Source organism: Centruroides vittatus, unplaced genomic scaffold (assembly GCF_030686945.1).
Source record: "Centruroides vittatus isolate TY-2023 unplaced genomic scaffold, ASM3068694v2 contig_10, whole genome shotgun sequence".
Taxonomy (NCBI): Eukaryota; Metazoa; Arthropoda; class Arachnida; order Scorpiones; family Buthidae; genus Centruroides; species Centruroides vittatus.
In genome coordinates, this window is record NW_027120658.1 from 4,057,095 (window position 1) to 4,171,395 (window position 114,301).

Consider the following 114,301-nt stretch of genomic DNA (forward strand, 5'->3'; position numbering starts at 1 on the left):
AATTTGAAAAAGAAATTAATTTGTTATTATATAAATCCCATTATTTTCTAATTAGAAACTTTAACAGACTATTGTCTGAAAAATCAGGGATTAGAAAATTCTGTCCCCGCTGTCTAATAGGCTTCCAGAGAAGCCATACCTTAAACGAGCACATAAAATTATGCTCTAATTATAAATATCAAAAAGTTTCTACTCCGACTGGAGAAAAGGCGATTGCTAAATTTAGTAATTATGAAAAGCAATTATATCATCCTGTAGTGATTTTTGCAGATTTTGAATCAATTCTAGAGGAAGTTCACGTAGATGCTGTAAATCTAAATTCTAGTTTTACTAAAACTATTCAGATTCATAAACCTATATGTTATTCTATTGTTATTATTGAAAATGATGATACTTTATTATATTGTAATTTTTATTGTGGTAAAGATCCTATTAAGCATTTTTTATTTGATATTCAGAATCAATTAAATATTTTATTAGATAAAATAAATACTTATGTAGAAATGAATATAGATACTATTCCCGATAATTATGAACATCAGTGTCATATATGTGAGGAGGGGTTTAATAATGATGATATCAGAGTAAGAGACCACGATCACCTGACAGGGAAATTTCGGGGAATGTCCCATAATCACTGCAATTTGAATTATAGATTCAAAAAATTTATTCCCATTATACTACATAATTTTACAGGTTATGACTCTCATCTGATTTTCAAAAATATCCCCCCAAAACTATTTTCGAGAATTCAGATTATTCCTGTAAATTCAGAAAAATTTACAACGTTTACTCTAGATCATTTTAAATTCATTGATAGTTATCAATTTTTAAATTCCTCGCTAGATAGATTAACAGAAAATTTAAAAAATGCAAATTATAATTTTCCTATTTTTAATCAATTTTTCTATAACAACAAAAATAAAAATTTGTTAAAAAGAAAAGGAATTTTTCCCTATTCTTATTTTAAAAACGAGGATATTTTATACGAGAGATGTTTACCCCCAAAAAAATATTTTTATAATGAATTATCTGGAGAAAATATTAGTGATGATGATTACCAGCATGCAAAATTAGTTTGGGAAAAATTTCATTGTAAAAATTTTAAGGATTATTTAAAATTATATCAATATGTTGACACTTTATTATTAGCTGATATATTCCAAAATTTTAGAAAATTAAGTTTAAAGTATTATAATTTAGATCCAGTATATTTCATAACAGCTCCAGACCTAACTTGGAATTGCGGGTTAAAAATGACAAAAATCGAGCTAGAATTATTTCGAGATATTAATATGTATCTTTTTATTGAGGGGGGGATGAGAGGGGGGCTATGTCTCTGCGGAAAACGATTTGCTAAAGCTAATAACCCTCTAATTCCAAAAACCTATGATAAAAATCAACCACATAACTATATCATTTCGATAGATGCTAATAATCTCTATGGATTTGTAATGAGTTCTTATTTACCTGTAAATAATTTCAGATGGTTATCTGAGGATGAGATAAATGCTTTAGACATTCGTAATATCCCCGATAGAAATGATATAGGCTATATTTTAGAAGTTGATTTAAAATATCCCCCAAATATTCACCAGCGTCATAATGACTTACCACTAGCTCCAGAACACCTCATCATTCCTTATGATTTATTATCAAATTATCAAAAATCAATATTAACTAAATTAAATTTAAAATATAATAATAATAATAAGAAATTAATTCCAACTCTTTTTGATAAACAAAATTATGTAATTCATTATAGAAATTTAAAATTTTATTTAGAAGAGGGGTTAATATTAACTAAAATTCATCGAGTGCTCGGATTTAACCAAGAGCCCTGGCTTAAAAAATATGTACTTTTTAATAACAAAAAACGCCAGGAATCAACAAATGATTTCGATAAATCTTTTTTTAAATTAATGAATAACAGCTTTTTTGGGAAGACCTGTCAAAATGTAAGGAAACGCTTAAATTTAAAAACAGCTACAACTGAAAATCAATGTCGGAAATATTTATCCCAGATATCTCTCGAAAATTTCCAAATTATTAATGATAATCTCACAATTTTTAAAATGAAAAAAATTAACTTATGTTTGGATAAACCAATTTATGTAGGGTTTTGTGTATTAGAATTAAGTAAATTGCATATGTATCAAACATTTTATAAAATATTTAAAAATAAATATGGTGAAAATGTAAATTTATTATATACCGATACCGATTCACTAACGCTTCAAATCCATACAGATGACATATATGAGGACTTTAAATCATTTCCAGATATTTTCGATTTTAGCAACTATCCAACTACACACAAACTATTTGATGTAAGGAACAAAAATAAACTAGGATATTTTAAAGATGAGACATCATCTAAACCTATAATAGAATTTTGTTCATTAAAACCAAAAATGTATTCATATATTTTTGATAATCAAAATAAAAAAACAGCTAAAGGAATTAAAAAATCCGTTGTTAAAACCTTTCACCATGAAAAATATAAAGAAGTTTTATTTAATAGTCGACTATTGAGAAATCAGCAGTTTGGAATTAAAAGTAAAAATCATGTTGTGACAACATATCTTCAGAATAAAATATCACTCTCACCATTTTATGATAAAAAATTTATTTCTGATAATGGTATAGATGTGACATCGTTTGGGCATTATAATTTTTATATTTAAATTCTTCCAGATTTTCTGATATCATCATACCCTCAATACGGTTATATATTATTATACAAGAGGAAACGAAATTCAAAAACTTGTTTAATACATGGTGTTTCGAGTAAAACATATCTTTGTTTAAAACAAGCTGTGAATAAGGCCGGATTATTTAAATTACCGGAGAATAAGAAATACTATTGTAAATTTTTTATACTAACTAACCAGATAACAATACTGTTATGTAATAAGAATTTTATAAAATGCGGTTGTGTTAATTGTAGTAATCAACTGTAATAATCATTACTGTACTTTTTTAAAAATGTTGTAACCAATAATATGTTTATGTAAAAAAAAAAATAAAAACTTTATCCTAATATCGAATTTTTTTTATAGACTACACATACATTACTTCACTGGAATGGAAAAAATTCTCGAGTTTACCCATGGATGAAAATAACATCAGACGTTTTAAAAACTTTGTTAACTGGGAAATTATAAGCCAAAAAACTGATTTAAGTCGAGACTTCATTTCTGAATTTGCAGATAGTTTAAACTGGGAATTAATATGGAAAAATTATATATTCACTACTACATTCATCAAAAAACATATTAAACATGCAAACTGGAATTTAATTTCTGAACATCAAGTATTAGATGAAGAATTCATAGATAATTTTTCAGAATATCTTAATTGGGATAAAATAGCAAAATTTCAGCTTCTCTCTGATAATTTTGTTAAGAAATATATTGATAAATTAAATATGAGAATAGTTTTAAAATATCAACGATTAAAAACAGATACACTGAGGGAATTAAAAGATTATCTCCACTGGGATTTAGTTTCTCGCTATCAAATACTGAACGAAGATTTCATTCATGATTTCAAATATCATCTTTTCTGGTGTTACATTATAAAATATCAGAAACTAGATCATAAATATATTACCGAAAATTCTCATAGTTTGTTAGTCTATATACTTCAAGATATTAGTAACATCGTTGATGACATAATGGATCGGTTAAATAAATTCGACGAAGAAGAAGAAGAAGAAGAAAATTAAAAATCTGTAATATTATATTAGATTTTTTAAAAATAAAAATTATTAAATCTTAAAAAGAGTCAATTGTATTATCTAGAAATATATTCTGATATTTCTAACATCATTAGTAAAAACTTACATCTTAAAAAAGAGCACAGGATTTTACTTCTGTTCTTCTTACAAAAACAAAGGCATATGAAGGCATTGGTAAAGAAGTGCTTCAGGTAGAGAGGCTACTTCAAGGATGTTAGAAAGGTGAATTTGTAATTACTCTAAGGACATTGCAAAGAATTTTCATCATCTATTTTAAAGCCGGGGTAGATATAAATCTCTCATTTAAAAAAAAAACAGAGGCTACTACAAAAACGTCTAAGGTCATTAGGGATGTGGGAAAGAATTTTCAAAATCAGGGTATAAGACAATTTTTATAAATAGAACCTACTTCACAGATGGTGGGGAGGGATTTTTGTAATTATCTTGAAGTAGGAATTCTAACAAATTAAACTTTATTGATGAAGGGAGATGGGTGAGGTAGGAATTCTAACAAATTAAACTTTATTGATGGAGGGAGATGGGTGAGGTAGGAATTCTAACAAATTAAACTTTATTGATGGAAGGAGATGATTATTAGATGGGTGAGGTAGGAGGGGAATTATTTTTTGATGCTGATAAGGAACAATTTTTGACTTCACTTCAGAGTAGAGCGTAATCCTCTTTATTTTTATAACCCAGTTTGTATCATTCATTTACATTAAAATCTATATTAATTTGAGATCCTATACCCATTGGTTTGCAGTCTTAAGAATCAAAATCTTAATCAATAATCTATTAATACGTGTGTAGATTAACTCTTAGCAAATTCGGCTGATGGTCTTCGCCAATCCTTGGCAGTCATCGCAGTTGTAATCCTTTGTTTTTTTTTTATTGATTCCTGCGCAAAGTTCATGTACCCCCATATCTCGCATTGTGTGAATTTGATCATACTTTCTTTTGTCTTCTTGGCAGAATTTACAGTACCAACTGTTATTTTCATCTTCTTGTTTTTTTTTTATTCTTCTTTTGTGATATTTTAGTAGTTTTAGTTTTCTTTGCACCAAGATTCTTTGATACGTTTTTCTTATTGTATTCTTCTATTTTATTCTCGAGGTCTTTTTATAAGGACTTTCTGTAAGAACAAGAGCGCTTGTAGTTCTTCTTTTTATTTGTTTTGAATTGCCAGAAATTGCACATATTGGAGATATTATTTCAAGTGTCGCTCGAACTGTTTCTGTATTAGAAATTTGTTACCTAAAGAACATTCCTTGGCTTTCTCTTCTAGACATTGATCTTGCTGTTTTTCCGAAGGGTGAGTTATTGGTACCTCAGGAAATTGTGGGTACTCAACTTCTTCAGTCTGTTCTTGCTCAGTACTCTGATTGGATTGTGCCATACATGTTAAAGTATCTGTTTGTTCTTGCTGCCTTGTTTTTAGATGTTATCTTTTATTAAAATGGTGTTCGCATATAAATTCACTAACTTATTGTTTTGTTGATTAAGATTGATAATTGATGTAGATTGATCATTCTATACACTGAAACCTCGCTTAACGAGCACATCGCACAACGAGTATTTTGAATAACAAGCAAAACAAATTGTAAAAGTTATGCCTTGCTTAACGAGCGATATTTCGCATAACAAGTGATGAGGAGAGGGAAAGTCCCGCAGTGTGCGCATGCGGCATGCTCCATCAGTCTGTTTAGCACTCCTTCCGCTAGCATCTTAGTGTCGCTTGTGATCACATATTTTTTCAAACTTGTGTTTCACACATATTACTTATAAACATCAACAACCGTAACCCGTTTATATAATAAACATGCCAAACGATATGCAATTCTTGGGTCATTAAATTTAATGACCGATTCCAAATTAAATTTTAGAAATGTCTAAGTTAAAAATTAATTATTCATAATTATTAAATTTAATACGAGATGGAAACATAACTGCCTACCTCTAGTCAAATTAATTAATTTCTAATATTTAATTATAGTCTTTACATAACCCAAGAATTTGGCATATCGTTTGGAGTGTTTATCAAACATATTAGCTGTGATGTTTTTTTTTTGTTTATGCAAATCGAATTCTCATTCCAGGATGGTTCATTCCGCACTAGAAGAAAAGATGATGATGATTCATGCTCCTTTAACAGTGTATATTGTACAATTTTTTTGAATAAACGTTATACATAAAACATTTGAGCCTTTTTTCGGCGTGGAACGCATTATCGCATTTTACATTAATTTCTATGGGAAAAATTGTTTCGCTTGACGAGTGTTTTGCATTACGAGTAAGACTCTGAAACGAATTATGCTCGTTAAGCGAGGTTCCACTGTACTTTTAAAAATTTATTTGAGCAGAGGAATAACGTTTATTAAAAAGTGAATACTAAATAAAAAAAAAATGGTGTCTTTAGGTCGCAACCCTGGACACTATTTGGGAATCGTTGTTCTACATTACAGTGTCAGTTTTAAAAAATGTAAAATGATCGAAACTACAAAAGAGGTGCGATAAAATAAATTAACTTGCTACAGTTGATAACGTAACTCCTTGCGCTAGAGAACCCCATCAAAATCGTCGAAACCACTCTATTTGGAAGTCTTGCTTGTTAGAAAATAAAGTTAAAAACTTTGCAATGTACATACGAAAATTTAAATACCTTAATAAATTGATAAATAAATTAATTGTTCTAGATATAAAGAGCAAATCTTTAGTAGTCTGTCTGGCTTCAAGTTTTTTTGCCTTGTAAGTTTTCTATTTTCATCGAAATTTATATAAGACTCTAACGTCAGAGATACTTTAAAGCTATTTTGTAATGTTTAAGAATACACAAGAAGTTAAAAGAAAATGTTTAATCCGAAAATTTTTGTTGTGCTTTTGAAAATTACAAGAGCAAGAAATAAAAACCACAAGAAAAAAAGTTAGTCGCAAGAAGACTTCAAATTTTATTCACATTCGTCTTCAATTGTAAACATTTTTAATGAAAGATATAATTAATTAAATATGAATTTAGGGCAAAGCCTAGGCGACAAAGTTTCGACCCGTTGCTTTGGTGGGTTCGAGTTCGAGTCTTGGTTTGGTATCTAAAGAATGTTTCGTTAGAAAACTGCCATGGATGTATCAGTCTCTCTTTCTTGTTACCCATAGTTTCAGTTGTGACCCTGATGAGCCTAGAAAACCCTGTTAGTGACCATAAGTCAGAAAGAATTTTAAAATATTGAATTATAAATATATTTTGTTACAGGAAAACAAATCTTATAAACATAATTATTTTCAAATTTTTAAAACTTAAATACATTTAGTAAATTTAGATTATTAATTGATTTTATTAATAATTTTTTTAATATTTTTATAGATTAAATTTTTATTATTAAAATTTAAACTTGAAATTGGGTTAAAGTGGTTTGGATGCACAGTCGTTACGAGAAAAACAGTTTTAAAGGTAGAAAGAATACTTCAGTTTAAAAATATTTATACGTACAGTACATATTTTTGAAGTAATATAAATTCAATTATGTGTTATAGATTTTAAGTGCAGTCCTTTCAATAATATTTACACTTATACAAATCAAGCAATTGAACTACTCCGGATGTTAACGTATGTATTTCTTTTCTCTACATACAGTAATTTTTAATTGTATATTAATTAATTGCTTCTTGGTTCTAATTCATTGCACTATTAAATTTGATGGCACTTCAAAAAATATGAAAATTCGTGTCTTCTGATCGAGGAATGCCTTCAGATTTTGGGTATTTCATATTCATATATCATACTAACGTAATGAATAGCTTAGAGCAGCGTTTCTCAATCCGGGGGTCGCGGTAATATTAAAGGCATTGCATAACTAATATTCCTAAATTCAATTGATTCTAATTCTTCTGTTATATATACACTGTCCAGTCACATTAATGTGACCATCTGTCAAAATCCAGAATAACCACCTTTCGCAGCAAGGACCGCTGCCAGACGTGCAAGATGAGAGTCAATGAGGTTCTGGAAGGTACTCGCAAGGATGTGGCGCCATGCTGACCATAATGTCCATACCCTAATGCTTCCTCCTCCAGCTTGGACCCTTGTGGCAATTGTTGCAGAGTGTTTGCTTTCAGATGCCTCACGCCGTATATGCCAACGTCCATCTTTCCGATGGAGCATAAAACGTGATTCATTGGAAAAAGCCACCAGTCGCCACTCAGTGGACGTCCAGTTGCCGTACTGGCGTGCGAATTTCAGCCTTCGTCGCCGATGGACAGGAGTCAGCATAGGTACTTTAACCAGGCGTCTGCTGAGGAGGCCCATACGCAGCAACGTTCGCTGAACTGTCATTGAGGAGACACTTTTTGTAACTCCTTGGTTTATCTGGGCGGTCATTTGGTCAGCTGTGAACATTACGGAGGTGTGCATGTGGGAAATTTCGCTCCTTTTTTCGATCGTGATTTCTCCGAGAATTCTCAACCGATTCTGGATTCACAAACACCGATAGATAGAACTCATCGTCGGCTAACAGTAGGTGTATATTTTATTCGTTTCCGCCGTTTAGTTTTTCATTTATTAACGTTTTTCTTTCTCGAACTTTACCGGCCCGCGATCGGTCCGTTTGTTCGACGGTTTTTGGCAGCCCGCCCGACCGTTTACCTTCTGTATAAATTTCATGTTTGTACGTCAATTATTAATTGCGTTATTCGCGTTTTTGTTCGGTCCCGTTGGACAAAGGATTGTCTAACGGTTACTTTTTTTTTTTTTTTGTTTTCTTTCGGCGGGGTTTAGCCGAATCGGCGCGTCCGTGTCTTCGGCTTCGTGTTTCGTTTTCTGTGGTCTTATCTTAACGTTTTTCGTTTTATATTTTCATCGTGGGCGTCCTCGCGACTCGATATCTTTGGTATGTTTTTATCTTTTTATTTAGCCGGTTTTCGCTGTCCGGCTGGTTTGCGCCGTTCGGCTTTCACCGCTAGGGGCTCTCGTTTTGCTCTCGTGATTATTTCCTTGCGGTTTTCGGTTGCGCCTTAAGGGTTTTTCTTTGGGCGCATTGTTGCGTAATTTTCTTTTTATTTTTTTTTATTATTATTTTTTCCACGTCATACGCCGTTCGGCGTATTCTGCGCCGTTTGGCGACGAGCGCTCTGGGTCGTGTGCCCTCTTTTTTCATCACCCCTTTGCTTTTTCCGTTAATTTCTTATATTTACCGGTCTTCAAAGGGGTTTTTGTTGCCACGGGCTGTTGTACTTAGTTATTAATTATCTATCTTTTTAGCTCCTAGCTATTATTAGTTTTATTTTTCTTTACATTGTTATTATCTCTTTGGTTGTTCTCGCAACTATCTCGTTTCGCTGGTTCGGCCTGTGCCTTTTGGGTCTGGGCTTATTTCGTTGTGGTTTTTGCTGCACGATTCTTCACTATGACGTCCACGGATGGTTGTGACTCGGGGGATATTGTTATCTCCCCCGATTTTTCGTTTGATGATCATTCTTCGGAATATGGCAAGAAAGCCTACAAAGTCCTGAATGATCTTAAGGGGTACCTGCTGGAGTATGCAAATTCCCGCATGGGGGCAAGGGAACACTTTAATTATATCATGGGTCAAGGGCTTAAGTTAGTTGGCATACTTGAAAGTGGCCTTGCAAGCAATCAGCTCTCTGCTGTGGAGGAGCAGCTTTCTAGTCTGGCCACTAAAGAAGGCATTTGTGGGGTAGCGGATGCTATAAAACACACGAGTTCTGAATTAAGTAAAGTCAAAGCAATGGTTCAGGAAGCCATTACCAGTAAAAGTAATTACGATGAACTGATGGGCAATCGTATAGTGACTTTGGAGTCAAACATCTCTAAATTAGCTACTCAAGAGGATCTTCAAAGGGCTGTTGAGACCTTTGGGAAACTGGAGGACAGAATTTTCAGCATTAGGGATATGAATAAGGCTTTGGGGGAGGGGATACAAAACAGCAATCACAATCAACTGTACAGCGAAATTTTAAAAACGTCTAATTACAAGGCCAAACCTAATAATTCTAACTCCTTGAGTACTCTGCTTGTCTATCCCACGGTAAATATTGCTGGCTCAGAGGAGACTAAACGTATTATTAGAGAAAAAATTAACCCCATACGTTTGAAAGTGGGGATTAGAGGTTTTCGAAAGATCGATAAAAAGGGTATCGCAATAGACGTGAAAAGTAAAACCGAAATAGGGATAATAGAAAAAGAACTTAAAGAACAGGCACCAAATCTTAAAACGTTGGTACCAAACAAAAGAAAACCAAATGTAATAATCAGGCACGTACCAGCATACCTGGAAAAGGAGGACGTTATAAATTGCATATTTGAACAAAATGAAGCCATACCAGAGAACAATTTGGGGAAAACTTCGAACTTCGGTTTGCATTTGGAGCTAACGGCAACAAACGCACTGTCAACTGGGTAGCTGACGTCTCCGCTGGCCTATTGAGCACTTTCATAAAAATAAAGAAAATTAATATTGAGTGGGTAAGATGTACAACAGAAGAATACTTTTCCATACTGCAGTGTTACAGGTGCTGCAGATACGGGCATACCAGCAAAACCTGTACCGAGGAAGAGGAGATCTGCAGTCAATGTGCAGGCCCACATAGGTTCAAAGACTGTCCCCAAAGAAATAAAAGTCCGTGCTGTCACAACTGCCAAGTTCAAAAAGAAAAAAATTATTCGCACAACGCACTAGACAAAAGTTGCCCTGTATACAAGAGAATTAAAAACTTGATAAGGAACCGAACAGATTATGGGGAATAATTACAACAATATTAAGTTCCTGCAGTTAAACTTGCAAAGGTCTATTAGTGCGACATCCTCTCTTTGCACGGACATTTCTAACTTTGACTTTGTCTTGCTGCAGGAGCCCTATTGCATGGGGAATAGGGTGGCCTGCATCACACACAGGCACCTGGTTGTGCATAGTACTCACAACACTCCTTGGGCTGCAATCATCATTCCTAACAACAAGGCCTCGGTATTCTTTCACAAGCAGTTCTCTACGGACAATATTACTTGCATCGAGACTCTCTTAGGCCTTATTGTGGCTTCTGTCTACGCTCCGGGCAAGTGTAACATTAATAACGAGCTTCACATGCTTAACAAAATAAAGAAGACCTTCAAGGATAGCTCGTTTGTAATAGTCGGGGACTTCAATGCCCACTCCCCTACGTGGGGAGGGGATGCACAGGATCCCAGAGGGGAAGCTGTGGAAGAATTCATCATTTGCAACGACTTGGTCGTGGCTAACGACCCTCCTCACCCCCTACTTTTATGGGGCCTAATGGTAGCTCGTGGATAGACCTGACTTGCATTTCTTCCGATCTTGTTAATAAAATTCACCACTGGAGGGTCGACACCAACGACAGCCTCTCAGACCACAACCAGATTTCATTTGATCTTAGTGTCTCTACAGCCAACCTTTCCACAATCCATCACAAGGTCTATCGGACCAATAATGCAAACTGGGACCTCTTTTTGGACTCCTTGGACGATCGCATTTGTCTGTACCCTTCGAATTACGGCTCACATCTAGCCCAGGAATATATAGATACCCAAATTGATATGCTTTCCCACGTGTGTGACGAAATCTTTCAACTCAGCACACCTAACAAACATGGCGTCCCATGGTGGAATGAGAAACTATCTGAGTTAAGGCACATAAACAATCAAAACAGGAAGAGGTACCAAAGGTGTGTGACCGATGAGAGAGAGGCATTAAAACTCCAATACTTACAACACCAGGCCGCTTATAAACAGCCATCAAGGAGGCGAAAATCCAGTCATGGAAGGAGTACTGTTCAGCAGCATCTACCGACCCTTGGGGCTTCGTCTATAAGTGCGGGGCAGGCAAACTAAAGGCCTGCCTTGCTGGCTTCTCCCTGAAGGATGGCACAACCACCAACAGAGAGGACACCATAAATCTTATTTTGGACTCCCTTTGCCCAGCTGACAACCACATGGAGGACGATTCCACACAACGTCTGGTCAGGATTCAGACAAACAACTTTCTGCAAGGCCCCAGCCCACCTCCCTTCACAGCTCTGGAAATTAATGAGGCCATTAAGAGGCTCGCCCCACGCAAGGCACCGGGACCGGACGGAATCACCACAGACATTGTTCAGAAGATTTGGGAGCACCGTCCAAACATCCTCTTGGTCCTATTTAACTACTGCCTTCAAAAAAACATCTTTTCTACTGCCTGGAAGAAGGCGAGGATCGTCCTCATGCCGAAGTGTAAGGGTAAACCAGCTGATTCTCCCGGTGACTACAGAAACATCTCTTTGTTGCCCATTTTGGGCAAGGTTCTGGAAAGGTTATTGCTGAACAGGCTGAGCTGGCACATCGAGGGTGCAGGCTACCTGCATCAACAACAGTTTGGCTTTCGAAATGGAATGTGCACTACAGATGCCATTGTCTCTCTTATTGACAAGATTAGGGAACTCCAAAACACTCATTCCTACATTTTAGGCCTCAGCCTGGACATTGCTGGCGCTTTCAACTCGGCATGGTGGCCAATGGTGCTGCTAAAGTTGAGGCAAAGCCAGTGCCCAGCTTATCTGTTTAACATGATCAGGAGTTATCTTAAAGACCGCACCGCCACCCTTTTTATTGGCCAACAAGCCTTCACCCGCCATATTTCCCGTGGCTGCCCACAGGGCTCCGTCTTGGGACCTTTCCTGTAGAATCTGCTTTTTAATGACTTCTTAAAAGAAGACTTTGGCAGCGACTGGAAGGCCGCTTACGCTGACGATGCCATGGTCTTGGTGGCAGCCTCCTCAAGGGCAAAGCTGGAGAACAAAGCAAACAAAACTTTGGAAAACATTCGGCAATGGGGCAAAGCCAATAAATTGGACTTTAACCCCAAGAAAACCAAAGGGATCATCTTCACCAGGCCAAGGACCCCCCACCTATATAGAAGAGTTCTGACTGTTAAAATGGACAACACTAGTGTTAAAATAGAGCAAACCCTAAAATATCTCGGAATAACCCTGCATCACAGACTGAGCTGGATCCCCCACGTCAAAAATGTCAGCGATAAGACCAACCAACTCTACAACGAAATGACTAAGATCGCCAAGTCTAATTGGGGCCTTTGCCCGCAAATTATGAGTACAATTTATGACTCAGTATTTATCCCAATGTTATCCTACGCAGTTCCTGCCTGGGCAGAGTCCATTGACCAGACCCACATCTACAGGAAACTGCAAAGTGCACAGCGGAAGGCTCTCCTGCGCATCTGCAGGGCCTACTCAACAACACCAACTGCAGCACTACAAGTGATCGCTGGCAAGCTTCCAATAAATCAAGAATTAGGAATCATCGTGAACAAGTGGAAACTAAGGAAAGGGCACGACATAAACGTAAACGGCGATATAATTGACAACATTGAAGCATACCATTCACACAATGCACGTCCTGCACCTTATAATTGGCCACAGATTGTTAACATTCCTTGGCCGGACCAGAGTCGGTAGATTAACTGGTCTTTCGACTATCCTATCTTCGCTAGTAGCTAAAATCAACTAGAGACAAATGTTACCACCAGGGGCATTGCAATCACTACAAGAGCGCTAGATCGAATCGCAGTGAGGTCGAATATTTTTTTTTTAATTGAAAGTTATATAACCTTCGAGTTCGATTTCATAATTTTCTATGAATTTTATTATAAGAATGAAAAGGCTTTTATTTAAACCCAAAACCAGGTTTATGGATAAATAAATGACACTTAATAAAACATTAAACACCTTCCATCGCTGAGAAATGTTTATTTAATAAAGATTGATATTCAGTTAAATAAATGACAAGGAACAAAACTGAAATAATAGTACAATTATTAAATTGTGCTATTATGCCAATTTATTATACGTTAAAAATTTATTATACATACAAACAAATTATATTACACATAATTATAATTATAATAATAATTATTATTATTTGCGCTATTAAAATTTACTTTAAGTGAGAAATTTTTCTATGTTTTTTACTTTCAATTGATGAAATAAATGATTGATTAATCGTTCGCGTGAAAAAATGCAATCGACAGGTAACAAAAAAGTGCAAAAATCTGGAGGTCAAGTAGGACTTGTGACCAGCATTGTGGCATCCTATCATCAATGTAACAGAACACTGATTTAATATAATATCCATTATTGAAAAATAAACATTCATGTTTGGGTTTGTTAATTGTTCACATACTTTGCTTTCTGCCCAGTACATCAATTGGCAAAGCTTATAGCTTGGATATAACAAACCTCCTCGAGATTTGATGAATGTAAATGTCTTCTCTGGTGCAGCATCTTCAGGTTTTGCTGTTAATATATTTTTGCATTCATCACAACCAAGTGATGGCAGCAGATGACGAACAATGTAACCTCCTAAATAATGTAAAATAAACTTAAATGTTTCTGGTGCACAATAATCGTGATCTAATAATTCATTATCAGTAGGATCTCCACAGGGCAGGCTTGGATTACAAAGCAAATTTTGTAAATGTTCTTCCAATTGTTCTTGAACTTCCTTAAATGGTTTTTTATGACTCTGAAGAAGATTTTTTAAAGTAACAAGGGAAGATCCAGGATCAGTTTGAACTGATGCTCGTTTGGGAGGACGAACCAAACTGTACACAGTCATCAGTCTATACAGGTATAAGAACTGTACTGTTGTGGGATGAGAATTGCTTCCACTTCCTTGTCTTATCATTCCAAAGAAACGCTAATTGAAAAGAAAACATAAGTTAAGAGTTTAATACAAGATTATATAATCATTACACTAAGTCAGTTTTACCTCTAATGGGTCCTGATTAAAGTGAGCTGTCAAGATATAATATGAGTTTGGAAGCAATTGTTTAATGAGTGCTGAGATACTAGTTAGCGTCAAGCGTAGATTTTCTGCTGTCTGGTGGCTCAAAAATCCCTTTTGATCACTGCTTTCAATCTGTAATCTGAATGTTTCCCATCTATTTAACCATTCTAGAGATTCTTCAATAACCTATTTTAAAAAAGTTGTTTATTAAAACATTTATAGTTTTTCCTAGTGAATCATTACTATTACCTTGAGATCATTTGAATCATGTCTGATTCCATCCTGTGGCAATCTGCGATTTAAAGCATCAAAAAGAGCATTGATGCGACGTATGAAACTTATTGTAACATCTGCATTCTTTAGGCTAGCAACCTCACGCTGTTTATAAAACAGCATAGCATCAGCAAAAGTATTACTAAATATCTATAAAGAAATGAGATAAATAAAAGTATTCTTATCAAATCAGATTATATAAGTAAAAAAAAAAAAGTGTTACTTGAGCTGCCAGCAATACACTCATTCTCTGGAAGTTATTGGGATTAACATGTATTTCAGTTACTTTGGGACATGCCTTTAATCCCTTTGGTAATTTGGAATCTTCATCAACAACTGCTTTAAAATGCTGTAATTCAACCCTTCCTTCAGGAAACTAAAAGTAAAAATGAAGAATAATGCAATGGCTTATATTATAAATTAGGTGAAAACACTTTATTTTCTTAGTTTTACCTGAAAGTATCTACTTTTCAAAAGATTGTTTCGCATACATTTTAAAATATGTGGTACATCAATAATTGCCAGTACTTGTCTATCTGCAGCAGGATTTGTAAATGAGCATTGTACATTATTTGTGTCTGCACAAATTCCTAAAGCTTTTAAAGCTGCTTTGTTTGTGCTGGCACCATCACAAACTATTGCATTGACTATTATACCACACTGCTCTAAATGAATAATTGCTTGCAAAATAAGTTTTGCAACAGTAGAACCTGGGACAGAGCTTTTTGAACAGAATGTGCCAATACATTGTACCCAACTAGCAAAGTGAGGTCTGAACATAAACACTAGGCCATGATCACCTGCTGTAAATTCACTCTGTGGCAACACAGAATTATCACCACAATCAACAAGTCCAATCATTTCACCAGTAGCTTTTGAAAGTTCTATATGTTTTTGAAGTGTAATTTCATCAAAAATTAAAACTCCCTGGCATTCTGTTTGTGGAATAGTCTCCAATTTTGACTTTAAAATAACAAAAAGATCTTCATCAAATCCAAATTTGGCATTAATGCCTCTGATATATTGATGCAGTGTAGACTGACAAGGTAAAGGCAAGTAATCATTATTTCTCAAAAATTCATAGACAGATGGTGACCTAATTTTTAAAAGCAAACAGTCAAGTAACCAATTAATGTCATATCTCATACCCTTTTTGCTTTTTATATGGCATGCTTTCAGCATGTGCTCTATTACAAGTTTCTGTCTCGGTGGTAAGGAATCAAGTTTATCAGCTGACAACTGTTTTATTTTAAGTTCAGCATTTTCTTGATGAAGCTTGAGATTTTCTGTTTGAAGAGTTTTCAGTTTCTTCTTATAGATCATCTTTTGCTTTCTGCACCGATACAAATCCTCTTTGACTTTTAACAATTCAGACTGCAAAGCAGAGATTTTATTGACATATAACAGCTCAGGATGCTGTGTAGTTGCTGCTTCAGATGTGGAGGGTTCTTCTATTTCATTTTCTACAGTTGTTACTTGAGAGTGTGTATCATGCAAATCTAATGATTGATAAAAAAATATTAAAAAAATCAGACAATTAATCTTAAAGTATTTATAAGAAAAGTTAGGCCACAGAGAGATAGCCCTCAGTGAATCACAGTGGGTCTCACAAACCCAGCTCAATCTTTAGTTAGCATTTTTTAAATATAAAATGTTCCTTAAAAATACTGAAAAAATTTATATTTTTCTAACTTTTCGGCCCGATCAACATGAGATTAGAACGTTTTTTTTATTTGATTTTACTTAGACTAGATGTCTTAAGCTTCCAATCGAAAAATTTATATTAAAACACAGGGTCCGAGAGACCCACTGCAACTCAGGCAAGGGCAAAAAGTTACATGGCTCACTAAGGATTAAGATTACATAAAAAACATATAAATATTTACCTTTGGTATTGACTTTTCGGTATCTCTTCGTAGATGGTTCTTCATTTCTTGTGAGACATCGCGTTGATCGTTTTTGAGGTACAGACTTACTAATGTACTTAGGACAATTAGGGAAGTTTGATGGATATGCATCTGACGTTAATGCCCAGCGATCTCGTGGAATTTCTACTTTCTCTCCATTTATAACATGGGAGTAGGTTTTTAAAATAAATCTACTCGCAAAATGTACGTCACAAACATAACATTTACTTGTTAGCTTCTTGTCGTCTCGTGGAATGCATCGCATCCACTTCTCAATCTTATCGCTAGGAACACGGAAGAAATGTCTCTTCTCGTTCGATGACTTATATCCTGCCTTGCATCCTGGCACAAAGCACGTTGGCATTTTTATGTAGCTAAAAAAAACAATTATTATAGGTCGAAATCACTGAGTTCTGTATATCCAAAGCAAGAACAAGCCTCTTCTGCCAACAGTGGCGCCAACTAGCGGCAAAAATTGGCTCTAGCTAAGTTTGAACTATAAGTCGAAAGACCAGTTAATCTACCGACTCTGGCCGGACCAAGCCCTCTCAGTTTATACTGACTGTTCTAAAAACAAAGAGGAAGTAGGGTCCGCTTTTGTCGCCTACCATAACAACAAAGAGGTGCACAACTTCACCAACAAGCTGGGGAAACATTGTACTGCCTATCAGGCAGAACTCTGGGCCATTTTGTCTGCTATAAGTTGGTGCAATGAGAACTACAAAAGTACTTATGTGAACATCTTTACCAACTCTTTCTCCTCTGTCCAGGCAATTGGTAATTACGATTGGTGGCACCCCATCTGCAACCAAATCCTGCACGAAATTAACACCAACACTAATTTCTATGCGCTGGTCTGGGTCAGAGGGCATTCAGGCATTGAGGGGAATGAGTGGGCGGACTCTCTTGCTCGCTCGGCCTCCACAACCAACAACGTAGTAGGTTACACTTCAACTCCCCACAGTTACATCATCCGCAAACTGAGAGACAACGCCCTCTCCAACTGGCAGCACAAGTGGAACGTGATGGGCAACACCTTCACGAAAAAATTTTTTCCAACTGTTTCCACAGCCATTAAGCATAATATTGGGCATCATCTTTCCCAATTTTACACCAATCACGGGAACTTTAGTAACTACCTAAACAGGTTTGGTAAATCTACAAATAAAAACTGTGTTATTTGTGGTATTCCTGACGGGGCCGAACACTACCTTCTTCAATGCCCCATGCTTCAAGATACATGTCAAAAAATTATTTCACTTCTACCACCTGGCATGAACTGGCCTTGTCAACTGGCCACGCTTCTCCAGGAAAAAAACCTAAAGGAAACGTTTGAAGAACTGGTTAAAAAGTACTTTCAAAGGACAACTGTTAGGTAATGCACCTTGGTACCAGTCTTTGCTGTATCCAGCTGTTCTGCTAGTCTTCATAGTTGCTGTCAGCGCTCCCCAACATCTTACATCTAGCTGTATGTTCATGAACCTGCTCAGCATGTGATCAACATGATAACAAAATGTATTTCATTATAATATAATTATAGCAATTTAAATATTGTAAGTTAATTGTAGCTTAATTGTATTTATTTTAAAACATTGTGCTTTATTTGTAATTATTTGTTTATATGTACCACCTGTATTATAAGTGGGTAGAAGTACACCCACCTTCTGTATATACCTTCGTCTTTTTATCTAGGGGTGAACTCTGTAATGTATTGTATATTCCCCCTACTGTTCTGTTGGGTAACCTGTAGTTTAAGTTTCACTCTTTGTATTGGCGCTGAACCTGCAAATTCAGCAGAGCACTTCATCGACATAACTTCTACTATGTAATTAATGTACATTTTTATCCTTTTTTGTATTCTACCTCGATGATGCCTAGCGGTATCGAGGCTATTAATTATTTTAATTAATAAAGTTTTATGAAATGAATGGTCATTTGGTCAACGGCTGCACGTCTATTTGCCCGAACACATCTCCGCAGCCGTCGTTCATCTCTGTCGTCTATGGCCCGTGGTGCACCACATTTTCCACGTCGCTGATTTTGGATAGTGCCATTTTGCCATGCACGGTATACCTTTACCATGGCGGCACGCAAACAGTTTACAAAATTAGCCGTTTCGGAAATGCTTCCACCCTTGGCCCGGAAGCCAATGATCATGCCCTTTTGGACGTCGGATAAATCGCGTTGTACAGTACATCCATTACGACGGCCGGATGGCCGAGCGGTCAAGGTGGCAGCCTACCGCTCTGGGGGACCTGGGATCGAATCCGAACGGGTCGAATAATCCCCAGGAATTTTTCGGGGGTGGTCCGTTCGGATATGTCGGGCCCCGTCCCTCACCACCCGGTCGCCCCATTGTGGGCCTGGCCGAACCCATAATGGGCCTACTAAAAGAGGCCCTCTTAGTGCCCACAGGGTGGAAAGAGCTAAAAAAAAAAAAAAGTACATCCATTATGCCAACGATTGCAATGTAAACACATTGCAATCGTTTCGCTTACCTCAGATACCCTTTATATACCTTCCACTGCAATGTGTTGCTACCTGCCACCTGTGATTAGTTATTTCACGTTGATGTCGACAGTAAGTGGTGATCACATTAATGTGACTGGACTGCGTATTAGAAAGTATATTTTGACGTCTGTATCAGATCTGAATATTGTTTATTGGGCTACAATTTTAAAAAAAATTGTAGACCCATAAATTTCCACTGTTGTATGTTTGTCCTTCCTTAATCCAGCGAAATTGCTACATTAAAACAAAAGAAAAAGTTGTAAGCAATTAGGATATTTTCTTTTATATGCAGACATTAAAAATTAGAATTTTATTTATATTTAAAAACAATATTCTTTAGGTGTTTTTCTTTTCCAGCTGTTATATATAACGGAGGGAAGTATGGTTATCGGTAAAAAAATCCCATAATTTTAAAATTGATAGGTTTTCTGTATGTATGGATGTTAATGTGTTCATGTGGAGAGCACGATTTTGTTCACTACTTTAAATTTTCGACAAAAAGCACATGAATTAATATTCATGTGCTTTTTGTCGAAAATTTCTGAAATTTTTTAGGGATATTTAAGTACTAGCAGGTAGGCCTGGCATAGCTCGGGCAAAAGTAACGATAGCGACGATTGAGATTATTACGTTATAGTCACAAAAGAAAAAGAGTAATTTCATCAATGAACTAAGTATTTCTAAAGAAAGGTCGAATTTGAAAATCGAATGTTCTAATATTGTTCGATTTTCATCGAATGTTCTAAAAAAGAAAGGTCGAAAAAACCGAACTCTGTTTAAATTTGAAAATCGAATGTGTTCTAACATATTACTCTTTTTCTTTTTTTTTTTTTTTCAGAGCCCGTAAATCTTGCACGTCGCTTTTTCTTGTTACTTAACACTTCCATTATTGACACTTACATTGTTATTTAACACTTTGGTACTTAAATCTGGTACCCTAACTGTGCACCAAATTTCAACTTTCAACTCATAACCGTTTTAGCGAATATTAAGATTATTACGTTATAGTCAACCTTACTCGTTTTCACAGAATGCAAGAATTAGGTCCTCCCTGTTTCCAGACTAATTAGAGAATTTTTAGATGGGTCTAAAAATATGTTCGATTTCCCGCAAAAACGAAAAAACTGCATCTGCGTCTTGCACGTCGTTTTCTCTTAACACTTCTATTGTTGACACTTCCATTGTTGTTGGAAGTGTTAAGCCTTATTCCTGTCTCTCTCCCCCGTGGGGAAGAATTTCGAAAAATCTTTTCTTAGTGTACGTTCTTCGTGACGTACTTTATGTACCAAATTTCAACTTTCAACTCCTAACCGTTTGGGCTCTGCGCTGATTATTATTATTATTATTACTAGCAAGAATTGGGTCCTCTTGTTTCCAGACTAATTACAGAATTTTTAGATAGGTTCTAAAAATATGTTCGATTTCCCGCAAAAACGAAAAGAACTGCATCTGCGTCTTGCACGTAGCTTTCTCTTAACAATTCCATTGTTACGTAACACTTCCATTGTTGACATTTCCATTGTTACGTAACACTTCCATTGTTGACATTTCCATTGTTACTTGACACTTCCATTGTTGATAGAAGTGTTAAGCCTTAATCCTGTCCCTCTTTCCCGTGGGGAGGAATTTCGAAAAATCCCTTCTTAGCGCGCGTTCTCGTGACGTACTCTAACTGTGTACCAAATTTCAACTTTCAACTTCTAATCGTTTGGGCTCTGCATTGATTATTATTATTATTATTATTATGTTGGGTTAAGTGAGATATACTTGGTTAACACCGGTGGCTGTGTACTATGCCGGACCAAAGTCAAGGCATAGTAACCAAAACAGAAATTAAAGAAGTGTATCAGTGTGTGTGTCTGTATTCAGGAATTTTCTCACAATATGACATGTATTCAATATAGTGGCCTTCTGTAGTGTGATGTATGTGTTTCTATTCAATTGTAATGTGCCCAGGCTTTTGTGTAGTGTGTGTGGTATGACACCTGTAGAGGAGAGAACAACAGGTACAATAAGCACCCTATCCATCCTCCACAGATGCCTTATTTCCTGGGCAAGTTCTGTGTACTTGCTAATTTTTTCAGTGCATGCATTTTGTATATTGTGAGTGTTTGGAATGGATATATCTATAATGTATGTGATTTTATTGTGTTTGTCAATGAGTGTGATGTCTGGTCTGTTGTGGTAAATTGTTTTATCTGTGATTATGGCTCTGTCAGTAGTACATTTTGTGCGTGTTGTTTTCCAATACTGTCTGTGGAATGTATTTGTAGTATGGTTCGTGGATGTCTACTAATTTGTGTTTCTTTGCAAGCTCTTGGTGTATTATATTTGCTACTTGATTATGTCTGTGTAAATAACCTGTCTGTGCCAAGAGCTTGCAACCAGAGGTGATGTGTTGTATAGTTTCTGGCATGATGTGACATTTTCTGCATGTGTCATTTGTGAGTGTTGTATCTTTGAGTATGTGTTTTCTGTAGTTTTTAGTATTTATGACCTGATCCTGTATGGCAATCATGAATCCTTCCGTCTCCCCAAAGAGGCATCCCCGAGCTAACCAGCTGTTTGACGCAGTTTTGTCAACAAAATCCTGGGCCAGATCATAAGGATGCCTGCCATGGAGTGCCTTTCGAGCCCACGATTGCTTAATGGTGTCTACGCTTTTTATATGTTGCGTTGTGTCCATATGATGTGAATGTAAGTTTAATGGTGTGTTATTCGAGTCTGCTAGAGTTACTGCTTTGTGTAATTGTGATGTTTCTTGTTTTTTGTAGAAAAACTCTCGCAGTGACTGTATTTGTTTGTAGTGAAGGTTAACTATGTCAATCAGGCCACGTCCGCCATCTTTACGTGGAAGCGTTAATCTTTCTGTGGCGGATTTAGGATGATGTTGTTTATGCTTAGTAAGTGTTGTTCTTGTTTTCCTTTGGAGTTGCTCAAGATCTGTGTGAGTCCAATGTATAACTCCAAAAGAATATGTGAGTACTGGGATGACATATGTGTTTATTGCTTTAACTGTATGTTTTGAATTTAACTGTGTTCTGAGAATAGCATTTAACCTACTTTGGTATTCTTTAATTAATTTTTGCTTTATTTGTGCATGTTCTGTTAGTTTGGCCTGTTGGAATCCTAAATACTTGTAGATCTCGCCCTCTTCCATGGATTCAATAATGTCTCCATTTCCAAGTGCAAAATCTTCTTTCTTCAGGATTCTTTTTTCTATGTGAAGTGTTTTGCATTTATCTAGGCCAAATTCCATTTGTATGTCCTTGGTGTATGAATGTGTGATTTGTAGGAGTTGATGAAGTTGTTTTTGTGTGGATGCATAAAGTTTTATGTCATCCATGTACATGAGATGTGACAGTGTAAACTGTGTTGTTTTTTCGTGTCTGATATTGTAACCATATTGCGTGTTGTTTAACATGTTGGATAATGGATTCAGGGCTAAGCAGAACCAGAGAGGACTCAAGGAATCTCCTTGAAAAATTCCTCGCCTAATAAAAATTTGGTTTGTTTGTATGGAAGTGTTATGAACCCTGAGATGTAGTGTTGTTCTCCAGTGCTGCATAGTGTTTTGAAAGAATGCAATGAGTGATGGATGTATTTTGTACATGTGTAGAATATGTAGCAGCCAACTGTGTGGAACACTGTCGAATGCTTTTCTGTAGTCTATATATGCCATGTGTATGTTTCTGTGTTTTTTGTGTGCTTGCCGTAGAATGACTGAATCTATGAGTAACTGTTCTTTGCATCCCCTGTGGTTTCTACGACAACCTTTTTGTTGTTCTGTTAGAATGTCGTGTTCTTCAACATGTTTGTATATTTTGTTTGCAATACAGGATGTCAATAATTTGTAGAGTGTTGGAAGACATGTAATTGGTCTGTATTGTGTGGGGTCTGTGGTATTGTTGTTTTTAGGTTTCATGTAGGTGATGCCCTGAGTAAGAAAATTTGGCATGTCTTGTGGATTGATGATGATGTGTGTTAGGTGTTTAGCTAGTTCCTGGTGCAGTGATGTAAACTTTTTGTACCAGAAATTGTGAATGTTGTCTACACCAGGTGTCTTCCAGTTGTGTGTTCTGTTAACAGTGTATTGGAAATCATGTATGTTTATTTCAGCACAGGGCATAGTTGGTATGTTGTGCAAGTTTCTGTTTTCCTCCTCGATCCAGCCTGCATCAGCATTGTGCGTGACAGCACTGGACCAAAGAGAAGACCAATATGTTGTGAGTTCTTCTTCTGTTGGTGTGCCACTGTGCTGTGTATCAGTGTTTGCATTGTTATTAATTTGTCTGTAAAAGAGTTTTTCATTGTTTGTAAATAATTTATTTTGTTGTTTTTCGTAGTGTACATGTTTTGTATCGTTTGAGTCTACGTGCTTTGGCAGCAAGTTTTTGTTTTAGTGTATCAATGTATTCTGTAATGCGTGTGTTGTGATGTTCATGTTTTGTGTGTGTTTTTATTTTCTTGAAAATGTTTTTGAGCTGTTTCCTTAATTTGGGTGTTATGTTGTTTTTAGTGTATTGTGTCAGCCTGCCTAATTGCTGTCTAATGTCATTTATTTGTGTTTCTATTCTTCTCTGCCAGGCAGGCTTGTGATAGAATTGTGTTTTCTGTGTATTTGTCTGTGATTGTACTTTCAGTCCATGGTGTGTCACTACTGTGACTGCCCCAGCATAAACTAATGTATGAATGTCTGCGAGTGTAGAAATTGAATGAATGTAGTGTGGTAGTAAGTGAGTGTTTACATAATTTAGTGTTTTTCCTACTTCCTTTGACATGTTGATTTTTGGTATTCGTGGTCGTTGTGTGGGATCTGTACCTGTATATTTAGTGAGTGTTTCCTGAAATATAAGTGAGAGCGTATTAACTAAATCCATGTCTATGTTATCAGTGATGGATGAGGAAGTGTCTGTAGTATCATTAGTGGTTATTGTTGTATGTGTGTTATTATCAATGCTTGTTGCTGGATTATCCTGACAGGTTACATGATCTTCATTAATGTTAAATGTTTTTGTCTCTTGATGTATTTGATCAGCAACCTGTTGTTTGATAAGTTCAAGTGTTGTTTGTGGAATAAGGTTGTTGTGTATAATTGTTCTTTTTTGATCAACAACCCTTTGTTCGGTGACAGTGAGGTGAGGATACTGTTGTGTGAATCTATGGTATAGTTGTTGTCTGTATGCTGTCATGTTTGTTTCGAGTTTTGTGATCGTGTAGTAAGTACGGATGATAAACTCGTTCATTTCTACTGTCCATTTCATCCGTTGGCGTGGTTTTCCAGCCTTTGTGGTCTGCGGATGCATTGCCACAGAAACACCAAGGCTGGGTTGGTTCCTCACATCTGTTGAGGGCATTGCAGTAGCCATGCTTGGGCCGGTGCTGCTTTTGCCACCGGTAACCAAGGGAGACTGTGCCTATTTTTCGAACGTGAGCCTCTGCCTAACTCACGAACGCGGACCTTGTTAACCCGGGCGACGTCCGAGCCGGTATCACACTTTAGATCTTGTTATCTACCATGATGAATATCTCCACAGAATGTGGGTGTGTGGTCACTCTTAGCTTCATTTCTCTCCATAGACCTTACTGGCATGGGTGTCCCTACCAGGAGCTTGTGCTCCAGCCTGCATTGCCCTATGGATCAGTAAAATTACTGGGCTCTCCACCACGACCAGGTGGTGACCATGGGAGAGTTATTATTATTATTATTATTATTATTATCATCATCATCATCAACACGTTTCGATTATATATATAGATTAGGGGATTCACGCTATTAAACTTGTCGAGGTAATTTGTCGGTAAAAGGTCGAGGGACAGGGAGACGAAGGTTGTGTTTCATATCTGGACTAGGGTCAGACTTAATTATTTACTCGTTATTAACATTTTCATATTTTTTAAAATTCATTTCTATCTTCAAAATTAAGCTGTTTGCCATTTTATAATAATAACATACAAAGATTTTAAAATAAAATATCATAAAAGATGGCGCCACACACAATTTTGAATTTTTTTGCCCAGAAAGTTACGCAACTCATTGCTGGATTTTTTTTTTAGTATTTTCAGTTTTATCGTATGATTGAGTTTGCATATCTTTTTGAATGAATTTTTATTAACAGGATGTTCAGTTAAAGGTCTGATTCCTAATTGGACAGCCAGTAAAAGTGGCTATCACAGACCTTAAAACAAAGAAGTACAAGCTATAAAATGTGCATCGTACGTGTATGTATATATATATATATATATATATATATATATACATACATACAGATTTCTCTCGATTAACGCAGTTAATTAACCTCTTCAAGCTACCGCGTATATCAAAATCGCGTTAATCGAATACAGTGGTACCGCAGTACTTGACCGAACAGTCATGGCTCGCTAGAATAAATTTTCGGTTAATAACAAATATTTTTATTTTTATTTTGTTTTCAGTAAAAAGTTTTTTGTGATAAAAATGAGTAACTAATTTTAAAATAAAATTAAACCTTACAGTTTCATTAGGGATTAAGAAAAGGGGCAATCCGATTACAAAGGGGAGGGGCATGTGCCCCAAGTGTTTCAATTGCCTCAATGAACGGGCGCTTCTGGCCAGTAGATTTGAAAAAAGGCATTTTTTTTTTAATTCCGAGGAGGGAAAAAGTTTTTGGAAATGTAATGACAATTGGAAATGGAAATGAAAAACAAAACAGATTTTTAAAAATTTTTATTAAAAAAACTTAAATTTGTCAAAATAAGCATCATCAAACCCGATATATTTTAAAGCAATCGTCCAACTAAAGCCGAATATTAATCGGGCTAGAAATGGTTATAGTATTAATCATTTATAAGACAATTTTCACTAGAGTTAGGCATTAAGCGCCATCTCTTAATAAATTTAATAATTATAGAAATAAGAAAACTGGCAACGTATCTGCAAAATAAGCAGGAATTGTGGGTTCGAGTCCCGCTCCGGGCCGAATCTTTTCTTCCAGTACTTCTAAATTATTTAAATTAAATTATTAAAATTATAATTATTAAATTTATTAAGAGGTGGCGCCTAACGCATAACTCTAGTGCCAAATTGTCTTATAAATTATTAATATTGTAGCCACTTCTAGCTCGATTAATATTCTGCTGTAGTTAAACGATTGCCTTAAATTTGTCGATTTAATAACGAGTTTTGAATAAAATTGTTGTATAAATATACTTTAAATTATTTTTTTTATAAATTACACATACATGCACAAACACCCACACACGCACAAAGACACATTACCATTTTAATGTTTGGTCCTCAGTTCCATAGCTTTATCTAATCAGTTACGTTTTGGAATTCATACAGATCTTCATAGACCATACAGCCTAGAATATAGAAGAATTTCACATTTTTAACTCTATGGTAGCATAATAGCACCATTCCTACTTTGCTCTGCTTTCGTCTCCAATACGAGAATGCTGCTCTTTAAAGTCTTTATTTAATTAAAAACAACTTTTGAAACCAGGCATCGCATTCACAGTACATTTTAAACAAAGTTTAATTACAAGTTAATTAACATTTTTATAGTTTATTTTGAATTTACTTGTTTCATTTTATTAAAAATATTCTACGTTTATTAAATATAACGAAAATTTATTAAAAAATATTACAAATTTACGAATAGAAGGTAAAAGAAGTGAAGATGGTTGTCTATCACGGGGTCCAGTTGCGTTGGAATAATTGGACAATTTCTATAACTGACCAATTATTCTAAGGCAATTGGACAGTTATAAAAACTGTCATTACAATGCCAATAATTATCCAATTATTAATTGTAATATATCCAATAATTATAAAGAATGATGGAAGTGGCTAAGACATCAGCCTTCTTTTGCTTCTGCCTTCATTGGCTGCCTTACTGCGAGTCCAGCCGAATTCACAATTCTACTCACGTAGAGGGCTTAGTACCTAAATGATGGAAAGATTTAAAAATATATGCAATTTTACATTATTTTAAACCATTTTAAAAAAATTGTCTTTTGGCTTTACTCAAATCCAGCGTCATCTTTTTATAGTCTGAAGCTGAAAATGGGTCTAGAGCCGAAATGCATTTTGAAAAATGACTATGAAGAATCTGATTTGTCCATCTAAATAAAATATTTTTCTGTATGATATGACCTAAAATTAACAATATAGTATATGATTTAAAACAGGACAATTAAAGGACAAGAAGCTTCTAGTAAATTAAAAATTTATAATTTATACAATTTTCAGTCTAACTCTATGTGAAGAAGCTATTATATTTAATATGAAATTTGTGACGATCAATATTTCTTTAATAAAATTATTATTAAATTCAGTGGCCACTCATGGCGTCTAATATAGGAGTACTGTCATAAAAGGGAGCGCTGCACGAAAACCTAATAGAATCGTTTTTGTCTTGTATAACGTTTTGATCGGCGCAGATTTTGCTAGAAACGTTAATTTTAACTTAAAATTTAATTAAAGCCCGATCAAAACATGCAATATCACGTTGAGTACCATGTGTCTTCCTGCGACAACAATCTCTTATTAGATCCATGGGCCGCCATTGATTAAATTTAATTCCTATACACTGTACAGTAGACCCCCCTATAACGCGGGTTCATATAACACGGATTCGTATAACACGGCGAAAAAATTGTTCGTATAACACGGTAAAACGTCATCGCCGACTCGTGTCGCGACAGGACTGGTCGAATCTGGACCAATAGCGGATATTGTACAAACCGTTGAGTTTAAACGAGCATTGGACCTACTAAAAAACATTTATTATTCAACGGCCATAAAAAGTATATTTTTATTAATGATGTCTCCAAAGTTAAGTTATTTTTCTGCGAAAAATTCGCTGATTAGGAAACACTCGCCCGCCGTGATGAGCCGCTCAGCGACGAAAATAAGCTTAAGCAATGGCGTCGTCGAACGGTGCGCACTCGGTTAGTAATCTAACAATTTTTTGTTTATAGCATAGTTTATATGGATTATTCCGAAAAAATTATGCGTGATTTGGAAATGTTGAGTCAAATTAGTCTAGAATCGATTAATTTTACGGAAGAAAACCTTTCAAACGGCCGTAGTCTCTAAATTGCACACGTGCCGGGCTTTTTTTTTTTTTTTTTTTTTTTTTTTTTTTTTTTTTTTTTTTTTTTTTTTTTAACTCTTTCCGCCCTGTGGGCACTAAGAGGGCCTCTTTTAGTAGGCCCATTATGGGTTCGGCCAGGCCCACAATGGGGCGACCGGGTGGTGAGGGACGGGGCCCGACATATCCGAACGGACCACCCCCCGAAAAATTCCTGGGAATTATTCGACCCGTTCGGATTCGATCCCGGGTCCCCCAGAGCGGTAGGCTGCCACCTTTACCGCTCGGCCATCCGGCCGTCACACGTGCCGGGCTGTGATTGACTCAAGTATTTAAGTGACTCGTACAACACGGATTCATATAACACGAAGCGTGTCTACCGTGTTATAGGGGTCTACTGTATTTTAAAATTTTTGTTTTTTTACAGGATTGAATGGGATTGGAATAAGACAAGGAAACCTAAGATATCTTCCAAGGAGGGTGTCTCCTGAGGGACTTTATGTGGAACGGTTTACACATCACGGGAACTTTGGTTCTTATCTCTTCCGATTTCGGAAAATTGACAATATGTACTGCGAAACAGACGAGGATAAAGAAGACAACGTGTATCACTACTTATACGAATGCAAAAAATACGAGAAAGAACGAGAACAATTCCAAATGAAGTGCCTATATGCAGGATTCAACTGGCCTCCAAAGGAAACAGAAACTGTGAAAAATAAAACCTTGTTTAGAGCACTCGAACAATACATTCGAGCCACAGAAACTCTCATACGGCCATATCATCGACAGAAGATTCGGACACAGCATGATACTCGTGAAACCGAACAAAATACAAGCGAAGACGAGGAAACAGAAGAACATAGCACAAACTCAACAACTGAGGACAGCGACTGAAAGGAACCCGCCCCACGTAGTCTGCCCAATAAAACAACGAAAAGAAGAATAAATGATACTAGAAATTCTGCTATAAACAAGTGTGTCAAGTACAGTTATCACTCACATCAATTGCTTGATCGACTGTCCCCAAACTGTTCCATTGTAAGTCCAATTGTTGGAACCCACGACTGAGTGATCTCTCAGAAACCCAAGCTGGGTTTCATATTGTAAATATTGTAAATATGTTTTGTTTGCGAAAGGGGAATAAGTCCTTCCTTAATTACTCTACAATTGTATTTTTTGTTACTTTGTAAGACACTAATATTACTGTACCCTTGGTATTTCGGATTCGGAGACGCAGGCGCCCATAAGTTCCATGGGAGCCTCAAGGTTGCTTTTTTTTCTAACTTTCCTATCTTTTTTTATTTCCTCTTCCATCTAATTCCCTAACTCCTCCCTCTTCTTTCCGCTTCTAACTCAGGGCTAAGTCCTTTGCTAGGATGAAGGACAGCCCTCTATTATCTTTGCAACCAGGTTCTTTGAATTCAGAGCCCGAGTCAACTAATCCTATGGAACTTAGACAGAGGGAATTTATTGGTATTATTGTATCTAGAATTATAAATACGTAAATAAAAATTGAAAATTAAAACAGAATTTTAAAAATGTTTTATATTTTTTTATAAAATTGATCATCTTTATATATAATGTATCCTTTTATTATAATTTAAATATTTAGTTTTAGTCAAAATTCAACGTATACATGTAGATTATTCACATTTTCTTTTAAGAATATAAAAGATAAATGAAAATTAAGGTCAAAACAGTATATTTTTTCCTGAATAAGATCTGAACCCATATCCTACAGTTCGGGGGCCCTATTCTGGTCATCGTCTCTCGTCGCTCGTCTTTCACAAGCCGGTCGCTGATTGGCTAATCATTTGTTTACGTCTCGAGAGATCATCGCGTCTCTCTAAACGCGATTCTGGACAACTTTTTCTCTCTTCGCTTCTCTCGTTTATCAGAGACTAGCGGATAGTTGTCTTTCGACCGGTCTTTCGTCTTTTGCCTCGATTTCGTTATATACAATGTGGACGACTCGATGCTATTTGCGCTGTACAATAGTATTAGAGAACGTTCTCTATCTCGGCAAAAATATTTCGAGAGAGAAAATGCTTCTGATTTTTTTTCAGTACCTACATTGATTCCATTTTTTTTCGCGACATTTGATTCGTTGTCAAATGACCATTTGATATTCGGCTGTGAATGGAATAAAGGGCTAGAGGTAGAGAAAAAATGATAAGCCTATCTGAAAAATTTAAGATACCACATTTTCAATTGGTGTCTACTTGATCAATGAAATTGGGCCGTTTCGTACCGTTCGCGTATCGTGATAAACCTGACAACGACAAGCTAAAAAACCAAACTCTTTATATAGTTTTCGTTTTAATATTCATTATATTATACTGTTTGATTTATATAACTACGAAGATTATCTCACGTAAGGGTTTATCACACCGAGTGACCAATCCAATACATTTTTAAAATTATTTATTCCTGTGATGTACACAATTTAAAGAATTTTTAAAATGCGTGACATTATGCATTTGATATTTTAATTAAGAAAGATAACATTTGTAGTTATATAAATCAAATACCATAATATAATATAATAGAAGGGTCAGAGGTACGAAAGAATCTAATATTCTTAATGTTTGTTGTTATTTTTGCCCGAGCAATGCCGAGCTCATCTGCTAGTTAATAAATATACGCTGACAAATTTCCTTTTATAAATCTTTTAAAAAGCAAGAACTTCTGCATTGAAATTTTCAAAAAGCATCACACACAAAAATAAACAACATACTTTGCTACTTTATGATCAATAAAGCTCTCTTCTTCACAAAGATAAATCAGAAAATATTGTCATAACATCTGACAGAAGAATGCTTCTAGGATATTTCTAATTTGCCAGTTTCTGAAATAAAATGTCAATTTAAGATATAGAATGAAATATTTGTGTTTGTCCAATTTTAATAAGAGTTTCGTATTAACACGTATATTGATTATATTTAATTTTTGGACATTAGTGTGGGCATATTTTAAGCATATTCTACACATTTCTTATGATGTAGTGTTATAAGAATCAATTTAAAAATAACATATTATTAATTAAATAATGAATTTATTTTTTTAACTAATGATTTTACAATATATATATATATTTTTTTTAATATAAGCATCTGACATGTTTAATTCGTGACATTATTCTTTGAACATGAATGATTATTCTTGTTTAACTGTTCGCACTGAAGAAGAAACAGAAAAATCGATATGACGAAACTAAAGACCTGGAAATATAAATTGTAAAATAAATTTAATTAGTTTTTTACATTTAAATATAATTTAAATTAATTAATTACCTTTAAAATACTGCTTTTAGTTATCACAAACATCTTGAACCAAGTCATCCCTACTGCTGATAAACCGAATCGTTTCAACAAATAAACTAACTAAAAAATAAATATTTATATATTTTAATATTAAATAAATAAATTTATTTATTTATTTATACAAACCTTATCTTGATCAATAGAATTAAGTTGAATACAAACAGCTCGACATAGAACATTAAACGGGCGATGATACTGTGATAAATGGTAAATTATTATTATGGAAATTAATTAAAAATTATTTTTAAATTATTAAAATAAATAGCTGACATTTAATAATTATCAAAACGTTAAGTATATAATAAAGAATTACTTACGTATGTTGATAACGTTGACATTAATAGAAGGCTCAAAGTAAGCATGCAAAGGGCAGCGAATATAATAAGCAAGAGTGTAATTGCTGAACCTGAAGGCTTGAATATTATCTGATACAGTACTATAGTAACACATATCAGAAACAATACTATAGCCAAGCTATATATGGGACTAAATATCTGATCAGTTAGATGTATAATTTCGTGTAGGATTTCACATTTGTTTTTTAAAATAATCAGATGTTTCTGTGGAAAATTATTACTTTTGACAACTTCATTTAGCATATCAGAGATATTTTTCGATTGCTGGCTTAATATTGTGCATATTACCATAAAAGAAAGAGAAAGGAATAAGAAGAAGCCGAGAGAATAAAATACTTCTAGAGAAAACAAGAAAGAAGGTATAATTTGGATGATTTCTGATTGCAAGAAAGAAATTTTTGGAGGTAATGTCGTCACCATCTCATATTTAGCATTTAGATAGAGGACATTGCCTGTGATTGAACTCATGGTAATAACTATGAATGCAATATAACATAGAAAATTTTGATAAAATAGAATTTTTTCAGCATCCTTCTTCGAAATTTTAAGTTTATCAATACTTTTAGATAAATTCGAGAATTTTTTAGTGAAGTTAGTTAAAATCAACATTGCCATCGAAGCGGTGATGAAGAAATACCAGATAGCATAAATACCCATCACGAAATTTGCATTATCACCCCAATATGAAGAAACGTCATCCAATCTACGATAATCATCTTGTACATCCATGAAGAGATAAATAAAATGGCGAATGCAACAAAACAGTAGAAGTATACCCGATATAGAGAAACAGTAAATTTTCCAGAAATTTTGGCGGGTTTCGTTATCATCCAATTCGTAAATTGAATTGTATATACCAAAAAGTCTAAGGCATTGAAGTGTGGGTTTATAAATGCATATCATACACAAGCAACGAGGTTGAGTTGACGAAAAATAAAACCGTTTAAACTTGCTTTCCAGACCCGAATACATTTTTCCTCGGTATAATTTTAGGCAAGGACCATTAATCAAGAAAATTTTACGAAAATAAATTATAATCGTTTTACTTAATGCGAGTACACTAATTGCCCTCGAGGTAGATTAAGTGCTTGTAAAGTACCTGTACTTCACTATATTAATTTTCAGAAAGGCAGGAGGAATTTAATTGATATTTATATTATTCAAGATACATTAGCCTAATGTAGAAGTGTAATGCCATAATTGAATGATAAACATGTAAAACAAGCAACTCGTGTGCATATTTTACATAGTAAGCTTGTTACCAATAATCAATATCCTCTTAGTAAAGTATTTTAAAAGCAGTAATGGAACATTACAAAATTTTCTTACTGTAAAGTATTATAAAAATAGATTTATAAATTCTTCATTTTTAATAATTTTAATAAAATAAATATTTTATTAATTTTTCGTCCGATGGTTGTTTAATTTTAATTAATATTTGGAGACAAAGTTTGCCCATGTAGGGACCACCATTTATTAATTCTGTGTTCCAGACAGACAATACAATCTCGGCGACCGACCTTTCTTTTTAGGCTACTAGCCTAAAAAGCTTTTTTAATTGGAAATTTTTGTGCTTTTTAAAAGGACTTTTTAGCGTTTTGGCGGCTAGTAGCCTAAAAAAGAAGGTCGGTCGCCGAGATTGTATTGTCTGTCTGGAACACAGAATTAATAAATGGTGGTCCCTACATGGGCAAACTTTGTCTCCAAATATTAATTAAATATTTTATATTTTAATGGATAAATTAGCTTAATAATAATAATAATAGCTATATATAATAATTATTATTATATATAACTATTATTTTTTATAATACTTTGGATCACTTATGGTGAATAAACTACGAGTAGTTTTAAGTTGAAATACGGGCATTATATTTTATAAATTTTTTAAAACGGCACATGGTATTATACGGATATTAATGTAAGAAAATATTAAAATATATATACGTATGAAGTATGTATGATTATGGCCGGATGGCCGAGCGGTCAAGGTTAGCAGCCTGCCGCCCTGGGGGACCAGGAATCGAATCCGGACGGGTCGAAAAATCCCCAGGAATTTTTCGGGGGGTGGTCCGTCCGAATATGTCGGTCCCCGTCCCTCACCACCCAGCCGCCCCATTGTGGGCCTGGCCGAACCCATAATGGGCTTGCTATAAGAGGCCCTCTTAGTGCCCACAGGGCGGAAAGAGTTTAAAAAAGAAAAAAAAAGTATGTATGATTATAGTGTATATATATATATATATATATATATATATATATAAATACTTCAAGAAATTAAGGAAATATTTGAGCTCCCAGATATAGATTCATTATTAAAATATTAGGACTGTGTTAGCTATTATAAATATTTCAGTAGTCTGTTGACAATCCCCCCGGATAATATATTAGGGTCCACTTCGTACCCTCTAGGAGATGCTTTTTTTATAAATAGGGCTATTAATAGGAGAGACGTTTTTAATTCGATGGCTGATACGGAGGACATTTTGTGTATCGACATTAAAAGTTTACAAAAAGTATGTAACAATATTTTTTTCTTATCGATTTACAGTGGTTTTATTTTATATTTTTTATTTTAATTCTTGATTTTACGATTGGGATTCTTATCTTGTGTTCATTTGGGAAGGAGTGATCGTAGAATAAATGTATAATATATTTAGGGTTGCCATATTTTCATCTTTTAAAATGAGGACACTTCTCGTAACATTAAATTCCATTTAAAATCTGTTTCATGTGTATTTTTATGATAACCTGATCTTTTCCAGAATGTCTTTCTTTTGCATCAAATGTCCATAAAATTGCTTGCATGTGAAATGTTTGAAATTAAATTTTACAAGTGAAATTGACTTGACTGAATCTATTTACACTAAGACGATTTCTTGCGTTAGTCCATTAAGCATAGATTAAAGAAAGTAGTCTTTTGACTGAAGCATTGTGTGCTGGAATAGCAAAGAACTGCGCGCTTATTACGATTTCATAGTACATTTCACTACTCCTACAGTTTTCAATACAGTTACATCACTTTTTTGCGATGGAACTTGATTTTTATAGGTGAATGAAAACTTCTCCAGATTGCAGTACTGATCACAACATTTTGAATCATATATGTGCTTTGTCAGTCAAAAATCTGATGAAAGCTTCCATATTTTCCCACGACAATGTCATTAAAATCAAGCCAATTGAAACATAAAAATTAACTGTGATTGAACCCAATCTTGAGATATTCCAAGCATCCTTCATAAAGTGCTTGCATATTATTATAAAACTTTTTGATCATGTCTTTCACATTCAAAGGAATGATGTTTTTGTTTTTTCTTCCTTCTAAAGTGGCTTGCACTGATGACAGACTCTTTATTACATCAATCAATGAATTGCTTTCCCTTTTTATTTTACCGATGTGAAGAATGAAACGCACTGATCACCGATTGAACATAGTGCAAATACACTTCACTTAAAAGATCTTCAAAAGTAATTGTTGGTACTCCACCTCAACGAATTCACAAAATTCATAGATATTTTACGTTAACAGTATAAATTGAAAAGTAATTATAAACTTTATAAATCGAGGACTGCAATTCTATATCCAACAAATCTGTCCCATGTTGAATACAATTGTTTGGGATTGTGCCGGACATTCGATCCCAATTAATTCTGGCTTCTTAATCATTTTCTTCAGATTTAAAATTAAAAAAAAAAAATCATTCTTTTCTTCCGTTCTAATAACTCCACCAAACATGGTATTATAATTACCGTGTATTTCCGCAGATAAGACAATACAGTAGAGCGTCGTTAATCGGAACGTCGGTAATAGGAATGGCCGGTAATCGGAACGATTTTCAGTCGGACTGTGTCGTGCTGAATCGAACATTTTTGATACTAGATTTACTTCTAAAGTATAATTTTCATGTTTTTTATATTCTTCAATATATTTATTTTGTTTGTACAAAATGAAGAAATAATTTTTAACGATACGATAGCCTCGATTATTATTATAAAAATTTTCGTTAGGCTTAAAATCGACGAAAATTCAACACGAAGCGACACGCAACGGAGAAAAGTTTGAACATCGGACAGGTTAATATATTTTTTAGTACAAAGTCGGTAATCGGAACAAATGACTAATCGGAACAACCCCAGTCCCCAATTGATTCCGATTTTCGACGCTCTACTGTAGTTGAATCATAAAAAATGCTCCCAAAATCCGGAGTCGTCTTATAGGACAGATACAAACAAATTAGAGTGAAATTTATGTAAATTAAAACCATTATAAAAAATCGGACAAACCGTAATTATTTATTAGTAAAAAGTAGGGTATGTGCACAAAATAGAATAGCCCACACGACGTTTTTGTGAATAGCCAAGGTCATTTGAAGAATCAGTGCAAACGTTTGCAACAATAGCAAGGCAGAAAATAAAATTTGTTTATTCGAAAAATTACGAATAGGACGTAATTCCGTATACGCTATACAGTATTATTATCCAGATGATGATCGTTGATCTAGACTAAATTCATAGGCCATTGATAGTTTGGGGGTCGTCTTATAGGACAGATATATGCTAAAACTATAAAACTTTGCCGAAAATTTATACCTCGTCTTATCTGAAGGTCGTCTTATCTGCGGAAATATCTCCAATGCTATACACTTGTCTTCAAGTTCAAACTTTTCACTATAATTTGGAATTTGTATCAGCTGTTTCATTTGAAGATCCAGAACTTTCATTTCCAGTCCACTACTCTCAAGACTAAAATAATGAATAACAATTGGAAATAATTTAGTAGATCCATGATTGCTTGCATCTATGGAAATGGCAATGAAGGGAATATTTTGTAATGATTGCATTGCAATATCCAGGGAATGGGAACCAGTACAGAATTAACGGTTACGGCTTCAGTTTTTGTCTTTGCAGTTGACAGTTTAGCAGCTATTTTCGAATCTGGAAAAATTTCTTTCAACAACATAGGAGTACAGTTCATTGCCTTGTAGCTTTTATGGTGCGATACAACATGGAACGTGAGGGTACCCTATGTAGCACTGACTTTATCATCCATTTCTGTGTTAGGCTTGATAAAATATGTTGTTACTTTCTCTGATGATTTTGCTACTCTTATATTTCTAGAATGTTTTTCTGAATTGATGTGGATCTCTAAATCTTTAGCGCCATGGTTAGCCACTGAAACATAAGTGCCTGATGTACAGTACGTACTACATGTCATACACTGTTTCCCATTCCTCTCGACCTTGACGAAAAGACGGAAATCTTTTCTGCATCTCATCCGAAAATCGACACTTTCTTTTCGGAATTTTAAAATTAATCTGGATAAGAACGCATTTGGCCTAATAACATAAAACTATTTAGTTTATTCGAACCATTTCAACACCAGTATTTTGTAATAATATTAATACATGCTTTTACCTACCATTTGAATCTATGGGCTTAATTTTAAAGATACTACAGATTAAGGCAGATAACATTATGCTTTTCACTCGACAAAACACGATTCAATATTTAAAAAAAGACGGAAGCAGAAGCCAAACACAGTTTGCTTCTGGCACAGGCGGAAGTTGGTGTAAATAGACAGATTAATCAACATATATAAAAGAGAAAAGCGCACGAATGTGCATTAAATGTTATGTTTGCCCTTATGAATTTTAGTAGATTTCCAAAGATTGTAGATTCTGTTTCGAGTGTCAAGTTAGAATACTAAATTTTACGCAGTTACCACGTGGTTACCACATGATGTCGCTGCCAGTGTTAATTTTGTCTTGGCTTGTAAAATTGCGGACAAATCTACGAATTTCCAAAATTGTTTGCGACCGCTCAGATTTACTCGTGACATGAGAACGTGTCCGCAAAAATGGCAATTGTAAATATATTATGTAATCTTATATTATTTTATACAGCTTATATAACATATTTATATTATATTTAATAAAATAGAATTTTATTTAATACCTGTTTCGTTAATTTTAGTTATTTTATGATCATTTATATTATTAGCATTGTTAATTATGTGTATTTTAACATCTAGACCAGAGATAGTCAACCTTTTTATACCTACCGCCCACTTTTGTATCTTTGTTGGTAGTAAAATTTTCTAACCGCCGCAGTAAATTAATTTAGCGCAACTGCTAAGTACTCGTAATTCTTGAGTGTCGGTTTAGTTATAAATATGTAGTTAAATTTATCTTTTTATTTATATTTTGCATATGTTTATAATACACAGAAATGATTTTTTGCCAGTGCGCCAAGTGTTTTTTTTACGTCAAACTAAAAAAGTAGCTAAATCTGGCAACGCCGACTACACTACGAAACGAGCTCAATTCGAGTGATGGCCACTGTTACAGTACATCCTGCTCCGTCAGTGAGTCAGAGATGCGCGGTGATAACGGAAAGTAGCTTCGGCATCGGACAAAACCCCTAACGACCACCACAAAAGCACAAATCGGAATCAGGAATACCACTGATCTAGACCGAAGCACGTTTTCTTTCAGAAACTCCATTATCAGTTTTGCTACGCTTCGTTGACATAATTTCGATAAGAAAATCAAAATATGAAACGGAAAAACTATCCAGAACCGAAACTGAAACGATAAACTCATGCACAATAATGCATCTAATAATGATGATATGTATCAAAGCGAACGTAGATATCGTGGAGCAAGAGGAAATTTCCCTCCTCCAGGGAAATCTCGTGATTGCGGGGAATTTTTAAGCGGTGTTCCACAATTTTGTTAACCACGTAACTACGGGGACTCGGATAATGAATAACCGTTAACGTGACAAGGTTTTCATTTCAACTGAAGCTGTATGGCATCAAGATCCTAAAATATAAGGTTGCCTCATACTTAACCACTTCTTGCCAGATTCCGGATATACGTCATCCGTACTTGAGCGGTGATTGAGCGACCGCTTCACAACAGTTACTAACAGAAGAAAATTCAGGAATTTCACTATTTTTGTTACTTTGTTGAGAGTTTTTACTCTTAATCTTCTAAGGTAAATATATCTATCGTTATTACTATTAATAAACATAATCATGATAATTATATCGATAAAACTTGTACGGAAGTAATAACACTGTACCTAGAGCCGTTTGATATTCTGTCGTAATCTTTACATTTCTTTCTGTAGAAATTACAGAATATGATTACAGATAAAATATATTTATTACTAAAATACTTTAAAATACTAAGAATAGTTTTCTACGTGTATCTGCACTATGAAATACGATTACAAATAATAAGCTAGCCGATAACACTTTTAGATGTAAAAAAGAGATATTGTTTATTATTAATTAATATAACTCTCTTAAAATATGCAAATTTGCGTAAAATGCATAGAAATGCAAAATATAAAAATGTTTTATACATAATATAAATTTATTGTAGTGTTATTTATTTTTATAATAATTTTTATGTAAGAAATGTTAACACTATTTTTTCTACTTGAGAATATTATATCTTGATTAGATATATTTGGGCAAATAAAAAATAGCTAAATTTTATTATTATTATTTTTAGATGCCAGGAACAATGTGTTGTTGCAACTTGTAATAACAGCTATTGTAACACAAAGTTATTAAACAGGAAAGTTGGTTATTTTAGATTTCCTAAAGATCCAATAATACTAGTAAGAAGAAGAAAATGGATTCATAATTGTAAAAGAAAAGACAAATTGTGAGGTCCCAAAAATGGGTTGACATTAAACATTTATATTAAAAAATTGTTAAAACGAAACGCAACTAGAAAAAAAAACAAGAGCCTCCATTGTTAAAAATCGACCAAAGATCGGATTAGTTATGCTAGTCATATGAAACCGCGACGAGAAAAAATGCTATTGATGTAAAACAGAACGTAGTAATTACAAATGATTAATAATTGTAAACGAGCGTCCTCCAATAGAGATGGACCTTTGACAAGGTGCTCGTATACAAATAATTAGAACATAGAAATTTTGAAAAGGGGAAATGTTGATGACAAAAAGGAACACCGCGTCGGGTCGTTAAAATTTATAAAACGTCACAGACTAGGCAACAATGGGGAAAATATGAGCGCGAGTTTCAAAGTTCCATCAACACTTTCCATCCAGAATTAACAGATGGTGTCAAGTAGATTCTTCGAAGCGGATCTTTCTCGTCACTCGAACAGGGGTCGTTTTTCGCTTAGGAACAGAAGAGGGACCAATCGGGGAGCGAGAAGGAGGGACGTAGAACCAATCAGATAGAAAAAGGGGAGAAAACGGAGATTGAGAAAGCCGATTTTGAAGGACATGACGAAGGACCTTTCGAGAGGCTTCAAGAGAGTCAAGACGTGTACGCCAAGGTGTCCATCGTGAAGTCCGCCGACGCCAACCGACGAGTCGCTTCACCTGCCGCAGGGGCCTACTTTCGAGCAACGATAGGAAACACCATCGACACTAAAAACGTTCGAACATTTGAGTGTGTAAAGAACTGTTCATAGTGTGAGTTGTTTTTTGTTTAAATAAACGGGTTTTTTGTGAGACACTTGTCATCCTTGTCTCCTCCGCCACACCCACACGCGAACGACCCTAAACCATCCTGTCACGGGATTAACGATCCCCCTAGAAGTCAGAGAACTTACACTGGTGAGAAGTGGGAATTAAGTTCCCAATCTCCATCAGATCAGCGAACTTACAAAATTCAATCCCGATTCTTGTCATGTTCGCTCCGATTACTTCACAGAAAATGATTTTGAGAGAAATTTAAAAGCCGAATTATTAGATTTATTGGCAAAACCTAAACTAAAGGAAACTTCACTACCGGCAGGACAGTAAATTTAGGAAATATAGAAAATGGAAATATTAATCGGTCGAATCAAAGAAGAAATCGTTTATTTAAAAGAAATAGAAAAATACTGATAGGAAAACTTTCAGATGTAAATTAACCGGATAAACCATAAGAATCTCTTAAATGTAATGATTGTAAAACTTTAGATCTTAATTTTAAATTAAAACGAAAATTCTATTTTAAAAACTGTAATAACAATAGAAAATTTTAAAAAGTTTGTACCTGATTTCTTTTAATTCTGTTTCTATGTAACACTTAATTTATGTATATTGATATCAAAAATATGTTTATAACATAAAAAATTGTTTGTTTGACAAAGTTATTTTTGTATATGTATGAGTAAATAATATCGTTTTCGGTACACGAGTATTAAAAATTAAAAAATAGACCAATATAATTTTTGGTTTTAAAAAAGAAGTCGTTTGACGATAGAAATTAAATTAATTTACTTATATATACATCACCTACGTAGAATTTACCAAAATTAAACTTTTAAGAAACTGTTGTTGTTATAATATCATATAAATAGATAAAATCGATTTCATTTACAAAGTAGAAAAACGCATTTTAATTTCAACTTTACACGTAGAAATTACGAAGATTTGCTCAATATTCCGGATTTTTCTTATTTATAATCCATTTTTATTTATATTTAATTAAGTAAGAATCGTAATTAATAAAATGTTAGCGTGTAATTAAAGATACGAGCCTCTGATTGGTAATGCTTTTACCATAAGGACGTAGTAAGTTGATAACATAATATTAACATAATATTAACAATTTTTTGATTAATCAAATTTTATTCACATTTTATCAATAATTATAATATATACATATAACAATTTATTTATAAACAGTTTATGGGTAGTTTCACTTTAATGCAATGTACATTTTACAAAGTTAAAAGCAATGAGTACGATTATATTTATCGTTTTTTGGGAGGGAAATAATTTCAAAGTTTTTTGGCTAGCCTAAATTCTGACCAAAGTTTTAATTTGAAATAATTACATAAAGAAGTTTCTAATGCGATTGTAATAATCTTGTGTCTATTTTTTGGGCGTCAAAAGTACTTTTTAAGCTCTTGTTTGCATAATCCTGCAAAGAACCGAACACCCCATAACTAAAAGCCCACCAGTGGACGAATGAATGGAACCTCTCAATACTCATCGTGGATTCATATCTGACAAAGTGGAGTTTTCTGAGTTTTCTTCACATGACTCACAGCTAACTAGATGTCAGTTTCCCATTGAAAATTCTTCCGGGAGGCCCAAGTGTTGGTTTCCATCTTTCATCAAACCAATCGAATCCTTCTCGTTCATGAGTTACTCGATTGACATTGATTTCGATTTTGTAATTGTTTAATTTGTAGGAATGTAATGTACATGGAGATCATCAAGGCAATCATCTGAAAAATAAGATTCAACATTATTGGGCTGAAATTTAAAAAAATTGTAGACTAAATTCCCATCTCGTCTGCCTGTTGTCCTTCCTTAATCTCCAGAATAGTTACAGTAGATGTATAAAGGTCGAGACCAGATATAGAAATTTTAGCGGCAGGAGGTCCCGGTTAACCATATATAAATTGCATGCTACATGATAATTTATTTCAAATGAACTAAATTCGGAGGATCACTCATATATTCATTATCAAATAGTCTTTATATCAAGTTTATTAATGGTAAAAAAAATTAATTTTAAAGTATGAGTATGCTCACTGAGTATGAGTTATATTCTTACTGTCGTACTATACTTATAAATAGAAAAAAGTTAAATAATTTAATTTCAAAATTTTTACTTGTTTACACTAGATTTAAAACTTATGATGATAATTTATAAATACCTTTAAAGACACTTTCCTTGTAATTACTGTATTTCCAAATAATTTAACACCACATTCAGTATTATGCTTTATTATTTCATAATTTATCTAAAATTACAAAGTATACACCATATAAAAATTAAATAATTTAATTATTTTCAATGTTTTATTTTTTTAAATTGATTCTACAAGAAATTATACTTTTTATATTTAAATAAATTTATAATGTATTTTTTACGAATTTATTTATAATTAAAATTGCAATAAATATAAATACATTTATTAGAAATTAATTGTAAATTTACTTACAATATTGTGACAAATTTCATTCATATCAATGGTAGAAACGGAAATAAGACATAAATACAGTTTGTTGGTCTGAAAATGGTAAACAAAAATGATTTATTTCTTGATATAAATCTTTATGTCAAGCTTAATTTTTACTTTACTGGCTCTATTGTATATAAGAGATCGTTTAAAAAATGACCTCAAATTTTTACATTTTCGGACTCTGGATCTTGAAATGTAAAGAAATGCAAAAATTCGGGGGATTTTTCTGTATGTAAGGATACGTGTGGGGCGTGAAACTTGTTCACCCTCTTTGAAACTTAATAACTCCTGTGCTTTTTGTCGGAAATTTCTGAAATTTTGCAAGAAGGTTTGTGTATTAGAGGGATTGATGCTATTACATTTTAGAGGTTAAAGGACTTATTAGGAAGATAAAAGGGGGTGGTATGTCATATCTCGAACGTAATAACGATTTTACTCGTTATTAACATTTACAATTTATTATAAAACCTATCCTTATCCTTAAAATTAAGCTTTTTTCCATTTTATAATAATTAAAAATATAAAAAGTTTTTCAAATAAAATATCATAACAGATGGCGTTATCACAATTTTAAATGTTACCGGAAAAATTAAGCAACTCGTTGCTGGATTTTTGAAATATTAATTTACAAACTTAATTAAAATATAAATTAATTTTTATTGTGCATTATAATGATTTCAGATGAGTATTCTCAGTGAATATGTTTTAAATTCACTTTGCAAACTCATTATAAATGTGCTTAGAGAACATTTTGAATTATGCATGAGTTTAAAACGTGCAATTCGTGATACTTATACATTAATTCTTCTAAATTAATCATATTTAAGTATAAACATTCGTACATGAATAATTATGTCGCATTCTATATCCACTTAATATACAGTACAATCAACATTTTACTGCTTTTCAGAATTAGGAATTTAAGAGAAATGCAAAACGATTTCTTTTGTATATGCAAACTAGTAGCCCGGGACGCCCCTCCCGGGCTACTAGTTTGCATATACAAAAGAAATCGTTTTGCAGCAGCGGTAGCAGCAGCGGTGTCATTCCGTAGCATAAACAATAAATTCATATTACAAATAAAAATAATTATATACTGAATTTCTCGTGGCGTACCCTACTGAAACGCAGTCAAAAACGCAAAAAACCGCATTTATTTATTTTAATATTGTTATGCAAAAAAACTGAATTTATTGTTAATTTAAATAATAGCTAGGAATGCCCCTAGTGGCCGTTTTTGGCATACCATGACAGAGACTGCCCAGTTTTTCAGTTTTATATAGTAGATTACTTTACACTAATTTTTAATCTTCTTAAAATTGAAGACCATTATATTAGTAATTTAACAACAAAAATATATTTTTGGCTGTTTTAAAGTATAGATAATAAAACAGAATTGCAAAAGAAACTTAAAATTATAAAAATAAACATCACATAACACTTTTACTTTGTTATCAAGTAGTAATTTGAATACTGAATCAAAACTTTCTAAAATTTCACACGGAAGAGAGTTTAGTATGGAAGAAATTGCAAAAATGTGAAAATTAAAAGCAGAAGGCTGCGGTGTCAAGGAAATTGCTGCTTTAATGAACAGATCTATTTCTGTAATTTATAAAATTTTGGAAAAATCATTAATACCTTCTAAACATCGATCGAGGAGGCCCAAAATCATATCTCAAAGGGATGATAATCGAATTGTGCGTCTTGTATCACAACAGGATAAACTAGTTCCTCAAATTTTGCGTGAAAATGGATTAAAAATAGCAAAAAGTACTGTTCGTCGTAGAATTTCATCAGTTCTATATATGAAATTTGATGCCTTGAAGAAAAAATCATCACTAACAAAATGTCACAAATTGGCAAGGATGCAGTGGGCTAAAGATCACATGCTGCGGAATGACCAATGGCTCTGTTTTTTCAGTGAAGAAAATAAATTTAATTTGTATGGCTTAATTTCTAGCATGATATTGGGAAAGAAGAGTACAGTTTATCAGCAGGCAATTGGGTGTTATAAGCTGTTATTTGTGTGGGCTGCTTTTGGTTTAATGGTTTATCAAATTTGGTGATTTTAACTGATAGACAGACATCTAAAAGCTATCAAGAGGTCCTAAAAAATAATTTATTACCTATTGAAGGACTTAATTGAATTTTCCAACAGGACAATGTCAGTATTCATTGTTCACGTTCAACAACTAAGTGTTTCGAAGATCATAATGTTCAAGTCATGAAGTGGAAGGCAAAAGCCCCGGACATTAATCCTATTGAGAACTTGTGGGGCATTCTTGCTCGAAAATCTTATTATAATATAAGACATATTGTAAAAACAATTATATAACATTGTAAGTGCTATAAATAAACAATAATAACCACTCGCATTGTGAAGAAATACTTAATATTAAAAATAAATAAAAACATATAAGATTATCTACATTTTTGGGACACGCTGTAGTGACAATTTTGCAGGTGACAACCGGCTCGCCTGTGTGGTTGATACCTTTATCCTACCGAATTACCTGCCATTCTGAGAGATCCAGGCTCGAGGTCGGATCAGATCTTCAGAAATATGAATTGGTGGTTTGATCAAAATAGACAGTACCTTTCCTCACCACCAGCTGCTTTTTTGGGGTATCTTCATGATCAACGAACGCGTGAAGAAAAGATTAATAATTCCCAAGAAGAGTAAAAACAAAAAAAGTATTCCTAGTATTCAACTCATTGAAAATATGACGATAAAATTATGTTAAAATAAACAAATAATTATTGTAAATTACTCAAATAATAATTTTTAAATTACTTAAATAATTTAAAAACAATGTAGATAATTAATTGCTTTTACCGTAATATTTCAATTATTTTATTGAAATATAATTTAAACCGATTATTATAAAATTTAAAAAAAACGAAATTATGAATGATTCTTCTATATATTTTTAATTAATTTGTTATAAATACTAACTGTAACAATTTAACATAAAAATGTAATAAAACATTATAATTACCAATTTTTTCACCGTTTCACACACAGAAGTGATACCATAGAAGACAATTATCGAAACTGCGAATGCGGCAATTAAAGAGAATTTAACAAAATTGGATTCGATATTCTGAAATGTTAAAACATATATAATCATTGCATTTAATGTTCCTATGACACTACTTGTAAATGATATCGGTTTGCTAAAACCTGTATTCATTGTGGCACATATACTGTCGATCGCATTTAAAAAAACTTGCACCTTATGAATTTCGACAACAGTTAAACATTTGTAAGTTCTTAAATTTCGAAAATAACTGTAAACACGATTCAGTCGTATTGAAACATAATAATAGAGTAAAAAAACAAAGCAAAATCCACTTATTAGAAAGACCGAGCCATAAATATGAACAATTGTGGGTAATGTGCAATGTAAAATGATGATCCATTCTGGAGATCTCTCTGGAGCAGAAAGCCTTTGCTCGTGTTTAAGTTTCAGCTCGATAATTTGTGAATCAGGGATACACACTACTATAATTATTAATACTGGAATAGCGCACACAATGAGCATTTGAACTGTGTATATCATTTCATCGTACAAGACGTCGTTCACCGTCAATTTATCCATTTGCTGAACAATGTGTTCCAATATTTGTAATTCTCTACTGACGTTAAAGAGAAATAGAGGGATTGCCGCTAATATTAGATACCATATGGTAAGTAGCATATGTATCAAATATACGTCATCCGGCCATTGTGCAGATAGATCAAAGTATCTTCTGTAATGGTGGTCAGGAGGAAGAAATAAATAAGACAAGTAAGTAAAGAAAAAAAACCACATAAATAAGTTAATAATTATGCAATAAGCGTATTGTAAATAAGTACGAATTCTACTCCTGGTATCTTCGTGCAAATCATTAAATATAGGAATGCCTGACAATTGAAGAATGTTAATCATAGGCATGAAGATGCATTTAACACAGTGACAATTGTTTTTAGGGAAAGAAAATCCTAATAAGTTAGCGATTTTAGCAAGTAGAAAAATTATTAACACAAGCATATCTGAAAAATTTGCATTAACAGCTAAGTTCGCTCGTGGTACTCCTTGTACTGATATCACGTGAAAAAATCGATAATTGCGTGATTACTTATCCTGTGATTTATATTTCAACTTAAGTGAAAGTGTGTGTGCCTACTTACGCACGCGCTTTCAATTAAATCGATAAAACGATGCGTCCTTTTAAATGCTTCTAAACATTCTAAACAATATAATTTACATGATAGATATAAAACCCTCAAATTTTCTGACATTTTAAACAAATACAATTGAAATTTCATAATGTATTCCGTAATTTATGCAAAATATATTGTCATAAATAAGCACTAATCTTAATTGTAAAAGCAATTTTTTTTTTTATTTTTGGATCTCCTTCCTGTAGGCAATTAAGAAGACCTTTTTCTAGGCTCAACGTGGGTTCGACCAATGCCACCTAGATTATCTAGGTGGCGTTGGTTCGACCAGGTCTACAAAAAAGAGACTAGGTGATGGACTGAACACACATTTTAGACCTTATAGTAGCACGATATATTGTATCGCTTAAGAAAAATTGTTGGGGTTCTCCACCCGGAGTTTTTTTGGTGACGACGAATGATACAACTTTTGTGAATAAAAATTAAAATCATAATATTCACTAAAAGAATTATAATACGGGAAATCCTCCTTAATTCGAACTCGGATAGTTCGAAATCCCGTTAGTTCGTAACTGTACTTTTGTCTCGGCCGGGGATATAAAGATTTACACGTTAATTAATCTCATAAAATATGGCTGGATTTCGGGATTGTAAGATTGAGCTACGACTCTACGAGTAACTTATTAAGATATTTGTAGGGCTCTAGGCTACTGTATTTAGGCAGTTTAATACTATTTGGTCTATTTTTGAAATAATTTGGGTTACATTTCAGGAATTTTGCTTTGGTTTTTATAAAATCTATCTGGCAACCTGGACCGGATACGTGCTGTTTATTAGCGGTTCATCCGCTTTATTTATATTATTATTACAGTAATTATTAATAATCAACGAAAATAGCTTTCTTTATAGGTAGCCGTATTACGTTTGCTTAATAAATTACATCAGTTATAATTTCATGACATTTGGCATATTGGATACATAAATACGTCATTCTCGAATAATTTGAAACTCGATAATTCGAAGTTGCGATTATTTTATTTCTTCAATTTCGAACTAACGAGGATTTCCTATATTTGTTAGTTTTTTAGTCGTATTCGAATAACGAAGTTTATTCTTGTTCTTTACTTCATCAGCTGCATTGTTTTTCGATTCTCAAAATTCTTCGAATTCAACAACCCATTAGTGGCCGACTTAACACTGGTAGTTGCTCATGGGTTCGCGCAGCGTTTAACGGATTGGCCACTTGCAGTTTTTTCGGATTTTATTCACGTTTGTAAACCTAAATAGGGCCAGTTTCCCATAAGGTGAAAGTCCTCCCAGTAGGCATTTCCCTTGACCGATTAGCCTTGACTCGTTGCCATATATGAATAAAGCCAATCGTATCTTCATGAAAAATTTGTTAATTTCTTTTCAAGAATTAAAGTCCCTTTTCTCACGCGTATTTTAGCTTACTCTAAAAATGATTGAAACAATTTTTTAAAATTTATTTGTGCACATTCATCAATATAAAAATCATATATGTCTACGTTAAGAATTTAAAACAGAAAATGCATATTTAGTAATACATTTAAATTTGATATTGATAAATTGAAGATTTCATTTTCAATAATTTTAATGTAAAATTTATATTTTTTTCATCTCATAAATTTATTTATTGACTTTGTTTTTTCCTTACCAAGAAGTCATTTTAAATTAATGGCCAGATGGCGAAGCAGTTAAATCTTTAGCCTACCCCTCTGAGGAATCCGGGAGCAAGTTCCGAATTGTATTTTATCGTTAATTTTGGGTCAGCCAAATGGAAAAATGTCACCGCATCGCCACGGAAGATCGATGCTCACTCAATTCTGGGAACGGCCTCATAATATATGATAAATAATATGAATTGACTCTTTGTTTTCTAAATTTCAGTTATATTACTTGACCCCATTGCGGGTCAGATCATCCCAAAATTCTGACTGAACATATCGCCTTAATGTGCCTCCAATGGCTTCGAATAGCAAATCGATAAATCCATTTTTATTTCGAATATTCATCTGAGTGATTGGATATTGAAAGATAAAAACGAGATTGAGGCCGAAGTTTTAAACGCGAAAACGTGTACGCTGGACGTTCGGCGCCGCTTTCCTGTAAACTTAGAAGTTTGACAATGGCGTTTGGAATGTTGAGCATGGTCATAGTTTTGAGGCGTAGTTACACTGACTTTCCAAACGCCATTGCCAAATTTCTAGGTTTACAGGAAAACGGCGCCGAACGTCCAACGTACACGTTTTCGCGTTTAAAACTTTGGCCTCAACCTCGCTAAACTGTAACATTATTCAAATACATCCAAATGTTAAAAGAAAAAAATTAAAATTTACTTGATAATAATTAAAATTTGATTTAAGAATAATTATTAAATTGTACTTATATTTTTTAAAATGTAAAAACTTAAAACGTTTTAACAGAAATTTCTTTTAGTAAATGAATGTTATGTATGTAAACCTCCAGGGCATAACCCACACCGAATTGTCCCTTGTCCTAGTTACGTCCCTTGTCCTGCATCTCTGACCTCTGTCGAGTTCATTTGTCTTCGGTCAGTCGTGAGTTAGCTGTAGTAACACTTAGACCTGGAGGCACAACGTTACGTTATATTATCAAACAGTTACATCTCTATTATAATAAAGTTAATTATATACGTTAACAATTAATAGTTTATTTTACGGACACAACAATTGGCGACGAGGATGAGATGTGTCTGGTGCTTTCTTTGTATAGAATATTTCTGGCCACTTTGATTTGGCATCACCAACAATAAAGAAATAATGATTCATAAATGGTCCTGCATGATAGATGTGTATACGTTGCCAGTTTTTTGTAGGCGTTTCCCATTTGTGTATTGGGGCTTTTGTTGGGTTTTCTTAATGTCACAGCCAGTGGCGTAGCGTGAGTGTCAGCCGCCTGGAACGGAGGAAAATTTCACCCCCTTAAATAAAATACGGGGAATCCCTACAAGTCAGTACAGACGGTGTTGTCAGTCGCTACAATGAGCAAGATGTCATTATTATACATTCATTTAAAGAAAGGGGATTCCCAAGTTTCGTCACAGAATAAGTAATGAAAAATTCCGTGTTCATTTCAATCGGTCCGAATCGTAGGTGCGACAAAAATATGAAATGAAATGGTTCAAATTTTTACAAGATATTATTATTATTTAATGTGAAAACAATGCCGCCTCTGCCGCCCCCACTACGCTACGTCACTGGTCACAGCACTGTTTGCAACTTTTAACCATATTCTCGATATCAGAGTCAATATTACGCCAGTAACAGTAATTTCGGGCTAAGGCCTTCATTCGAACGATTTCTATGCGTGTAGAGTGTAGCTCATGCAGGACTGCTGGCTGTAGACTTCTTGGGACGATTACGTGATGTCCTCTAAATAGAATTCCGGTGTGTGTGGATAATGGTCGTACATACGGCCATTGACAATGTCGTTTTTGATCTGTGATAGTTCCTTATCAACTGACGATTCTCTTCGAATTTCCTTGGCGGTGATAGTTCCAGTTGAGATATGTTTAACAACCGTGTCGTGATAAGTATCATCGTGGTCTTCTGTCAGGGCTTCTTTTCTTGTTAAGGGTATAGGGTTCCGTGACAGGTAATCGGCATTTGTATGTTCAATCGACTTCCTATGTTTGTTGGTATAATCGAAGTTGGAAAGGAAGTGCGCGTATCGTAGCATTCTTGTAGCTGTCAAAACAGGTAGCTTCTTGCAATGCCGTAACTAGGGCGGTGCCAGCGGTGCCCAGGAGTAGACCATGGGGGGCGCAGAAATGACCTGGACCAAGTTTTGGGTCATAGTTTTGAGGCGTAGTTACAGATGCTCGCACCGGGCGCATAAAAGGCTAGTTACGGCGCTGGTTTCTTGTCAGGATGTAGTATCGTCATAATGAATTTATTGTCGACTATAAGAGTAAATTTCCTTCCATAGATATAATCAAAAAATTTCTTACATGCCCAGAATACAGCAGTAGCCTCTTTATCCAGCTGGCTATAGTTTCGTTCAGCAAGTGTGAGAGATCTGGAGGCAAATGCTATAGGCCGTTCTGTTCCATTTGGCATCTGGTGTGACAATATTCCAGAGAGTCCAAATGGGCTGGCATATGTTGCTAATGTTATTGGTAGTTTAGAGTTCAACGAAATTAGTACCCTATCACTGATAATCTCAGATTTTGCATGAATGAAAGCTGTTTCCTCTTCTGCTGTCCAACGGAATTGAACGTTGTTCTTTAAGCGTTGATTCACTGGATATAAAACATCTGATGCATTGTTTATGAATCTAGAATAGTAATTAACAAGTCCTAGAAATTGGCGTAATTCTTCTACATTTCTCGGGCGAAGTGCATCCTGGATGGCTTTTATTTTGTCTGGAGACTTTTGGAGTCCTTCTGCACTAATTATATGTCCTAAATATTGTACTTTTCTTTCAAAGAATTTGTACTTACTGATGTTTACGTGTAAATCATTAGCTCTCAACCTGTCTAAGACATTCAGTAAATGGTTCATGGTTTTATTAAACGTGGGAGAATTGTTATGTATGTAAACCTCCAAGGCATAACCCACACCGAATTGCCCCTTGACCTAGTTCGGCGAACCAGCACCTCTGACCTTTGTCGTGTTCCTTTGTCTTCGGTCAGTAGTGCGTTAGCTGTAGTAACACTTAGACCTGGAGGCACAACGTTACGTTATATTATCACACAGTTACGTTTCTATTATAATAAAGTTAATTATATAAGTTAACAAGTAATCGTTTATTTTACGGACACAACAATGAATTCGTGCAATAAAATTTTTTATATATAATTTATATCCAAGGTTAACATTAAATTAAAATTATTCCAGAGGGCGCTTCCTTGTTTATATTTGTAAGATGAGCAGTCTGTGTAAGTGTAATCATTATTGTAAATTTATAAGTAAATTTGAATAGTATAAGAGTTTTTTTCTGATAAGAATTATTTACTTGAATGTTAATTCATATATTACACATTTTTCATAGTATTATAGTTATTGATAAGCATTGAATATGCAATGAAAACTTCAATGAGTAGCAGTTACTTTTAGTTACTTATTACATATTCATATAAGTACATCATTTAACTAAAAGTAACTTCTACTATTCAATGTAGTAATCAACATCAGAAATTTATATTTTATTGAAGAAATTGGTTATATGAAAATAGAATATACAATTAAATCCGATAATGTATTAAACATATTTAAGTTTGTTGATTTGATTTTTTGTTGTTTTATTTCAATATTCAGGAATAAAGAACAAATTGAAGGGAGTTTTTGTGCATTTGCAGTAAAGTTCATATTCATGAGAATGTTTTCACTACTAATTTCATATATTTCTAGAGTGATTCTGCAAAGTTAGTTCAATTTTAAAGTTATATCACTCATTGCTGAATCCAGTTAAATATTTTACTTGGTTTTTTTTTTATAGCTTTTTTGAGTAAATCAATAAGGTTCAAAATTTACTTTATTTTTGTGAATAACTCAGAAATCCATGGTGTAATATAGATGATCAGCTGCAGGTTTTATGGGGCCTTGGAAAAATGTCATTAGTGGGCCCAAAATATTTGTAAAAAAAAAAACTTTTTTCAAATCTTAGAAATTTGAATGTGTGGTACCCCTTTGAGTGCAGAGTCTGAATCTTAGGTCTGAAAAACCAACATTTGAACTAGCCCTGTAGATGGTAAAAAAAAATCACCATGTTAATGAGAAACTGGTAATTCTCTATTTAGTAGAAGTTATAGCAGCTGCCGTACAAAATATACTTGATATGTATAAACCATAGAGTAACAGAATAAAAGAAGGAACCACCTTTTATTCTGTTACTTTGGTGTTTTTTCAGAGGGGATGAAGTCTCTTTTTGCTCAGAGAACACTAAGAGGTTGGAATATGTTGTTAGTATGTTTTACTACTCCCTACAGGGACCTAATTACCTATAGGGCTCATAATTTAAAGACTAGTCCCTTGTGAGGGCTCATTATTTTGTGTGTCTTTTGCTGTGTAGATTTTATTTATCGTGATTGTTGTGGTAGGGATATGCTGAAAGCACTTTGCCAGGGGTTGATTAGTAATGGAAAATTAGTATAGAAAGTTAGTTGGAGTGAGGATAATTCAACCTAACCCTTGTTCTGGTTTAGTCAGTGCCAGTGGATTTTGGGGATTTGACAGTGACAAGTTTCTCTTGTATTGTGACGAATAGGTTTTTATTTTAATATTTGTTATTTTTATGAAGATTGAATATCAGTATTTTATTTTATAATTATCTGAAACTGTATAATAAAACAACGACATAATTTTTTGCTATTGTGAAGTTCATTATTATTTTTTCTTTAGTAACTCATGCTCATAATATAGGATTTCTTTGAATGTATTTAATAACCATCCAAATATTTTTTATAACCAATTTATCAAAATAATTTGAAATTGTATACTTTTTTATTGTTTGTATCCATTGAAAATGAATCAAATTGGACAAGATTCTTTTTCATATGTTAATTAATTCTTAGAAAATGTAATGTAAAAGAACTGTTTAATATTAATGTAAATAACATGTAATTTAAACCTCATTTATTATTCTAGATTCAAAATAACCTGATGATGGATTAATAAATTTGAAATGTTATTGACTATATAAAATTTATTGAATTAATAAAACTACTTTCACTATAGAAATTTATTCTTTTGATTAATTCTGAAGATCCAAATATAAATGCTGATTAAATGTATCAATTAAATAGCTCTGTGTATTTTTACGTCTGTTTTGCCAGTTCATTTTGTTTTATCTTACATCAACAATTAGATTAATGATTCTCTTTATTATCCCTATTTTTCTTTTTTTATAGTTCTTTTTAAGAGTTAAGAATATATTTTTTATAAATTATATAGAATGCAAGAAAAGGAAAGAATAAAATGTAATTTCTAGATTTCGGATTTATAGAAATATTTGACTTTTATGTAAATATATTATAATAATAATAATTGTAACTATTATAATGATTTATTTTAATAGGTTCCTTTAAAGATTTCTATACGATGAAAATATTTATATAAACAAAAGTTATCTTTCAAGTAAATAATATAAATCTGAAAATATATGTGCGATTTCAACAAAAATAGGTAAGTATTTTATCAATGTGGATTATTTTTTCTAAATTTGGAATTATAAATTTTATTCAAAGCATTTTAAGATTTGTTGTACAAATAAATAGTTAATATAAAATGAAAGTTAATATTTTGTTAAAATTTTGTTTTTTTTATAATACAATATATGCATTTACTGTATGTGCTATTTTTGTAAATATTCTCCATTATCATTTGTACAGTAGAATCTTGTTTTAATGGATCACTTGGGCCACTGAAAATCATCCATTACATTGCAAACAACAATGATTTCCCACACAGGAAAATATTTGTTGTTTGAAAAATTTCCAGTTTTTAATCCCCATATAAGAAATACCAGAATTGAAATTATTCAGTCTTTTGATATCACTGCTCTTTTACTGCATAATGTTTCTATAGAGTAAAGAACAGCGATCTCATTGTTACAAGATCGTACATTATGCCATATATGTGTACAACAAAGCTGATGGAAGTTTTATATACTGTAAGCATAAAAAGAGGTAAATTATATATGCCCATTAGCACTTCACTTGACTTCATGATTTGTTAAGAAACTCATCCATCTTGGTTTCTTTTGATGCCACTTTTCTGCTTGTTGAATACAACACCTCTCGCCTGTCAGCAATGTCACATAGAACCTGTTTGTTTTCACTGAAACTTGTTAGGAAAACCTTCACAACTTGGAAAGGCTTTATGGCCTTGCTAAATTTCACCACCACACTTTGACCAGTGTCAGAATGTTTACTAAGTGGCTCCTCCTCAATTGTATCAGCTTGCTGACTCTCTTCATACAATTCTTCAATTATACAGATTACCAAGTGCATCATTGAACTCTAGTTAATATTTGGGTGTTTCCTAGAATTTGTGAATGTTGAAAAAATGTGAAGTTTACAATAGATGGGCTATAAAATTATTCTGAATTATGGATCTGCTAAAAGGAGGTTAAATTACATTTATTTAGTGGGACCATGGGAAAAGTCAGTTTTTTCTGTGATCATTAAAACAAGATTCCACTGTATAAAATCAAACATTATTTGCATAATGACGTTTTTCTCATAAATTTTAAAAGATTCTACTGTATATTTTATTTATTTTTTTAAATTTAACTTTCTTTTATTATATTACTGCAACAAAATATGCAATATGTACTGTATTTTATGATATATAATATGTAACTTTTGTCTAAAAAAATTGCCTTGTATCTTGTATGTGAAGTTGCAATTTTCCTTAGGCTAATGAAATGGCCTTCAGCACACTACCAGTAACCTCTATCTAAACACAACTATTTTAACTAAGCAATAACATTTTTCAACATGTTATTATTTTTCTATGGCTAAACAGCTTTTGCATGTATTAATGTAGTATATTTTAATTGTAAATGACTTGTTTTAAACTCCTTTTTTCCTTATAAAAAAACTGTGCATTCTAATTTTTTTTAAACCAGAATACAGTAAAAAAAAAAATTGGTTAAATACCAAAGGTATGGGATTGCTTAAATGTACTAAATACTTTTTTCTAAATATTTTGATATTCTGTGCTGATGAGAAAGATGTAAAATGTAATAATTCTGCCATTCAAAGTATTAAAATTTTAAATTAAGAATACAAAAAATGTATTATTGTAAAGACCAACAACTGCCGAATTATCGGGCTAGCAAATGGCTATAGTAATATTAATAATTTAAGTTAATTTGGTACTAGAGTTAGGCGTTAGGTGCCATCTCTTGCTAAATTTAATAATTAGAATTTTAATTAAATAATTTAAATAAATTTAGGCTTAACTGGAAGAAAAGAATCAGCCCGAAGCGGGATTCGAACCCGCAACTTCTGCTATCCGTGCAGACACGTTACCAGTTACGCTACCCGGATCTTCGGTCCGATCCTCCCCTTCCAGTTGATATAAGATTACCGTACGACCATCGACGGCTATTACAATGCCGGCTGGGGACACATTAATTGCCCATGTCCTCCCAAAGGCACTCAACCGGCCATCGCAAACCCCGGCAAGGCGTATACATATAAATAAACAACAACTAACCCGTTATATATAAAGACCAACAACTGCCGAATTATCGGGCTAGCAAATGGCTATAGTAATATTAATAATTTAAGTTAATTTGGTACTAGAGTTAGGCGTTAGGCGCCATATCATATATCAACTGGAAGGGGAGGATCGGACCAAAGGTCCGGGTAGCGTAACTGGTAACGTGTCTGCACGGATAGCAGAAGTTGCGGGTTCGAATCCCGCTTCAGGCCGATTCTTTTCTTCCAGTTAAGCCTAAATTTATTTAAATTATTTAATTAAAATTCTAATTATTAAATTTAGCAAGAGATGGCGCCTAACGCCTAACTCTAGTACCAAATTAACTTAAATTATTAATATTACTATAGCCATTTGCTAGCCCGATAATTCGGCAGTTGTTGGTCTTTATATATAACGGGTTAGTTGTTGTTTATTTGTATTATTGTAAAATAGATATTTATTTTCTATGATATAGTATTACGTCTATGTACTATGTCCTTGTATTTTTTTACTCTTCCTACCCTGTGGTTACTAAGAGCGCCTTTTTTCAGGCCCATCACGGATTTGTCCTGGCCCACAATATGGCAACTAAATGGCGAATTATGGGACCTGAAATATCTAGACAGAACTGCTGTCCTGGTGTCTTTTGGCTATTCTAACTTAGCTACTGTTCTGGGGACCCAGGACTATCTCTAGTACAAGGAAAAAAAAAACTATTTAACTATAAAGATTTAGTTTTCTATGAATGAAGTTTATAAAGTTTAGTTTTCTAGTGAAAACGAACACTAAGAAGGGATTTTTCGAAATTTCCTCCGCGGGAGAGAGGGAGAGGATTAAGTCCTAACCTGAAGAACTGCTTCTACTGTACTGTTTTAGATGTGATTTTTTGTTTTTAATTACGTTTAGTCTTCATTGAGTACTTAGGGGTATTAAATTGATAACATTTCAGACATTGTTATAAATATTTTCTATATATTTCGATTTTTTTACCAAATGTTCGAACTGCTTTAAATTCAAATTTGTTATTGCATATTGGTTCGATTATAGAATGATTGTAAATGTTCCAGAAAATTTATCAAATTAAAAACAGTTTGTTTGATTCTCAGCAATTCTCAGCGGTAGGTGTTATATGACAATTACTATGGTTGTTGAAATATTGAATGTAAATAGGGTTTGCTTGCAAAATTTGCGCGAGCGAAGCCGCGGGTAACAGCTAGTATTATATAAAAAGAAACACAAATTCTTAGATTATAAGAGTCAATTTTTTATATTTGGGTAAATGATTTTTGGGGCAGTCAAAAAATCTTCTCTATTTCAGATTTTTTCAGGACGCGTAATGGAAACTTGTGTTAATGAAACTTAAGGAAACATGTGGTTATTCTCGTTCAAACTTAAGATTTGAACTTTGTGGGTCAGATGATGGGACACAGAAGTCCTGAAAAATGTTTAACTGAATAAAAAAAAAAACATGATTCCTATAATCTTCTTAGTTTATTTATAAGAAGAAATACAAATACTATCTGACACAAAAGATATATGATTGATAAATGGACACAATAATTTTAGTAACAGAATTCTGTTTAACTGAAATGTCAAATAATAAAGGAAGTTTTTAAAATTTAAAGTTACAATTTTAACCGCAATTTAAACTTGTAAAAAATGTAAAAAAAATCCAACTGAATGTTTCTTTTCTCATAGTTCTGTTAATGTTACATTAATATCAGTATGAATTGTATATATCACTGAAGATATTTTTAAATAAAAAATATAAATAATTATTTTCAACATAATTTTAAAGTATAGTATTTTAATGTTATGCAGTGACTAATTTCTCAGATATGGAGCATGAATGAAAGAGAAATTATATATTTCAGTGGAATGTCATTTTGGTAAAATTTGACTTTTTTTTCATGAGAATAATGCAAAAACTTGGGTTTATTACATATACATTATATACATGCATTTATATTACATTTTTTAATAAAGTAGCTATAAATATATAGTCATTACTGACTAGAGAAATGCTGGTCAGGACAATTGGATCTTTAAATCAGTTGGTAATGAGCATTCTTTTGAAAATAAGAAATGGGGTTATTTCATTGATACTTCTGCTCCTGTAGAGCAAGACAGTAAAACTACAATGCTATTGATTTCTAGCAGAACATACTATTAAACATTTAAGATCAATATTGCTTAAACTTAGCATATATTTATCTTAACTCTTAGTCAGAATGCTCATAAATTCTATAGATCATAAAATTAATTCTTAATTTTGCTGCATTATACAATCTTATTTACCAGTTCCTAATTTATAAAAGTATTCAGAATGTTTCTCTATCAATTCAACCATATTATTTGATTCAACATTATGAAACATCAGCTATTCTGCATTTGCAATCCTTGATGTTTTCAAATGTGGTCAGAATGTATACATGGCTTCAAGTCCTTTAAAGATTTAGAACACATTTTTCTATCATATATTATTTGTTAAAATTAATGTGACCTTTTTTCAAGAATGATTGATGCTCATAATATTATAAGGTAGCCAATATTCTTTTGTAGATGTTATGGGAATGAACAGCTGTAACACATCTTAAATATATCCTAATTTGTTATCAATCTTCTGAAACTGTTTTCTTAATTTCTATGATTCACAAACACAAGTCACGCTACTGTTTTAACGCTTGGCGGTTTTTCATCTTTATTTAGTTGATCAACTAAATAAAGATGGAAAACTGCCAAGTGTTAAAACAGTAGCATGACTTGTGTTTGTGAATCATATCCTAATTTTTTAAATATCAGAGAGATTTAAAGAGATATTCAGAGATAATAGACTGTATCCCTTTTATTTGCATGAATGAGAATTTCTCGTACCTGCTAATTTTAGCAATATTGGTTCTCCAAAGAATTTCTCATACTTGATAACCTTGGTTAAGTCTGATGGAATGATTAGTTTGCCACCAGGCTTTACCAACCGAGAGCTAAACCTGCTGATAAAATGGTTAAAATTGTTTCTTGATTCCTGAATATGACCAATTGTGCTTTAAAGGTATTATTTCTTTAATAATGAGATTGTAATATAGAATTTCTCAGAATGTTTGGAAAAAATAAAGGAAATTACTATAAAATTTTAAAACCAGTGGACATTCAAATTGGCATTTATCAAACCATTGTAAACCAATGACTGACTATATTAGTATGATTATCAAAAACAATAATATTTTTCAAACATACAATATTCTTGTTGTTAGAAAAAAAAAAGATATTTTTTCATTTTAAAGAGAAGCTATTCTGTTCTCTTCATCTTTAATTATTTATGCTTCTTGTATGTGAACATCTCTTTAATCCAAAACTATGTTTGGTAGACTGTCTCTATTTTGGATTAAAGGGACATTAACATACAAGAACCAATAGACAGCAACCATATTACAGTGTATTTTATGCTTTTTGTAATTTGTAAAATGAATTTTCATAAAGTTATGCCATGCCGACATAACTATTTTAGGTTCTTTTCTGTTAATGTGAGACCAATTGTAACTTTAATCTGAACTATTTATTTAGCTCATGCAACTGTGTTGGCTTTGAATAGCCCACTTGATTGTTTGAGGCATACTTAATGTTATATAGTTTTAGGGGGTGTGGAGGCTAGCTGCATGTGGGTGCTTCAGTGCAAGCAGTAGCAAGCACCAAAGCCCACGACTACATGCGAAGCATGTAGAGTAGGCAGTATACTGATACATGTTAAAAATTGGAGGCAAATATCTTGCAAAGGGTCAACAATTCTGGGGATGGTGCAAAACCCTTCATTCAGATCTTGAATTTTACCTGTTGCTGTACATATAAATAGGCTGGTGTCCTGTTAACAGAAAAATGCCCTATTTTATATGTATTAATACAGCATTTTCCAAGCTTTTTTCACTTGCATACCTGTTGCCGGTCTATTTTCAATTGTTTATCTGTATAATATAATATATATATACTTGACAACAATAACTATTCCTTGCAGGTTCTATTAAGATGGTAATAATAATAAAAATTTATGTTTCATTTCAAATGAATTTATTGTTTTTAATTTATATTGAAAAATTAAGTTATTTAAATTTTTATATATGTATTCATTAAGCATTGATACATAAAACTAAAAAAAGAAATATTTAGCATCCTGATAAATTTTGCAACTTTATATATATGTAACAATTATAACAATTACTTAGTCTTTCTAGCTGTAATTTTGTTGATAACACAAATTATATGAAGTACCATGTGTAAGTTTACTAGTAATATGATCTTTCATTTTCAAATTAATAATTAAAATGTATAGGATATACAGTAGAGTCCTACTAGTCCAAAGTAATTGGGACTGAGCCCTGTTCGGATTAGAAGATTTTCGGATTAGCCGAATAATTGAAATAATGCAGAACCAAGCAGTAAAACAGGTCTGGTTTATATAGATTTAACTCCATCAATGATTTTTGTTTATGTTTTTGTGTGTAAGTTCAGTATAGTTATGCTGTTTTAATAGGCCATGTCAAACACTGATTTATTAATTTTGTACAGTATTACGAAAAATGTATATTTTGCGAGCTAAAAAATTTCCTCTCCACTGACTGAAACATGTTCTGATTAGACGGATGTTCCGATTAGCAGTGTTCAGACTAGCGGGACTCTACTGCATCAAAAAATTGTGTGCTGAATGTATGTAGGGTGTCTGAAAAGTTACCATGCAGTGAGAAATTTGTATTATTGTTAAAGTTATATGTGTGGCATTGCATGCAAGGGCTGTAAATTGTACATCTCACATTTCCACTTTTTAGTAGATGGTGTTACTGCTTGCTGACAGATGTTCTGGTATTTGGACTATAGTTTTTGTAATGGAATCTTCTATGAGTTTGTATGAGCTGTTCAAATTGAATATTTCTTGATTTTACAAAAATTAAACTGGTCCTCTTTCCATAGTCCTTGCTGATCTCCATAATTTTTTTTATATGAATGTTTTAACTCTGTAAACTTCAATGGAATTTTCATGAAATTTAAGTTTAAAGACTTCTAATTCACAAAGATTTCAAGTGTTTGTATGCTGGTTCAAAAGATGATTTCTAAGTTGATATCCATTCAACAATTTTCTTTTTGCATTTATTCTATTTGAACTTGAGTAGTCAGCTATCTCACCTAGATTTCTCTCCTTGGTAAAGAGAAGATTTGATAATTACCAGGCTAAATCTGAAATAATATTAAGGCACTAAATCCCATCTTTTTATCATCTCTTTTCCATATCTGTAGATAATGTTTACATATATGATCAGACACAACAAATATATAGTTAGATTAATTAATTTTAAATAATTAAATATGTTATTAGATTGTTCACTGTTGTCTGTTGCTTGAAATAAAAATACAGTGGAACCTTGCTTAACGAGCACCTCACACAACGAGTATTTCGAATAACAAGCAAAACAAATTGTAAAAGTTTGCCTCACTTAATGAGCGATATTTCGCATAACAAGTGATGAGGAGAGGGGAAGTCCCGAATTGTACGCATGCGGCATGCTCCATCAGTCTGTTTAGCACTCGTTCCGCTAGCATCTTAGTGTCACTTGTGATCACATATTTTTCAAACTTGTGTTCACACATATTACTTATAAACATCAACAACCATAGCCCGTTTATATAATAAACATGCCAAACGATATGCCAATTCTTGGGTCATTAAATTTAATGACCGATTCCAAATTAAATTTTAGAAATGTCTGAATTAAAAATTAACTATTTATAATTATTAAATTTAATACGAGATGGAAACATAACTGCCTACCTCTAGTCTAATTAATTAATTTCTAATATTTAATTATAGCCTTTACATAACCCAAAAATTTGGCATATCGTTTGGAGTGTTTATCAAACATATTAGCTGTGATGTTCTTTTGTTTCTGCAAATAGAATTCTCATTCCAGGATGGTTCATTCCGCACTAGAAGAAAAGATGATGATGATTCATGCTCTTTAACAGTGTATATTGTACAATATTTTTTGAATAAATGTTATACATAAAACATTTGAGCATTTTTTTGGCGTGGAACGCATTATCGCATTTTACATTAATTTCTATGGGAAAAATTGTTTCGCTTAACAAGTGTTTCACATTACGAGTAAGACTCTGGAATGAATTATGCTCATTAAGCGAGGTTCCACTGTATACAGTATCTTAATAAAGGATGAAACAGTTTACTTTAAACTTTTTATTTTGTTTTTTATTTTTATTTTAAAATTTTTAATGTTTCAATGTTTTTTAATGTAATGCTTTTCAGCATTACATTTTAAAAATAGTTGTTTTAAGTGGTGTAATTAACTATAAGCATTGGCAATTTTTTCTATTTTTTAACATATTGTTATTGAATAAATATATATAAACATGAGTTGGTTTATATATAATTAATAATAATTTTTGCACTGTTCACTGGTATTAAATGTAGATTACATAAAAAAAATTATTTAGTTTTTCATCTAAGTAGCATGTTTGTTTGAGTGTATAAAAGAATTCAAATTCAGAAATTGAGTTAAGTGATTTTAGTCAGAATGAAATAATTATACAACATTAAGTTATAGCTTGTTTATGTCTTGAATAAACACACCAAAAATTCAACAGTATAAACACTTTAATAGACAAACATTTTCAATCATCGTAAACAGTCATGATCAGGTTTTTAACTTAATAAATTTGAATGAGATTGTTGTAAAAAGAACAATGATGCTATTGTAAGTAACGACATGCATAATAAATGGCATACTTAATATGTATTACTTTAAATGAAGTATTGTCCATGTTGTGGAAGGAATGGAGAGGAACAGGGTACAATCATCATACAATCAAGGCAATTTGTAAAAGAACTTCCAACAGGGGAGATGGTCTCCATATCCTTAGAATGTGTGTCTTGAAAATGAGTTTTCCACCTGATGTCACTCTTCTTTGGAGAGTCCTTCTTATGTGAACATATATTGGATCTACAGGAAAGTTCTGTCCATTTTCGAATTAAAAGAAAATATTACTTTTTTAATACATTTATTAATTAATAGACTTTAATCCGTACTCAGAATCTTTGAATATTGTATTTCAAACACACCTTATTGCTGAGAGACTTTGTTTATTACCATGGTTCTCAATTAGTGGTACATTGAAATTGCATGAAGGGGTATGTGTGACAATCTAAAATCGGTCGATTTAAAATTTTAATGCATGAGGTGAAGCAATCAAAAAAATAATGGTGGATCATAAAAAATTCAGCAATTTACAGCATGATGTTGAATGCACAAATTTGCTTATTTATAACTAAAAATATTCTCGAAATTTCATCAAAAAAATGCATTTGTGACAATATCTAAATGAAATTCTTACGCAAGAAACAAAAATTGTACAATTAACACAATTTGTGTTCTCAAAATTACCGACTTTAACTCGAAGATGACTTGAGACTGAAGCTGACCAAAAAGCAACCAGATTTTACAAAGTTGTGCAAAGAAAATCCTGCACATTTTTCACATTAAAATTAAATAACCTTATGTTATTTTCATTATTATTAGAATTGTATTTTAAAGGTAATAAATGTAAAAAAAACACTTACTCTATTTATCACTAGCTGTCTACCCACAGCTTCTCCTGCATTATATTGAATTTTCTCATGGGAGTAAGAAAATATCTACATTTTACTGCAAGAAAATATCTATGTCCATCTCCAATATATAAGCTATCTCTGTGCCAAATTTTATTAAAACCTGTTCAGCGGTTTAGATGTGAAAAGGTAACAGACAGACAGAATTACCTTCGAATTTATAATATTAGTATGGATTAATATGAATTTATGCTATAAGGAGTACACGAGTTTGAGCTCTTTCTTGAAGTGGTATGCAGGAAAAACTAATTGGGAACCACTGGTTTATTATGTTGAACAAATGTTTTCAACCCACTCAAGGGGTCATCATCAGGTTATTGATGTTACCTGAACTTTTACAATAGTTCTTTTAGAACTGTTTTTATCGAATTGCCAAGGAATTTGAATTCAAAGTGTTTTGAACAATACGTTAAATTCAAAATATATAAAATATAAACTAATGTTTTGTTTGAAACACTTTGAATTCAAATTCCTTGGCGATTCCCTTGAGTGGGTTGAAAATGTTTGTTCAACATAATAAACAAAGTCTCTCATCAATAAGGTGTGTTTGATATACAATATTAATTAATGTTTACTGAACAACATAATTTTCATTGTTACTAATGACTTCTTCCCACCATGATGGTAATTTATGGATTCCATTTCTGTAAAATGTTTCATCTTTGGAGGTGAAAAACTCAGTGCTTGACTGACATCTGCTTCATTTTTGATTTTTTTTTCCTTCAAAAAATTTTGCAGGGAGAAGAACAGATGATAATTGGATGGTGCTAGGTCCAGAAAGTATGGGGGATGTAACAGAATTCCCAGACTATAGTTTTATGGCGAGTCACCAAAGCAGCATATGGCCTGGCATTGTTGTGGTACAGTATGATTTGCTTCCTATTGACCAGGGCCAGTCTCTTTTCCTTCAGTGCTTTGTTCAAATCATTCATTTCTCAACAATATGTTTCCAAATTGTTAAGCCTTTCTTTGTGTTTCAGATGCTCATAGTGTATTAGTCATTTGATGTCCCACCATATACACAGCATTCTCTTATTGAGATTCAAACTCACTTTTGAGGTGGAAGGGGGAAGATTGTCGAGGCTCACAGTATGCTCTTTTTTTCAATATTCTCATACGTAATCCACTTTTCATTGTCAGTTATCATCTGGTCTAAGAAAGGTTTGATTTTGTTCTGAGTAAGCAGAGATGTACAAATAATGACTTGGTCATGTAAATTTTTTTTACTTAACTCATGAGGAACATTTACACACCAGTCCCAAGTTTCCAAATATGGTCCAAAATGGTTTGTTGAGTTTGAGCTTTTCTGCAATCTATGATGATGTCAAAAAAAAAACAATTTGTTTTAACTTTTTAACTTTGTGAATTTTTACCTATTTTTCCTTTGTAAAAGAAGTTTGTTCTTTAACCATATTGACTGTTACTTCTGGAGTAGTGTAAAGGATTAAAAGATAGACTCGAAAATGTAAAAATTTTTCTAAATAGTCTTAAATTCATATTTTGAAGAAATAATATCCTGAGTTAACACTGGCATTTGAAACAATTTTGTTGTATAATGGTCTTAATAATATCGTCATCTATCAGAGATGGTCCCTCAGAGCCTGACATGTCATTAAGATTGAAATTGTCTGCTTCAAATTTTTTGAATCATCTTCTGCACATTCAGTCAGAATCTTCACCAAATTTCTACATGCTTCTGTAGCATTTCTACCTTGTTGGAATTCATACAGAATACATTGCTGTATGAATTCCAACTTTATCAATGAACTTTATCAATAGACATATTTACACAAATGAACCTCACTTAATACTGACATGATAAAATCATTGTTTCAGTAAATTTAGAAGAGCACATATATAGAAATACAATGGTAAAAAGAGATGGTCATATATGTTTCAAATGAACACATTCATGTGTGTTGAAACTTGATATGTCAAAAACAGACAGAACTTTCTGGTAGACATAATATAAGAATTTACAGTATTATTGTATTAGAATGATTTTGAATGTTTCATGTCTAAAGATAAGATTTGTTCTTAAAAAACCAATGCTTTTTACATAGGACTCCTTTAAATGATAAGTTTAGTTTTAATATTTTTGATAGTATGATTCAAACAATTTATTTTATATTGACATTGTTTAACCCTCATGGAACATGGCTGATCTTTTCAGCCATGTTTGTTTTTTTGTTGTTGCTTTTGCAAACCCAAATAGTGGACCCTCCCACTCTTACAGTACCTTTCTATAGACTCATCTGCTGGCTTTTTGTGCTGTTTTAGTAACAGTCATTTTTTTATCATTGAGTAACTTGCTTTTTGTTAAAACCTGGTGTTTTCAACCATGCACAACTTATTGCATATGCTTGTTTCTCCAGTAAACTTAATGTTTTGTTATTGTGTTATATTAGTATCTATATATATAATCGAGATGAGATAATAATAATAATAATTACTCTCCCGTGGTCACCACCTGGTCGTGGTGGGAGAGCCCAGTAATTTTACTGATCCATAGGGCAATGCAGGCTGGAGCACAAGCTCCTGGTAGGGACACCCATGCCAGTAAGGTCTATGGAGAGAAATGAAGCTAAGAGTGACCACACCCACATTTTGTGGAGATATTTATTATGGTAATAACCAGATCAAAGTGTGATACCGGCTCGGATGTTGCCCAGGCTAACAAGGTCTGTGTTCGTGGGTTAGGCAGAGGCTCACGTTCGAAAAATAGCCCACAGTCTCCCTTGGTTACTGGTGGCAAAAGCAGCACCGGCCCAAGCATGGCTACTGCAATGCCCTCAACAGATGTGAGGAACCAACCCAGCCTTGGTGTTTCTGTGGCAATGCATCCACAGACCACAAAGGCTGGAAAACCACGCCAACGGATGAAATGGACAGTAGAAATGAACGAGTTTATCATCCGTACTTACTACACCATCACAAAACTCGAAACAAACATGACAGCATACAGACAACAACTACACCATAGATTCACACAACAGTATCCTCACCTCACTGTCACCGAACAAAGAGTTGTTGATCAAAAAAGAACAATTATACACAACAACCTTATCTCACAAACAACACTTGAACTTATCAAACAACAGGTTGCTGATCAAATACATCAACAGACAGAAACATCTAACATTAATGAAGATCATGTAACCTGTCAGGATAATCCAGCAACAAGCATTGATAATAACACACATACAACAATTACCACTAATGATACTACAGACACTTCCTCATCCATCACTGATAACATAGACATGGATTTAGTTAATATGCTTCTCACTTATATTTCAGAAAACACTCACTAAATATACAGGTACAGATCCCACACAACGACCACGAATACCAAAAATCAACACGTCAAAAGAAGTAGGAAAAACACTAAATTATGTAAACACTCACTTACTACCACACTACATTCATTCAATTTCTACACTCGCAGACATTCATACATTAGTTTATGCTGGGGCAGTCACAGTAGTGACACACCATGGACTGAAAGTACAATCACAGACAAATACACAGAAAACACAATTCTATCACAAGCCTGCCTGGCAGAGAAGAATAGAAACACAAATAAATGACATTAGACAGCAATTAGGCAGGCTGACACAATACACTAAAAACAACATAACACCCAAATTAAGGAAACAGCTCAAAAACATTTTCAAGAAAATAAAAACACACACAAAACATGAACATCACAACACACGCATTACAGAATACATTGATACACTAAAACAAAAACTTGCTGCCAAAGCACGTAGACTCAAACGATACAAAACATGTACACTACAAAAACAACAAAATAAATTATTTACAAACAATGAAAAACTCTTTTACAGACAAATTAATAACAAAGCAAACACTGATACACAGCACAGTGGCACACCAACAGAAGAAGAACTCACAACATATTGGTCTTCTCTTTGGTCCAGTGCTGTCACGCACAATGCTGATGCAGGCTGGATCGAGGAGGAGAACAAAAACTTGCACAACATACCAACTATGCCCTGTGCTGAAATAAACATACATGATTTCCAATACACTGTTAACAGAACACACAACTGGAAGACACCTGGTGTAGACAACATTCACAATTTCTGGTACAAAAAGTTTACATCACTGCACCAGGAACTAGCTAAACACCTAACACACATCATATCATCAATCCACAAGACATGCCAAATTTTCTTACTCAGGGCATCACCTACATGAAACCTAAAAACAACAATACCACAGACCCCACACAATACAGACCAATTACATGTCTTCCAACACTCTACAAATTATTGACATCCTGTATCGCAAACAAAATATACAAACATGTTGAAGAACACGACATTCTTACGGAACAACAAAAAGATTGCCGTAGAAATCACAAGGGATGCAAAGAACAGTTACTCATAGATTCAGTCATTCTACAGGCAAGCACACAAACAACACAGAAACATACACATGGCATATATAGACTACAGAAAAGCATTCGACAGTTTTCCACACAGTTGGCTGCTACATATTCTACACATGTACAAAATACATCCATCACTCATTGCATTCTTTCAAAACACTATGCAGCACTGGAGAACAACACTACATCTCAGGGTTAGTAACACTTCATACAAACAACCAAATTTTTATTAGGCGAGGAATTTTTCAAGGAGATTCCTTGAGTCCTCTCTGGTTCTGCTTAGCCCTGAATCCATTATCCAACATGTTAAACAACACGCAATATGGTTACAATATCAGACATGAAAAAACAACACAGTTTACACTGTCACATCTCATGTACATGGATGACATAAAACTTTATGCATCCACACAAAAACAACTTCATCAACTCCTACAAATCACACATTCATACACCAAGGACATACAAATGGAATTTGGCCTAGATAAATGCAAAACAGTTCACATAGAAAAAGGAATCCTGAAGAAAGAAGATTTTGCACTTGGAAATGGAGACGTTATTGAATCCATGGAAGAGGGCGAGTTCTACAAGTATTTAGGATTCCAACAGGCCAAACTAACAGAACATACACAAATAAAGCAAAGATTAATTAAAGAATACCAAAGTAGGTTAAATGCTATTCTCAGAATGCAGTTAAATGCAAAACATACAGTCAAAGCAATAAACACATATGTCATCCAGTACTCACATATTCTTTTGGAGTTATACATTGGACTCACACAGATCTTGAGCAACTCCAAAGGAAAACAAGAACAACACTTACTAAGCATAAACAACATCATCCTAAATCCGCCACAGAAAGATTAACCCTTCCATGTAAAGATGGCAGACGTGGCCTGATTGACATAGTTAACCTTCACTACAAGTCACTGCGAGAGTTTTTCTACAAAAAACAAGAAACATCACAATTACATAAAGCAATAACTATAGCAGACTCAAATAACACACCATTAAACTTACACTCACATCATATGGACACAACACAACATATAAAAAGCATAGACACCATTAAGCAATCGTGGGCTCGAAAGGCACTCCATGGCATGCATCCTTATGATCTGGCCCAGGATTTTGTTGACAAAACTGTGTCAAACAGCTGGTTAGCTTGGGGATGCCTCTTTGGGGAGACGGAAGGATTCATGATCGCCATACAGGATTAGGTTATAAATACTAAAAACTACAGAAAACACATACTCAAAGATACAACACTCACAAATGACACATGCAGAAAATGTCACATCATGCCAGAAACTATACAACACATCACCTCTGGTTGCAAGCTCTTGGCACAGACAGATTATTTACACAGACATAATCAAATAGCAAATATAATACACCAAGAGCTTGCAAAGAAACACAAATTAGTAGACATCTTACGAACCATACTACAAATACATTCCACAGACAGTATTGGAAAACAACACGCACAAAATGTACTACGACAGAGCCATAATCACAGATAAAACAATTTACAACAACAGACCAGACATCACACTCATTGACAAACACAATAAAATCACATACATTATAGACATATCCATTCCAAACACTCACAATATACAAAACGCATGCACTGAAAAAATTAGCAAGTACACAGAACTCGCCCAGGAAATAAGGCATCTGTGGAGGATGGATAGGGTGCTTATTGTACTTGTTGTTCTCTCCTCTACAGATGTGATACCACACACACTACACAAAAGCCTGGGCACATTACAATTGAATAGAAACACATATATCACACTACAGAAGGCCACTATATTGAATACATGTCATATTGTGAGAAAATTCCTGAATACAGACACACACACACTGATACACTTCTTTAATTTCTGTTTTAGTTACTATGCCTTGACTTTGGTCTGGCATAGTACACAGCCACCAGTGTTAACCGAGTATATCTCACTTAATCCAACATAATAATAATAATAATAAAATTTGGTACACAGTTAGGGTATGTCATGAGAACACACACTAAGAAGGGATTTTTCGAAATTCTTCTCCACTGGGGGAGGGACAGGATTAAGTCATAACACTTCCATCAACAATGGAAGTGTTAAGAGAAAGTGACGTGCAAGACGCAGATGCAGTTTTTCTCATTTTTGCAGAAGAAGAAAGAAAAGTAATTCCAGGTGCAATTTGAAGACATTTATTGACTCAAGAGAAAAATTCACATAAAAGAGGCATTAAAGAACATATTTCACATAGTTTCGTAAATTCACATAGAATGCCTCTTTATGAGAATTTTTCACTTGAATCAGTAAAATTTTTGGCGTGACATCCTCTCTATATATCTGAGTTACTTAACAAGACATTTATTTTCTAATGAACCTACTATTTAAGCAGTTGATGAATTATTTTCTGATGATTAGATTGAACATAATGTAGATATACAGGAACAGGATACAGTTTCAGAACAGTCTGGAGATGATGAAGCAGAAGTTAAAATAAAGCCTAAATATACATGAAGGGATGGAAAAACTAAATGGATAACTAATTGTCCTCCACGTAATAGATGAACAGCTGATCACAAGTTAGTTAGACCGTCTGATGAAGAACTACCAAGTTCGAAAACGTTAACGACGATTTTTTGTTTTGTGTCCAACAACGGCAAGAGGTTCCCGAAAGTGTGATTTAGTTAGACACTTTCCAGATATGACGACACAGAAAGATGTGAATTCACCTGTCGCTACCTGAAGGCTATTTTTACAAATGAAATTTTGGATGATATCATGAAGTATACAAATGAACATATACAGAAAATATGTTCAAACTATACCCAGGAATGAGATGCATATGATGTGTCAAGGAGTGAAATGGAAGCTTTTATTGGTCTTCTCTACATGGTGGAAATTTTTAGAGCTTTGCACCTGAACTTATATGATTTGTGGTCAAATGATGGAACCAGGTGGAATTCTTTTGTAACATAAATATACAAAGGTTGCAGTTTTTTGTCCGTAACCTCTTTTCTAACCTTTGTATCCGGTACTTCTTCTACTGTCCAACAACAAACGTTTTCGGCCTCACTCGAGGTCTGCTTCAGGTTAATTGAAACTAGTAGATTGAGTAGTTTTTTGTCCTTTTTAACTATTAAATTTAAAACTTCACAATATTTCATACTTTATGTTAAATAAAATTTAATGATGATGTTTAATGTTTTCTTTTAAATAATTTTCATGTTAAAAGAATTTCAGATATTCTCTTTGTTATGAAAATATAAAATATAAGAATCATTGTTTCTGATTATGTTCTTTTTAAAAGGCCTGGACAAAATGGCCTTGAGTGACGCATGAATTTTTTTTTTCACGTGTTTCATTTATGCTTCTTATTTGATATTCACAGGACATATTCTTTTGTATCAAAGATCATGCAATTTTTTATATTTTTATTTTTATATTAGATATGTTGCATGATAACAATTTTACATTCAGCACAACATATTATTTTTATATATACCATATATATTCTAATAATTAGCATAGCTGCAAGATGGAAAAAGTTATAGGCAGCATGCTGTTTATTGGAATAAATATACTGTACAAATATATATATATATATATATTCTCTCAAGTTTTGAGATAGTTTAAAATAATTAAAATATATTTAACAGCATTATGGTGCAGTTTGTTTGTGCTTGTCTTAATATCCGAATACATGCTAAAGGGAATGATATCTCAGCAATTAATACTTCAGATCTTCATTTATCTACAACTGAAGGTGACGATAAATTTTTCAAAAATAGTATAACCAAAGTTTCCTTGGATCTAGGTGGAATTACTAAGGTAAATTAATATTTTGTAAATGAATTTAATATGATAAATATTTTAAAGAAATTAAAAGAAATTAAATTATTTGCAGATCTTTTTAGAAGTTAAATTTTAATGGATATTGAAAAGCTTCATAATATAGCAATACATTTCATATTCTTGTATGCAATTGATGTTTTATTTAGTTATTAGCCATGCTGATCTATAGATGTTGCAGTCATCCTCATTTTCTGTTGGCTATCAACTTCCTTCAGATTTCCGGTACAAAATGACGAAAGTTAACAAACTAACATTTTCGATTCTCCACCGAGATCTTCGTCAGGTTCATTGATGCTTGCAAAATGGAATGCGATACTCTTATCGCATTCCATTTTGCAAGCATCAATGAACCTGACGAAGATCTCGGTGGAGAATCGAAAATGTTAGTTTGTTAACTTTCGTCGTTTTGTACCGGAAATCTGAAGGTTGAAGAGGTTGTATTTGATCAAATATGTACCGGTAGTCATTAGTGAAGATTGTTTTCTATCAACTTCCTGTTTCTGCTTACAACAACAGAATTTAAAATACTTTCTTACTCACTTTTCTAAACTCTTTCTATGCTACAGAAACAGAAAATATTTTTGCTTTGGTTTTCATATTACTTTTCCACTAATGGAAATGGATCTTTACACTTTATAAGTATTACTTTGGAGTATCAAATCACTTGATTAATTATTTGGGCAGTAAAATCAGTCAGGCATTGAAAAGAGCCTAAGGTAGGTTTACCCATACATTTACAATCCAATCAGGAACATATTTTGGAATCAGTGAAATTGGGGTCTAAAACTGAATTTTGGCTATTTTTTAAAATTTAATTATTTATATATTAATTAATTATTTAATTGGTGATATTATATTGGTATGTTATTAAAATTGCTCTATTCAAAGTTTGGTGCTATAATTGAATATTAAAAACAGACAAAACAAGGGACAGTCCCCCAGAATTCGGTGATGTCTGGTCAACATACCTAAGGGGATTTGTGGCCATTGTAATATTCATGTGAAAAATATAATGTATCATTATTAAAATTTTTGTATATAGTTCTCTACAAATCAACAGAATTTAATTTTTAACATTTGATATATCACTATAAACTGTTGTAAGTTATGCTCTTTCAATTTTTTTCATTTTGAATGAAATCTGGCTTCCAGTAGAATCAATATTTTCTTGTGTTGGGAAGGAAAGTTCAGATCTAACTACTAAATTTTTTAAATAATTCTTTTTGCCCTGTGGGCACTAAGAGGACTGTTTTTAGTAAGTTCATTATGAATTTGCAAGGTCCATAATGGGGAAGCCGAATGGTGAAGCCCAACATATTCAGACAGACTACCCTTGGAAAGTTCCTGGGGTTTTTCAACCCATCCAGTAGTGAGTCCCCTAGAACAGTAGGCTGATACCTTAACTGCTCAGCCATCTGGCTGTCCAGATCTAACTATTTATAAAATTTACAAGAATCGAGAAGGAATTCATATTTTAATCTATCAAAACAGTAGAAAATTTCTTATTGTAGTCATCTAACCAATTTATTTCAAAATTAATTATTATGGAATTAAACAATTATTGTTTATTAATCATTTCAATAAATTCAATTTCAATATTTAACTGATATTAAATATATTCTCAATTTTTGTATCAGGAATGCATTTAATAAATTAATTATTTTCCTTCCAGTCTCAAAACAACTTTGTTCACAGCCGAACAGTAGGAAAATGGGAGATTATTTCATGCCTCAGCTGTGGAATGGATTCTTACGCAAATCATAATGATGATTCTGATAGTAATGTATTTGTAAATCTGCAATTAGAGGTTTGTTTTTATTTATTTTTCATTATATTTTAATTTATTTAATGGAATGAACAAATATTATTACTACTTTCAATTGTTAACACCTTGAAGGATAGCCTCATCTCATTTCAGTTAGTTTTCCACAATCAATTGATAATGGACAACTAATAACTATAATTTGTTTTACATTTTAAAACATTTATAGAATGATTTTTATTGTTTTATGTATAAATATCTGCAATTAATCTATTTGTTAATATTTAGTTTCTTCACATTGGCAATCATCGAGACAGTAAATATTAAAGTGGGAAACTTCAACAAAATAATTTCTAAACTAACTAAACTAAACAAATGGCCATTTATTTATTATGTAATGTTTATTATTTAACATTTGTAAGTTCATATAACTCTGTTTTTAGTAAGGGAAAAATCTAAGAAGTGAATGCTTTAAAAGCATATGAAATTAGAGTTTTATTAGGTTTTCAGTTCTTGATTCAATTTAATAAAAAATTTTGAAACATTACTAATTGCTTTTATGATTAGGGTTGACAAATGACTAATTGTAATCCTATTGAAAAAACAGTTGATTCTTGTAACAAAACCTTATAAATTTATAACATCTCATTCATATTATATTAAAACGCTAGATTTTAGAAAATACTGTTCTAGATTATGATTTGAAAATTATTTGTTAAATTTAAGAACATGAAAAGTGTATGATAAAACTCTAAAGATACACTAAATAAATGGAGTATTATAACACAATTTGATGTATTTTCCAGTTAATGCAGATAAAAAGTTTTAAAATGTAGAATGTAAAAATTAATATTGAAAATTAATTTCATTTAATTTGAAAATCATTCTATTAGAAATGTATTTAGTTATTGCACCGAAACCAGTAAAAAATATTTTTAATATAATAAATTACTAATTAATATATATCATACTGTTTTGTTTTATTTTAATAATATAGAACCACAATTCTTTTTTAAATAATTATTTAGATTATATGTTAAATTTAAGGTTGATTGCAATAAAAATACTCCTGTTTAATACCATTTAGGGAAAGATTTAACAAGCCAAATGCAACCAAATTTGGTATGATGACATTTCAGAAATACAGAAGACATTTTTGTAAAAATAGAAATTACATTATAACTCAACTATATGACACTTTTGGCCCTGCAAGTGATGTGATGTTAATCTTTGTGATTTTTTTTGGTTGTGGAGACATTAAACCATACTTTTTTAAGTTTTACCTGAAGACATACATAGTGTAAATTTGGAAGCCTTGAAAGACAGTATTACACTGCATATGAGAAACAACATAGAGGGTCAATTAAGGAAGAACATTGAACTTCCATCATATGTTTTACATCTCTAGAATGGGGATATTACATCTTGGGTTTTACATCTTTAGAAATGTGTAGTATCTCTTGCATTGCTGAAATCTCTGTACAGCATGAGTGTCTTTTACAAGTTAAATTGTTGCTGCATGCAGTATCAAAAGTGCCATAGTGTGAGTATTTTTACTAACTTTTTACAGAAATATCTTTCACATGCCTTGAAATGGCACTATATATTAGATTTGGTTGCATTTTGACTGCTAAACTTCTGTCAACTTAATGTTGAATAGGTGTATTTAATTACAATCGCCTAGAACAGCATTTCTCAACCTGGGGGTCGCGAAACAGTAATGAAATCATTTTATGAGAAAAAATCATTTATTATAAACTTATAAATGTTTTACTTACAATAAGTACACATGTAAGGAAAAGAAATTAATGTGATGGATGTATTTAAAATTTTCTCCATACGCGGATCTATATTAGAAACACACAAAAGCGATAAAAGACAATTTCTGTATTTAGTTTTAGTGCAACCATAGATGAAAAACCCTTTTCGCAGAGATAAGACATGGCAAAAGGGATTAATATTTTCAATGCTTCTGTGACTAAATTTCCATATTCATGTCAACGAGAAAGCCAAAACATATTTAAATCTTCAGATGTAAATTGCAGTTGTAGCGTTTTGTCGGCAGACATTTCGATGAGCTGGTCATGAATCTCAACTGGTAACTTAGCAGCGGCAACAACATTTTCACTAAACAAATTCAGTACCCATCTCTTTGAGAAATCATTTTTATCTTTCGGGAAATACTCCATCAATTGCGTTTTTAGCTCATGCAAATGTATCTTCAAGCAATCCAAACTGTGGTGAATAATAGTGTCTTGTTTATTCAAATTTTTCTCAATATAATCCGAAGTGAGTGGGAACATATCCAAATTTTTGCTTTGAAGGCAAATAAGCCAGATATCAAGCTTCTTAATGAATGCATGAACTTTGTCTGTCATTAATAAAATGTTTTTATCATGTCCTTGTAAATTCACATTCAAGTCGTTTAAATGCGAAAATACATCAGCTAAGTAAGCCAACAACAACATACACTCATTATTCTGTAAAAACAATGAGAATGGCATTTGTTTATCCTGGAAAAATATTATTAATTCATTTTGCAATTCCAATACCCAGGTTAACACTTTCCTTTGTGATAACCATCTAACTTCTGTATGGAAAAGAAGGGATTTTTTTAATTTTGCCCATTTCATTGCATAGTTTAGCAAACAGCTTGTTCTGTACGGTCAGCTTTTAATAAAATTAACCAACTTCACAGCTTCACAAAGAATTTGATTGAGATTTTCCGGCATATGCACAGACATGCAGACGAGCATGTCTGTGAAGGAAGCAGTGTGTCTATTCTGCCCTTGGTATAAGACGATCGCTTAATATTTTCATTAATCCACTGTTCTTTCATGTTATAGCCTTTGCACCATTACTACATATTGCAATACATTTTCTCCAATCTATGTTAGTACAGTTTCTCATAGCTTCATAAAAAACATCAAAAAGACATTGTCCTGTTGCATGATCCGGTACTGTTTTGCAAAACAACATATTTTCTTTGATTGATTTGTCCCTATTACATTCATACCTCACAAAACATAAGAACTGAAACATGTTTACTACATCTGTCAATTCATAAAATTGAATACTAAAAAATTCACTTGAACTCACTTGCTGAATTATCTGATCGCAAACATCAGCAGCCATGTCATCAATTTGTCTTGACATTATGTTGTTAGAAAGCAGAATGTTTTTCAATTTTTTTGCTTCTTCCACACCTATTAAAACACTGACCATATCAATTACAGTAGGCAATATGAGGTTTTTGGCAATTATACCGGGTTTAGATATCTTAGCTTCTCTTAATGCTCCGAGATAAGATGCTTCGAGTACACTTTTATCCATATGGCTTAACTTACAAATAGAAGTTTGTTGATTTCTCAAGGTATGTAATTTTTTTTGGAAAAATTCCAAGGGTTTGTTTTTATGAGCCGGATGTTTAATTTCCAAGTGTTGAACTAATTTTGATGGCTTCATGCTTTCCTTGGAGAGAACTTGAGAGCAAACAACACACTGTGGCTTTCCATCCAATGAGGTGAAACCATAATTTAAATAATTGTCATTGTACAATTTTATCTTTTTATCAACTGATTTACTGGATGTAGATGGCTCACTTTGTTTTTTCACAAATTTATGCATTTTGCATTAGAAATTAAACAAAAAAACAATTCAGTTTCACGGTTGACCGCACACTAAAATAAAAGCACCAGATGCACGCTTCGCATTCGAAACTTAACTGAAGTGGTGCAATCGCCAGCACCTCTTTTATACTAGTGACAGCATGACTTGTTCAAAGGCATCCATATGCATGTTCAAACATGTTCTCATGGCGAGTATTATAGGAGATCAAATTACAAAGAGCACATACACATCAAGTTGGATCTTGTAAATTGCTCATGTATGTACGGTACAGTACATGTCATACATGCATGTTCATACCATCGTTATAAATGCAGCAACATAAAATAATAGGAATAGTTGTATTACATTTTTTATACTGTTGGTATTTTTTTAATGTATAAAATTAGTGCAATGTGATTATATAATATTTTAAAAAATTTACATTTATAATTACAGTCAAAATTCAATTAGTAATAGTAATGCTTACTGTTATTATTCCTTTGGGTGGGTGGGTCGCAAAATATTAATTTTGTTTATATTTACTATTTGGAGGTCGCAGAGCTAAGACGATTGAGAATCGCTGACCTAGAATATTAAAAACTAGTTTTCAAACTATCAAATTCATTTTTTACTTTACTAGAATTTAATTTTTCTTAATAAGTAATAATTTATTTACAGCAGTATGTAGATAAAAGTGATGAATTAAAACATTGTTTATCGTGATGGATACCATTAATTTAATTTCTTATATATTTTTTATGTAAAAGATTATTTTTACATATAAGAAGTCAAATATATTATTTATATATTCCCTCATGTTTGAGAAATAAGCATAACTTTTCAATCCATAAACAAAGCAAAAACTAAACAAAATAAACAGCCCAGTAGATAGCTTGTTACTGTTTTATTATATAATAATAGTGTGTCCAAATACAAGTGTTAGCAATTAACACCCCAGGAGAACAACTTGTTTGCTATCTAGTCAGTTACTTTATCTATAGCAATAAAGAACAAAAATAGTATTTTTGGTTACCAACTTGTGTGTGTCATCTGAACCTCTTTCAATTATAAAGGATACTGACAGTGATTATGTCATAAAGATGTCACAAAGATGATTTTATGAAAGGAAGAATTATTGTAAGGCTAGAAGTAGCAGTATCAGTATCAGTAGCAAACAGATTTGTCCAGGACTTTGAATGTGTGTAGTGTGTCATAGCCAGGATTTCAAAGGATGAGAGATGTTGGATGTCAACTAGGAAGTGAACATCCAAGAGTTACTGCCCTCAACCACCCTATTTGATGTTAACAATGTGTTTTAACAAAAGATTTGGTTGCATAGACAGCCATAGACAGCTCCACAGAGAACTACCCTATCAGGTAGTTCTCTGTGGAGCTGTCTATGGCTAATAGTATTAGAGTTTCACAACAGACTGTCTACAGGAGGCTTCAAGTAAATGATTTTTTTGACAGATATGCCAGTATGTTGCATTCTATTGACCTTTCTGCACAGAAGAGCTCATTTATGATGGTGTAAGGAAGGTCAACATTGAACTTTGGATGAATGGGGTAATTTTCTGTTCATTGATAAGTCCAGCTAAAGTATATGGAATGATTCTTTGTCACATTATAATCTGGAGAGAGCAGGGAACTTGATGCACTTGTATGAATGTTATGAAAAGAGACCAGAATGTCTAAAGTTATGCAAATAACAACATGTTGAGAATATCATGTGGTACCAACTGATTTGGTGAGATCATTCACTGAATGAGTGAACATGACACTCTCAACAACATTTGTTGCTATTCACATAACTCTAGACTAGGCACAGAATTTGGAGATGGTATCATAGTCTGGGTCAGCATTATGCTTAATTGCTGCACTGAGTGCCACATTTTTGAAAAGGCAATTTTGCTTAATATCCAAAAACAAGGTTTTGGAGCCCTCACGTAAGGCTTTCCTAAGGTGTTTTGACTGCAAATTTCATTTTCATGAACAATAATGCCTTTGCACACAGGGCTGCACTCATCAATGATTTGACAATGAAATATTTGTTGCGTGGTTTGCATTTGTTCTGATCAGTAGTTTCCAAGATAGAAGCCAAATTAATGGTTATGCTTGTTTTTTTGGACTTGAGAGTCTATATTATATTAATTTAGCCTTTTATTATAATTTTACATTCCATTTAATATACTAATTATTAAGAAAATTTAAAACTTTTTGTAAAATATTATTTTATAAGGCCATAATTTCTTAACTTAGATTGATTGTTTAGCTATATAAATAGCATTTACTGCGTACATTTCTTCACCAAAGTTTTATGAGACAAATTTTTGTTTAAAAATTATCAAAAAAAATGAGGATACTTTAAGGTATGTGTTTTTGGCTAATAATATGTATTTTCTTTACAGATAAATAACATTTACTTTGTGCATTTTATTTATACATTTATTACAAAATAAACTTTTATTTTGGAAATGCATTAATTTTAGAAATAATACATAACTAAACAGTTATGTGTTGTTGTTTTTTCCATATTTAAAAACTTATTTAAAATTTAGACAAATTATTTAATTATTAAATTTTTTACTAGATAATGATGCAACTGACTGTAGTGCCAAATTATCAGAATCATTAAATTACTATAGTAATTATTGTTCATTTTTCTGAAATGCACAGTGTAAAATTTTACTGTTTATTAATGTACGTATACATGGTGTGGGCAAAACGTTCATGGAATATTGCTACATAATTTTTTTATTTTACAGTATATTAACATAGTTTCCTTGAAAATACTTTTTTTCCACACTTACATGCTTAATCTACCTCTGTTTTCACTCCTGGAAGTTGTGCTGGTACTTAGCATCAACTATGCTTTCAGTACTCATTACAATTTTTTCTTAATCATCTGTGTCTCTTGGTAATGGATCCTCTGTACATGTTTGAGTTTGGAGAACAAAGAAATTGCATGGTGCCAAGCCAGAGAAGTAAGAATTATCAAGCACTGTCATGGAATTCTGGCTGATAAATTTCCTTACAGTAACCAACATATGTGCTGGTGCATGTTGTGCAAAACCTAATTCTCTTTATACAATTCTGGTTTCAGTCACTTATAAATAGCCACATAGAATGCAGAATGAACTGTTTGATTGTCTAGAACAAATTCATAGTGCATGAGATATCTCAAATGTCAAAAATAACAAATAATGATTGCCATAATTTTCAGTCAAGTTTTTCTCTCTTTTTCAGTCTCTCTCTTATCCACTCTTCTCTCTGTTATTTACTTTCTGGGTTGTACCTGTAAATCTACAATTTGCCATCTGCTATTACTCATTCAAGATGGTTATCATCATTTCCTCTAAAATCCAGTCACAGCAGCAAGCATATGTTGCAGTTTTTGTTCCACTGTCAAAAACTTTGGAATGAAGTTTTTGCGTCTTTAAATCTTCATGCAAAATTATGAGAATGCTACCTTCTGATACCCAGATACTCTGCAACTTTTTTTTTGTTTTTTTGTTTTTACACACCAATCAGACAATACAATGTTTTGTATTCACTCAGAATTTTCATCTGTGAGAGCAGTAAAACAACAAATAATCATTTGCATGGATTGATTTACATCTTTTCCTTTCCAAAAGCATTTTATCCATTTGCACACCTCTGGAAGATAGTCATTTAAACAGCCAGCATTCACAAATTTCAGATTCCTTCTGGCTGGATGGCTATACGGTTAAGGTGGCAGCCTACCATTCTGGGTGACCCAGCATCAAATCTGGAAAGGTCAAACAGGAATTTTTCAGTTGTGGGCTGCCTGGGTATATTGGGCCCCATTGTAGGTCTGGCTAAACCCAAAATGGGCTTGCTAAAAATGCCCTCTTAGTGTCCATGGGTGGAGAGAGTTGAAAAAGGAAAATAAAGATTTTTCTTGATTTCTGTCAAAAGATTGCAATGCATTTCAAGTGATTCATTGGATACATCTTATAAAATTTAATGATGCACTGTCGAACTTCATCCTGTGTATTGAATGGAGAAATATATAGTGTTGTACACTACCACCGTACACATCTCCTCAGTGTTGCCATTATAAAAGTGAAAATTTTCTGAAAACTTTTTGCCCATGCAGTATATAAACAATATATTCAATAACATGAAATTCTAAAAAAAATTCAAATTAATATGTTGGAAACTTTTATAAAACAATAATGTTTTCAGACACATATAAGAATTTTGTTTTTCTATTTGGAAACTTTCTTTTTTGTATGTAACAGATGCGTAAATATACATCAAACGAAACTTGATAACATAAGCAAATATACCAACAACTGCTGTAAATTCGGGCTAAATTTTGGATATATGACTATAGATTAGAAATAAATTTGGCACTAGAGTTAGGCATGTGGCGCCTCACACCTAACTCTAGTGCCAAATTTATTTCTAATCTATAATCATATATCCAAAATTTAGCCCGATCATTTATGGCAGTTGTTGGTGTATTAACAGATGCATAACATATATCTCTTATTACTGTTAGAAGAACAAGATATAAACTGGAAAATATTTTATCAGTCATACTCTTTCATTATGAAAGGGAGAACAGATTTTTGTACATAAATGTAATAGTGAAATAATTCTCTGAAAACTTTTTGTTTAATAAAATTTTCTAACTTCAAGAAAAAGTTTTAGTATAATTATAGAAATAATTTATAGCCAAAAAGCTAGAACAAAACTTTTCTTATTGTAAAATTCTTTTATCTTTTTAAGTTCTAAAATATATTATATTTAATCAAAAAATTCTCTCTTTCTTCGATTATTATATAATTTATTTATTTACATACTTTTAAGTTACTTTTATTTGTTCTGGTTATTGAAGTATGCGTATAAAAACGGCATTACCTCTATCTAACAAAATTATCTACCAAAATTTAATGAAAGAAATACTTTTCAATTTGTTTGTCAAATCATCTTCAGGTTACATAAAATCAGAATACCGCTTAAAGATTTAGAATAGGATATAAAAGCTGAAGATTTATTGAAAAATTTACATCTTCAATTTTTACATTCTGTTTTAAATTGTTTAAACATTATTTAATGATAGTCTGTATTCTACAATATTATGCACTCTGAAAATGATTCATCAAGCAATTCAAAAATGTTTATTTCATTAAGTAAGCATGTGTCTAAAGTTTGTTTGATAACCTTTAACATTTTATTTTCTAATATAAAGAACACTGCAATATAAATAATACAGAAAGAATAATTAATTGTACTAAGATGTTAAAATCAATAAATAAACTGTCACCACATAGCAGAATTTTGGAATCTGCTTTAGTTTATTGGTAAATACTTTTGAATAACTTAACTTTACTTATAAGAATAATGCACTTTGAAAATAATAATGTTTAAAATATAGTTATTCAGATTCTATATTTTAACAAGACTGGTCAAGCCTATCTGATAGCACACTTCACTAAAGTGAATCTAATATTTTAAAAATAAATTTATTATAATTATAATATTAATAATAATAATAAGAATAATAATAATAATTATTATTATTACTATATTAAATGTATTATAAAATTTAATTTAATACAATATACTAACTGGGTAGTTTTTACTATAGCTTACAGTGACCATAAACAAAAAGGTTCAGTTTTCTTTTGTGTATGCGCGTGGACATGCTCAATGAATAAATGGATTGAATGGAACATAACACTTAGGTAACTCCTAAGCCTAACTTTGGAAATTTCTAGCTAACCAAGTTTAGGCTTAAGTTATAAGCCTAATATCCAAAGTTTGAATCAAATTTTTAAATTGAATGTTTGAATTGAATGGATCAACACTAGGTAACAAAAGTGAAGTCATTGCACATGCGCATGGAAATCAGACAGACACACAAAGATCCTAACTGCGCAGGCACATGGAAATTGGACAGATGAACAAAAGTCCTAACATAAGCACTTTACCACTACCATGAATTGTGCTAAAAATATCCCCTAAAGAATGCATTATTTTGTTTTTTGTTGATGATAAGTTTTATTGAAAACATTCACTAAAAACTATTATCACACTCTAAAAGTTCATTTTAATTTATTGATTTTAATATCATTTGATATTAATTATTCACACTCAAATAAAGACATTAAAACCAAAAATCCAGCAGCAAACAAATGTTTTCAACTGTCTTAAACAGTCATTATCTTGTTTTAATTTAGTAAATTTGATTTGGGATTGTAATTAGGAACAATTTTTTAAAAGAAGGAACATTAATTTTATTGGGTGTAACTGCCTGTGTAATGTGTGATGCATATATTAGTACAAATAAATTATTGTCCATGCTGTTACAGGGATAACGCTACATTTCTGCACTAAACGATGACCGCTTTTGACAATTGAACACGTTAACTTATTAAGTGTATTTTGCTGCTAGATTTTTAGTTTTAGTGTGTTTATTTAATTATTCTTTCTTTATTACCTAACATTTATTAAGTTACATAATATTTTTATAGTTTATTAAAGAAGAGAGAATTATAATGTTCATATATTAAAATTTTTCTAAATGTTTTTTACAGAGTGATAAGGAAAGGATTGCAGCTATTATGGAAAAACCTAATTATTCGCCATTATTTAAAATGTTGCTTCCTATTACAAATAGGTCTGGAAATGAAAATGCATGTGGTAAGTACATTTGACAAAATTTTCATAAATATAGATTTCATTGTGCCATTATGTTTTTATATTAAAAAAAATAGATAAAATTTATGCTATAAAGGAGCTTAGCATTAATATAAACATCCACCATGAAATTCCAGCAAGGTTAAATTTAACAGAATAAATGTTTTCACTGGCCTAAATTTAACCTTCTGGAAATTCATGGTTGGGTTTATATTAATTTTACTTCTCCTGTAATTATAGAATATAACATAATAAAAATATGATAAGGGGGTGACATTTTTGTATCCTAGTTCTCAATGTTTTGATATGAACCAAAAGTCAAAAAAATAAAAAAAAACCCTTACAAAATTCTGTGTATGGGGAGGTTGTCTGTTTTTCATTATATCTCAAGATTGAATAAACTAAAAATTTTGAAACGGTAGAATTGTTTCTGTATATGGGGGATTGATAATATTAAATTTTGGTGGTTAAAGATCAAGGTGGTGAGGAGCTAGAGAGGGGAATCACCTGTCATATCTCAAGTGGGTTGAACTTTATGGAAATTTTACTCATTATAGGCATTTACAATATTTTAAAAACTCAGCTCTACACTCAAAATTAAGCCTTTTTCACCTTTTTTGAAATAATTAATAAGTCATTTTTTAAGAAAATCTCTTCAAATGGCACCTCATACAATTTTAACTTATACAATTTAATCTCTGGCTACATCATTCAAAATGATATAATTAATTAATAGTAATATTTTTATGTAATATGAAACTCATTTTAAATTTCAATTAATTTAAAATGAGTTGTAAATTGAAAATGAAATTTTCATTTTACAGTTAATTTTGTTGTTATGTACTGAAAATAAAAATTAATAATATGAATAAAATATGAATAAACAAATAAATGCGAAATATTATTTTTGTTTTATATTGATATTTTATATTCATTTTTCAAAAGAGCCTTTAAATTTAGAATCAAGAGGTACACTCAAACCTGTTTTTGTGCGGTCTTTTTTTTGTGCGATTTTTTATTTGTGTGATTTTTTTGTGTGCGGTATATGAATTTCAATCAAATTGGTATACTGCACAAAAATAATTGCACAAAACACATTGCACGTATAAAAAATCGCACAAAAAAAAGACCGCACAAAAACAGGTTTGAGTGTATAAATTAAGCATGTTTGTCTGTTTTTATGTAATGAATAAACATATATTACATAAACCTTATTAATTATTGCCCATTTATTAATGAAAATTTAAAAAAAAAAAAAACTTTTATTTTTTCCTGTAAAAGCATTTTAAATTAATATAAATTTTTACAAGGTTTTGAATGTGCAATTCAGAATAAACATTTAGAAGCAGCAGTTATGGCTGTCCATCAACAAGTAACTTCATATCTCCATCATGAACAGCAATCAATGGAAGAAAGAATTAGGTAAAAAATATGAAGTTATTTAAAGTATTTGTAATGTAAAAATAGTTTGCCTAATAAAAATTTTTCAATGTAGGTTTAACTGTAAGATAAAATAGTCATTATTTCTTAATTATAATGGATGTATTTTCATTATATATAAATTCATAACTTTAAAGAGAATTAATAATTTTATGCTAATTCTTTCTCTTAATTTAGGAAAGATTATTATTATTAGTCTATTAAGGATATCATTAGATTTTATATATTAATGTAACCTTAAGCCTATACAGACTATACAGCATTTTTCTATAATGTAACATCACCTGAGCAAACTATTGCTCATTTTGATGTTCTGTCTAATTACTGGCCTTTTCTGGCCTCAAGCTGAGCTCTGAGTCATAACAAACTTCTATATCAAAACAGTGAGTCAGAGATAGTAGCAAGAAGAGGGAAAAGTGTGTTGATATTACTGCTCAGAACACTGTTACAAAGGATGATATTTACACTTGAGACCCCAAATTAAGTCCTGACGACCATTCGTTTGCTGTATTGATGTGAGACCACCTTTAAAAGGAAGTCTCTGAACCAAGCACTGAACACATTTTGTTACACTTGACTTGGGTTGCATTGCTGTTATGTACAGTTAATGCCTTATAGTCTTTACAAGGCCTTAATGGTTACTTATTACTGTAGCAGACAGTTACCAGTATTAGTACCATGTATATGCAGTAATGTATATTCAACAAATTAATGGTGCAATATATAGTATATCAGGGCTATATGAATAATTTTAAATTTCATGGAAATTTTCTGGAAAACTATGTGCAATAGATACTTTTAAGTATACAGTACAATTTTTATGTATATAACTTTCCACTTTATGAAAGAGTTATTAGATTGAAAACTGTTCTGCTGCTGTTCATTTTATCCTCTTAATGTATTGAGTTGTTCGGAAAGTTCGTAGCGATTTTTGATAGCCGACAGTTGAGACACCGATTGACGCAAAAATTATTAGAATTGTACAAACCAATGAATATTACGATAAATGACCTTGAGACGCGTCCGTTACAAAAAAACCGTTAAGATTATTCAAATAGCGTTTAATTTGGCTCATTGCAAAAATGGATGCGAACAACGTGCATTATCGACACTTGTTTCTCTTCTTTTTTTGTAAACGCAAAAATGCTGTACAAACAGCAAAAAAGATATGTGATGTTTATGGTGGGAGTGCTGTATCAGAATCAACTGTTCGAAAGTGGTTTGCAAAATTTAAAACGGGTAATTTCAGCCTTGAAGATGCTCCTCGCTCAGGAAGACCTCCTGTTATTGAAGAGGACCAAATCAAAGCATTATTGGATGAAAACCCTCATTACACAACTCGAGAGATTGCAGACATAGTGAAGTCATCAAACAGTACTGTATTTCAACATCTAAAGAAGCTCGGATACGTGAATCGTTATGACATTTGGATACCTCACGACTTAACGGAAAAAAACTTACTGGATCGCATCTCCATTTGTGATTCTCTTGAAAGACGAAATGAAAATGACTCTTTTCTGAAGCGTTTAGTGACAGGTGATGAAAAGTGGATCATTTATAACAACATCAGCCAAAAATGATCGTGGGGTAAGAAAAATGAATCACCATTAAAAACTCCAAAGGCCGGTCTTCATCCAAAGAAGGTCATGCTCACTGTCTGGTGGGATTGGAAAGGAATCCTGTACTATGAGCTGCTTCCACAGAATCAAACAATTGATTCTGATAAGTATTATTCCCAATTGGATAAGCTGAACATGGCAATTAAAGAAAAACGTCCGGAATTGGCCAATAGAAAAGGCATTGTGTTTCACCAAGATAATGCCAGACCTCACACGTCTTTACGAACACGCCAAAAATTATTGGAACTAGGCTGGGATGTTTTACCCCACCCCCCTTACTCACCCGACCTTGCCCCGTCGGACTACCATTTGTTCCGTTCTCTACAAAATTCCCTTCATGATAAAAACTTTGATACTTTGGAAGCTTGCAAAAACCACGTGGATCAGTTTTTCGCGGAAAAAACTGGAAAGTTCTACGAAGAGGGTATCATGAAGCTGCCCCATAGATGGCAACACGTCATTAAAAACAATGGCGCATACATAATGGAATAAAAGTATATTTTTAGTATTAAAACAATTTCTTTTATTTCTCTTAAAAATCGCTACGAACTTTCCGAACAACCCAATAAAAATACCTGAATTAAGCAGGACAGTTTGGATAATGTAATAAAATAGATACATAAATAAATCAATTTCATGAAAAATGATAGAAAGCAATATTTATTATTTTTCTGCGGGGTGCTGCTTGCTGTGAAGAGTGTTGGTGAACTTTTTTGTGATTTTCTTTTGAATTTTAAAATTATGGAAAATATTGAGTTTTGGATAATGGTGTTTGAGTTGTTAATATTAAGTGGGATAGAATTAAATCCAGGTCCTGTTGATCATACTCCACCGTATTCACAGATTCAATCATCAACATCTACAGTAAAACAATGTCGTTCTCTGAGTGAACCTTTCTTGAAGTCTGCAAGACTGGAGGATTTTTCTCTTCAAAGTAAGACTCAAGTAAATCTATTCCTAAGGAGATTATTTCATATTTGGATGACTGATTTGATAAGCTTTTTTTTGACTCTAAACAAGGTTGTTACGAGGATTGACTGGTTGGTTAATTTACATAATGAACACGACCAATGATTAACCCAGTTGGAGATTAAATTAGAAGAAATTTCTAAACTTAAGCAGCGGAAAAATAGTTTGATCTTGCATTCTATAGTCAAGGTGTCGAATGAAATGAGAAATAAAAATATTTTAAAGGTTTGACTGATGACAGTTTCGATTTGAATAGGAAAGCGCAAAACCTGTTTTCTAAACTGATAGGTGAACCAAAATCAATTCCAACATTTAAAATAGTGAAATTTAATCGATCAAATACTGTATTGGTGGAATTGCAGTTATTTGCAGACAAGAAATTAATTTTTGGTGACTTTAGAAAGATAAAGGCTAATGATGTATTGAAGAATATACAAATTTTTGATGATTTATGTTGGCATTCAAGACTCAGACAGAAAAAACTTCTGCCTTTTTTACACAATTATAGTCTGGAAGGCAGGAGAATTTGACTGATGGCTGATGTTTTGCAGGTTGGTGCTGAGAGATATACTTACGACCTAGATAGAGGAGAATTATTAAAACTTGATTGTTTAGTGGAAAATCAAATGGAAAATTTTCAAAATCTTCATTCTCCGATCCAAGGAAGTGTACAGTTGGATTGAAAATTTCAACATGGAATTCCTAGGGTACCCTCCTAACTAATCTGAATGATAGTGGTTTTGTTAAACATATTTCTAAAACTGATATTTTGGGACTGACCGAGACTTGGTCTACAGCTCCACTGTGTTTGAGAATTAAAAGCATTAACTGTAGATTAAAAGTTTTTGAGGTAATGGCTGCTAAAAGTTTAGGAAGAGGTAGACCTTTGGGCAGATTACTTCTAGGTATAAACGAAGACCTGGGGAAGTAAACTTACTGCTGTCATGGCAACATATAATGGTTGTTAGAGTGAAATTTAACCGGAGGCAAAATAAAGGGCTATGAGAAATGATAGTTATATTGGCATACCTTCATATTCCTATCTTTGAAACTTTAATTGCAAATTGGATGATTTGATTTCTAATTATAATTAAGATTATGATCTTCTGCTGATGGGTGATTTTAATGCACAAATTGGCTTGACTATGGACACTGTTTATCATGGGAATGCTATTTCAAACATTCGACTAGCAAATGATAAAATTTGCAATAAAAGAGGAAATTTACTTATTGAACTAGTGAAATCTTATAATTTATACATAATAAATGGTCGATACCCTTTTTGAATCATCAGCAGACTTGACTTACACATCCAAACTGGGTGCTTCAGTAGTCAATTTAGTGATTTTGAGCGAGAGTCTGGTAGAGAGATTGCATAAATTTTTTATTTCTGAAGATTATATGTCTGACCATCATTTGGTAGTTTCTGAAATCCTGATAGACACTGATGACGATAGAAAATCTAACTTGATTGACAAGAAAAAAGGACTAATCTGGAAAGAAGACAAATCCAGTTTATATTCTGAAACAGTTTTGGCTAAAAATATGTAAATATTGTCTTAAGTGATGGAATAGACTCTATTCCATCTTTTGTTCATTATGCAAGACTAAAAAGAAGAATTACTGGTCAAATATTAGTAGACAGTTGCAGTCTGTGCGAACTTCTATACAATCTTGGTTTTGGTTTATTGTTAATAGATTTAATAGGAAGAAATCCAATAATCAAATTCCTCTTTATGACTGGGAACGTTTTTTAGAATATAACTTTTGCCATCCAAGTTCTGATTCAATTCTTGATTTTGACTGTGATAATGTCTCTCCTATTTTAGATGATCTAATTTCACTCTCTGAGTTAAAAACTTCAATTTGCAAACTTAAAAGAAAATCAGCCCCTGATATGGATGGTATAAAAAATGAATTTATTATATATCTACCTGATGAAATGTGTTTAGAATTACTCAAACTCTTTAACAACATTAAAGAAACATCAAAATTTCCTGAGCATTGGAAAAATGTGTTGTTGCAAATGAATTACAAGAAAGGAGACAAACTAAATCATCAACAAAACTATTGTCCAATAACATTGTTAAATACCTTTAGAAAATTGTTCACCAGAATTTTGGCAGATCAGTTGAATCAATGGATAATAGAATTTAATGTTATCTCCCAGTTTCAAGGAGCATTTGTTAGAGGAAAAGGTACTATGTACAATGTCTTTATACTTAGTGGTTTAATACAGTATATTCTGTATGTCAAGAAAAGGATGTAAAATCTGTTCGATATTTGTGGATTTGGAAAAGGCTTTCGAAAGAATCAATTTTAAGATTTTATGGGAAAAGTTACATTTATAAGGAGTTTCAACTTCGTTCATTAAGTTACTTAAAAATATATTTTGTAACATGTGAGAGGTATCATGTGAGAGGCAATCTGGCAAATACTAAGGATGTCATTTCTGGTGGTGGTTTGCTTCAGGGGGAACTTTTAAGTCCCCTGTTGTTTATATTATTTATTAACAATTTACCACAATTGTTTTCTATCTCTGAAACTTTGGGATTTGCTCTTGGAGAATCTGTTGACCTGCATTGCTTAATGTATGCTGATGATGTAGTTCTGTTGGCAGATTCAAAAATGGGTTTGCAACAGAAACTTTCTCTGTTAGTTAATTATGCTAAAAGAAACGATCATACAGTTAACTTACAAAAACGAAGGGAATGGCTTTTCACAATGGAAGCAGACTACTTAAATCTGATACGATATTTTTGAATAATACTGAAATTAGTTTTGTGTCATATTTTAAGTATCTGTGAATACATTTTTCTTCTTCTGGTGCATATAATCATCATTTTGATTTAATAGCCAGAAGCATACAGAATACAGGCTATATGCTTACTCTTCAAATACAAATGAGAATAAGTTCTATGAGCAGTATCTTTAAACATTTTGATGCTTTTATTGGTTCTAAGATGACTTATTTATTTCTGGTCCGGAAACTGGAGTTTCTGTCTAAACTAGAAAAAGTACAGATGAAATATTTTAAGAGACTTTTTAAAATAGAATGTTCAGCTTCAAGCTCTGCAGTTCAACTTGAATTAGGAAGACCTCCATTGGAATTGAAATTTGTCAAGGCTGCTATTCTGTTTTGGCCAAAAGTTATGGAGTTACCCTCATAAGATTTGTGCTAAATTACTTATAATGTTTTGTTAACAGCAATCAAACCTGATAAGTAAAGTTGGCCTGCTTCAGTTAAGAATATTTTTGATAGCTTGGGTTACTCTATTTTAGCTAAATGAGTTAATTTCTTTGAAACATGCTTGGGATGGTGTACAGCAAACTACTTAAACTGTGAGACTAATTTTTCCACAAAAGCGTCATTATACAACTTAGACTTAATAAATTTGGATTCTATTAAAGAGCTACTGGATAAATATATCAAAAGAAAAGTTTTGTAGTTATTGCAGTAGTAAAGAGGAAGAGAATCTCTTAATCTACTTGTTTGGTTCTTGTCAAGTGATATATCAACTAAAATGTTTTGTACTAGGAGAAGATTTCAAGTATAATCATTTGAAAAATGAGGACATATAAAAAATTACTTTATTTAAGATCTCTTTCTTTTCTAAATCTTTAGAATTTTTGCAATAATTTATTACTATGTATTTTGAATAACATTATACAACCAAATTGTCCCCCTTGCAAGAAATAATTTAAATCAATAAACATTAAATCAAATCAAATTATGATGCTATATTAAAAACAAAATTATAAACTGTTGAAAGATTCACAGGTTGCAGTATCCACAAATAAATTGCTTGTGACCCTTTGTGTGACACAATATTCATGATAACATTTTTTTTGCCATCCAAACATTCTTTTGTCTAAATATTTTACTCTATTAGTAAAAACTAGAAAAAAATTATCTGCTAAATGCTAGGATGGTCAAGAGAGTTATCACATGAATATTTTTGTGGTAAAAAAATCATTAATTCCCATATTACTATATTTTTATTTTAATATTGGTGGTACAAACTTATGAATGGCACTGAAAACATATTAGATTCCAGTATTATTTCTCTTTGACTAATGATTCAATTATTTTCTTCACAGACTCCTTATCCCACTTGAACCAGTCATCGTTTGTTTTATAGTGTCTGACCATTTGAAATAGATCAAAGAATGGTAAACCCTCACTATTGTATCTTAGTATACAAACAATTTGAATTCAAATAGCCCATTTTCAGTTATTTAAATAACCTTACATAGCCTTTAAATATGATGGTGGCATAGTTCTCCCAAAATACCAATGGATGTCACTACCAGTCATGAATGTAGTGTAGGAAGGTCAGATTATTACATCAGAATGCAATTCAATTTTCTTATTTCTTACCAAATGCAGGCAATCCTACATGTAAACTTTATAAACTCAGAAATGAGTATGGATGAACCATTTACCTTTCATACTTTAAACCATCCAGAAAAATTATTTGAAGTTACAAACCAAATAAAATTCTTTATTAACTAGAACTCACTCATAAAATGGTTTTAAATCAGTGTTTACATTGCAGTGCATGCAGAAAGCTTAAAATTATTCAAATAGCCCTGCTGTACTCTGTATCATAATATCGATATATATGTTACTGTGAATGACCGATATCTGGCGAATGTTGACATTCTGTGGTGAATGTCTGCATTCACGCAGTCATTTCATGTATGTACAAAATATCATTATTTCTCACTTACATTGGCAATTGTTGACACTCAGCATGCACTGATGATGAATGTTGAATAAAAATATTTTTATTACGTTAAGACAAAAATGCAACTTTTTAATATGTCAAAATAGGAGAAAGCTTAAGTAACAGCACATGTAAATAAATTGTTGAACCTAAAACAAACAGTACATTCTAAATCATTAAAGAAAATAATACAATAATAAACTTACACATAAATTATGTGATTAACGTTATACAATCTTATTTATTGCAACAACTTAAACTGTTATGGCACTTTGAATTACACAAGAGTCCCTTGCTTTTACAACTGCATTTATTCATGGAACACTTCTTTTTGCAATGACAGTGTGTGTAGCCTTGCCTTCCACTTTTAAAATTAGCTGCAGCTGCTTCTCTCAGCAATATTTCTTGAGAAGAAATCTCATCTATGGAAAGTAACTTTTCTTTACAAATTACAAACTGATGATGGATATAAAGCTGACAAACCAATCCCCACCTCACAGGATCAAAAGAACAAAAAAGCCATCCGGTGACAAAGTGGGAGGTTTCCACGAAGCCATTGCCGGGAAAAGAGGTACAACCTTGTCCTACCTCTGGCTACCCACAAAGGATTTGGCGACAGACTGTCACCTCTCTGTTGACATCAGCTTCTTAGGTGTCATTTCGACCTCCACCAAAGCTTATCTGTGCCTGTCGACATACACCGGCAATTGTTCGAATGTATAAGAATATAACCAAATATTTGGTCTTTCGCCGACGTATTTTGTATGTGTTGACATTCACCAGAGAATATTGACATTCTCTAATTTCAGTCTTTCACAGTAACATATACATTTAAAAAATATTTTTTACATACCATTAAGCTATTATAATTAAAATATTCCTATATTTCAAATCTTTGATTTTGTTTGTTTCAGACTAAGATTATACTCAATAATAATAATAATAATAATTTAGTTTTACTGTCATCTTAATGAATGTTTTAATGAAATCTTCAGTAAAAAAATTGCTATATATGGACCATTTATTTTGAAAGTGGTGTAAGTTCAGTTTTGGAAAAAATTGAGAAATCGCATAATATACATACAGTTTAGTGTAAACTTTTTATTTATAAACAATTCACACTTAGCATTTTAAAAGAACCATATGCTTTGATCAATTAAAAATTCATTGGTAAATGACATTGAGTCAAATTCAAAAATGGCACACTGCTATGGTTCACAAATCACAAACACAAAATTTATAACAAACAAAACGGTTACAGCTTAACTTTGGGTAAAACAAACTAATAAGTACAAAGATTACAGTCCACACAGTGTGTCTCCGCTCGTACATGGTTCACTATGTTCAAAAGTCACTAAACTCCGCTACAGGTCCATTGAAAGAACACCTTGTGGCCCTTCCTTCCGATCGTATCAAGCAGTACAGTCCTCAAATGTCTACGAGCAACAACGCACTTCCTTAATCCGACAAGATTAGCACCTTTTGGGATCTTTGAAGGGAACTTTTTCCTGCCTAAAGTGGCTTCTTTTATACTCACTGGAGCCATTCCCGGCCCACCAATCAGTGTTCCAAGGTCTCCAGCAGGTCAGCCCATCGTATGATATCCGCCGACCAATCACTGATTGTCGATTCAAACTAATGGTGGTTGTCCTAACTGTCACTCTTCCAACGGTTGTTCTCTAACAGTTTTTCTGTGATGTCCACGGATTTGAAAATGAAACAAAAAAGGCGGGAATTGCACATCCCAGTGATTTCCAACCATGACACATTGCATAATCATTGATTATGAAAGTGGTGTAAGTCCATTTTCTGCAGTGTAATTAAGCACTTGGGCTGTCCATAAATTACATCTTCATTTTCCTTGAACTTTTACTCCCCCCCTCTTGTCCCAGTTTGTCCAAGTTTGTAACCCTTCCCCTGTTTGGATGTCCAACATAATGCAACCCCCATTAAAATCTTCATCCTAAATGAAAAGCAGTGTCTAATGGTAAGCTCATAATAATGATAAACTTATAAAATAGTTTAATGGTAAGTAAATATTTTTAATATTCAGAATAAACAACAGTATTTTATTTCTTGTTATCATGTATAAACAAAATCAGAATAAAACTTAATGTGTTTCAAGTGAAATTGAGTTTTACATAATAGAAATTTAATGAATTTTACAGTTCAATAATTATGAAAGTGGTGTAAGTCCATTTATGGCCCAAAAAGAATATATTAGTTTAGTTAAATTCACATAGAAGTCTTTATGCAATCAACTTACATATTTCTAAAGTCATAGAAACATTGTCAAACTTAGTATACTTTATTTATATTTTTGAATCAACTAAAATGCAAATGTTTAAATATTTTGAAAGAAAATGGACTTACACCACTTTCAAAATAAACGGTCCATATAATACTTTTCCTAAAAATTTACTTTTAGTAAATTTAATACCAAATGATTCATTGATTGATAACAAATTATGCTATTAACTGGGATTATAATTAACTTCAAAGTTTATTAATGAATTTTGTTGATTTTTAAGGTCTTATATTTCACAACAACAAGCTGAATTTACTGTCTTACAAAATAAAGTTCATCAAGATAAACAAGCAATTTTAAGTTTGTTATTAAAATTAGAAGAGCAGGTTGATAATAAAAGGGAAGTGGATTCTAACAATGCCTCAAATTTATTTCTTCCAGCAACATCTTTAATTTCTGAAATGGGTCCTTTAGGTTTGTACTCAAGACTTTATTATATTAAATATATATGGAAATTTTTAAAATTGGAATAGCAAATGATATATTTATCTAAAAATATATCTTAGCTTTTTTAATACCATAAATTTAATTATCTAATATTCAGTAATTTAGGAAATTTATTAAGGACATTAACTTTTCAACAGTGGGATAGTCAGGTATGGTGCTAGCCCAAAGTAGTGGAAAATAAACATGGGAAATTTTTAAAGTATCTTTTCACACGTTTTTTCTCATTATTGTTTTGGAAAAATATTTTGTAAACAGTTATGTCTAGTAAAGAAAAGTCTTTTTTTATTGTTATATAATTCCTTTTTTATGTGAATTTTTTTTCACGGTAGTTTTTGGCGATACCCCCAAAAGAATTTAATGGATATATCCATCCCTCACCACTGCCACACGATTACCCTTGACGGATATATCCGTCCTGCAGTTTAGGATGGATATATCTGTCCTAAACTATTTAACCACTTGCAGTGACCAATGGATATATCTGTCGGTCACTGCAGAGTGGTTAAATATCAGGTCAGTCCATAAGTTCATGTGTATTATTATCTACAAAAAAAGCAGCAAAAAGTTTTAATTAAATTTTATTTCAATCTATAATGTATTCACCATTATTTTGTACAATTTCTTGCCATCTTGATGGTAGCTTTTTAATCCTGTCTTCGTAAAATGATTTCGGTTTTGAATCAAAATATTCAGAAATAGCCTTTTTTACATTGTTCTCATCCTCAAAAGTTTTCCCTTTTAAAAAATTCTGCAAACTGCGAAAAAGATGATAATCATGGGGAGCAATATCTGGCGAATATGGTGGATGAGGTAAAATTTTCCAGTTTAGCTTTCAAGTTTCTGTACAGTTATTTTTGCAGCGTGTGGTCTGGCATTGCTATGCTGCAAGAGAACCTGCTTTCTGTTCACTAATGACAGTCGATTTTTTTTCAATTTTTCATTTAAACGCTCTAATTGCTCACAATACATTTGAGCTGTAATTGTTTGTTTAGGTTCTAACAGCTCAAAGTGAATTACACCTGACATATCCCACCAAACAGACAAAAGAATTTTTTTTTGATGCAACTCACCTTTTGCAGTTGGTTTTGACTGCTTATCGCGATCCATCCATTGTCTTTTTCTCATCACATTATTATAGAGGATCCATTTTTCGTCTCCAGTAACCAGCCTACCAAGAAAAGGTTCTAAAGCAATACGGGATAAAAGAGACGTGCAAATGTTTACATGTTGTTGTCGGTTAGCTATTGACAGTTAATGTGGTATCCATTTTCCTAGCTTTGAAACTTTTCCGATTTGTTGTAGGTGTCTATGAACAGTTCCATGGGATGAATTTAAACGTTCCACAATTTCATCAACTGTTAAAGATGGTTCTGCTTCAACTAGTGCAGAGAGAGCATCATCATCAAAGTCAACGGGTCTTCCAGTACGAGCCTTATCCTCCACACTAAAATCATTGTTTCTGAATCTTTCAAACCAGTTCTGCTCAGTCCTTGCACTAATTACAATTTGATTATGTACAGTATTTATTTTTTTGGCTGCATTTGTAGCATTCTCACCACTTAAAAATATAAAGTATAAAACATGTCTTTTATATTCGTTGGTTACTTCCATTTTAACAAAAATAAACAACTGAAATGTTCACAATTCTGAATAGTATTATATGAATGAGATCCAATTTAACACTTCAGTGTAAAAATTATCACATTAGACTGACATTTTTAACAGCAAAACAAAATTTTTCTCAAGGTCATAAAAATGCCCATGGACTTATGGACTGACCTGATAGTTTCAATAATAAGAAAAATTTCTAAGCAACTCAAGTATTATAATTAAGTTTGTTTTGTAGCATCTATTTAAATTAACATTATATAAAATGAGCAATTATTTATTGTGACTGTCAGAATGCCAGGCTGCAATTTTTAATCATATTTTTTAATTTAAAATACATGCTCTCTACCTCAAATTAGTAGTGTCTTACCCCTGTACATAATACTTTTCCTGTTAGCAAGTGTCATGCTGTCTTCTAACCAACTCTCTACAGGGGAAAATTTTTGAATTGAAACTTTCTGTTTGCATCAGAAATTCATATACAGTTAATTGGGGCTGTTAACAGTTAATCGGGGCTGTTAACAGTTAATCCTGCTCATAAGCTTTCAATATCTGGTCTCAGATTTCATCTATCTAACTCTATTCTCAAGATTAAGGAAAGATGGACAGAGATGAAGTGGGAATTTATAGGTTACAATTTTTTTTCAAATTGTAGCCGAATGAAATGATCTATTTAATCTTACAACTCCAAAAACAAATTTTAAAGTAAGTTTCAAATTATAATTTTAACCTTATTTATGTGCTACTAACATAAAATAGACTTTAATAAGATAATTCTTGAACATATCTAAAAGAAAAATACAGGTAAAATTCTATAATAATGAAACTTTCAGAATAACTAACAACTTTGTGTTTTGACAATCTCAATAAATTATATAAAACAAACCTCATTTTAGTATAATTAATGATCTAATATAATGAACATTGTTTTATTGCTATGTTTAAAACTTCTGTATTGTAGATAAGTAGAGGTTGGGTACTTTGGCAAAATTTGTCTATATTAAGGGAGGTGGAGAGATCCAGGATTGTTCTTCCACTGGCCCTTAACTTCTCAAAGCATAAGAATGTGAGGGCACTAATTCTCTTTGTTCCTGCGTAGTAGAGGGTTCAAGTTTTATCGTCTTCTTTACTTTCAATTTCCGTCTCAAATTCAGATTCTACTTCAGGTTGTTGTGGAATTTGTTAAAATAAATTCCTCCCATGGATCTAGATCATGTAGATGGAACATCTCATGATAATGATTTGGGTTTTGTTGCAGTCTGAGTGTTAGATAGATCTAGAGTCTCTGTCCTTTTGAATTCCTGTTGGGCTATGAAATGTTTTAAACAATTAATGTGAACTTAGATTCGCTTCTTCATTTGGATATTTTCAATTATAAAGGTAACGGGCTCAGTTTGGTTATAATCTGGAAAGGACCTGACCATCTATGTACTAGTTTTCACCTGGATAGAAGAAACTTAATAATAAGGTTAGTGTGTTTGGTAATTTTATTAAACTTGCATTTCTTTTGACAGATTGATTTATTGAGATGAAGATTTCAAATCAAATATTAGAATTTATCTATTCTACATATATGAAATATTTTTCTTAAAATCATTACTTTTTTGCAACAGAAAAAATAATAGAAATGACAACACTGGGAATTGAATCTACATAATTTTCATTATGAATTGGCTATACTGGGAATAAGGAATCAAAGCTCATAGAGTGAGAGAATAGAGTGAGTGGGAGTATTGAGCCACTTATGGCAGCTCAAGAAAAACAAATAGAATGACAGCATTAGGAATCGATGAATCCTCACAAACTTTTTGAACAAGTGAAGCAAGGTCTATGGGATGAGGGGTGCAGCTCCCCTAGCTTTATATAATGTATATTAATTAAATTGAAAATTTATGTTCATTGCTGCAGCCTGAAATGATTTTGTATGATGAGAATAGTAAATAAATGAAATTCGATAAAATGTTAACAGTAGAAAAATGTCTTGTAGGTGCTCTTTATGCCCATCAGATGGAAGTAGAGGGGCCATATAAAGTTTCTTTTATAACCACAAGACATATAATGCTTTTTTATAATCAGCAAAGATTATTTCTAATTAATCAATTGTGTTTAAGTTTTTTGAGAAGACAATAGGTTTTAATGGAAATATTTCTTAAAAGTATTAGTCTAATACTTTAAAATCAGTAAATTGATTTTTTTAATGTTCATGTGCACACTCTTGAATATAAAATAATTACTATATATTTTCCATTATCTTATAAATGATTTTAAAATGAAATATTTGCATAATTTAAAATAAAACTGTTTCTTATATATTTTCATATTGTAATATAGAAATATATAATTTAGCAGAGTAATTTCCACTTCTTCATAAATTACAAAGATTCTCTTATTTCTCAGATGAGATATATCAATCTTATATCTGTTTCCTGAAAATTTTATATTTTTTTAGGTGAATCATCATCATCAAGTGAATCTAATTCTGCTAAAGGTGAACAAGCAGATGAAGTTCCTAGAACTGTAATTCATGTTGCTAAACATAATTCTCAATTATATTCCAGAACTTTGGCATTTAGTGTAAGTATATTCAATATCTTTAGATAGATACTAACTTATACAAATATTATAAAGCAGTGGTGCCCAAACTGTTTTAATTGGCAGGCCAAATTGTGGACAAAATTTTCTTTACAACACTGGTCATGTAAGTGAATGAAACACTTCAAAACCTTTATATATGAGGAGTAATTTGGTCATTGTTTTTTCAAATATTCCAATATAGAATGAAGAACAAAAATGAAGCTGAAGCAAATCTTATATTTAGATAGAAAACATTTGTCTTTAACATATTTATATAGGACCAGGAACCAGTTAAGAATTTTAATTAAAGGTTTTGAAATGTTTCATACATATGTGGACCACAATTTTGTATATTCCATATATAAAAAGTAAGCCTATTTCAATCATTTATAAGATGGCAAAGTTTTGCCTATGTAATACTTGAATGACATTTTTTGATCTCCTCTTCTCCATTATCACCAATCATCATAAATTAACATACTTCTTCTCCCTAATTTTGTCATCAGACCAGATGTTCAGACAATTCTGTGATGAATGGGGAGAAAAATAAATGCTGATTGCAGTCTTATGTCAACAAAGATTCATCCTCCCTCCCTCATTGTCAGCAATTGTCAGATACAAATTTCCTTCTCCATAAACTGCTGATATAATACCTAAACAGTCCGTAAGTGTTGTGTTAAATATGTTCATAGGCCAGATTAACTTGTGTCGTGGCTGGATTTGGCACAGGACTGTAGTTTGGATACCACTGATTTTTATGGTAAAGTTATGCACTAATTGAAAATGTTTCGCATAATTATTTAGCATTAATGAATTCCATTATAAGTTATGAAATAAACAAAAAATTTTTTTTTGTACAGAACTCAGGAATAAAAGTTTAAATTCAATAATGAATTTTCCAAGGTATACAAACAAACGTTTGAGTCCCTTTTTTTCTATTTTCTTCCTTTATTCCGGTCAGGAACCACTGTGCAGCTGGCGACTTGAAGTCAAAAAAACTTCTAAAATAACGAACAAAATACCATTAGACGATTCACAACACAATTAAAAATGATCTTCGGCGCTGACCTGTTTCTGTAGGCTACGGCGCTTACAAAACATTAAAAACTGTTAATCTTCCACAATAGCACCCATGTTATATAATCGCTTTTAGCTGCGGGCTCTCTGGCGGATTTGAGTAATCACACAAAAATTTACATATTTGTACAGAACTCAAGAATAAAAGTTTAAATTCAATAATGAATTTTCCAAGGTATACAAACAAACGTTCGAGTCCTTTTTTTTCTATTTTCTTCCTTTATTCCGGTCAGGAACCACAGGTGCTATTGTGGAAGATTAACAGTTTTTAATGTTTTGTAAGCGCCGTAGCCTACAGAAACAGGTCGGCGCCGAAGATCATTTTTAATTGTGTTGTGAATTGTCTAATGGTATTTTGCTCGTTATTTTAGAAGTTTTTTTGACTTCAAGTCGCCAGCTGCACAGTGGTTCCTGACCGGAATAAAGGAAGAAAATAGAAAAAAAAGGACTTGAACGTTTATTTGTATACCTTGGAAAATTCATTATTGAAAAAATTTTTTCTTAAATATGTTTGAAAAATATATGTATAAAAGGGATATACCTTGAAAAGATGCTGGCCTACTGCTCTGAAAGACCTGGAACAAATTCTAACAGGTTGAAAAACTTCAGCAGTTTTTGGGGATGATCTGTCCCAACATGTTGGGACCTGTCTCTCACCACACCTCATTGTGGGCCTGGCCAAACCCATGATTGGTTTGATAAATAGATATTAGTGTCCACAGGGCAGAGTAAAAAAAAAAAAACAAAAATAGTAGTAAATTAATTTATTTTTAATCAGTTGAGAATTTAGATTCATAGAATCTAAGAACTGGTTTAGCTGAATCAATAATGTATTATTCAAAGACTGTCTCAAAAGTATTGAATTAAATGTAAAACAGATATATTTAAATTAATAATACAATATTGCAAACTTTTATATTAATTAAATATAAAATTACATTTTTATATTGTTAAATTCAAACAAAATATCCTTTAATTGCTGTACTAGTACAGCAATCTTTAATCTTTATAATAAGTAGTTTAAAAACTGTTGCTTTATGTGATCATATTTAATTTATTTCTATTAGAAATCTGCTTCACGGAGAAGATACATTAGGCGTAGCATGTCTCAACAACAAAGAATGGCTCAAAGTATTGATGCTCTTGGTAATTATTTAAGTTATAAAAATTAATTTTTATATAAGATATTAGGATATTTTATATGCTTTTATAATAATGAAAAATTTTATATTAATTCATTAATCGGTTAGTATTGTTGTGTACAGGATTAGTGAAATTGCATCACCCATAAAACTCAATTTTTTTAAATTAAATACTTTATAAAAATGTATCGTTTTGCAGACCTGCAAGAAACCATAAAGACTCATTCTCACATTTAAGATGTCATGGAAAATGCATTTACATTGGCTGACAAAGTCTTCTGCAGCAATGTTTCTAGTGATTGCATTTTTCATTGGTACATTAACCTGTGCATAAGTGGTATGCTTTTATAAGCAAAATGGAAAGTTTTTGATAGTTAACATGTAAAAAGTCCATGATTATTGTATTGAATGATAGATTTATCCTCTCGTGAAAGAGTGCAGAGAGTGCATTTTCATCACTCAACAATTATGCATTTGTTACAAACAAGATGTGAATGTAGCAACATTGAAAGAAAAGTTGGATTATTATGGAGATAACTTTGTGAGTATTGGCATTCCATGATAGGATACTTAGTTTGTGAGAATATACTGCTAGCTCTTCCATGCTAAAAGTAAAGTCAGAAGAGCAGACCAGCATAAAAGTGAATGCACTGTGTGGCATGAGTTTAAAAGCATATCATTCACATAAATAGCCATTACTGATAAAATGAATAAAATGCACATGCAGTGGATTCTCTAGGCTAAAACATTCTGTGAATTTTACGTTTTTGGTGAATCAAAATTTAACTAGCAGGAATCTGATGTCAAACTCTATGTTGTTGTAGAAATCCAAGGTTATAACAGAAATTGCTTAATGCAGGCAGTCAAATAGATGAATATGCAATAAAATAGTGTACACTATTTGATGCATATCCAGTAAAGGTGTTGGCAGCCATCACTTCATAAATGAGTTTCTGAATGCCAAGTGTTACAAAAATATGTTATCTGCCAAGCTAATTCCAACAACCAAAGAATGGTTTTATAACAAAATCCTGTATCTTCTAAGATGACTGTGCACCATGTCATTATGCGAAAATAGTGAGAAAGTATAAAATGTCCTTTCTTTATGGTTTGTTAGCATTATTGCCACCTAAACTGGCATTCACTTTGTAATTAGGTAAAAAACAAAATTCATACAAGCAGCCCAAATCAATACTGTGGCTGGCCAGATAATAATCCGATCTCAGCCTTATCTATAATATGCCAGCAGTTCTCAGTATGAAAATTGCCGAGAATAGGCCTTAAACTGTAGAAGCATCTTACAAGGAGAGGGTTAGATGTTTGGGTCTCTGATTCAAACAAAACTCGGTGAGTATGTAGTCCTAAACACAAATGGCTCCTTATCTAAATAATAGGATCCACTTCTGAAGCATTTCTGAAAAAGAAGCTAAATACTCAATTTTCAGAGGCCTATAAGTCTTTGAGTTTCATGTTTCCTTGGAATGGCAATGGCCGAGTGGATAAGATGCTAAGCGCTGGAGCTTCATGATACGGGTTTGAACCTTCACAATTTTAGTTTTTTTTTTTTTTAACTAAAAAAAGAAAACTAAAATGGCAAAGGTTTGAACCTATATCATGTAGCTCCAGTGTGTAGAATCTTATCCACTCAGCCATCATTGTTCTAAGGAAACAGGCAACTTCTGAAGACTTATAAATAAAACACTTAATTTTCAGAGTCCTGTTTTTCAGTAATGCTTCATAAGTGGATCCTATTATTTGGACAAGGAGCTGTTTGGGTTTAGGACTACATGCTCACCAAGATTCATTTGAATCAGAGTCCTGAATGTCTAACCCTCTCCTTGTTAGAAGAGTTTAGCATCACAAGCTTTCACAAGTGGATGAATTTCTTCAAGAGTCACTTGAATAAATTCATCCACTCATAAATAATCAATTTTCTATAGCATTGAAAAGCTGTTATTAAGGCTTAAGGTGGCTCTAAGAAATATTGGAATTCCAATCAGCAAGAAATAATTGTTTCTGTTATATTTTTCAGGCCTACTTTCTGTGAACCAGATACATACCTTTCTAGAATTGCCCTCTGTTGATGGGAAGTCATGTTGAGTGAATATAGTGGTTGTTCAAGGATCTCTCAACTGCATTTTTTGCAGCAATGTTGTTATTACACCAGCAATATGTTTTATTTTTGATATTAAATTTCAGTGTAAGCTGCTATTACCAGTATAAATACTTACAGTATATCTAGCAGTACTCTTTATTTTCTAGTATTTAAGTATCTAGTAAATGAGAAAACCTTTACTAAAATGTTTTATTAATTAATCTGGCAAATGTATTTTGGATGATTACATCCTCTTCAGTGCCATGCAGTATTAAAAATTTGAAAAAAAAAATATTTGTGTGACCATATAAACACCAGAAAAGAAAGAGTACTGCTGGATATAAGTATTTGTAATAGCAGCATACACTAAAAGTTTAATATTAAAATCTTGAATCCAATCCACTATATACTAATATTTTTTGTAACAAACTTTGGTTGTTGTTGCTTAAATGCATGTCATAAGTGATGTTCAAGGAATTTCTTGTACAAGATTGACTGCTATCAACAGCTGCAACAGACACATGCACAGTTAGAGTACATTGATTGCTCTCTCTATAAAAACATCTCTTCTGATGGAGTTTGGCACCTGTCACACAATTAGCAATATATGCTACACATGGCCTGAGACTATGTAAAGAGCTTGTAAAAACTTCATTAAATACAGCCCGCCTTGTACTTTTTTATTCATTAGTGATCAGTAATTACAATGTGACCTTCATATAAAAAATATATTTTATATTTTTATTTCTAGATTTGCCATTGATTGTTCTAGAACAGCACAGTTGATATTTATCATGTCATATATTTCAAATTAAAAAATGTTTACTAACTATTGATATAATTGCATCAATAATTACTCATAAGTTGGAATAATTGGAAAGGTATTCGATGTTTGTTTAATGATTTTTGGAAATTGCATCAAGAATATTGATTATCTTGTTCACCAGTTTCTATTTATGTGGATTCTATGAATAACTTTTTAAATTAATATAGTATGTAACATATTAAAATACAATTTTCTGGAGATTCAACATAAAAATGTAAAATAAATGATAAAAAATATCATAGAACTTTGATTTAAAAATTATACACAGCTTTAATTTTTATTAATTATATTACAGGTGGTGTTTTCAATATGGAAGGAATAGATTCTGGTGATGAATCTATACCATTTTGCATATCTGATGATGGTTCTACAGATGGTAATTTTTTTTATATAAAATAAATGGTTTATTTAGGCATTCTTTATTTATCTTAATATAAACGTTTTAATGAATAGTTATTAATTTGATACAATTTACTAAATGATTATGCTTTATAGATCTTTGTTATTTGTATAAATTTAATTTTATATTTGCAAAAAATGTGTAATAACTTTATTATGTTCAATTACTTATTTGAAAATAGTTGAACATTATTTATATGGTAAATTTATTTTAACATTTATAGTATGATATTTAGAAGCAGACAAATATATTACTAAGTTATTTTAGTAATGTTTAGTATTGTTGATATTTTGGTTTTGTTTTGTTATTTATAATTAAATCCAGTTATTTAAATAGTGAATAGTTATCAATACTTTCTTTTTAAATTAATTAGAAATAACAATAAACTATACTTGTTTTAGCGTCCCTTGTGCTCAAAAATTTATTGTATTTCCATAATTTTGAAAATTTTTGAATATAAAAGTTTAACTGAAAAGTCACATATTATTGGTATGACTTGATTTGACAGTATAAATTACTGATTCCACACTTTTGGTATTTGCCAATTGCCAAATAATAGCCTATTTATCCCCTTTAATTTGGCACAATATGGTGAATATCAATTATTATTCATGAATAAATCATCCACATGTTTATTTAGCATTTTGTGACTACCAAATGTATGAAGTTGGCTTAATGTTTGACCTATCTGTACTTTATCAATTGTTATCCAATAATTGTTTACAATCATCACATAGAATGGTTAAGCATAATGATAATGGAAAATGTTAAAATCTAACTCCAAATATCTTATTTGAAATTGCAAAGAAATCCATATTTCAGATTATTTGTAGATATGTTGCAGCAAAATATTGTTTCTATATAGTTATTTGTATTGTACGTTAACAACTGTACAGAAACAATATGTTTACATTTTGCTTCCTCCAATTATAAAAACTTTATTTGCATCAATGAACAACAGTTTTTTTATTTCTGTCTCTTCAAGTTCACAAACAGAAAACAGCAGACACTATACTATTGTTTAGTAAGCACGGATCATTTCTATTGATTTTTAAGGGAGAAAAATATATACAGTCGAGTCCGCATAAGTTGACACCGTTGGTTAAGTAGTCAGTTTTCTGTGGTCCTGGCCGACTTACATAGGCATTAATGATAAAAATCTCCGGTTTACTTGACACCATTTAACTCGTCATCACTGGATAAGTCGACATACTTTTGCTGTCCCACACTCCGATAAGTCGTCACCCCCTCCTGAAAAAATGAATTCACTCCACATGTGTGGTGCAAACTCTTTTTTTTTTTTTTTCCAGGAGGGGGAGTTGATTTATTTATTAATATATAATTAATATATATATATATAATATATATATATATTAATAAAAATGCCTTAACATTTTATGTATTTTTATGTATAAAATAATAACAGATAAACAAAAAGAAAATGTACAATCTACATCAACGTCACATCAGAATCTAATTTTGCATTTTCTTATGCCAGAGGCATTAAGAATCCTTAGACGTTACTTGCCAACAATTGACAATTGCGAAGATGATGTTTTCGAGGCGTTTGTGATCATTGAAAAAGAAAGTCGAGACAGTTAAGTGCTCAAAACAAACAACACTAAAGGAATTTTTCAGTTTTTCATCTACAGAGTAATTGTAAATGGAAGACACAAATGTATTGTAAGCCTATACTACTGTATAATGCACTACTGTATTTTATTAATTGTAGTTTTGTGGTTTTTTTTCCAACTTCACTTTAGTCGTCACATCGACACATTTCCACTTCTCCTTGGGGTGTCGACTTATGCGGAGTCGACTGTATTTAATTTGAATATAATAAAAACAACATACTTAATACATAAAATCATCATGTTACAATTATATTAAATATCTCTGATTGCAGATAATAAGAATTGATGAAAATGGGACTGAATCATTTAATGTAGTGCATATACAGAGTGTTCACTTATATTTATCTTGGTGCAAAAGAGATCTTTTCAGCATTGCAAGAATATTGCATATGGTGCATTATTTTACTGTAAACATTACACTAGAGCTAAATTAATTTATTTAAAAATGGAGCATGTGTAAGTCATACTTTATATTTTGCCTTGAAACTCTGTAAGCTTTCCAAACAAACAACAAAATGCAAATTAAAATGCATTCTTGACAAATCAAGTGGCAACACACAATGCTGATGTTCTTATAAAAAAAGAGTTATTGTGAAGTCTGCTAATTGATAGAGTACTGTAACAATGTCTTCTACTCATTACTACTACTTTGGAAAGAGGTAAAATGCACAGAAGTAGCATGTAGATCCCATAGGTCTTGGTATAGCTGGAAAGTGTTTAAGTAATACAACACTTAATGCAAACTTCTAGTACAGTTTGAGAAGGACCAGGACTTTGACCTCTAAGAAAGTATCTTAGTTATTACCACTTTAAATTTCTTTGTTAGACATTGCTGTAGTATGTTCAAAGAAGCATTGAAAGTGAATGGGAAATAATACTAATAAGATTTTTTAAGTATTTTCAAAATATTCATGCATCATTATTGCTTCTGATTTACTTTCATTTTACATGTTTAAATGGTAATGACATATTTAGCCAGTTAATTAAATGGGAATTAAATGCTAGAGATTATTATTAATCTTACTGGATAATGTTTGTAATATAATTTCAAGAAAAGAATTTTACTTTCACCTATATCCAATTAACAATACACAAGACATTGCTTACCATTTACATTCATAACATACAAATGTGCTTTGTTTGCATTTGCCATTTTTTAAAGTTATACAGAATTCTCTACACTTCACTGGAATTTCCAATTATTACTTATCATTACTTAGATCATGTGTTCTTATTAATTAGTCGTTTCCAAAATAATAAACAGTAAACAAAGTTGTGTTTTTAGTGTCAGATTTGTCTTTAGGCAGTAATGTCACAGCTTGACCATAAATGATTATTTTAGTAAATTATTTGAAAGTAATTTATAAACTTTCACAAACTTTTCTATAAAATATAATGGAAGAACTTTATAGGAAAGTATAAAAACAAAATGAAAGAAAACTTGACAGGAAAGACAACTGAAGAATTCTTTACACTTCACTGGAATTTCCAATTATTTGTTTTTGAATTGGGTAGTAGTTGGAAATGCACCTTACAAATTTTGCTTTGCAACAATTGTTTCTTATTACAGTAGAGCGTCGATAAGTGGAACCAATTGGGGACTGGGGTCCTTCCAGTTAATGATTTGTTCCAGTTTCCGACTTTGTACAAAAAAATACATTAACCTGTCCGATGTTTAAATTTTTCTCCATTGCGTATCGCTTCCTGTTGAATTTTTCTCCGTTGCGTGTCGCTTCGTGTTGAATTTCCGTCGATTTTAAGCCTAACGAAAATTTTTATAATAATCATCGAGGCTATCGTATCGTTAAAAGTTATTTCTGCATTTTGTACAAACAAAATAAATATATTAAAGAATATAAAAAACATGAAAATTATACTTTAGAAGTAAATTTAGTATCAAAAACATTCGATTCAGCACGACACAGTCCGACTGAAAATTGTTCCACTTTCCGGCCATTCCACTTACCGACGTTCCACTTATCGACGCTCTACTGTACTCATTTTTACCTATCAACAGTGATGAGAAATTGAAAATTAAGCCTCCCTTTCCCTCCATATCACTCATCACTAATATGATTGTTGTAATTTATTTACCAAATTTTTGTGAATCAGTATTTTACATATATAAATTATAGCTCACATTTCTTCCAATCTCACATTAGAGGAGTTTTGGCAATGCTTTCATGTCCAGAAATATGCTGTAAGAACTTAACTCCTTTTATGTAATTTAGTTTGTGGTAAAATCATTTTCATTATACATCACAGTTTCCTAGATCCTATTGGCCCTTTTTAAGTGAGGATTTACATACATATTTCAATAAATATAGAATAGGACTTATGTTAGATTTAAGTCCTAATTGAACCTTTTTTCTCTTAAATTTCTTAAAAGCTTAAAACAGAATCTCCTTTATCAGGAACTTGTTAATAAATGATATCCTGTGGATGAGGATACAATTATAATCTAGTTTAAAGTGCTTTTTAGTAAATAAAAGGAGGCTATTTTGGAATCAAGATAGTTATCATTACTGGATAAAAATAAAAAAAACAATTATATATGATTTTGCAGAAATAAAATTTTGTAATTCATTTCACAGATGCTTATTATAAAATATTACTTATGTCATAATAATTCTGTTTAATATACATAATCATTATTTACTTTGAATATTATCTATAAATTTATGCATTTGTATTCATTTTCAGAAAGTAGTGCTGCCGAAGACTCTGTAGTGCATTATCGGCGTATTTCAAGACGTTATGCTACATCCTTACCAATTAATGTTCCTTCTTGGGCTGCAGTTAATCATTCCAGTGGATCTGATGAAGAAGAAGAGGTTACTGTTTAATTTTTATATTTCATGTAAATTTACATAGGTTACCTCAACAACTGACAGTTTTTTATTTTAACTATCATTCTGAATGATCTAGATTTAATTTTCTGTACATGATCTGATCCAAATTACATATCTGTATATTTAGTCAGTCAAGTTCAATAATGAATTCAGCTTTATTGTTTAATATTAAAAGATAATTAAATTTTCTAGGCACCACCTCTTGATGATCCCGAACAAGTCGCCGCCAGTATCAAAGCACTCTCTCTCAGCGTAAAAGACGATGGAACTAAAATGTTTGGAGATCTTCCTCCATCACAATTGACTACTGCTGATTTATTAAATTCTCATCCATTGTTAACTGGACAAGAATAGCAAGTAACTTTATATATTTATAAAATGCAAATAAAATTAGCAATTACATTTTGCATTGATTAGATTTATATGCAGTATTATTATTTCTTTAAGATCTGTGAAATAACTATTCAATATTAATTATCATCATAAAGGTTCCTTTTATAATAAATGTTTGTGATCTTGAAGCTGTGATATGTGCATTGCATTGCATTAGCCTACTTTTATAATATTTGACATAAATTATTCAACTAATCATTGTTAACTGTATTGTCCTGTGTTATGTAAAATTATTTATGAATTTAAATACAGACATTCATTATTAATTATGTTACATTAAAAACCAAACAAAAGTAATGAATTAAAATTCTTTATGGGGCTCCACACATTCAGGATTTACCAATTGCGAAATAATTTCTGTTTGTCAGTGTACATTTGTGCTCACCATTATTTGTCGAACATCAGTTCATTATGGGAATTACAAATTTTTGTCCAAGATTCATTACCTCTGATGTGGCAGAGTAATGAATAAGAAATGGGAAATGGTGAATACTGAATATTTGTCAAGCTAAATCACAAGTAAATCATCCATACTACTAAGAATTGGTCAAATATTTGCTCATTTGGCAAGTACCAAATGTGTGGAGCCATCTTTAGATATAATTATTTACAATCCATAGCAGTTATTAACAGAAAAATTTGGAGTTAGATAGTAATAAGTTTAGTAAAACAATACAGTGGTACCTTGTACTTTGAATGAAAATTCTCTTCAGAGTTGAAACAATGCTTCAGAGTTTGAACTGTGCATGCAGTGAAAAAATGTGCTCAAAGCATAAACAATCTGTTGTGTGTCCAACTCATCTCTCATGCTTGCATTATACTTGTATGTTTTTCATTTTTTTTTTGCATTTGGTTATATATTTACTGTAGTGTGTGTTATTCCTCAATTTTTAAACAATTTTGTCCTGCAATTTTTCTTCATTGACAGCTTTTGGGTGCCCCCATGTGTTTTGTATCCCTTAGTTCAAAATTTTCCAAATAAAACTTTTTAAATCATGCTTGAAGTTTAGGTGCACCATCTCCATGCACATTAAATTTTTTTTTTTTTTTTTTTTTTTTACTATTTGTATGATGATATAGTTCATTAGTTTCAAAAAGGATATAATATAGATGCCTGATATGCTTTTTATTCAAACAATCTGAAGTACACAATTTAAAGTAAGCTTCTAAATAAACAATAAATTCTCACACTAACTATAATATGCTAAACTTCACAACTGTTATAGTTAAATCACACATCTATGTTAAGATGCAGAAGTCCATAGCATGGGACCAATAAATGCAGTTTTCATTTTATTATACATTATTTATGTATTTTATTTACAATTTTGATGTTTTAATTTTTTATTAGGGAATTTACATTTGTTATTTTTACCTTAAACTAGCAAATAGATATTGCTTGGAAAGTGAATTAATCCATTCCCAGATACTATTACTTATAATGGGAAAAATTGATTTGGAGTTCAAACAGCCTTCTGGAATGAATTAAATTCAAAGTACAAGACACCACTGTATCTTTTTTCAATATTATCAATTCAAAGTTCTTGCTGATAACTGCACCTTTCTGTACAATAATGATAATACTTAATAAGTTACTGATTTGTAAAAATGATTAAGTATTCTGTTAAAGAAACAAAATATACAAACAAATGCAATTTTTTAACAAAAAATTTTGAAATGAAGTAAATTATAGAATTCTATTACTATAAATGCATAATTAAAGATGCTATATGTGAATCATATCTGCAAATATATATATATTGATAACTGAAAATTTTCTTATCTGATACATAAAATTATTATATTGTTCAGCCTACAGGCATCAAGAATAGGTTTGTCTTTGTAGATGGATTTAAGACTAATGGTAAGGGGAGGCATTTGTCCTCCCCGAAAATGCCTCAAAAATTTGTAATATGATCACTTTTGAATTTGGCACCTTTCATTTTGTATGAAGATAAATAATAAATGCAATTATTGGAGTAGCTGCTATCATATTGAATGTATATGTGAAATGTTATCTTAGGATTAATATGTGTATGATTGCGTAATATTTAATTTGAATATTTATTGTATTGTGTTGTGTTGTGTATGTGCATGTTAGGATTGAAGGCTATGTAGACAAAACATTTTAGAGGAAATGGCTAAGGTGATGTATGCACCTATATAATTAGGAAAATTTAGATACAAATTGTTTTTATTTACAGTCTTGACAGTATTGTCCTGTAACCTTTAAAGTCAAAGATGAATTCCAGATATGCCATTCTCCTAATATTTGGTATATAGCATACTTCCTCCAAATATTAAAAAATATATGACATATTTGAAGCTGTAAAATAGAATTCCGATTTTAGAATATTATGAAAGTGAAATGAGAATCACAATTCTTAACCAGTTAAATTCTATAATAGAATGAAATGTTATATTATGAATGTCTTGACAGAATACTTGTTTCCAGAATTTATCATGGAAAGAGTTGAGAATATTATATTAATATGTGAAGTTATATGCCAAAATAAACACTTGTGATAAATGTACAAAACAATAATTTTATTCGACTAGAAAAATTATTTTAAAACATTCCCAAACGTTGTTTTATTAATTTGTCTTTTTTTTTAGCTGTTCAGCAGATTTTTGTATTATTTTTTATATTTTATTGAAAATGTAAAAGAAATTGATGTTCTTTAAGTAACACATTCCTAGCATTGAAAATAAAAATGTAAATAATTATATGATCTTTGTAATGATTCAATTTATCTAAATCTTTATCCTCCCTTAGAATTTCAATTTTTTTTTGTCACACTAGAACATAATATTTTTAAAACATCTGAAATGAAATGCTCTTTTTAACTTCATCAAAGACATTTGTTGTTCTAACTGCTTTTAAATATTTGAATGCCTCAAAATATTATGGATTTCAGTGGGAAAAACTAAGTATGGTATTAAGTGTTACTGGATTTTATATGATGATTTTTCAAACTGTTTATAACAGTTGAATATTCACACTCTTACTGCTGAAATATTTTATCAATCAACAAAGGATACTATTACATCAGATTTTAATATGTTTAGTCCATTAGTCCAAATTATATATTATGTTTGGCTAATTAATTATGAAGATCATTTTCTGATCTATCATTTGTTTAAGCATTATAAGCCAAGACCAACATATGTAATTATATTTGATGATGATGATAATTCACAAAATGGCTGGCATATTTCATATTCATAAAATCAATGTTTTAATCTGATTTTATCCTTCTGAAAGGTTTTAAAATGGGTCAAAAACTCACTTCTGGAAGGCTAATATAAACAATTTTAACTTACTAGTCAAAGGTCAAATAAAAGTATTAAATATCAGCAAAAATATATTTCATTACCTGCAATAAACGAGCAATAATAATATAGTAAAATATCTGGTATTCTTATTAAATGCAATTTTAAACAAACACAAAACTGAAAATATATTTATTATTAGTGTTTTTTATTTTGTTACTTGCGATTAATAAATTTATACAATATTACATTATAACAAATATACAATGACAAAACAAAAGTCTTTCTTCATCTTCTATTCATTTTATAGCAATATTAATAATAATATAACAATTATTTAGTTGAAATATGAACACAGTACTTGCCATACAAAATGTCTATTGTTTTATTTTTAGAAACTAAGAAATGTAGAAGAGCCATAAATGTGTAATGTAATCAATGAATTTTTTAACTGTGTACTGTTGCAAAATATTTTTCTGTACTTTTGATAATTTCATACCTGCTAATTGAATGGCAACCTGCTTCCTTCCAGGTTACTTAGTAATTATTTAACCTTAAAGCCCGATAAAGAATCTGGCTGTTCATTTGTTGAATTGTAGATTAGCAATTTAAAAACCATTTGAG

The 114,301-nt window shown here is 32.1% G+C and overlaps 1 protein-coding gene across 2 annotated transcripts; it reads left to right on the plus strand.

Moving 5' to 3' along the window:
* Positions 1-51,994: 51,994 nt before the first annotated feature.
* LOC136976506 (uncharacterized) lies at positions 51,995-111,773 on the plus strand. Of its 2 annotated transcripts, none has more exons than XM_067271842.1 (12): positions 51,995-52,034; positions 54,173-54,279; positions 72,052-72,223; positions 73,920-74,054; positions 84,188-84,293; positions 85,601-85,712; positions 95,580-95,770; positions 99,861-99,985; positions 102,130-102,208; positions 105,421-105,501; positions 109,863-109,993; positions 110,204-111,773. In XM_067271842.1, exons 2-12 carry the CDS (start codon positions 54,257-54,259, stop codon positions 110,363-110,365), a joined length of 1,317 nt encoding a protein of 438 aa, XP_067127943.1. In that variant the 5' UTR covers positions 51,995-52,034; positions 54,173-54,256; the 3' UTR covers positions 110,366-111,773. The 2 variants fall into 2 exon arrangements, with proteins under 2 accessions (XP_067127943.1, XP_067128015.1); XM_067271914.1 differs by lacking the exon at positions 51,995-52,034 and adding an exon at positions 54,056-54,074.
* Positions 111,774-114,301: the final 2,528 nt, after the last annotated feature.

What these genes read in the sequence shown, in the direction of transcription:
- LOC136976506 (XM_067271842.1), top strand. Translation starts at nt 54,257, where the DNA reads ATGTGCGATTTCAACAAAAATAG. An exon ending in TCAAAGTATTGATGCTCTTG is followed by an intron (nt 102,209 to 105,420) that starts GTAATTATTTAA and finishes ATTATATTACAG; the next exon opens with GTGGTGTTTTCAATATGGAA. An exon ending in GATCTGATGAAGAAGAAGAG is followed by an intron (nt 109,994 to 110,203) that starts GTTACTGTTTAA and finishes TAAATTTTCTAG; the next exon opens with GCACCACCTCTTGATGATCC.